This window comes from Strix uralensis, chromosome 8 (assembly GCF_047716275.1).
Source record: "Strix uralensis isolate ZFMK-TIS-50842 chromosome 8, bStrUra1, whole genome shotgun sequence".
In the NCBI taxonomy this organism is placed as follows: domain Eukaryota; kingdom Metazoa; phylum Chordata; class Aves; order Strigiformes; family Strigidae; genus Strix; species Strix uralensis.
In genome coordinates, this window is record NC_133979.1 from 14276312 (window position 1) to 14420490 (window position 144179).

The window sequence follows — 144179 nt, forward strand, 5'->3', positions numbered from 1 at the left end:
ACTAGAAAGAAACCAACAGGTCCAATTCCCTGCTGCTATCCCAGTTTGATTCTGGCACACTACCAACAGAGTGATAACTGTGGGAATTGGATACAAGGTCTGCAAAATGAAAGAGGTAGAAATGTGATGTATATTTTGTCTAGTTTTTGGAGTATGCATGGTTTGAAAGATGCTGTTGGTCTAGATTTATAATATAGCTGTAGGATTTTGTTTTGATAAATTTGTTTTTCATTAATATACGCTATTCAGCCAAAGCTGCGTCTTTGTGCATTTCAGTGAAGTAGTCAGTGGGACTGTTCTTGACACCTAGCATGGATTTGCCTATCATTTCCAGAGAAAAGAATGAAATTAAGAAAAAAAAAGAGTGTGGGATCCAACTCTGACATTCTCAATCTGCAAACAGACTGTTTTGATACAGCTTAGCTTTACTAAGATACTCAAACGGTTTTATTTTCATTCAAATATGGAAAACACATTCTGAAGCCTAACAGTCCACCGTCTTTGCTATCATCATTGGCTCATCAGCCAGCATACTGATTCAGTGGCTTCAGGACTTTCCCCCCCTTTCAGTATATACTCTTTCCCAAGTCATTCAGTAGGGTTAAATGTTAGACAACTTGCCATCTGAGATTTGAGTCACGTCATATTTGAGGACGGGTGTTTGCTATGTAATTCTATTGCACTGGAAGATAACTTCTCTAAGTTTATCTTAACCCTAACTTAGACTTCATGGTCACAGAGTGATTAGCTGCTGTGGCATTGGTACTGATGGGAAGTCAGGTAGCCCTGAAATTTAGCCTTGTCACGTGTCCACCTCAGTCACTTTGGGGATGAAATGGTGACTGCACATATAGGACAAAGAAGAGCACTGTGTGCTGCATTAAACATTGTTCTCCTATAGGCTAAGGTACTGGTTGTAATTGCATGCTTGGTTAGAGCTATCATGGCTAGTAAATTATCCAGAGGGAAAAATACTTGTGTAATGTTTATTCTGATGTATTCCGACTACATAAAATGTGGGCACTGCTGCAGGGAAGTGAGGAGATCCCAGGCCATCCCATGTGCCTTAGGATCGGTGGCAGGAAGAAGCAGCATATCTGGTTTAGCAGACTCAGCATCAACAACCCTTTTGCAGGAGGCACTGTGAGCACATAAAAAAGTTGTCAATTCAGAAAAAGATCATGATCCTCTGTAATCCTGCATGAGGATACTTTTCTATTCTTGGAGGAACAAAGCCTGAGTCACTGGTGGGAGAATCTTAGAAAGAAGAAAATTCTCAAGTCTTTCTTTTTCTTTACATCAGGCTAAGTGTATTACGGCTGCAAAACTTCAGACTCTCCTAAGAAAGGAATTAAGTGGTGTTTTTTTTTTTTTTTTTTTTTTTTAAAAAAAGTGTGGAGTTGTACAAATATATAATGAATTCTCAAAATTGCTACTTATTTTGTGGTTCCACCTAAAGTGGATTCTTTATGAATGAAGGGGAAAGCACTGACTTTTTTCTCCAGAAGCCAATATTCTCAGGTATAATGATGATTATTCTTCTGTTTCATAGACCTTCACCTTAGTGACTCATTCCCTTATACCACAGAACCACTGCTAGAACATGATGAATTTGGATCATCACTTTCTAGTGTCAGAGTATCAGATAAGTTTATGGTATCAGAAGGAAGCTCAATATGAACTTGTTGTTGGTACAGAATATATGTGTGTGATACCTTAGTTTCACAGCATTGGGTCACTGTGACATTAGGTCATGGGTCAGATAAGGTAAGCAATGTATTATTCTTAACGAAGGAGCAGATAATACTCTGCCAGTTCAAACAACAGGCATTGACTTTACCCTCAAAAAAAAAAAAAGCAAAATCACCTACCAGTATTTAATCAATGACTACGACTTCCAAATATTAAAAGAACACAATTTTGGTTTTAAGTTACTGTGAAATTTAGTTGAGTAATAAATTGAGCACCATATGTTTCATTACTTTAAAAGAAAGTTGCTACATGATTATTCCCACTACAACATGTATTAATCATAATCCCATTTTCTGTAAAAGACAGTTACAGTTTAAAATATTAAATGGAGCAGTGATGTTCATATCTGCTTATCAAGGACTACAGTGCTGTGATTCCACATTGCCCATAAACATCAGAGGACAAACTAACTCTTGAACACACTTGGATAAGATTATGAAGAATTAATTTCTTCCCCCTAATATAAAGAATGAAGGCTGAACAAATTCATGTATCCAGGAGATGTGGGATCTGGATGCAGATCCAGGCCTGCAATTTTCAGCTGACTGGTGTCTTACACTCTTACACAACTGCATTTTCTCCCATCTTGCAGAAAATTTCTTACCCATCTGACTGGGAACAATTCTAACAGTCTTATGATAAAACCTGTCGTTTGCTGCAGGAAGAATTTAACATGGCTAGAACACTACAAATGCTGTTCTCCAGCATGGTATGTACAGCCTTAATATTAAAATGCTCAAATTCTATTTTCAAGGCTTTTTAGTATGAATATAGGCAAAAGTTAAAGGCAGACTCTAGCTCACTACACTTTCTACGCCGCATGGAAGTAATGGTATCTGTTCACGGAGTTTAACTGGAGCTATATCTAGTATATACTGACACTAATTTGTTTTTTGAGTAATCACTGTAACTTCAGTGCAAACACTCAAATAAAATGGTTCTCAATAGGAATAGGGCTTGAAAATCTGCTCTATCATAGGTACCTCTCAGAACATTTTAAGAAGTTCTTTAAGACTTTATTTCAGAAACCATTCAGTTTCTTAACTGTTCATTGATTTATTTTTTTATAGCAATATCTAAATTCATTTCCTTTTCCTCATCTCTGGAGAAAACATTAGGAAGATTGTTATTTTCTTGGTGTTCAAAAGCAAATGACTGGGAAAGCAACTTCTGAATTTAATTTTCAAGGAATTCCTGCACTGATCAACAAAAACCGTTTGTCTCAAAACTGAAATTGGACATAATTGTCCAGGTTTTTAATTCTTCAGGGAAGGTAATGGAATGAAGCCAGAGAGATTCCACATACATTTTCTATGATTTTGTCTTGTTTGCTTTCCTTTCTCCTCTGACAGTTTAGTTGTGATTCATTCAAAGGCTGCATTTCTTCTGGGATGAACTAATGTAGCTCAGTAAATTACATGGAATTGGGTCAATTTACCCCAGCTGTGTATCTAACCCAATATTTTACATTTTTTAACATAGGAAGATGTTTGTTGATGCTACCTTCTTATTTTTCCAGAGGCTTTCTAGCAACTAAATTCCTTTGAACTGATTATTAGTGCATGAACCCAATAATTGAGTACTTATGCCGCAAAACACAAAAACCATAAGTATTCTCTAGTACACAATTCAAACTTTCTTATTAATTTTTCCAGAATTTCTGGACACTGTGACACTTAAAATTAAGAGTGGAAGAATTAAAAGTAAATGGAAATTTGGCATCCTCTTAATTTAAAGATTGATTGAAGACCTTTCCTACAGCCAATAAAACTATTTTGATTCACACACCTGTGAGTTTTCTGAAGTGAATGTCAACTTTACCACTCCATTCTGTACTTGTACACTTATATATACATGCAGCATATAACCCTATAAGGTATAATAAATATATGCATTTAAACGTATATATTTATTTTAACTCCTAACTAGTTATGCAAACATTCTATACCACTTGCATTTTTGGTCTAGTCACCATGGGCATCTAAACTTCAGCGCAGGCTGCCATCTCACACCAAGTTACAGAAGCACTGCCTATTAACACCAAGACTCCTTACACAAGATTTTTGTATTTATAAAGCTCAAATCTCTTTCTTAGTGTAACTATTACTCATAAGCATTAAAGATTTTTTGAAAGCCATGTTTAGGCTCTCCAGACAGCTCCTGGGCTTTCTGTAGTATCAGTGGGCTGAAGCCATTGTTCTGATAGATGATGGCAGTGCCATTGTTGAACTTGGAGTCAAAAGATGCTATAATTTTAGGTAGAAGTGTTGATACTAAATAATTCAGTGTCTTTCTGGAAGGTAGCAGCCCTATAACCTTTCAGTTCTCCTCACCTACCAATCTACAAAGAAAAGTTGCTAGGAGCAGCTATGGAGGAATGTGGTAACAGCTCGTCTTACAGGAATAAAAGTTGCTGGTAACAACACCAAGGGAAATTAAAATATGAGACATACAGCTGTAAAAGAAAATATGCTCTACATGAAAGCACATCAGCAACTCCATCTGTAAATTTCCACTCACCCAACATGTTGGGAAATGTATAGAAAAAGATAAAAAGAGACTGACAGCAGTGCATGTACCACGACTTAGGCAATATCTGAAAAGAGGGTAACAAATTCTCTGTCTTAATGAAGCATGGAGAAGAAACTGATCTCACAGTACAGTTTGAAAAGCCAGGCCAGTCACCTGGGAAACAAGAAAAAAGGAAAAACAAGCAAATAGGCTATCAGCTCAAGCTTCACAAAGCATTCACAAAATAAAACTACCATAGACTTGTAAGTTAGTGGTTAATAGGCTCTAAAATTATAGAACTGTCTACACTACACGTGGAACCACAGGTAGGTGAGCCAACCTTAGCACTGAAGAAGATAATTACTGAAGCAGCAGGTTCAAAGTATATTGAAATGAAGACCATTAAAGGTATTTCTAGAGACATTTCTCCGACTTCAAGGAGCCATTTAGTGATAGGCTTGAAACAGTCTGCCTTATCATCCTGAATTTACAGCAAATGGGAATTTGTTGCCATTTAATGGGTAAATCGCCTCTTCCTCGCAGGTAGGGTGAGACCTGTGGACAGAGCTTCAAAATGGACCTGGGCTGAGCCCATGGACCTTTAGCTGTGAGAAATAAACTGCCAAGGACCACGACCAAAGGCAGAATGAGGCAGTGTGCTTCTTTATAAACGGGGGAAGAACAGTCACTAAAGTGGGCTTGAGCTGCCTGCAATGAAAGGTGGTATAAAGGGTGAGGAGAAGACTTTTGGTAACTCTGTGAAAGAGCAGGTTCAGGGAAGCAGCCAGGTTTTTCATGAGGGTATTCCCCAACCCCGAGAGATAAGGGGGCCGTACTTTGCTAAAGAGCACAAGGCACACAAGAAGCTGACAACACTTTCAGATTGATCTGGAGAGAGGAAAGAGATGCCAGACTTCCCAGGGAGGCAGCAGTTCGATTTCTCGTCATAGCACTTTGCCCTCACTGTCACTCATTTTGCTCTAGAGCCTTATAAGATCTTCGACCCAAAACAGATGTTTTGTCCCACTAATGATACTTAATTGGAAACCTATTGTTTTTACAGGGAGACTCTTAGGTGTCCTCAATCGGCAGATTGAAATAACATGAGGGAAAAGGGATTTAAACTGAAACACACAGGTGATACTTTGTCCATTTTATTACCTCAGCATTAAGTAGTTTATTTTTGGCTCTCTGTCTTGGGAGAAAATGATTTGGATTTGCCCTTGTAAACAAAAGAAGATAGAAAGGTTTTAAACAGTTTAAATAAATAACACACTAAAAACTACTCTGGAAAGAAATGAGAATAATTTGAAGCTACACAATAAAGTAGATATATATAAAAAAAATTCTACTTTTCCATTTTGAAGTCCATTTAAAATTCTTCAGATGAGAAGGCTGGAAAAAGGTGTCTACTTCAGTCTCTTATCTGAAGCCAGGAGCAAGTGTACAATGCAGAAAAAAAGGAACCAAAGATAAACTTTTTTTTTTTCTCTTTGATCCCTCCCTCGATCCTTCAGAACAATATAAGAGAGCTTCAGGTATTTTCTTTTTCTTAGTCTTGCTATTCTGGAATACCCCTGAATTTCATATGTTCTGTTTTTCCCAGTTGCTTTTCTTTCTTATCTAGAAAAGTTGTGCTAACACATCTCACCATTTTCAGCCTGCCTCTTTTTTTGTGGCACTATAGGCACAGTGACTGTCCCAAACTCAAAGCGGAATGAGAAGCGCAGTGCAACAATACCCCTAAGATGGATCCTTGATCTCTTAAACAGCCCATGCTGCAGTTCTCTAAATCTCTCACTAATTTACATTGCGCCAGAGGACTTAAACTATACTATGAAGAAGACTGAATAAAACCAGAGACTGATGAATACTCTTAGCTGTCCAGAGAATGGAAAGGGAGCTCCATTTAAAACATCCTCTAGGTGATGCTGCCTCCTCCTGCGGTGCCCTGACTATGCCACTCTGACAGCAAGTCAGACACTAACCTTGTCTCTTCCCTTCCCTCCTTTGTGCACTTGCAGGAAGATGTGGGAGGCACTGTCTTCCCAAACTGCTCACAAAACTGGTCTTATGTTTACCACAGGTGCTGCTAATAAACAAATAAGCAAAAAAAACCAAACCAAACCCCACAAAAAAACCAACCAAACAATACCAAAAAGACCAAAGCAGAGTTATTTGTCTAAAATGTTCTCAGTTTTGCTTGTGTATATGCTATGTTGATTACCATGTGCGTTAATGGCTGCCATAGGGATGCTGAAAGGTAAAAAAGCCCAGCTTCACCTCATCATTACAGCACAAGGGATAAAGAGAAAGGGAGAAACAACAAATATGTATGAAGACAGTCAAAGGACCTGATTCACTTGCAGCAACTTACTTCTCTGGCAGTTAATTCATGTGCTGTAGTGGGAGGAAGGTGCTCCATGCAGGGATGTAGGGGGAGAGAAAAGAATGCTGACTTATGACCTCCACTTGTACAAATAAATGTTACTGTTTACTTGTGAAGTACAAAAGACAACAACACTTAAGGTATATCTGCTTGAAGGAGGTTAACAGGGATGCCATCTCTCTCCACATTTCTGTTTCTTACCCTATTTCATTAGCTAAGAACTCTCCAGTAACAATTTATCTTAACCTCATTAACAATCTCTGACAACAGCTTTCTCTCCAGCTTTGCTTCCCCCAAATTCTCATGATCAAGAAAGACACAGTTCATAGTGTTCTCTTCCCTGATTTTATTCAGTTTTGGTAGGGTTTTTTTGGTGGTGTGTTTTTTTTTTTTTTTTTTTTTTTTTTATGAAAGCCTGCAGTATGTAATGAACGATTGCTGCCAGGAGCACACTGCAAAGTGTCTATGTGACGATTATGTGAGAGGTTCATAGTCTTTCACGTTCCATGGCATAGAAGTGAGCCTTTGGGGCACCTCAAAAAGTTTTAAAACACTTGATTTCATTCAGGGAAGAATCAAACAGTTTCACTAGAAGAAATTGTCTTTACACACATAAAAAATGAAGGTTTCTAAAGGGATCTTTTAGTTAGATGACAGAAAACCTGCATTTTGTAATACCGCAGGGGTTCTTTTAATAAGTCACTGAAAAGTTCCATTTGACAAGTTAAACCCTGAATTTTTTTTCATACTTATTATAGCCAAGGAGGTGCTAACCTAATACAATGGGCAAAGGAGTGTTATCACAATACAATAGACCAGACAGAGTTAGTACAATACTGGGCAATAAGGGATCTCACTATAATGAGTGAGAGAAGCAGTGTCTGCAACATAAGAAGCACGCTTCAGAAAAGAGAAAAGAAATGTATTTGGTTTGTTACTGGTCATTTTATAGCTGCAATTGTAACCCAATGCAATGACCTCAAGATGCTTAAGAGTCTTCTTTAAAAAGTAGAATGATTATTTCAAAGGTTCACAGGCCAAAAGAGACCATTACAGTACCTAAACTAGGGGCCTCAGTAACACAAGCTATAGATTTTTACACAATGTTGCCTGTACCTAACCTGACAATTTGGAGTTACATTAGTGGTGTTAGTCCGGGGCTTAGTGTGGCCCTCTGTATTGCTCACACTAATGTGCTGTGAGGACTATGGAAGTATTTAGAGGATGAGATGAGAGAGTTACTCCTGGCTTCCATTTAAATACATTTGACAAAAAGTTGCATAAATTAAGTCTGAAATCACTTATTTTTCTGTACTTTTTTGGTATTGCTTTCCATGACCTTTATTATATTCTTGGCCCTCAAGTCACTTTGCTCCATTTATACTCACTTCCCAGCTCATGCTCAACTTTCAAGGAGCACTAGCTCCAGCATCAGGATAGTCCTATAGAAAGTATGAAGGGTGTTTTGCTAGAACATTCCCATCCACCACATCATTCTAAAGCACAATGTGGGCAAAGGATGCTCAGAAGAAATCCATACAATGTGCTATATGTAAATCTCCACAGGTATTCAGTGAACTACACTCTGCAAATTTATGTGACCTAGTTTTTCAGATTGTTTAGCACCTAATAGTATCCTTGCTGCCAATCAAATGGCAACTGCAAATATAATATATGCCCTTGATCTGGGAAGAACAGAACGATCTATGGATAACTTGAATAAAACTTGGGCGATGTGTAGGAGAAAATGACAAGGATATGAGTTCGAATTTACAGCACAGCTGTATGAATGCTTGGCTGGGGAAGAAGTGCTGCTCATTCACTTCAAGTGAATTCAAGTGGCCGGAATGAAATATGTGGGGTAGAATGGTGACATTAAGCATAATTGTAATATACAGAGATACAATTTGGATCACTTTAGATACGCATATGTCAGGCATCTGAAAGTCCAAGTAGCACCTTTCCTGATTACCAAGAAGCTCTACTACAAAGCTTCATACAAAACAGTGACACGCTTGAAAATAACTGTCAGCAATCATAACGTATGCTGCACTAACTTTTCTGATGTAGGTATGAAAAGGAGGCAAGCAAAGTATGTTGGAGTTACTCGGTGCAGTACAGTTTAAGCAGGAGTGTGCTTACTTCTGGACTTGATTTTTTAAACATTATTAATAGTTTAGTACTGAGGAAAAAGGGCATTCTTATCTAGTACAGAAAAGTGGTAGTGGTATATAGGCTTGAATTCAAACATGACAAAATACAGCAAAGTTACAAACATCGCTAGAATGAAACAACCCTTTTGGCTTCAGTAAGACCCAATTTACAGGTACTAAGAGAAAGAGACTGTGAAATATTTCTGAGTTTCAATTGCTAAATAGCCTGCAGGAGTCAGAAAACTTGGGTTTGTGGTTGAGGCAGTAGATACAACCTGAGAAGAACTGGTTTCAATTTATAGTTCCATGTTGCTTTTGGAGCAAATCACTCTTAATACAAAATGTGGATAGTATGTCATGCCTATTGGACTATAAAAGTTTTAAGGCAGGGAAAATCTCTCACTAGGTGAAGACTCAGCACCTACCTCAGAGAAATATCTATCTTGACTGAGAGGCTGAGGTATCCCTATATTAGAAATACTGAACAATAATAAAACAAATATTGCTGTCTCTTTCCAACCTCCTCTCGTTGCTGGAGCTTATCTCAGATGTGAGACTGGGTACACAGATCTTCTGCACTTAGCTCTGTTGTGATGCTGAGGGCAGACAGCTCTTGCGTGCTGAAGATCAGGAAAGCTGGCAGAGACAAAAATGAACCAGAGAGGTGAGGGAAAACAGAAAGAAGGAGGAACTGATGGAAGAAAACGGGCTGGTGATGATATTCTGGTGGGCAGATGATGAAAAAGCAGTTGCTCCTGAAGACCGCTGTTGAGACCAGGGAAGGTCTTTGGGCAAGTGATGGTTCAAGTAATGCTATTGAAACAGAAGACAGGGTGCTGGCAAAATAGAGGCAAAGGCTCATGTGAATCACACACACTGTATGAAAAGCATTTCCGTGTCCACACGTTTACAAGCCAGTAACAAGGGCTTTCCAGGTCTTTTTTGTGTAGTGTCAGTAAGGATCAGTGCTTATCCCAAGCGATTTTCACTTCATAGTCTGGCACTAGCTAGAATAGAAAGTTCTCAGGACATTAGAAAATGTTGTTTTCACCTCAAAAATAAACTAAATATAGGGGTAATGATTAAAAGGAATAAAACCTGATTACATAGTCAAGTGTCCACAGTTCAGAAAGCAGGTACAAAGCATGAGAAACAGCAAGGGTGAGAGCTCCAAGTCTTTTATTCTAGTTAGCACTCAGTGCAAAAACTAACCCTTGCTCTGAATTCTCTTCTCCTTGTTCCTGTGTTTGATGCTTCATGCAGTCTTCACCATTCTACTTCTCTCATCCTTTCCTGTCACAAATCCCCGCATCTCTAATACTGCTGTGCCTTGCTTTAGGACATAACCTGGCACATGGGATGTGAGCTAATGGTTTCAATAGATGTACATGCTTTTAGTTCAGAATGGAGAGGGCATAAGTTAGAAAATGAACTGCCCCCTCTCTATCAGCCTTACACTCTTCCTTCTCTAAGGGATGTTTGGGGTATAATGTGGTGGGAAGACATGTTACAGATGGATAAGCATGGTGAGAAACTTTTATCTGTCTCAAATTAGACATGGAGATAAAAAGAACAGCATTTTCTGGACATTAGGATGAAGGTTTGTTTGGCAGGGGTTTTGAAACTCAGTCACATATTTTTTATTTAACAGCTTACAAGATAGTGTATTATAAAATTGAGTGAGTGTTTATGATCTGTGTTGGAAAAGGACTACGGGGTGCAAGTTGCTGGGGAAAGTGGTTTCAGCTTATGTCTGAAAAGGCTGGCAACGATGAAGGAGGTCCTATTTAGCTTGGCCCTTGAGAACTGAAGAACCCTGAAGAACTGGACACCGACCACCCTACATCTGCTCCATGGTTTCTCCTGGGGCAGAACAATAGTTGCCCCATTTCACTGCGGGAATTCAGCACACAGTGCTTTCAGAGGAGGACAGCAACTTCCTTCAGTTTATACAGGCATATGCATTTATTGCTAAGGGAATCTAGCTTCCCATTAAGTGCCTCTCAACTCAAATAGCTCCCATTGTTCTGTCTTTAAAGATGTGAGATGTGCTTTTTTTGTGAAAGCATGCAGAAAAAGACCTATACTACCAAAGACAACTTTTCTTGCTTCTTATCCTTTAAAGGCTTTGCAAAATGTTCCTATTTAATAACAGTTATCTTTATGTAGTAGCTGAATCTTTTCATAAGCTAATAGTTGTAAAGCACTGTCTACTTTGCTTAATGATACTATTTTCCCAATATAAAACAGGGCTAATGGGTGTCAAATGTGAAAGCAATATTCCTGCAATTTATCACTTAAGCCTTCTTTCACTCTTTTGGGGTGAATTGTTGTATTTTTAAAGGGAAATTGATTGCCTTGAGTGAATTCTTTTATTCTTCTACATTAACAATTCATGAATGAAGCCAATAGCTGCAACACAATCTTCAGTTCCTTGTCCCACCAATAACCTCAGCTGTATCCTGGAGGGTAAACTCACACTGCATCAATCAACGGTCTTCGTGGTCTGTAGCATAGCCATGTGAACTGTGGCTTACACTATGTTCTCGTTTGCTCCCTTGACTTCTGGCAGTTGGGAACTGTACAAAAATGAATTAACTGTTACAAAGTTTCCTGGCATACTGTACTTTACATGTTTGGAAAGTTACATTACTAGAAAGAACAAAGAATATAGACATTTACTCTGAGGTTTGGAACCAAATGCCAATGGTCAAATGATCCTTGTGCACCTTTCTTCTGTGCTCTCCCCCTCCCCCTGCCATTGTTAAGCATTGGGCAAGTCCAGTTAAAAAGATTCTGGGAGATCAAAGAGAGATCAGTTAGGGGACATTTTGGACTACTTATTTAAAAAAAGAAAAAAAACCTCACCAAAAATCCCAACCCCAAAACAGCACTATAAAACTGAACTGGGAAATGCAAAGAGGCCAGCAGTTTAAGAATACATTAAGATTGCACCTGCAAATGAGTTCATTCACTTCTTTCCATGAGCGAACCCAGTGCTTCTATTCCCAGATGAGAAATAAACACACAAAGTTGGGCAGGCAGACATCCAAATGCCCAGACTTAGTGTAACTGTGTGCCTACAAAACTCGTATGTAGAAAATGGAAGCCGTGAATGTGGACTTCAGCCTAACTTGTGAAGCCAGAGCTGTTGTGGAGCTAAACTAATTGAAGTGTGGTGTAATGGCTGGCTTTCAGTCACTGGTAAAACTTATCTCTGGCATGTCCCTCTCCTAGCCACTGCTGACTCCTCTCTTGAAATCCACCTGTCCATTTTCCCTCTTTACCAGCTTTTTTTGGCTCAGTCTCCCCACAAGCATGTGTATACATGTGCCTTTCACTGTTGTGGCTCCTCTCCAGCCAAATTTGTTGTCTCTGTATGCTACAACCTGTACCCACACTCACATACAGCTCCTGCACTGGGATGTTGCCCACCCCAGGCAGTGCTAGAGAGACTTCACGCAGGAGTAACCCCTTTGACTTTATGGACACCCGAGCACATTTACACACTTGGCAAAATATCACTAATGTCACCACATAAGAAGTAATTTCTAAAATGTGGGGCTGATTTTCAGCTCATTTCTACTAGGTCTGTACTAATTGAAACCTGTGAATTAGTGCATGTCTTAAAAAAGAGACACATATATATACACACACACAAACTATTTATGATGTTTTGGTAATATTTTTCCTTTTTTTTTTTTCCCTGTATTTCCTTATATATGCTGCTTTTGATTAGAAACTTATTTCTAGATCAGTTGCATCATGGCACTTAGTATGGCTGGTTATATCACTCTGTAGAGCCAAAGAAAACCCCCCCAAAATAAAAAAATCTGAATGTCTTTCATTAAAAACCCCATTTTTTGGTGACCAAAATCTAACAAAATTTAATGAACTGTTACTTTCTCAGGAAAACAACAAATGAAGATGGAAATAAGTAGTTCACCCTTGTCATCGAAACTATATTTAAGAGAAGCTGCTGTGGCTTCAGTTCTGTAGCATTTGACCTCCTTGGGATAGAGGAGATACAAAACATTTTTATTTGTTTGCAGATTGTAAGATAACAAGCAGTACATCCGAAAATACAAACTTGAGATAACTCTTCTTACAAATGATCTTGGGAGAAGAGGAACAGGTACAAGATATTAAAAATGAAAGCGGCAGAGAAAGAAATGACAGATGTGCAGGTTGTATGAATAAAGAGCTAAGAAAAGATCTGTGGAAATAATTGATTTTTCTGATTCACCACTGACATTTCTTAAAAAACCCCAAGTAATTTGATGTCCACCTGAACCTAATGTTTTGTTTTGTTTTGGGTTTTTTTTTTTTTTTTTTTTGTTTTTTTTCAGAATTATCCACAATTGAAACAAAAATTGCTTGAGGTTAAATAAAAATGTTTCATTCTACCTGAATTTGATTTGACGTGTTTTCTGAGACTTTAAAAAAATAAAATAAGAAGAACTTGAAAACAAAGGATTTGATTCACAGGGACTTAAGCAGCACTGCTAAAATTGAAGAAAGAGAGGAACAAGTAATGATGGTGCCTTTCACAAATTGGAGCAGGAACAAGGCCTGGGATGTGGAAAACTCAGGCTCAGATTTCACCTTTATCAAGTTGCAGTACAGACATTAATCTAGCTTTTCTTTCCTATCTTCATGTAATTTATTCAGACAAACATTCAATAACACTTTGATTACATGTTCATTACATGTAACATAGCATGTTACAAGATAATGGCTATAGACCCTAGCTGAGATCAGAGTCCCGTGTGCACCAGACAGCGTTAAAGGAATGACTTTACTCCACATAATGGAGAGAGATCTGCATCCAGTTCTTAAGCTGTGGCAATACACAGAAATGCTAAAGCTTTCTTTGTCCAAAGCAGTCCCTGGAAACTGAGGTCAGAAATCCCAAATCCTGGTTCAGTGGTTTTCCAAAAAATATTCCAAGACACACTATAAAGACTCTTTTTGATGTCCCTCCACTCCTCTGCTCCATGAACTGGTAGTACTGAGACTCCAGGAAAGCTCTGACCAGATAACCCTGATTGACAAAACATTTTACATGGACAAGGGCCAGGTAAACTTCACCAGACTAGTCTACAGTATCATAAATGTTTGCAGGATTGACTGTTCCCTCCAGAGGCAGCCCCATGCTTCACCGTCCTTGCTGCATACAAATGAAGTCACTCCACAACACAATCAAGTGCATATGCTGTGGTGTGACCTCCTGTTTGGTGACATCCATCACTGAAATGTTCAGCGGTAGCGGCTGTCTGAAAATCATCTGGTACATGAATTTTTACTCTGATTTCACTAAAACCCAATCAATAAGGGCACATAGCTTTAGTGTTCTCATATACCTGCTCTGTGAATAAAGTAAATGAAATATTTGTGCAGACTTTTGTGATTAGTTTTGAAGGACCTGACCAGAAATTGGAACATGTCAGGAGCTAGGAGGAGGGGACTACCGACAAGCAGCATTGCATGGACATGAACTGTAAAGTCCTCCCTTTTGGGTAGAAGAGGAGGAAAATCAACCCAAATATGAATGAACACTTAGAAAAAAATCTGTAAAGATTCATTTGACATAAGTTAGTATTGCACTTTCTGATGCTGGACCCTAGCGAGCCTGTAATTCTGATTAAATTAAAGGAGCATGATAGACAGGTGTTCCAATATAAGTATATATCCCAGATATACCTATATTTGCATAGGAACTTGTGAAAAAATTATCTGGGCAAAATACTTGTAAGTATATTATGGGGGAGTTTTGTTTTTCCTATAAAAAGTAAATCCATAAACCAGTCCGATTACTTTTTAATTATGGAAGGATCAGGTAGCAAGTGGAAACAATTGCTGACTTTGTATTCTAATAAGAAAACTGGGGCAAATCAAACAAAAGTGCAAGTAGCAGTTTCAAAACAAAAGGAGATTCCTCTTTATTGAATGTTTGAAAATTGAAGGCTATTGAAAAATTTACATGACTAATTAGAAAGCTTCTAAAACAAAAAGTCATTAAGGCTGGTACTTGGATTACTTGGATACTATCACACTTGGATCAAAAAAGACCCAATGCCCCTGGTGGCAACACTGAGAAAATATATATGCTTGTTGTGTTCTGAAGCTTATTCTTAGTTATTGTCTTTTAGTTATTCTCACAGACAGGACATGTGGCTTTGTGAGTAAGAACAGCAGTGCCAACATGAGGCAGTAGGGTCATTATTCCTAAACGTTATGCTATTGTCCTTAAAACACTCTTCTCCAAAAAAACAATGCAACAAGATAAAAACAATAACAGTGTACTAAGAAAAAAACAGTGGCTTTTAAAAAAAGCCTCTGGAAAATGGAGAGGAGAATTTGCAAAAGAGCTCTTATTCCTTTTAAAAATCAGGCAGGGTATTATGTTTTGCTTTCCAAGGACTTACATGGGACTGAACACACAAAATGGCTAGGAGCAGAGACCAGAGCATTTTAAATGAGATGATAGTAACTCTTTCCCTCCTCCAAGTTTTTGATTCTGACAAAAGTGTGGATAACAGAGAAATATATCTGCTCATGTTTATTACTGTTCTAGTGAGAGAACGACATCTGGTTAAAACTGTAATTTACTTTTCATCTACAGAAGTTATATAGTAGTCTTCAGTATTCAATAAGAGATTCCTATGTGATTTTAAGCATTAAAACTGGTTGGTGCCCTGTCTTAAAATCCTTCATCTTCTCTCCAGTTCTCTTAATTCTTGTTCCTATCTTATTCCCTAACTCCTTTTCCAGCTGTCCACAATTACAAAAGTAAATGATTTCAATATGATGCAAAAGAGTAAACAAACCCTTATCCTGCAATTGTTCTAGGCACTGTGAAAGAACAAATAATCATCTTGACAGGTAGACAAGAGACAGGTCAAAGTGATCTGCTGAAAGTCTGCCTTCAAGAAAGGTCAGCAATGTAAAGCTTCTTTCTCATTTCTTTCCTTCTACCTCTTTCTTTTCTTTCCTTCCCCTCCCCTCCCCCCCACCCCAATTTCAGGGTGACCCAACAGCATTCACAGATATTGAGCTAAAATAATCAGTGTTCATAGCAAACCACTTCATTTCTAAGGCAGGTATTGCAGAAGTATATGACCTTTCCTGTATTTTTTTAAGTAGTACTTTGAGATCCCCTTGCTTTTGCATAATGATATAAAAAGCCATTCCCATGGTATTAAAAAATGACAATAAAATACACTCTGAACAGTTAACTTCTTAAAGATAGGATAATAAGTAACTTTCCTCTAAGATGAAAAGTCTGGACACTGGAATGGGAGAAGTCCAGTTCACCAACTTTTTCTTTCTGCTTCTCACTATTGCAAGAAGAGATCCTGTGCTGTTAAAACAAGGTACATGTTTTGAAATAATAATCCAGAACCCTAAAATATGGAGGGTAACATAAAAAAAAATCATGCAAATACTGCAAAATATTTATAGAGACATCTAAATATATTACATCTATCTCTTTATATGAATAATAATTTTTTTTACTCTTTTTAAGTACCTCCTGTCTCTTTCTGAAAATGTTCTCAAGCTTTTGCCCTCCCCCAGGCTATGAAGATTAGACTTTTCTCCCCTCTAATCACAGCAGGCACCACTCTGCAATCACTGCTTTCCAGCAGCTGGCCTTTTTTAGCTGGTAGGTGGACAGCCTTATCCTGATCTGGGGACAAGGGGCAGTTGGGACACCTATTCTGGCACTCATGGACTTACGTGATTCATGGGGAATTGCAGCGGGAGCTGGGGCAGGGAAGAGGCAGTTCTGGCCACAGTGTCCTGGGAGCAGGGTGGTGGCTGGAGGTCCTGCTGCCCCTCTGACCAGGGCTGCCACGTGGGGAATGGAGGTGTCAGGGCACACTGGTGGCCCAGCACTGGCCACAAACATGACACAGACTTGGTCCGTCCCAGTGTGTGTGTGGAGGTGGCTTCCAGGAGGCACCACCAACCCACATTAGAGACCTTTGTAATCTGGTAGCTCTCAACTATACATTTGCTTGTGTTATTATTTCTCATGCTAGCTGGCTTAAACTACTAAGGGTAATTCTAGGACAAGCTGCAATTACAATTTCTTTATGCTGTGTAGACATGACCTTTGACTATTTGATTGCAACTGGCATTGGATCAGGGCCCGTAGCCAAAGCTGTGTCGCTAGCATAACATGCAACACTCTCTGCAGAGCCTCCAAGTCTAAGCCATCACCTCTCTGATCTAAAATACACATAATTGCAATGAGCTGGGAGATCCTCCAGCATTTCACAGCATATATTAACAAAGATTTTCTGTTTGCAGATACAGAAATACACAGAAGGCCAAATTCTTAGCTTGCATGAAACAGCGAAGCTTAATGTATGAAGGGAAGAACTCTGGTGTATGTGCACAGGCATGGGGACACACCATTTCCATGTGCCACTTGGTAGTTCTATGAGGATAAGTCTGTGAACGACCTGGAAAAAACCTGACAAAATGGTTGTGGCTTTACAGTCCAGTTTAGGCTAAAACACAACTATTAAAAAAGGTGATTTGGGCATTCCACATTCTGTTGCTAGATAAATTTGGGTCCTGCATTTTACGTATAGTGTGATGGCGAATTCTTGTTAGAAATTCATACATACAACAGAACTACAGTTCTGATTTCATGGAGGAATTGTGGCTAAGACTAGTTCAGCAATGAGAGAAAAGTCAGCATCTCAGCTCTAGGTGCAACACAGGGCTGTCTGGATCAGTGAGACTCTGCCTTTGGCTCTTCTACGCTGTGCGAGCCAGGGACCAGCCTACTCTAAAGACACAGTGGGTTTGACAGAGGAGCACTGCAGCTACCAGTGCACTGAATAACATCGAAGCTATCGGCATCAAAAAAACAAACCCAAAAATCTCTCTCAAAAGCAACTGCCCTGTCAACCTCTACATAATTTGATTTATCTGTCACACACACTTTGTAAAAGAATCAACCCATTAATTTCAACAGGGTCAACTTCACACTCACTAAAAAGAGAATGGGACACAATGAATAGGTTTTGGTCAGGCACAGTACAATATTTATGACCTTTTTTCCCCATTACAGTTATGCTACAAACGCATTTTATGCGAGTAGATCTTGTTAGACAAGCAAGCATTTGCAAAACATTACAAATGCAACAGAGTATAATGAGTACACTTCCAGAGAGGATATTCTAGTACCCTCCAGGCCTTGATTGGGCAGCTCATTTAAACATCAGGTTAAATCCTGTTTAAGTGAAGTGCCTTATAGAAGTTTTTCAGCAGTGCTCTTAATAGCTCTGAAAAAAATGACAGGAAACAGAATGAAGTCAGCTCTCATTTTCTTTCCCCTTTTCAGCTAACCACCCTAAGAAACCTTACTCTTGTTGTTGGTTTTTTTTGTTTGTTTGTTTTGTGGTTTTTTTTGTTTTTTTTTGTTTTTTTTTTTTTTTTCCCAGACGCATGAATTCTGCGTGGACTTAAGAGGGAGCTATTTATTTCCTTCTCCCTCTCCCACCAAGTGCCACATCCCCCGATGCGACACCATCACCGTTTACCTGCACGGCTTTTTGCGCCTCCGGCTGCACCGGGCCCAAACCGTACGGCCCCTCCGCCTCCCCGTTCGCCTCGGGCTGGGCTTTTCCGCCGGGCCCCGCTGTATCCAGCTGTGTGTGTCCAGCTGTGCCCAGCTGTGCCCGGCGCTGCCCGCGGCGGGGCCGGCCCCCGGCAGGTGGCACTCGGGCTCCTCGGCAGCGGCGCGCCGGGCGGGCCGGCGGCGGGGAGGGGGTGTTTGCCAACGCGGGCTTCGTCGCCGGGGTAGAGGCAAAGCGGCGCTTTCTGTGCTTTAATTATGAGCAGCATCTGCTGTGCGGTGAGCGCGTCCGTGTCGCGCAGGGGAAGTCAGGGACAGCCCCGGGTGGGTGCGCGGCCGGGGGGGCTGCAAGGTGCACCCCTCCTGGAGGGACCCGGGGCTTACGTCTGAGCATATGTAATATCACAGCAAACCGCCGTGGAAGGAGAATTTAAAACATAGTTATTGTCCTCAGGGGGAAATCTCTGCATCGAGAGGGGAATATATGTGCATACTGTAACTCCTGTTAGTGTTAATGGGAATTATGTGTGTAAATCCCCAAATCCCAGTGTACGAAGATGAGAGTGTCCCCGTAAGGGTCTGAAATACGCATTTGAATTAAGCCTGACTGTCGGGAAACTCATAATGCTGTGGCTGTTATTATAAATTTATACTTACTAGGACTAAGTTTCACCTGAAACAACAGAGTCTGAAGTGTTACTTGTTCCAGCAAATTATTTTGTTAGATGTGATAATCAGTTCACAACAGGACTGCAAGAGGCTATTCAGCTTGTTGACAATTCTGGGTCCCATCCAGCTTCAAGTGGCTTCTGAAGCGGCTCTAAAGGCCACAGAGGGGATTCCCAAACCCAGCTTCTCAGGGAGATGTGGTCAGGGCAAGGCTGACTGTCCACAGACACTTTTCAGGATAACCCTTTCCCAGGGGCAGAGTTACCTGTTCTGCCAAGCGCACTCGCACCCCAAAGCACAAACGATAGGCGAGACTCAGCAGAGGTGCTGCTGTTCCCAGCCCCCTGTATTTTGCCAGGTGGATGAGATTTACTTTCTTATGAGCTAAGTGCCTAAGACACAGTATGAGGTGGAGGAGGAGCTGCAAATCAGTTCTCCTTGACTTACTGGGCTACTCTGTAGTTTATTTCAGAAATTACATGACCTAAGGGTATGCCTTCCATTAGCATTACCTTTGAATTAGGAAGATGCCTTTTGTAGGAGCTTTTGTCCCACATTTATCATCTCAACTTCAGATCAGATTTAATCCCAGAGTATCCCTCCTCCAGGGCTGGGAGGAAGGAAACCCTGTCCTGACCCTCATATGTCAGCAGCTGAGTTGGGTGAGTAGTCATGGCACTGCAGGAGGGATGCCATGTGGCTGGGGGGGCTCCTAATAGGGAAACATGTCTACAGAAGCCATGGCCGAGGCTTCAGCCTGCCCTGTGTCACCTTCATCATCTTATTATATGGCCCAACACCTAAGGGGACATGGAAGCATAGAGGACAGGTGTGGAGGGCCTGAGCCAGCAGTGCATGCATAGCAGGGAGGGTTCCCTTTCCAGGACTGTCCAGTTTACATGCTGCAGGGATGCAACAGTACTGGGCGCCAGCATGAGCTTCAGGGCCACTGTGTACAGAGACTGCCACAACCATGGTGGGAGACACCTGCCAAACAGCCCCTAACCCCCTCCTACTCTGTCATATTTTATTCTCCTTCCTGTCTCTTTTCATATCAGTGCCCAGACTCTTCACTCCCCTTGATTAGCCCACTCGCGAGCAGCCAGGTGTGCTCTTTAATCCTGCACAGTCCCAAGGTTAGGCTGAAGCAGACCAGCACATAATGCCACCCTAGATTTAAATACCATTCAGAGAGACAGGGAGTTGCTTTATTCTGAATGATTCCTTAATCTATTGAGATACTTGGAAAAGTGCAGTTAATTATTTTTAAACCCCACTTTCCTAGTTTAAGCCTGGGTGTGACTCCAATAAATTAACTTTTGAATCTTGTAATGGAATAGAAGTATTGCCAGTCCTCATTAAAAACACCGCAAAAGCCACAGCAGCAGCGCTGTGTTCCTTGTAATGGTTTGTTTCACTGATAGATCAAACGGCCTGTTGACAATGGTTGACTGCAATTGACAGCCTCTTCTAATAAGATAAAGAAGTTGTACGTTTTATTGATTATAAAGCAAATTGGGTTGTTGTCCCTTTAAATTTTTTATTGGCTACAAAATGGAGGACTTATGCCTTTGAAATTGCAGCTTGCCATGACATTACAATGAATTATAATCCTAACCTATTCATGCTTCCTCAAAGGCCTAACCCATTTGCCTGCCTCACAAGCATGTTGTAAAATGCCCTGCATTTACATACATATTTTCAGGAGCTTTTTATTCAAGAAGTGCGGCAGACTCGAGAAAGGGAAAGGGGCTGAATGGGCAAGAATTCTCGAGATCCTGGAATTTTAAGAGTCTTGCAATATCTCATCATAAGCTACGAGCTCGAGGCAGACATTTTCAGATAAGGTTCTTAGTTTTTTTGTTACACAGGAGGTGAAGTTTTTAATCCCTTCTTACTCTGAAGATCTATGTTCCTGAACATCCTGGGAATGGAGCTCATATTGCTAAAATAAATCTAACACTTTCTAGATCAATATTTAGGGTCAGATCTTATAGAAGCTCAAGGTACATCAAGGAGCTCTTTAAAGGCCAACCACCAAAATCAGGACCCCCAAATCTGCTCTCAGCATCTCTCTTGCAACCCCAGCTATCTCCCTGTCTGACCCCAAGCTGTGCAGGTGCCTCCAGCTCTGCCCGTGACTTTGCACAGAGCAGAGCAGGTACATGGGGATCTGTGGTGATACAGTGCCCGAGTGATACCCAAGCCTGCTGTGTGGCATTGTTCAAAGGCAGAGGCCAGTAAACACCCTATGACCATCAGGCAGAATGCCTCAAAAACACCATAGTGTCAACTTTACTCTCCTAACATGAGAGAAGAGAAGAGTTGCTTTTTCCTTCCCTGACACATCTTTGCAGATAAGAAAGCTGGAGCACTTGACTCTGGCAGTAACGTCGCACAGTTGAGACAGTGGCAGGAAGGAGTCCTGGCTTCTGGTCTCTAGTCTCAGGGTTATTTCTGTTCTCTTGCTCTTCCTGCTCTTTTCCTGCTCATCCCTAACAGCTGGACAGTATAAATGGTTGGGGGGGGGGGATGGGGGGTGGGGGCAGGGATGTCAGGAAAAAAGTCATGGAAGTAGCTGTCAGAGCACAGGCTTCCACCTCCTGTTTCAGTGCACTTCCAAAGTGACAGACATTCAGTCTCCTCTTGGCCCCATGATGTTTTGCTTTCAGTAGGTGAGATTTGTCAGGAAAATGTGCCCCTACTCTGCTGAATCCCAGCTTATCAGCATGTGCCTGGAAAATGCTCCTGACAGGTAGGGGATGTAGATTTGAACCCTTACAGGAGCTGGAGCATCCACTGCTCCCAGTTACTAGGCACTTCGGTATTAAGTGGATCAGTGTCGCCATTGTTGTTGGCTATGAATTAAGAGGGGGAAAAACAATCCTTGCTCTGTTATTAAGAAACTAGGTGTAAGTAACATCTCCCAGAAACACTGGATCCAGCACATACGATGGCAGTTGTCTTCCTAGCAATCACCTTTGTGTATCCCCCTGCTCCTCCCTTTTCAACCTTGTTCTTATATATGAGTAAATAGTACAAAATGTCAGATACCACACCACCCTGAAAAACATCACTCTGGACTGAGTATTTTATCCATATGATCCTTTGCATGTTCTCATCTTCAGCCTCCTCAAGTAAGAAGAGCACACACATATGCTAAGACACACACAGAATCCACAGCAGATGACAAGGGAAACCCTGTGCTGGAAACTCAGTTTCCAGCTGCTTTAGGGTGGGCAATTCATGAGCTGCTGCCTTCAAAGTGATGAGGCACCACAAACAGATGCTACTGGCCTGCAATAACCCCGGGGCTTTCACTTCCCAGGGACCTCCCCACCGTGTGGAGACCAGCTCCCAGATCAGCACATCTGGTCTATCGATCTGGAAACTGGATCTGAAACACAGCTCTTCAAAGTGGCAGTATTTCCACGAACGGTGACCAACTGATTAAACCCATAGTTTGGCACTTGCATACCTTTTTCTTCTTTAAAATTAGTGTCTGAAGTGGTTTAATAATACCACCATTGATTTCAGTACCAGTGTTTTTGCTTAGGAGACTGGTTTGAATATTCCGGCCCAAGTACATGGGTTATTACCAGGTAACACCCATTCACTTATGAAGAGGATCAGTTAAAAGAAGCTTGCGGTGCAACAGTTCATGCTATCTCTGTCCTACAGGGATTGAAAGTCCTTTGGTTTCCTGTTTGTCAATACAGTGCTTTCACCAGTGCTCAAGTCAGTCAAAGGGAGAAAAAAAATAATAAAAAAATTAACAGAGCTCATAGAAATATTGCGTTCTTTCCTAGAGTGGAGGCAAAACAAACAGAAGTTTAAAGTAAACAGTCTCTACCAGCAGATCTTTTCCTCTTTTATTTCATGAAGTACAATGCCCTTCAGCCAGCAGAAGGCAGAGAAAGTTCTGCCAGGAAAAAGAGTTATTTGAAAAAGTTTACTTTAAACTTTTGTTTGCTTTGCTGCGCACACGCACACATACACACACACAAAAAAAAAAAAGGAAAAAAAAGGAGAGAGACCCTTTCTTCTTCCACTTTAGTGCTAGGTAGAAAGAAAATGGATTTCTCTTTATCGACTGGTATACGTCTAGCAGAAGTAAAGGCAAGTTTCCTCATGGTCATGCCTCTGTGCTCAACCATGATCTGGAATAACGTTGTGAGAGATAAAGCAGGACTGTCCTGTTCACCTAGGACATGCAGACCAGTGGAAAAAACAAATACGAGCATCTCTGATCATTCCACTGATATAAACAAGCGTAAAGCTACCAAAGTCAAACAGCATAATTTTAGTCTAATAAACTGCTCAATGAATCTTTTCCTTCTAAATCTCTGTCCCTTTTGTAATAAAGACAAAAGTTGCAGTCTGTTTTCATTCACACTCCTGTAAATCTGGAGTAACTGGAAGAGATCTAAAAAAGCTCTGTGGTTGGTTAGGACAGAAATTCTAACTAAAAAATAAAGCGATCTCAAAACAACAACCATCACCTTTTGTGAAAAATGTTCCCATTTCTGATCAGTTCCAATGTTTCTGTTTGAAACAGACTCCTTGATCAGAAGTTAATAAAAGCACGTTGTGAAACACACGGAGCACTTCATAAAACATGTAAGAAAAATAGGGTTGTGTCCTGAAGACTTTATAACAGGCAGAATAAGAATGAAAAAAAGAGACTAAGATAAAAAGAGATTTCTAGCAACGTATAAGCAAAGTGGGATAAAGCTGAATAGCAGCTGGATTAGTGCAGCATGAGTTTGTTTTTAAAGTACATCCCTTTTCTGCACTTCCACCCTCTCCCCTCTGCCCCACCGCCCTGACCTTGTTCCTCCCCATTTCAAAAGAGCCGTCCCTCCTTGTTTCCCTTCTGACCTGCATTCCTCACTGCTGGCTGTAATGTGGTGATAAAGGCACCAGTAAACCCAGCCAGTTTGCCTAAGATCAGAAGATATGGAGGGTGATGTTAGCAAATTAACTGATTGGTATAAAACAAAAGGAGAAAAAAAAAGTTGTCAGGAAGCTGAGAACTTTTGAACCCATTTGAACAAATAAGTGGCAGAGGAGCAGGCTTGTCAGTCACAGGAATATCGTCTGCAGGAGCCAAGCCAGGGCTTGGAAGCTGCAATCAGATGCAGCCTCTGGTAGGGGAACAGAGCTGTTTGAGAAAGGGGAGTTCCTGCCTTTCAAAAGGCAGGACACAGTGGGACGCTCCCCGCTGCCATTTCCACCCCTGACAGACCTGTACTTGATACCCTCAGGTTGCTCCAGTCTGCAACACATGCAAAGAGACAGTGGATCCACTTTGTGCTCCCCTTATGATTATGGTTTCAAGGGCCCTGGGCTGGTAAAGAAAGCATGCTGCACTGAAAATAATTACAGTAAGGCTTTGAGATACACACAGACTCATTTATTTAGTAATATTAACTGGCTTTCCTGCTTTTCCACCAGCACTAGGAGGGTTAATACCTTCCTCCTGGGCTGGCCTCCAGAGATTTTGCTCTCTGTGGCTCCAGATGGCTTTCAGAAATCTCTAAAGTTTTGCTGCCTTCATTAGTGACAGATGTGGGAGTTATAATTTGAAATTTAGGTTCAGTAAAGTAAAGCATTGTGAAATTCCAGGAACCCACAGAAGCACTCTTAAATGTGCCTGTGGTACAGATCACAGAAAACATGCTCGCACGTAATGCTGAACAAGAGACTTTATTACCAACAACATCACTTTCCTTTTCCCCCTCCACTTTATCTCAGACTTCCAGTGCAGCCTTCCTTGGGAGCCTCCCACTTGGCTTTTTGCTGCTCCCTAAAGCAGGAGCCCTCAGAGCCTCACAGTGTGGTGGCTCACTGCGGTGGATGCACCGGTGACAGGCCTGGCAGTGCCTTCTCCTGGGCTGACTCCTGCAAGCCTCCCACCATCCCCGACAGCACAGCGCCAGCCTCCTGCCTCGTACAGCTGGAGCCATGCACTAATTCTGTACTGGTATCAGCCCTGCTATTTCAGTACATTCATTTCAACCGGCACCTAAGGTAACCTGAACCAGAACCCGTCTCAGCCACTGCTTTTGTCACAAAAGCAGACAGATTTTTTCATTACCTCCATGCAGCATGCTTGAGAACCACATCGAGAGCATTCTTTTGTTACAAATTCCCCTCCTTTCTTCCTGCTATAGAAAGGGGAGATCTGAAACATGGCTGCACTCCTGGAGAGGATGTTTGCTCTGGCAACAAGCCTGTAACCCTCATCTGTAGAACCTGACAGGTAAAGCCTCCGAGGTCAGGGTGCATTGGCACTGTACAAGGCCTGGAGGAGATACTATTGGTTCATTGTCATTACATACAGCCCCTCACCAGCAGCTCTTGTGTGCAGAAGACACACCGTATCCTCCATTAGTATTGCCTGAAATTTGATCTGGGGGAGGAAGCCTAAAATAGCCATGCAACGTGTTCATTTCTGAATGGACTTGAAGTAGATGTAGGTAGTAGAGAGAATCTAACTTTTTGGTCATTCACATAGTTAAGATTACATTGACCACTTGAAAGGACAGCTTACTTTAAAAAATGTTTTCATGTAACTTGTACATTATGTATAAGTACAGAGTATATTTCTGTTCATCCTTCTCAGCACAGACATACAACACATGCAGGGAAGAATATTTCTGAGATGAAGGCACCCTAAGGTTGTCAGATCCAGAAGGTTGCTAATCATTTGTAGCTTACAGCATATGTATTCCATGCACACAATTTCTTTCTGAAGAAAGCAATATCTTTAAAGGAGAAAAACAAATGAAACAAGACGCTTCAAGCCATGTGACAGTATAAGCAGATCTCATAGGCTTACATGGTTTCATGGAAGCTGAGCAGAACCACAGGATCTTTCCCTTTTCGTCTCTTATTGTAAACTTTTTCCTGCTGTTTCTTCAGGATTACGCTGTCTGATTCACTACTCTGTAATATTTTTAGCCTAGAAATATTGCATGCAAATCATTCATTAAAAAGGTAGCATACAGGATATCATTGGGAGTTACTTTAGGATACAGTTGATAATTTTTCACTTCTGTTTAGCTTCAGGGAAGATATCCTTGCAAACTGTTACTATTTGATGACTCGCTAATTTTCCCAATAAACCATAAATCTGGTGGTGTTTTCCCCTGCCCCCCCCCCCCCCCCTTTAAATGCTATCGCCTCCTCTTCCCCACCACTATTCCCCTTTTCTTTTGTCAAGTTCAGTTATTCAGACAGGGAAGTATGTGGTTTGCTAGATGATAGCTTTCCATTTTGTCCCAGAATTTATTATTTTTTTTTCCCCTCTTTGAAAACTTTACATATTTGGGTTAGGAGACACTCACGTCTTGTTTCTGTTACCCACCAAGTATCACCATTTTTACCTTTGTATCCCAGTTCTGTCTTTTTCTGCCTCTCCATTGCAGCACTGAGTTCCGTTACCCACTGCAAAGCCAAATGCTGCACTCCAGCCTCCTCAGTTGTGTGGTTATACTGGGGGCTGTAAGGCAACTGCAGGTAGGCTGTGGGTGCTGGGTAAACCACGGAGAGGAGGATGTCTGGTTAGGTATGTCCTTGTTAGTACCTGCCAGAGGAGGGTGGGTATATAGCTCTGCCCCATCCACTTAGAGAGGGACAGTATGGACTACTGCTTCTGAGAACAAGGTGTCAAACCCTGAAGTCTTTAGGAGTTATATTATAGGCATTAAGTGCCAATAGTAACAAAGACAAATCAGAGCTGAATATAAGAAGGGAGATTATCCTTCACTAGGACGTGCACTATAATTTCAGTGAGGCTATACTCTGCTTTTCTCTGCTTCCATGCAACCCACCTGCCACAGAGGTATACAAGCTGCCTCTCCCTTAGCTGGCGTCTATGCTAAATGGGTTACAGCTGCTACTAATTTCATTTAGGGCCTAACCCCTTGATGACAAAAGCCATGACTTGTGCACAGGAGTTTGATGAGTCCTAGCTAGTTACTTGCACATGGTATTTCTGCAGCTCTCTTACACAACAAGGAACGTATTTTCAGCTTAAGAAGTGTGACCCGATCTTTCATCATTAACATAAATGAGCTGATACTAACATGGTTAAGGTGGGCATTTATAAGTGTGTCATCAGGAGGGAAAAACCCCACATACATTAAGGAAGACACAGATGAAATCAACAATGGCTCAGGAGTGGCAAGAAAAGCAACTTTAAGTTCACTTTAAAAAACAGAAAAAGGCTCATAACATCAGTGAATGAAAAATAGCTAAACAAATTTCACTATTGATAATGAGCAGGAAATCCAGTGCTTGGGATCATGAGTTTATGCAAATCTGTTATTACTGCAAATTGGCATCCTAAGACCCTGATCATACAATGCTTGCACGTATGCTTAACTTTATGCACATGAGCAGTCTCATTAACGCCAAAGACTTAGTCGTGCATAAAACTGAACAAATGCACGAGTGTTTTTGTAAGACTGGGATTTAAACGCAAGGGATAGAAAACAAATTTACTGTATCATCAACAATTATTTCTGAAACCCATCAGAAGCCAGGGTGGTGCCAGAAGTCTGTTTTGTGTAGTAACATTCAAAGAGAGGAGTGGGATTTTGAAGATTGCTGCCTTTAACTCAATCCATTAGGCCCAATAATGGTGGGGCAAACAGAGGAGGAAAACATCCCTGCACAGATTAAAATATAACTGATTATGGGTATTGGAAACATAGTATTTCCCATCCCATTTTACAAGATAAACTGGATTGCCTCTTAAAACCACAGATTTCAAACTTGGTTATTGTAAAGAGAAACTATTTATAATCAACTTGAATTTGACTAAATTATTCAGCAGTGTCTCACAAAAAGTCTTACAAAATTAATTTAAGTGGTGTTAGGTTTATGTGAATTCAGAGCTGACTGCAGAATTTATATAAATAGTTACAATAAATACAAAGGCTTACATTGGAGGGAGGTGCCTATTGCACTGCACTGAAGACTGATGGCTAGTCTTAGAGCTAGTTTTAATTAGAATATTCCGCAATGCTTCAGAAAACAGAAGAGGTCCCTTATGTTATGAATCCTGATGAAAATATGCAATTTCCTTGGGAATCCAAAAGAGTAAATGCAATAAAATTTGAGTACTTACCAGTGAGACAAGAAATAACAAAAAGCTGTAAAACAACGTCTGTAGAAATAAAGCCTCTGCCAAATTTAAAGGGATAGCTCTGGAAAAGGAATTCTGGGAAAAGTGCAACCCTGCACTGGGAAGATGTAAAAATAAGGCCTCTACTAAAAATAAGGTTATCATAAATAGAATCAGTCAGAAGTCATGTTTATGCTTCATTATAATTTCTGTATGCTTTTTAAGCTTTTTTTTGTTCCAGTTTGAAAAAAATTAGTACATTCTCAGCAGTCAGGTTTACTACTACATTTTGTGGTTGGTTTTTTTTTTTTTTTTTCATACTTTCTGTTCTTTTCACCCAGTAGGATTGCTGCTGTCAATTTTGCTGTGTAGCAGTAAAGTTGATGGAATTACGGTACTTTCCCTTGGTCACATCTTGAAGCTTGTTTCAAATCAGCAGTTCCAGGACCTCCGGGTCCCATGCATGGCCATGTATCTGACTCCTGGCAAAGTCTGGGTATTGCAAGGGCCCTTGGTTCTCTGTAGGGTTTGTTCGGGAGGGTTGTCATGGAGATAGAGTCTGAAAAATGCAATACAATCTTTCATGTGCTTGCAGTCTATATGGACAGGCTGCCCACGGCAATGGCCCTGAGAGCTGAGCTGGCAGGGAGCCAGGCAACTTGTGAAAATGTTTTAGCACATTTGCACTTGACATTTTGCTTGTGGTTAAATAGAGTATTGGTGCATTGATGACCAGCTGTTTTCAAGTCTGCATCCATCTTAAAGGCTTAATTTTATATAAAAATAGCTTTGGGGGATGACTTTGGTGAGGTAGCGTCTTCACTTCTATAATCTCACAGCACAGTAATGATGCGTGTCCTGAATGTATGAGAACAAAGCAAAGAGAGTAACACAGGCTGGAGCAGGTTGTTGGCCAGCAGCCCTCCTCCCACTAGCTCTTTTCTCAAAGGAAGGAAAGTTTCAACTTTCTTCATGGGTTAAGTTTTGGCTTTTTTACCTCATCTATACAGGTTTCAAAGAAGGAGGTAGGACTTCTGTGACTAACTGGCATCTGGCAAGGGTGTGATTCTAAACTGGGCTTTAAGGGACTATCATGACAAAGATATGAAAAGCGGTATTATTGGTGAGAAAAGTTATGCTGGAGGTGTACCAACTGGAGGAATCAGCCCCGCAAATATTTGTTTGTTCTGCCTAATGTCACCATGTGCAATGTTGCTTTATATGGCTGGTCAATAAGATGCACAAATTTGCAAATTCCTGGCTTCAGAGTACCACCATGTTCTGAGTTGAAGGACTGTGACAACTACAGGGTAGAGGAAAGTCTGAAATAAATTTGAACAGTATTTATGGTGTTTTCAATGCCTACCTGCTTCATGCCAGTAGGTAAAGAGCACAGGCGATCTGTTCATCGACACAGCTCTAGCAGACTGAACCTCCCAAAGGCTGTGATGATAATTAACTCCTAAATGTTGCAGTTTCTTTGAAATACACTTCCAATTCTTTAAGGAAATAATTATTTCAGAATAAACCAGTCTTTCTTAATCCAGACCTTATTTATTATGTTCTGAAGCACACCTTGAAATGCAACGCTGAACACAAATTTCTCTTTGATTGGTTTAATGGAAACAATTTCTCTCTTCAGCAAGCACTTGCTTTCAGAGTGAAACCTTAACATTTTACTTTTTATCTGTCTTGTCAATCATTGATTTTTTTTTTTTCCTGTTGGACCCACCTGGAGATGTCATAGACCTCTCAAAAGCATGTAATCTGAAAAGATGCTGAACAAAGTTTTTATTTTTCAAACCAGTCAACTAGTTACTAGTTGATCTGACAAATGTGTCACAGATTTATTTTTGGAAAAACAGTTTGTTCAGCTGGTGCATGGCACTTGAGTGCAAGTTTGCTTAACAAAATCATAACTAATGCCCAACTGTTATTTTTCTGATTTGATAGTTCATAGCATAGACTCATAGAACAATTCAGACTGGAAGGGACCTCAGAGGGTCATCTCATCCACCTTCCTGCTCAAAGCAGGGTCAGGTATGAGATCAGGTTGCTGGGGGCATTATCCAGTCTTAAAAACCTCCAAAGATTTTAACACAACTGCACAACCTCTCTGGGCAACTGTTTCCAATGCTTGACTATCCTCACGGTGAAAAGGTTTTTCCTCATATCTTGCTGAAACCTCTCTTTTTTCAGTTTATGTCCATTGTCTCTTCTCCTCTCTCTACTGGGTTGGGGTTTGTGTTACTAAGGGCTGCGACAAATAAACCCTTTTATTTCTTGTCAGTATTTCTGCATTCATTAGGGAGAACAATTACAATATCCTTCAGGCTCTAAGGCAATGAATTTAAAGAAAATTTTTCTGCTCTTTATGTGCAATATTAAAAGATGAAAACTCATCCTTGCATGTAAGGAAAACAGAGTTTCAATGAAGATCTGACCCAGAGACTGGAGAGCACAGTTTTCCTATAAAAGATATTCTTTCATTAAAAAGACTATTGTAACCTAAACACTTTATGATATATTTTCTTTCCAAGGAACTTTTTCAATCTCACTGAGCATGCTGAAGTCATTATGTAGTTACTAGAAATGCTTCTTTGTCCAGACAGACTTACTATAGGTTACATTTCTACAGAAGATTAAAAATGATGTATTAGTAGGTATCCTTTTAAAAATATACTCTTTTAAGTAATATGTATCTGCATCTTCCCAAACCTGGAAGAAGACATACAACAGTAAATAAAATACAGCAAATAATTCTGGGCAAATAATATACAGCCATGAGAACTTTTACCACTGTATTTACTTAAATGAAGGAAAATGTTGAAATGTGAAAGCTAAGCACTTCAGTTTATTCACATATTTTACATTCAAATGATCAACAGAATTTTTTTTTTTTTTTTTAAAAAAAAGACTCCTCTTGTGGTTTCCAAAATTTTAACAGAGACATGGAATATACTTAATGAAGCATGGCACTGCAATGCATACAATGAAAACTTTGTGTATATGGAAAAAAAGATAAAAACCAAACAAATTTGACCATTATCAAAAATGGTTTCCTTTAATATAAATAAAATTCAGAGTAGTGCTTTATTTTAACAGACAACACAACAGTGGTATTTATTAACTACATATTTACAGTGCCTCACTGGTAAAAATACTGAGCTTCACCTGAGATCTTAGACACTTCCTGAGAAGGCAACGTGGACTGAGGATTGCTCAGCACTTCACATAATCTAGGTGCTAAAAGGGTGAAATTAAAGCATACTTTTAAAATGAGTATGATGGCAAAGGTGGAACTACTGATGCATCATGTTTATGCCCTGACCTGGCAAAACTTGCACCTCAAGTACTCCCCTTTGATTTCAGTAGATCTATGTATGCTCCTAAGGTTAAACGCAGGATAAGTGTTTCAAAACCAGGAGCCTCAGAGGAAGACAACTGCTTCACTCAAAGATGCTATGCATAGAGAAAATGACCTTGAATTTCAATCTGTATTCTTCTGCATGGGTGATTTCTACCACTTACTTTTAATTAGATCCTACAAGGTCTGGATTCCAAATATCTCTATCAAGTGACAAACTTGTGAAAGCATCTTCTTCCCACAGCCTCCAAAATCATAGTGCCAGTTTAGCAGATCTCAGTCTTTTTGGCAATTAAATAAAACAAGAACCAGATCTTTTTCAAAGTATTCACAAAATAATCTTTCACTTATAAAATGGCTGCCCCACCATTCTTGTATCAGATCTGACCTCAGCTCTTTAGATCTAAACAGTTCTTTTAAAGTTATAAAAATAAAGAATTGATTAATATACAAATATATATTTCAGAGTGATAAGAGAATAATATTAAACAAATTCCTTTTTTAATCTACTTTAAATTAAAAGAAATGTTTTCAAAAGTCTGGGCTGAAGCAGATCTTTATCTACTGACTCTTTAATGGAACCCATTCCCTGCAGATGGCCACATACAATTTGTTATAAGAAGCTCATTGCTACAAAAAGACAGTGAACATGTTTCCACTAGCAAAGCAATTAATAAAATCTGCTGTGCCAGTTGGGTTTTGGTATCTTGCTTTCAAGAACTGCAGATATGTCTAATATTAGAAACAAAACCTAAGTCATGAAAAGTCTTAGGCTTCTTTAGAAATTTGCTTTTTTCCCTGGTCTTCATTAATATTTGTTTTACAATAATCCAGTTTGTTTTGTATACTGTTTGTATACAGCATAATATAAATGTTCTGCGTGAGTGCACACGTATGTACAAAACCAGTCAGAAATTCAGTTAAGAGATATGCCTGCTCATTGGGTCATTTCATACTTTCACAATACCATATTTTTCTGTAATGTCCATAACAACATCATCTAGGTCGCTCCCTTCTTCCACTGAGATGCTCATGCATGTTTTCTTTCCATTTATCTCAAGCAGCCGAAACAGCAAGGAACATTTTTGAACAACCTATAGTACTCTTCCTGAATCTGAAATAAAAATATTGAATTCAAATATGAAACAGATTTATTAATAGTTCTATATGGTTTTAAACTCATTTTGTACTGCTCCTGTCCTTAGATGTTTAAAGTGGGGCTGCTTTTGACTTTACAACAGAATACTGAAGAAAGTATCATCTCTGGATAGTGTGGGTGAATCTTGCTGCTACCTGGAATGAGTGGAAGTGAGTCTTATCATACACATTGCATTATTTCATCAGGATAATGGCACTATGACCAATTTTACAATTTAAAAAAACATTTTTCCATGTTTCATACACTCGTTTTAAAACTGGGAGAAAATATGTGGAAGATAAAAATTGGAGTGAGGTTCTGTCTCCACTAAAGGCAATAGCAAAATTTTCCCTCTTCCCTCCTCTCCCCCACCAATAGCACAAGGATTTCCTCCCTTGCTCTGATAAAACATTTACACCACAACTCCACTTCAGGGCTGGGCACCTGCCTGTGTAGGTACCTGAAGCTGCCTGAGTCACTTCCCACAGGGAATGGGACACTTACCTTCCGGGACAACACACAAAGAAATATGAAGATGAACATCCCCTGGAATGCGTTGAAGATTGTAAAAAGATATGCAGTAACCACGGATCCCTGGACAACATGGAGGACCCCAAAGATCCAGGTAGCCCCAAGGAGGAACAGGAGAGCAAGAGCACCTCGGGCACAGGATCTAGAGAGGAAGGAAACATTGCGAACAAGATGTGGGCACATGCTATTTTCTTTCCTTCACCACTTTGGATGGTGAACGCTGCCTAGGAAATTTTTTCACAGCTGCAAAGGCCTGAGAAGTGCAAATGCATGGGCTGCTCTTTAGGGTGTGCTGTAGCACTGTGGCACATATAAACTCATATATTCACTGCAGAAGAGCAAAGGAGTAAAACTGGAAGGGACTTAAAACACTGGCTTCTTTAATCTTCAGATATGTTTTCTCTGGTGTACTGCAGCACCATATGATTTGATTTAAATCTACTGTTAGTGTAATTCCCCAAGGAAAAACATATGTCTGTTATGAAGCATTCCCCCACTTTTCCTCCTCCCCCTTATCTTCCTCAAAAAATAACCCAGAAAAATATATAGTATGCTCTTGGGTCAGTACATGTGCATGACATCAAAGGGTTCCCAGGCTGCCTCTCAGGTTCACTGCAGAAGATGGTGCCAGTTGTAAAACTAGACTTTCTTTCATTCTTTCTCTTTCAAAAAAAATATTTTTGTTTTTAGAACACAAATACTCTCAAATAGTTCCTGGGTCAGCATATTGATGCTTTAAAATTATAGGAACTGATTGGCTATGATTTTTTTTTTTCAACATGCTGTAGAGCTCTGCTCACAGACTTGAGCAAATTACAGCATGTTGTCTCAGAAATGAAACCACTGATTACTTTCTTATTCATTCTCAGCCCAGTCATTGCGGGACTTCCTTTGAACAACAGACATTTTTAGCACTGTTCCTCTGAAAATGCATAATTTTCAACTTCATTAAAACCAACTCACCACATGAAACTATGAAGGGTGAGGAATAAGAGAAAGTAATCAATCAAACAATTGCTAAATCCTAACTATAAATCTAGTGCAATGCATTGAAACTGCAGGAGTGTTCCTAAGCAACACAAACAGTAAGTTGTTTTCAATGTTCCCTGTAGTACACTTCAGCTTTTCCTGCACAAACGGTTTTCAAGGTCCCTATAAATCAGTTTTAAAGAGAGTGAGTTGATGGAAAAATCATAGCAGCATGCAAAGTAAAAATCCTGGAGAGAATCCTCCCCCTTCCCCCCCAATGCCACAGAAGCACAATGTCCTACTGTAGACTTTTTACAAATAACATGAATGGCTTGATTCTCTTATCACTGAATTACTTGTTACTTCGAGGTAAATATTTTGGTCCCAATTCAGGCATAAGTTTTGAAATCTGGTTTGTCTTGCACAGAGGCTGTGGAAAGTACTTAAGAAAAAAGGACAATTACTTCTTTAACCTTGCCATCAGCCTTTACCCTCTAGTTGATATGGGCCACTCGTATTCCTCGTACACCTCTCACACAATCCCTGTGTTACTCTAGGGGGTACTGCTCAATGGGAATAAAGATTGCACAGTCTGCCTCCAAATCTATGTGAGTGGATAATAGACAAAAAAACCCCTTTCTTTTTCTACAAACTGTCCAGAAGATTAAACTGTTATTTTTGAATACTCGCTTTCATCTGTGATTGTATTTAAGCTTACAGAAAGTAGAATTTGTATTAAATGGCAAACTTACCTTATATTTTCATAACAACTAACTTCTGGCTTCAACATTGCAGTGTGTCGAAATACTTTATAAATAATCACTCCAAAAGCCAACAAATTAACCTGGGGGAGTGAAGAAAGGAACTTTTAGTTCAAACCAGGATACATTTGAATTTTAGTAACTGTTACACATTTAAATGAAACAAGTTAGATGATAAAGTTTCTGTGTATTTGAAACGTACAGAATCCAGTGCCAGGAGGGGAAAAAAACCCACCCTTTTCTGATCCACTTCTATTAAAAAAATATGAGCCTGTAATAAATGTTGATCAAACAGAGCTGTAACTCTACCTTATCTCAACAGTATCACTACCAACAGTCTGCAAACGTTTATTGATTTTATTGGTAAATCTCTTTGATTTCCTGCTGAGATATTTTCTCTATGTAGAGATAAAAAGAGAAAAGAGAAAAAAAAGAGAAAAAAGAGAAAAAAAAGAGAAAAGAGAAAAGAGAAAAGAAGAAAAAGAAAAGAAAAGAAAAGAAAAAGAGAGAAAAGGAAAAGAAGGGAAATGCAGAAAACTAAAAAAGCTCCTTCCCCCCATGGATTTTCTATTGTATAGTATCGCGTAGATCTTGACAAAATGTATGTCTTTTGTTGCTGAATAACATTAATAATATCATATGTTCTAAGGTTTTGGGGTGTGAAATCTTTCAAGGAGCACAAAAAAACTTTGAGGTTTACACAAAGAATTTTTAAAAAACTAACTTTTGTTGAAAGGCTCCTTGCTGCGTGTTCTCTCTTATATTTTATGTCTGTTTCATAGGTGAATAATTTCAGTATGGTTTTTTTTTCTTGCCTTCTTTATAATGGCATTGCTTTATTTGAGTTTGAAACAAAAAAACAACTAAAAGAAGCAGTTTTGTAAATGATGCTCAATTCTGGTTCTGAACCTCTGCTCGGCTAGGCTTCACTGATCTTTCATTTAAATTTATACTGCATTCCTTTAATAATGTGGATGGGTTTGCTTTCTTGCTTTTTTAAAAAAATCTTATTTTGCTTTGTGGCATTTAACATCAGAATATATTCAAAATGTTAATAAATGAACCAAATTTTAGATGAATGTCATCCAGATATTATTTGTAGATCCTTGGTTGTAATCCCTTGGTTGGTTTCTGTGGACTTCTAGCTGTAGACTGAATAGAATTAATGTCTTCCCCACTTGTTTCTCCAGAAAGACTGTGGTTTTCCTCCCTCCTTTTTCTTAAAAAAAAGAAAAATACTCTGAAATGAAAACAAAAGGCTGCTGTAGGAGCACAGCATCACTTTAAAAAGAATCACTTTCATTTGTTAACACTTGTTATGTATGACCTTAGAACACTTTTGTTGTGTCGGAGGGGAGTATCTGATATTAAATGCAGGCTCTACTTTAATTAGCTGCACGCTCATACTTTAATACAGCATAATGTATTTACAATTTGATATGACAGGAGATAGAGCTGATTAGCAGTTTAGGGAATTAATCCTTCACTGAATACCTTGTACTTGCACTGATCGTGAGAGCTATTCTGAAGCTCCTTATATTTAAAATTGTAATCTATAATATCTCCTAAACCAGCAATTTTTCAAAGTTAATTATAAGTCAGTCAGCAGTTGTGGGTAATTATATGCAGACTTACTTTTTATCTTATATTTGTGGTGAATAATATATCAAATAACTTAGTGCACACACTGTAATCTGCATAACCCACCTAATGTATTTATTAATCTTTTCTGAAAAAGGTAGGGTAAAATGTGATCAAAGTACCACGAGCATGGAGAATACACACCACTACTTCTTCGGAAACTGCTATCAAGATTGCAGCACAAACCACGCAACCAACCTTCCCCTCTGCCAGCTGTCACCAAGATCACTAGTGTCAACGAGAGCCTTCCTATTGCCATTAATTGGCTCTGTAGGAAGCTCTATGGTCCAAAACCACTTGTGCTTCGGCCACATACACCAGCTGCAGAACAGAAGAAATTTTGCTGAGCAAGAATGGGGCAGGCAATGGGCAGATGTGGGGCCTCGCGGCAGCAGACTCCATTTCTCTTTGTCCCAGCAGGGCTCCTTTACACAAACACTATTTATACTGTCCGTTGCACAGGATAATAGGATTTGGCCCTCTGCATTAAGGTAATACCCGTTAATTATGATCTTTTCATTCATCAATCCATTCTAATGGGAATAATCTGTACGTATCAGGGGAATGGGAGAGGTTAACACCGGCATGTCGGAGTCAGCTGCCAGAACACAATTATTGTACAATATGTCTCAGGTAGCCTCACAGGAAGTAGTGTTACAGGGTAATGAGGGTGAGCTTAACTTCTGAAATACCCAGTCATTTCCAAGATTTATTAAAGTCTTAAGTCAGTTTTTGCCCCATTTTGAAGCACTCCATTAATAAAAAATAACTAAAGTGCATAGACTGCCTTTACACAATGTTCAGTGTCTCAGAAGAGTAGCTTTTAGGCAACACACTGTTTTTGTTTTTTCTTTTCAACCTAAGTTAGAGGCGTCTGGAACTGCATCTTGTCTTTAGGGTGACAAAATAGGTAACAACAAAGTAGCTGTAACTATCCTGTGACACAGAAATGCAGAAAAGCTTGAGGGAAAACAGTAACATGAGCTCATGAGTAAATCCAGGAGAAAAAAGTAGCTAATGTTAATAGTGTGTCAAGCATGGCCTTTGGAGAAAGCTGGTAATCCAACAGGTATCCTAAATTTGACATATTCTGCTTCTACCTGATACTCTGCATGTTTTTTGCTATGAACATACCAGTAGCCTCAGCTATTTCTGGGAAATGCAAAGTAAAATGTTCATGTTGGACAGTTGGACTGAGTAGGACTAAAGGGAAAATTGTCTTTATATAACTGATAGTCCCAAAGAGCCATACATATTTCAGCAAATGGGGTGGGAAGTCAAATCACCCAAAATGCCTGGCCAAAGATACAACCACTTCAGACATTTGAATTTATATCTAAACCTGAGCTTCGAATAAGCAGAAATGAAAGTAGTAGGCTGTAAAAGTAAACCAAAAAAGGAATCCTGTATCCCCAAATCTTCCAGCTGGGAAGAACTGAGGGACTTCTGTATGAGACACACTAAAACATCTAAAAAGGCTTCAGCTGCTACTTATAGCCAAATATTACTTTGGTTGTAATCGCGTGTTTTCAATTTTGTAATTAAAGCACAATCCTCAGATCTTGTTGAATAAACCTTCGATGGCATTATAATTAAGCCTGCCTTAAGGTGACATGCAAGGTGAATGAAAATGAAATGGCAAACATAAGGCACACTGTCTTTGGAGAGGCAGCAAGCTGGAGTAGAGCAAGATGTGCAGGCAACTGTGAAACCAGGCTCAGGACAGGATTTGCACAGGCCTGGAAAGGGCCAGCCTGGAGGCTGCTGCTGCCACACGCCAGCTTTAGGGAGAAGTTACCTGTATAATGAGCAGAGATACTCCCACAGCTTTGGACAAACCCAAAGTGTGAAATGCTGGGGCATGGCTGAAGTTTTATCAAGTGAATAACGACATTACAGCGTGACACGGCAAGTTCTTGTGCCTTTGTTTTCAGTGTTATTACGTGGTTGAGCAGTCAGAGAAACTGCTGCATGTCCTGAGAGGGGCTTCTCGGCAAGTCTAATAGGCTAAAGGAGAAATGCAATGATTCCAAGCCCAAAACAGAATTATTTTTTTTTAAATTTTTATTTAACAAACCACTTCAAACTGCTATTGGACAAACAGTGCACTCAGTCACTCTGTTTCACAAAGGAAACCCCTGACTTCCTTGCTGCAAGCCCAATTCTGTGAGGTGCTGAGGATACTCAGCCCTCCCTCCCCCCAAGATTGAGTGGGAATCAGGTTTCACTCAGCATGCTCAGGTGCACTACAGGACTAATTTTAATAATTAATCTATTCCTTTTTTTTTTTTTCTCTAAGTGGTTAATCAAAGACAAGGACTGATATAGGAACAGCCTCTGCTCATAGCATCTTCAGGGAATCACTTCTCCTTAAAGATATTTGTAAAAGTATTTTAGCTTTCTTAAATTCTTGAAACGTGGTATATTTAAGAACAAAGGTAGGAAACTTACATTTATGTGAAATGGACATGAAATAAGGGCAGTTATTAGGATCCCATGGAATCAAGATTCTGTAGATATGAGCAAGTACATTCATGTATCTGTATAACCCAGGATAATCTCCAAGAAACCACAAATCTGTATGAGCTAGGTTTTATTATACACCTGTGACTGAGTTTAAAGGGAGGATGGTAAGTGTTTGGCACATCTCTCTTGGGGAGAGTACCTGCGTGAAGGGTCATGAGAATTTAGGACTTTGGTTTAATGGGGTCAGAAGTCACTCCAATGGCAGAACTCCTGTTGAATGGTAAAACTCCCATTGCCTCCAGCATTGTCAAGGCTTTACCTCTACACATACATCATAGATAGTGCCAGTCTCAAGGCACTCAAGTCTCAAGTCCATGGGCAACTATGGACACTACTGTGGGTTTCACCCTGCTTATTAGCACTTGCATGTATCATGGATGCACACTGTGAAATTTTCCTGCAGCTGTGTTTTGGGGATGTCCATGGTACAGTTCCCATGTTCACAACTGTGATGCTGGTGGATAAGATATAGCAGGCACACAAGGAAGAGTTCAGAGCTGTCTGGCGTGGTACAACTCCTAGCATCAGATCTGACCCACAGCCACAGATCAGTCTGGATAATTTCCTATTGTAAAGAAATTCACAGGAGAGAAAAAGCAATTGCAAATTCAAAGAAATTTCCTGGTGCTTTCTTAATCATCTTGTCAACAATAAGGTTTTGTCAAAGGAATTTAGCCTAGGGAGCTCTGTTCAATCAATCACACATATTTTAGGACAGGATGGGAAAAACTGTGTGTGGTGTTAACCTACCTCCAACTAGAGCTAGGATGGCTCTGTAAATCTGTTTGCAGATTTGCATCCCTACTTCTGTCTCAATACTACGACGACTAACTGAACAGAGTACTTCTGCACAGTCTTCTGTAATGAAGGAAAACTGCTCAGTGGTGGGCATGGGTAGAGCAAGATACTGCTGCTTTGGCTTCTACTCCTAGCGGTTCTGGGACCATTGCAGAAGAATTTCACCCATCTGCAGTTTGTAGAAGAAAATAATAGTCGTATGCATATCAAGACATAATATTATTTTCCTAAGATGAGGATCCAGAAGAGCACTGAGAAACAATCTCATCTATTGTCTAAGCAAATTAAAAACTTCTCTGTTGATTGGTAACTGTATTTTGCAAACTAAGTGATAACATAAAAATGAGCACGTAGGTCCTAAAATGCTAAATGTTCCAAGCTGTTGGAGTTCTGCTAATAGCACATTGCTTAGCAACTGCTATATTTAAAATAGGTCCTTAATTCCACTGTTAAATGTACGTATTTTACATACTGGAAGAATAACATAATGTTCTATCCTCAAGTAAATATGATATTAGAGCTTCACACTGCATGAAACACTCTCTGTGTAGGTACAGAATGATAGTTATTTTTAGTTGAGCACTGAATGGTATGAAATACACAAAATTTAATAAAGCATGCAAAACATCTGCCTGCAAATAAAAATATTTGCACTCATGTTGAAGAGTTGTAGTTTCTTTCATAATTAATTACAATTAAATTGTAAGATACCGAGTGAAGTGATATATCATCATTTTGCCCCATCAAGGTAGCTGACAGCTGTCAAATTTGGCAACTAAGAAATCTTTTTTTCCTTCCTCCCCCCTCCCTTTTTTTTAAACAAGACAAAAGAGCACTTGAAAGCTCAGAGGGAAATGGTCCATCTTTCATGGTGGTAGCTCAGTTAGCACCTGGACATCTGGTAAAATGAAACAGATAAGGAGGAGAGGTATTCAGGAAAATTTGAATGTCAGTTCATTAGCACTAAAAGACATTTAGTGTTTTAGACTATACTTTCACCAGGAAAGGCTTCCTGACTAGGATAGCTTTTCTGATTAAAACCAGAAAGGACACCCCGAACAATGAAAATCCCTGTGGATGGGGCATTTATCCAGGATGTTGGAGACATGGGCACAATTTTCTGTTATATTAATATTCAGACTAGGCTATGACCCATAGTTTCTCCATCCTCTGTAGCAGCTATTCACTGCTATTGCTCTGTCAGCCCTACTGGATCTATTCCATGCCATATAAATAATTAAATATTCACTGGAGCAGGGAGACCTGGATCTCCCTCATCCCCCAGTTCCTCATCCAGAACTATCTAAAGACAGTTCTTTTTTTAACAGTGGAGTAATTGTTTAATACAAGACTGTTTTTGAGGCTATTTCCAATACACATGTATTTATAGAATGAAAAAGGAATTGGTAATTTTATATGATATTCTTGTGTAAAAGATACACTCCAGCCTTTGAAAAGTTATTAAAACACTTCGAATACCAGCCTTTTAAGGCTCTCTAGAGTTACAAAGAAGAGAAGGTATAAGAAAGAGGCAGCTAATTCTAAAGATTCAGACATACTAGTTCTGATTCAGTCTGAGCACTTTACATTCAAACTTCAAAAACGAAACCCCCAAATCATTCCCTTTTCCTTTCTTAGTCTCTGTCTCAATAATTGATGAAACCATCTATATGCTGATGTCAGATCTCACAAAAAAGAATGAGAAAATTTCTCCTGCTGCTCTCTTAGGCATATACTTGAATTTTTTACATATATCATATTGAATTTGGCTCTTTCAAAAAATGTCTGAAGTTCAGAGCAGCTGTATCTGTATCAGTCTTTACAATGACCCTCATTATGAGTGTTTGAATTAATGAGCTTGTGATGGTCTGAAGTCTGCCATAAGAGAGCAATACATTTCTGTCTTTCTGGCTGTATGGTTAATGGCTGGGAAAAATGACAACATTCAGTGGGTCATCGTTATTTTAGTCAGGGGAGAACAGAAATAAGCTATTAACAATACAACAGTTTAAGCTTCAAAATGAAAATGTATGCTATATTAATTGCATAAAATTGGACACAAGCTGGCAGTCAAACAGTCTGGGTTTGTCTCCTGACTGATTTATCTCATTATCATGTCCCCAGTGAATATACCTTCTCAAATTCTTTAGGTATACAACAGTAGTCTTATCTGGGAGTGGAAAATGTAACAACATTAACAAACCCCCTTTAAGGCTATATTTTGGGGAAATATTTTCAATAATACAGGATTTCGTGATTCTAAGATTTTAATGTTTTCACTTGTTTTAAAAGTTAAACCATAGCTAAATCTTGTCTCAGGAAATACATAATTTTCACATAGGGTTGTTCTTTATATATGAATACTTCAAAGTTGTTCTTTTACATACCTCAGGCTGTAGATTTAGACTCAATTAAATGTTGCCTTTATATTTTTAGAATACTTATATCAAGCTGTAAATAAATATATAAATAAATAAATGGGGTTTCTATATTTTTCATCAGAGTAAACAGCTTCTCCAACTTCTGGATTCGATGTTGTTTCTTATTGGATTGCAAAGCTAATCACATATTAACCTAAATATTTTTATTTAGCCTCAGTTCTACAGCCAAGGGCAGGAGGGATGAACCAATAGAGCTGTATCTGACCTCAGCTGTAAATGTTAGCCCAACTTGATCTAGTGGTAGGACTAGAGTCTATCTTGCTTGCACTGTAATTAAGTACTAGATTTACTCTTCTCCTCTTCCAAGAAGCTTTTGAGAAGATGTATTTAAGTGGGAGTTGGTAATGACATAAATCAGGCTGTTTAATGAACTGATTCCAGGTGCATCAAAGACTTCAGACTACATGTTACACCTCTCCTATGGTTTCTTTGCATAAATGGAAACCTGTCTTAGGCTGCATCGGGAGCCTTATGCAGGAGACCTGCAGAAGTATTTTTACCTGGCAAAGAGGAGTGAAAAAGTTGTATATTATCTTTTAGCACAACTAGCTTGAGTGAACGGATGAGCTACCAGGAGGGAGGCAGCATCAGGAGCATGACTGAGATGTTGAGTCTGACAACAGGCTATATTTGCTATTTTGGACACATGAATAATTGACAGAAAGCTGTCCATGCCTTCCACACTGCCAGATCCTCTAAAGGATTTGACCCTTTGTTTTTTAGAAATGTTCATGTTTCTGCTGTGGATGTGGTCACAAAATCCCATGCTGTGGCTTAGCGGTCTTACTCAAAGCCACAAAAAGCTCTTTCAGTGACCAAGTGAGATTTCCAAACAGAGTATTCACATGCAATTACTACTGGGACTTTAAATTTGTTTTGCTAAATGCCTGTGAGTGATGAATGAGAGAGCAGTAGAATAGCAGAAGAAAGCATGATTTGAGTGACAAAATATGTAGTGTGGATGTAGTCATTATGTAATTACTAAGAAAGTCCAAAAGACATCATCAGTCTATATAACTAAAGCAAACCTATGGTGTCCTTTCAATTAACAATTTAGGGTAGAGATATGTGTTTATAGTAAATGTGCTTATAACAAGGCAATGCGAAGAATCACCAAGACAATAATAAACAATCAGGAAAAAAAAAAAAGACTGATTCAGACAGTTGTGTGACTTTCCTGAAAAAAAAAGTTCACTAAGGCTTAACATACATGGATCCATTCAAATAGTGGGCACAGTTTATCTTGTTAGAAAAGAAGGAAGATGCCTGGGACATTAACAGGCACCAAGCTGTGGAATGTTTCAGGAAATCTGCACAGCCAGTTGGCACCTGCGGGTGCTCTTCCTCTTCCCCCTGGCATCCACCTGTACTCCCTCACCTGATATTTCTGCTTGCTTCACTCTTGACAACAGAGGACATGCTTGACTTTTCAAGTCTAATGTCTTTTCAGTACATCTGAGGGAGAACTTCACATGCTTTTTTCTTATAACACTCCTAAGTTGAATTTTTAAAAAAACCTTTTATATAAAATATCCTTCAAGGATCTTTGAGCCCTATGTGATGAATTTGTTCCTGTGTAACAACATAGGAGCAAGAAATTTTCATGCTGTAGACTAATGGCCAGCCTCTTTTTCCAAGTATTTCCAGGGATTTTAGAACAGGGGCTTTAATGACAAAGGGAAGGAAGGGAAAACCTTAATTTCACGTGAAAGCCCTGGTCTTGCTGAGAAACTGCATCCATTGGGTATGACAGTATGGAAGCTGTGGCTTGGAGATTAAAGCTGGTCCTGTCCACTAAACAGGGCAAGCAAGTACTTTCCAACTCAGTGATTATTTAGCACAGCAGGTATTGTTGTTGCTGAATAACATTGCAGTTTGAACTAATCTGTTTCAACCAAAATTGCAGACTCAGTCTTCAATGCCACAATATAATTAATTATCTCTGCTTTATGCACAATGGCATAAGAAATGCAATGGAGACACCTTTAACTGAAGTCACAGAGGGACTAATGAAAAGGGGACTATTATTCTTTCATAAAGAATAATAAATCCATTGCTAGTCCCTGTAGGAAATTTATTTCCACTAAAAGGGCAGACTGAGGAACAGGAGTAGATATAAAAACATGTTTAAAACAGCTGTTTTCTGAAAAACACACAGTAAACGGTGCAGAGGATAATTTTCTCATCTATCTAAGGAACATAACTAGACATTTATCACAAATAACCCTTTGGAAAACCCAGAATTTTCCAAAGCATAAATATTCACTGAAAATGTGAGATGGTGGTTTGTTGTGGTGGAGGTCAGAGGTCAAACAACTTTTTCAATAGTAATCCTTAGAATATCAAGAAATATGAGGAGTAACAAACATGAGCTGCTTCACTGAAGAACAGGAATAATAATGTGAAGAAGCTCGAAAAGGCAGTGTACTTGATTATACCAGTGTGATGTGATTGACCTCAGAGGGGCTTTTTTTTTTTTTCAAGTGGGAGCAAAGGACTATCAGATCATGCTCAATATTGAAGTCTGGGAAATGTAAAACTTTAAACTCTTTGAATATTTACTTTTCTACAAGAAAGATGTTCCGTTTGAATGGCCTAGATTAAGTACATGAAATTTGTGAGTATATGAGAAAACAGCAGAGTAATGGATTTGCCAGGAAATTTTTCTGCATTGATTGCAGCAGTATTACTAATCCTGAATCAACCTAAATGTACAGAACTGAATAAGTATTAGAGCTGTCCAATAAGATTTGATGAATGCACTATTCCATTAATTTTACCTTTTTTGTTGAATAAATTATTTGACAAATAATGGTAAAATTCATCAAATAAATTATCTGATGAATATATTTTTTAAGTAATCGACTAGCTCTAATGAATATGCAGGCAGTTCCTTAATGAAAAGCATTACTCTACTGTTAGCCTGCTTTCATCACTCATATGTCACTTTTTTGTATTTTGCAACTGCAATCTGTATATTTTATTCATTTACCCATTCATTTATACATGGGAAGTTCAAAACAGTATGGTTAATCAATCACTGCAATTCTTAGAATATTTTTGCTTTACAGTTGATTATTCATTACATTTATTACATACTGGAATGCTTAATAAAAAGAACTTGGCTTTTCTGAGGACACCTCTCCTAAGAACTATTCTTGGCTTGTATGTTCCAAGTCAAGTTTACAGGAATGCTCTGAAAATTGCAGAGTCCATTTATAAGCCATTCTTATAGTTGCAAACACTACAATTACCAATTGTTTCAAGAAACTGGAGCTTGAAGCCAAGCCAGACACACCTTCAAGGTCCCCAAAACACACATTAGAGGAGTAAAACAGGGAAGAGCGTACAGAATCTATCTCCTCGCTGCACAGCACTAGGATGTTTGGATAAAAGCCACAGAGAGGATTATTTGGATGATGTTCAATTTTGGAAATGTTCCAGCCTCAAAGAGCAAGGCTGTATTTTGTTATTACAGAGGTAATCTTGACAAATGATACTGATAGATTTATACAGTTAAATGGCAAATTGCACCTGTTAATGTTACAACATGTCACACTTCTGCATCCTGTTTCCTCACAGAGGTGTGCCAATTTATTGTGGCAGAGACAGTAGGTACAATGGTCAAGCCTGCATGACTGTCAATACTGCAGAGGTGCAAATCATGTTATCATGGGTGACGTTGAACTTGCTGCACGAAGCTCAACAGAACAGATTTAATGGGAGAAGGTGGTTGGAGAGAGCTATATTAGAAGGGTTGCCTATAGCTGCACTTGGAGTAGCAGTAATTCTCTTCCAAATTTTCCTTTTAATGGCTTGTAGACTTTCATAAGAACAGCATTAACAGTCTTTGCCCAACCCTTTCAAACAACATCACTTCTACAGCCAGTTAGACAACTAATATATAGCTGTCCCTCACAACAGGTACAAGTGGAGGGTCTTATACTGTGTCTAGAGGTTAAAAGATGAAGTTTCCAAAAATGTCAGCAATGCAGAATAAAATGCTTGCACAGGTCTGGTCCCAGTCAACACAGAGTGAGCTGTCCTGCCGGGGGCGGGGGGAACCATATATAAGTCCTCCACAATGGGAAGGAGTTTGTTATTGGGTGACATTATGTGCTCATCAAAGCTGCAGCCACATTACCCTGAAGATAAATGGTTATTTCCATTCTACACACTTCTTATTACAGGGGGAATATTATTGTAAGAGTGTATTACAAAAGAAAAGAAAATGTTCTAGGGTTGTTTTTTTTTTTTCCTCACTTTCATACCTCTTATCTCTGGAGCTTATATTTGTATTTGCCTCAGTCAGGCATGGGTTGTGGTGTATGTGAATGTTTGTCCCTTAAAGCTTGTGATAAACTCACTTCTCTATTAAAAAGTTTAAATACTTGTTATAAATAATTTCTCCATACTTGTATGCTTTGATCTAATCTACCCCATAGTTTTAACTAAAATGATTGTGGTTCTAAAGATTACAAGCATTAGGAGGAAGAAATAAGTTGTAGAAATTATCTTCAGCTTGCAGCTTGCATTAAAGGTTTAAAATGCCCTTTCTTTGCTAACTGCATCTAAAGAGCTTCTGACATACGCTTTCATGTACAGTCACCAATCTAATAATAATAATATTAATTTTTAGATGGGATCAATAAGACCATTACTTTCCACTTAAGAATTCTAAAAGAACCTTAATATTAATAAACAAACACCTTCAGAAGTAGTGTTTCTGCTTAAGCAGTCAGAGGAGAGAACTTAGTTTGTACTCCAGATAAACACTTGAGCTCCCTATGCTTCATTATTACTGCAGATTTGAAGCCCAAGGATGTGTTTGAAACGGTGTGCCCTGAGACAGAAGAAGATCTCTTGGTACAGAACTGGTTCTGTTGTTCATCATTTACATGCTGTCTCAAAGTCATGTTACAGTATAATCCAAACCACAAATCTCCTGGGTCCCCATTCATAGAAACTGAAAGCACCATGTGGGTACATGGGCATTTGTGCTAAGAATGACTTTAATGTTTTTGTGCAAGAATCAGATTTGTGGTGAACAGCTCTCCAGAGATTTGGTATCCAAACTCTCCAGGCTATCTTGGAAAACCTGCAAACTCAATGCTATTAATAGATGAAGCTCAGGGTTAAAGATAAAGTTGAAGCTGCCAGATTTTGCAGCTTTCTATATGAGGGTTGTGGTGCCCTATCTTGGTTATCCCAGAATAAAAATAACATTTCCTTCTCAGAGTCCTTAATTAGCATTTTTTTTCTTTAATTAGCTGTGGGCAGAACAGAAATCTTGGAAAGAGATTGGCTTTTGAAATTGAAAGAGTGGTACTACTTTGGAAAGAGTTTAATCTTTGTTACGGTGGTGCTCATACAGTATGCTTGACAGAAAGACTGAACAATGGAAACAGAATTACCACCAGCAACATACCTGCCACACAGCAGACACCTAACACCAACTTCATCTTCTAGAGTCAGTGCCTATTTTCATAAGGTTTTCCATATTTTCCTTAGACAATAACCTGGATAGAGTGTGAGCAAATTACCTATCTCCCTGCACTCTTTGAAAACATCCCTCTTGCAGTTCAGGCTTCAATTTGCTATCACCCCATCAAAACAAGCTGTCTAAACACTCAAAAAAAAAAAAAAAAAAAAAAAAAATCACACAGCAGATGAAGCAGCTTGCTGAAAGTGGGTTGCCTTTCCTCCCAGGTCTCGTAGTGCATGATTATGAGAGATAATAATAAAGGTATGTGAATACTGTGAAAACAAGTTATCACAAAATACTTCCATAACACACAAAAAATAACAAAACAACCACAGGGCTATTTGCTGTCCAGCTACAGCTCACTTAGGCTTCACTTAGGCAAAGGAGTGGGAGAAGAAAAACCTGTCTGGCTTCTATCCTCATCCATAGGAGGACTGCATTGGTGCATAGGGCCCATATCAACTTCTATCACCTCACCCTTTTCATTTAATTTTCAGGGGTTGCTGGAAGATCTGGAGTGCTCAAAGAATGGCTAGAGGCCTCATCTTGAAGGATTTGCCTCTTTGACCAGCTAGACTTACATCAAAGCTGCTGCAGACCTGCTCTGCCTCTGTACTGTGTACCTAAGATCCCTCATCAGGCACAGCTCACCCAGAGCTGAAAACAAGGTTACAGATGCATAAATTTGGGGCATGTTGTATATTTTGATAATGCAGTTTTCCTGTGCTAACAGTGCAGTGATACACTACTGCTCATAAATCTTCACCTGAAGGCAGATGAGGAACAGGAACGAGAGCAAAAACAACAAAAAAGATCCAACCCTGTTGCCTTCATGGAAGAAAGAAAAAACTTAAACCTAAGAAGTGTAAGAATTTCTTAGTAAAGGAGGATCTCTCCCCCTGATTTTGTTTTACCATAGTAACCTGTTGGCTGTCAGGACCATCTGACCCCAGAAGCACTGAGCCAAGGGAAGTTATGGTGCTTTGCCTCTCTGGAATTCTGCTGTGCTCACCAGGAGGGTGAGATAGGGAGGTATCAGCCTGCAGTTGCATCTGTCAGGTTGCTCCCTGCCTATGCTCAATCTGTGGTAGGAATTTGGGGTGGAACTTCACCAGAATTATACCTGATACTTTATTCAAGCTTTGAAATAGCTAATATATTGAAATAAAACTGGTTTACCATCATCTCGTGTGTGTTATGTATTGCCACTTCTTTTTACAAATCCTCTCATTTATCACCAAATAGCTTAAAAAGCAACAAAGGGTTATAACTGACTTGACCGTAGATGTCATGAGGCCTCTCTATTGTAGCTTCTCCTCCTGTTAGCTCCAGCTATTGCCAGATCACTGTCAACCCAGTCATACACAATAATGCCCCATTACAGTTGGAATGGTTTGTTAAACTTTATAGCACTTAGAAATGCTCCCGAGGCACCAAAATGCCTCGATTCAGAATTGAACATATAATACCTGCCAAATTTGCAGGTTTGAAACCACTTCCAATAAGAATTAAAAAGGCCCTCTTCACAGCTGAAATAGGGCTATCAATACTTGACTTGTCTGCCCATGTGAAATAGCAGGTTCTTTTCTCTGACGTCGCAATTTAGTTTAAAATAGCTTTGATGATGACAGGGTACACGCGAGTGATAAAACCATAAAGATGACAGTCTAATCTTACAAAGATGACCGATCACTGATAAGAGATTAAGTCACACAACATTTGAAAAACCAGATTATCTGTCTGCTCGGATAGTGTCTGTGTACACCTCCTGCTGAGCTGTGCTGAGATGCCAACAACATACAAAGATGCTACTTCTTAAAAACCAGAAATGTTTCACAGATTTTCTCAAACCACTGGGATAAAAGCAAGCAAGCAAGAAAAGCGTTCTGATCTTATACTGAGTTTTTTTTGTCAAACATTCATTTTTCAGGCTAGTAAAGTATTTAGATGTACAGCATATAAATAATTTAGAGACACTATAAAAAGGTCTAAATTAGCCAATTCTGCCCTATAATTAGCACTCACAGCTATGCTGGCAATGGGTGGGTGATTATTAAACACCTTTTATTATCATTTTTATGTACTACAATAAAAAATGAAAATTATACTTACAAGAATTATTAGACATGCTGGTCCTATAAAACTCCATATAAAGTTATTCTTTGTGCTGAGCCAACATCTGAAATGTAAACAGCAGAAAATGACTTGAAATGTGCTATTGTGACTATTACATCCTTATGTACGTTGATTTGGACACAGAAACAGTGACTTACACTTCTGTGGTGCCATAATACTTGTAGCCCAGTGCAGCAGAGATTCCAACAACCACGGCTGGACTGACGTAGCCAAAGACATAGAAATTCTTGTGCAAGAAACCCTTGTTGTAGATGACTCCCATAACTATAAGGTAGAGGTGAATACCTTCAATGCACATCCATGCAAAAGCAGCTAGAAGGAAATAATGGAGTAATCCAGCAGTAATTGAACAGAAGAGCTAGAAATGCAATCAGAGAAAGCAAGAGTCATAATTCTATTAATATGCCTCTGTTAATATAACAGCATAAGCACAGCAACCTAGTGACTCTAAAGTGGTGGTCCGTCAGCCCAGGTGTAATGCTGATTGACAAAAACTTGGCCTACACCCACGAGCACACTTGTTCATTAGTGTTTTCTGTAGCAACTGGTAAAATAAAGAGACTACATTAAACTTTTAAAATTGGTGCACGAATTCCCAGAAAAACTGTATAAACAAATTGACAAGGTTGATCCCACAGTTATAGCTGAGTAGTCTATACGCTTTTCTGATCTAGACAAAGTTCATTTTTATGATTTTGATAACAGTGTAATTAGGCATCACAAGGAATTATTTCTGAAATAACGTTTGTTGCTACAAAGTGTTTGCAAAATTATATTTCTCAATCACTCAGTACTGGAGTACTACCTCAGGCATAGCAGCTCATATTTTTTCAAGTAATTTAAAATCCTATTCAGCTACTTATAGTAGGAGTATTCTGATAATTTATGCATAATTTATTTCCTAAAACTAACATGAGGTGCAAAAATCAACAGTCAAACTTGTATGAAAAGCAAGAAGGACAGGTCAAGACTTTACATGCAGAAAGGAAAAGGGTCCTCCAGCCAACAGTGCAATATCTTAAATGCCAGCTTGGAACTGCAGCTCTGGCCTGGCTTCTAGGGAAAACTGTCATCCAGAAAGCCACCAATGCAGTTTTGTACAACATCCAAACAGATGTGAAAAGTGAAAATGCTAAACATATTGAGACCACAGCCTCAGTTAAGGTGACAAAGTTTAAATGAAACCCATAGAGCAAAGTCAATATACACCAGCTCAGACGAAGGCCCTACTTCTTTAAACGTCCATTTTATATTTTCCGTTACTAGACTGGGAAGTCACTGTCACTAGAATATTCATACTGATACTAGGAAATACTGGAAGTAGATGGAAAAATCACATCTTATACTGTATATTTACAACACAAAATCAAGATACAACTGAAAACTACCCACCTTATTATTGTTCATATTAATTCCAATCAGAAAAATAAGTTCCGCCAGGAAAAGGCTGCAGCAGAGGTTTTTGTGAATTGTTGTTCTAGTGCTTTGAATTTCACTGAAGAACCAGAATGTAAAAATGCACATGGAGAGGCAAATCAACGAAATAATTATTCCTAGCTGAGTGATTCTTGTAAGAATGTTATAATTTGTAACACCCTGGGGGAAAATTATAATATAATATTTAAAAGAATAGCTTTGTACCTTCTCAAGAAAGACCTCATTCTATAATACATTTCTTCTTTTCTACAAAATATTAATCAAAAATATTTGTAGAGTTTCACTGCAAATGTACACTTTGGATAATCTAAAAAGTATTGTTTTTTTGTGAGACAGATACAATTCTAGGGGAAATCAGTAATGAACTGTATATATTCCTGCTCTTGCATTTTCTGATATTTTTTAGCAAAACTTTTTATTAACATCAGTATCTCCTATTATGATTTTAAAATCAGATCATTTTAGTGAATGACAAATACACTGACAGTAGGACATATATTAATATGACATGAACATTTTCTAATATAAAAGGACTTATCACAGCAGCGACTTAGATAAGCAAAATTGAATAACTGAATTTGCAACATGATCAAAACAAGACTCTGAAATAACAATCACTTCAGACAAATGCTATTCAGATATGTAACATGAACATTCTCCAGAGAAACACAGGCTATTTTAATATGGGATGTGAATATTTTCTGTATAGGAATACAGTTACATTTGCTGCTTGGTATTTGCACAAAGAATCTCTGAAATACATGACTGTGCATCAGCATAAGGATAGTATTCAGTTGACCATAAAATGTATCCAAGTATTTTTTTTTTTCTAAATAAAGGACCAGAGATTATTCTCCTCCCAGCCTTCCCTTTCAAAATAACTATATAAGTACCTGCAGAGGTTTTAAATTTGAACTGAAGACTTAGGATGCTATTTAGCAACCAGGAAACAGCCTCTATCAGCATGAAGTTCACAGTGTGAGAGGACTCTCTCAATACAGTATATTCATGCTGATACTCTGCTTGCTGTCAGTTCTGATACCTTATAAAGCTGCCTCCTGAGGCAGGACCTGAGCTCTTGCAGATCCCCATATAGACCCTGGAAATCTATGGGCCCTCTTAATATAAGAGGCACATAAACTGAGTGGTCATTCTCACAATTTTGTGCTGGTCATGAGTGGCCATGTTTAATAGTCATAAACTTCAAATTGATTATGCTGTTATAAACTCTCAGGAGAGAATTTCAAGCAGATTTTATGATGCCAAGGTTAGACAAATGGGTGGCAAAGTTTTGTGAGAGAGGAATTTAGAGCCATATGGTTACTGACCACCAATGTATGCCAGTTAAATCCCATAGCAGTCTTAAAGTGGGATTTAAAATTAAAAGCAATGCACCAAAAATAAGCACAACAGACTGTGTATTTGGAACAAGATACTTTGCTGCATCACTGCTCTGTAATACTGCAGAAAGGACATAAGGAAATTCAAACACATATGGGAGGAATTTTGTTTGCTCTGTGCACAATAAATTGTGTGTTTGCTGAACAAAAACAAGAGACAACCTAAAGGGGGAAAAGTACATAAGTTGCACTGAAATAAAAACATAAGGAATGAAGACAGGAAAAAGTATCAGGTAAAACACTAAATTAAAATAGCACTTACAACAGAGCCACCTGAGGACATCAAAACAGCAAAATGTGTCAGATGATTACATTTGCATGAGATATGAGTGGAGTTGGAATGTGTCAGCTCACAACCTTCTGTAGCCCAGTTGCCATTCATTGTGTCTACCGAGTAGTTCCAAAACGCACATTTAATATCTTTATCTGAAGTCTGGAACAGAAACAAGATGTTTTACTGATGGCAAAAGGCAGGATATTTCCCATCAAGAGACCTTTCTTACGTTAGCCAACACAATTCATTAAAAATTGCTTGTTACCATTGGAAGGTTGGGAAACAAAAAACACGTTCTGCAAGGCCTATTCCAAGCAATTAAAACATGGCTGGGGATGGAAGCATTTTATTCACACAGCTAACACCCCACCAAACATGTTGGCTAATCAGATTACTGAACCCTTCTGGCACTTGCAAAGGTGTTGGAATTTTTACCTACTGAAAACATTGTTATATATACACCTGCACCTGCTGAACATGGACTAAACCCCAAGGTTACAGCCACATTGCTTGTCCTGCTCATAGTCCCTTCCATACGAGCAGTTCAAAAAACTGAGACTTATTCTGTGCATTTTACAAAGTAATCTGGGATAAAACCAGGGTCATATCACACCTGCTATATCAGGTGCAATGACAGCGATGAATAAGACCATTAGTATTATTTATTACAGTTAGTACTTAGTAACACTAGTCAAAGGTAAGGTCCCCACTGTACTATAGGCTGTATAAACACATGCAAATTTATATAAAGGTGATCTCTAGCTCAAATATTAGAAGGCAAGTAACAAATTTAAAAGCTGCATAACCAAGGTTAACACCTTGTTCCACTGCCCACCTCCCGACAGTGTCTTTCTTGTTATGTTTCTGATAATTCCTTGTGCCATGTAAGGCAATTCTTCACATACAAATGAAGTCAGCAAAATCTATATATACTGGAAGTAAAACTCTCAATTTTAAATAAATGTGTTCAGATTTCAGAAATAACAACTTGCAGTACTATAGATTCTGCTATTACCTCCTAGCTTCAGGTTAACTTTTTGCATTAACTTTAAAATATTTCTTCACTTGTTTTTAGTATGCATGCTTAACCATCTGATAAACTTTCAGAAAGAAACCCACTTAAATACAGAATAGTCAAGATCCTGTAACAATCTCTGGTTCAGGAATCTACGTTTTATTTATACTACAACCCAGCAAAGATGGCATTGTTGTCCTTGCGTTAGTCCCGTAGCAATTTTCAACTGTATCATGTTTAGTATATTGCACTTAGGATGTCACATTTGAGATTAATCTTATTAGAAAAATAAATGACAAACATCAGCAAACAACAGAATTATGTCTCAATATATCATACACTCCAGGTATGGTTACATCACATAAAATAATTAGCTATTGTTTGTTTTATTTGAAGTTGATAATAAAAAAACCCCTTACCTTGGCATACTTTAAGGTAAATGTTATTTTCTCGAGCTCATAGAGCGTAGGTGGATTTGAGCTAATTGCAACAGCTATAACTGATGAGCTTACTGTCTGCCTCTGCTCTGAAGTATCTTTCAAGGAGCGGTTTTTAGGCGATGAAAGCAAAGAACCAATATTGCTATACCGCAGAAAGACAACTGCAACGGTGCCTATCAATCAAACAGACCATGTTTAGTAGTTTGTGGGTTTTTTATAGAAGAACAAAATTGAAGACATTAAGGAAACAATAAACAATAGACATTATTACTGCTATTGCATAAAATATGCAAAACAGATGGAATCTTTGTGGAATACTTATAAAAATGTTTTAGAGACAATGAAATATAGCTTTATTTAAAACAATGTAACTGCCATTAGAAATAAAAATGTGTGTTCACATTGGAAATTCTAATTAGATATATGCATATATATTTTTTCTAGAGTAATATATGCTTGCTGCTGTTCTGCAATTGGCTACACATGTGGTGTCAGGTCTCATAAACTAAAATGGCTCAGACCTGAGGTAAATGCTGGGCCTCTCTGAAGTACCTGGCTTGGTTTGACTTCCATTACAGTGGAGCCAGAATGGAAGACACATAGGGAAATAGAAAGGAAAAAGTATTTTAGGATGCAGTGCCGGTCTGAAAAAATGTTGTAATTTTTCTCTCTGGTATGAAGATAAACCACATTTTTAGGTACTAATAGGTGGTGAGATTCAGATTAGCTGGAAGATTAAGATTTAAAAGATTTTTTTCTATGTTTATTAGGTTAGGCGGCTTAATTCCAGAGCTGTTTAAACACATTTATTTATTTTTAGTGATGACAGTAGTTGTAAGCTATTTCTATAGCACTCTGAGGTCCAAGCCAAGATCTGGGTGGCCCTGCTGGTTTTTGTACTGAAGAATACATGTTCTTGCTCCACTGAGCTACTCTCTAAATAGAAAAGATGCACCAATTTTTGGAGGAGTAACACAGAGAGTTGAAGGGGGCGGTCCAAAGTCACACAACAGATCTATGGCTGAGAAAAGGATAAAGCTCAGGTCTCTGTTAGCAATATCCAGTGTTAAAACTCACTGGATACTCACTGCGCCACTGGAAGTGTTAGAAATATCAGTCTTGAGACAATAAAGGAGTAGGAGAGGATGATAAAAATACCTTGACTCCTCTGTAGTTAGCAGGGCTGAAGTTCAGTCTTGGTAAACTGCACATTTGGCTATATATTAGTGGGTAAAAGTCTATCTAAGAGGTTTATTAAGCCACCTACTTGCTAATCTTTGTTTCTTACCATTAGGATGAGATTTCTCTCTCTTCTTTGGAGAGATCTTTATGTAATCTCCCCCCGTGTATACATGAGGGTGAATGTGCTTCATGTGGTGTGAATCAAAAGCAAAAATCTTGAGTGCTGAAAAAGAAGAAAAATACTGTACAAATCACAGCTCCATTATAGTCAACCATAATTTACAGTTGGGTTAATAAATGTGCTATTGGAGTGCATAATTACTGTAAATTTTAAGAATATATCATTGTGCCAAATATTTCAAGAAAAATGCTATTAATATAGCATGTTTGCTTAAACCTCTGTGCTTTGTTATTTTCATGCATACATTTTGCTCTCATACTTTTTACTCTTTCCATGAAAAATATAGTCTTTTATTTACCTTGCATTAAATTAGGCACTGGAAAGAACAATGTAGGTTACTTTAGGAAGAGCTATTGCTTTATTAAAAATGCGTTTCTGAAAGGGTCCACAAATCACAATTATAAAAAGCAAAGCATAAAATTCTCTACTGAATAGTAACATTTGATAAAAGCCAATTTTTGAAAAGTATATATTTTATAGTTATCTATCCATGCTACCAAATGCACATTGCACTGTGAAATAATGATGTGTCTTGTCAAAAAGCAAACAAACAAGCATCACCCCTCAGGACAAAAACTACATTAGAGGACATTGAGCTCTTTACTTGGTTCATTATAGTGCTGACTTTCAATCACCCAGGATGGGAACAAAAAAAACCTCAATCAGGCCTTTTTAAAAAAACAAAACAAAACAACAACAAACAAATCTAAAACTTGACTGATGGAGGAATATCACTAAGCTAGACCATCTGCATTGCTTATAGCACAGCACACAAAAATAATATGAGCTATTCAATAGACCAGCTGTCAGAAAATGTTTGTCAGGACGTAAGAAATAGTTTTCTGAGGCTGGAGTTTTGAAAAGCTTGTAGTTTGAGAGCTTGCACCATAAAAAGCAGTGGAGAAAGAGGGGTAATGTTGTAGGTCTTGTCCCAGAATAGATGTGTGGGGCACATATGAGCCCTGTGGAAAATATATTCATGCTGAAAAACAATAACAAAAAATTTTAGTTTTTGGGGCCAATTTAGAAAAGAGCTCATACAGTTTCCCATTTTAGAACAAAAGCAAGCCAAAATATCATTGACCTTTCAATATGGAAATTCCTCCCCATTCTCTTTATCAGCTTTTTTTCTGTTGTCTTGGTCTGACTGATGTCTACACCGCCACCAGAGGCTGCAACCGAATCCTCTTGTCTTGACCTTTGTGGCCTTGGCTCTGCTGCTACGAGAGCTTCTGCTTTTGGACAGGGTGGTGGGGGAACAGGGGCTTTACAGCCAGCTCCTGGCACCACTCTGGATCTGCTGCAGACCCAGAGGTGTTCTGCACTACGTAAATCTGCTTCTACAGAGTTCATGTCATGGAACAAATCCTTCCTATTTTTTCATCACTCTCTTGCTAATTTAGTTTCAGAAAGGTGAGGGAAGAACAGGTGGTTTGACCTGCCTCAGGACTGAAGGAGGACTCTTTCTCATCAAGTCATCTTATAAAACAGCAAACAAGTAAGAGACTGTACTGAATCTAAAATAAGAAATCAGATCACATACAGTTTGGCTACATTGAGAAAAATAAAGATGAAAGAGTGGTCACTGCCAAAGGAATCAACATTGCTTTATTAGAATTTTGAAAAGTGGCTGGTATTAGCCTTACTCTGCTTCCACTGAAGGACTGGTAAAACTATTATTACCACAGGAAAATCAGCAGGAGTTGGTGTGAAGACACCAGCATGCAAGAAGAAGGTAGAAGAGCAAAATGGTGAAGTTGAGGCTAACCAATTCTCCTCTGAAACTCTTCTTAAAATGAGAAATTGCTCTGAAAATAAAGCCAGTCAAGATCGGACTCACGAAGTATAATCTTTATTCCAAGCTCATTTACAATACCTTCACTGAACCAAAGAGAGTAAAAAATCTGTACAAAGCAAATCCAAATTTCATTCCACTGATTTTTTTATGCATATAAGGTGCATAGGATAATTTTGTGCATATAAGATGAATCCAGATTCACTGTGACAGTATGACTATAATGAGAGATTGAAAGAGAATCTGAAAGGACAACTTTCCACAGCCTCTCAAGTTTTTTCTGGGCTCTGAGCTCAAATGTTCAAACTTTGAAAATTATACCTACACTGAAAGTCAGGCGTTAGTTATGAAACTCATACAAATTAACACCTGTGTGTTTCACATAACACCATTTCTAATTTTCATAATTGTGCTGAAAAATTCCTCAGAGTAATCCACATCTAAAGTATACCTTAGATTAATGTTCTTTATCTTACCTATGTCACTTGTATTAGCATCTAGCTGTGTTGTCTTTTTGAAGTTCTGCGACATGAGAAGGGTCACTTGTTCTGCAGTGTGCAGCAGCTTAGTCAGGCTCCGTCTTTGGTTATCTACAGGAAGAGCTTCCCAGACTGTAATTTTGTCTTTTTGTAAAAAATTGTTCACAATGTTAACGAAAACCTGTAAATAAAAGAATATTTTTAAGCAGAAGAGTCATATGCCATTTGTAAAATAAGAAAAAAACCCACGACTTTAAGGTTTGATCCACTCACGTTAATGGTTGTATTACGAAGTGCTTCATTGTCAAAACCAGAGTACTGCATGGTATTCAATGATGAATAAGATAGTGCTTCAACATATGAAATCACATCTACAGGTAAAAGTGGTCCCAAAGTATTTTTATTAATTTCTTGCAGCATCTCTAGGGGTGTTTTTAAATGGCTTATCTGAAAAATACAAGAACTTACATCTTAATGACACAAGTAAAGTCACGTTTCTGCAAATGAAAGTAAACCCAATGCTAATGACTGATTTCTGTGAATTAACATACTGGCTTTTAAAATGCTTGTACATAAAGGCGCTATTTAAATCAGCAGGCTGACCTATAAAGTAATGGTGTTATACGTGTCTGGTATAACCCTAACAAGCAACTACGGTTAAAAATGTCATGTGCTATCATTACTTTTTTTTTTTTTTTAATTACTGCAGTTTAGTTTTATTTATCCTAATGCTCCAAAATGAACCAAGATATGTTCTGCAAAAATAATTAACTATCAGTGATACGGTTACTCTGTTGACTCTTTTCTGTTAAATTTATCTGAAGAGGTGGAAGCAGATGGACAATATTTGTATATTTTGTGTTTTTTTTTTTTTTCAAATGCAGATTATGAAGCACATAGTTTAGTGAAACTTTACTGCCTATTTCACCTTCACTGCTTCAGTTTATGAACTGCTAAATGCATTTACATAAAACAATTAGTTTAAAAAGTAATAGGCTAGAAAGAGTGAGATGAAGATTACAAGTTTCAGTCTCATGGCTGAATAAGAAAACAATTCTTACTTCACAATACTGAAATCTAATAAGATTTTATCCATTACCTCCCCTACCCCCGCAACACCTGATTTGTAAGATCTGTAGTCTCTGCTGCTGAACAGCTTTTATGAGGCTTGCTTTGTCTTTGACTGCAGCTGAGTAGAACTAGAACACAGGCTAAAAACCAGGCTAAAATCTGACACATTGTTATTTACATACAATTGAAGTATTTAATTTAAGTTTAGTTTGACTATGTATTAAAATAACCCTCACTCCAAGATCCTGCTGTGGCATTTACCATGTCTTTGCATGTAAATGTGGTAAGCATGTATTATATTTAATATAATGTATTATGTTGCAGGTTAACATAGAAAGCATGTTAATACAATGTATATCTTACACTAGGTTAATAAAGCCTTTAAATTAATATCTTTCTGAATCTCGTAACTTCAGCAAACTGCTTAATATAAAATGCAAACATATAAAATTGGTTTTAATTTATTTATGCTTATGTTTCATTTATCCTTTTAGATTAGACAATACTGTAGCTGTAGACTAACGAATAGTGAATTCATTAATACTTTTTTAATCTGCTTCAGGAATCTGCTTTTGGTGAAAAAAAAAATCTTGAGTCCAAAGTATCTGAGTCTATAAATTCTGTACCACTTTACATACTATGCTTTGAGGAGTAAATATACTAGCATACCAGGATGTTATTGCTCCATTTTCTATTTTGTCACTTGTTGACATTACTTTTGTAAGCTATCTTGCTGCCTTTCATTCTGAACAAGCAAATAATTGCACATCAGTAAATGCAGCAGTGTGTAACTTCAGAAATTACAGAAACAGTTGAGTGATTACCAGACTTCTGAATTTTTCATGCATCACGACTCACTTCGCTGGAAACAGAACACACAGATTCCCAGCAAGTTATTATCATGATTTGAACATACAACCCAGTTCAAATAATTTGAAATTATTAAAAAGACTTCTGTAAACATGCTTAAGTTCAATTGTATGCTTCAAGCATTTGTTAAAAGCTCCTTAAGAACTATTATAATTGAAATAACAGTTTTGAACAGAAACAATTAAAGGATTTGGAAATTAATCTATAAACCAATGCTACTTACTCCAGCTAAAGTTCTATTAATATGTTCAGTTATACAGTCTTTGTATAACTCACACTTGGTCTTCGGATTTTCTGTAGAAATTAAAAAGAAACTAATTATATATTGTAGTTTAATCAATGCTCAACATATACTCACTGTAAGAGCTCTTGTCTAAATAATTCCCCAAACCATCAGCATTCTGAATTTATGCACATAAGACACAGCACTCCATTCTGAAACTTCAACTACTAAGACTTTATCTTGGTCAAAGTTACAGCAGTGGATTGGACTCTGAGCTTTTGTTTTACTCAGGTAGAGGGTTTGGCCCCTTTCCTTCGGACTTCCACAGGTGAAGTTGAGATGTCTCAGATTTACAGAGAGGAGTACAGATCTGACAACTATGAGGAGGTAACCATTATTTCAAATGGATTTCATCACACTGTTTAGTAAAAATACATTTACAAAATGATTCTATTCTCAGGAAATGCAGATGCCACTGCCTTGCCTCTTTTTCATGTCTTGCTGATTAATCTAACTGAAGATAAAGAGGCACTGGTGGGTTACTCAGAAGATGTAGCTCTATAATAACACATAAACCTTTATAATATCATGTACCTTGGCAGGAAGTGCCATCATTTGGCTTAAACTGCAATTTTCCTGTGGATGGTTGATAACCTTCCTTACAGGAGCAGTTAAACCCTCCATCCACGTTTTCACATTTTGCATGATCTCCACAGGCAACAGTTCCTTCATTGCTGCACTCATCTACATCTGCAAATATCGTGAGAAATTGAATTTTTTATTAAGTATTTACAGACTAACACCTTGCTGCTTTGTTGATAATAACCCTGCACACTGCAAGCAGTTTCATAATGAAATTTCATGGAATGAAAAAAAGCAAAAACTAAAAAGGCAAACTTAATGGCAAAACACCTGCCAATTATAATACTTAGGGATTAGAAGGACAAATCATAATTGATCATATTTTTATACCACCACTTTTATTACTATATAATACTACATTGTTCATGTTTTAAAACCATGAGTGTAAATATTAATTCTATCATAACAAAATGCTCGGCATGATGCAAATCATCTGAAATCCATTTTCCAGAGATTAGACTAAATAGATTTTCTCAGCCTTATGATTCAGTTAGAAAAGAGAAAGAAAACTGCAGCCTTTTCTTTTAAGTCACGGCTTTAAAAAGATGCTACAAAAGATCACTCTATCCATCTCGTTAATCTAAGATTTAAGATCTGTGCCCTTTAAAGTGCTTGGCATGTCTTTTTTTTTTAATCCACATTTAAATTACATTTGCCTAAAATGGCTTTTGTGCTTCTAAATAATTTGCCATTAGGTAGGCAGGTTCAGTAACTGGGTGGGGCACAGTCCAAGAGTAAAACTGATGAATTCCAGTAAGGGAATCCATGAATTGATCAATTTAGGAGAGCTGGGTACTAACTCCCTGGCTGGAATAGGGATTATTTTGCATTATTTGGTTGGCTGAGGATAAAGATCAAATAACTCAACAGAGAAAGTAAACTGGGAACAATACCAAATAATTCTGAAGAATGAAGTAATGGAGTGTGAAGTGCTGTGCTGGAAAGGAGAAAAAAGTGAACAGCTTTGGGAGAGGTATATATCTGATGAAAAGAGTTGAAAAATGAAGAAGTGATACATGAGCAAATTTAAAGGAACAGTCTGAGAACTGAACTGAAGGAAAGTAAAGGTAGAGAGGGGAATGGATGATCCAGAGAGGAAGACAACCTAAGTTAAGAATTGGTGTGACACTGAGTTTGGGAAAGAAATTGCTGAAAAAGAACTGATTAACCCATTAGTAGAGGAGAATAGCTACCTGAATTGATAGGAGGCTTTTGTGCAGACAGAAAGCAAGCAGATATAGGGGGCTGGAAACGCACTATTAGCATTTAGGAATTATTTTTGAACTCTTATTTTGATACAACATTGTTGGTGGTTTTCAAAAAGGAGTAGAACAAAAAGGAGCAATAATGTCTGTGAAATAAGGTTGCTAGAGAAATGGAAATTGTAGAAAAATGGAAAAATGTACTGCATGCCTGTGGTCATATCCAGGGAATGCAGAAAGATGTCTGAAGGATACCTGGGGGGCATCTGCCTTTTTGGACAGCATTTTTGATAACTTTGTAGACCATTCTTTACTAGTGGCAAGAGAGTCTCCATAAATAATCAGATGAATGCTGCTTTTTTTTTCCCCTCTTCTGTTTTGTTCTTAATTCCCCAGCTGCCTTTTTTCTGCTTGTAATCCTAGATGTCCTCCTCGTATTCAAGATGGTTGTGGTTCTACCTCACTTTCATATCCCTATTTTCCTCACTGAGCTGTGGTTCTGATTTACATCTGAAGTGCTGTGTTTTAAGCCTGGGGTTCAGAAGCTCCCACTGAAAAGCCGCTCAGATTCCCACATGCGCAGACAGGAAGGAGAGGTGGGGCTGGAGGTGCATTTGCCCTCTTCAGCACAACCACCTCTGCTCTTCAGGGAGAGCTGCCAAGGAGGCTCTGTGTTTGAATGAGTTGATGCAAGCACTGATGTTTAAAGTTTGAGGTTAAATTATAATTATCTGCATTAGGGCAATAGCTTGTTTCCATATTTAATGGCACAAACTGCAAATGGTTCTCTTTAATGAAGTGAGTTTTGCATTGTCTGTATTAGTATGGTTACTGTGACCTCAGTATTCACAGTCATGGAGCTAACCATGTTATACATCAATGAATCTGGCAAAAGTGAAGAGGAGGAGTAAAAAAAGCATGATATAGTGCTACACACAGGCTACCTCATAATTAAATGTGTCATTTAAAGACATAAGGCTAAAGTTCTTACTCTTGGCATTTAAATAACCTCTCACATCAGTAAATTATAAAGCTCTTTTTGAAACAAGTGGGTGCCTGTCAGTGCCCTGTTGTGTGACTCTGTGTAAGACAGACAACTTCGAATGAATTGAAGTGGCAAGGGTGAAAGCCATGACAATACCAGTTTGTATAACAAGAACACACACCAGGCTTATACCAAAGCTTTCTTTGGCCTTGCCAGCTACACAGAGAAGGACATGTACATCTTAACAAGATATTCAGTACGTAATGCAGTGCTACAACACCAGCAAACGACAACAAGCTTTGCTAAACAATGACTTATTTATAAGGAAATATTTGAATACTTTTCAGACTACCATTCCTAAGTATCAGGTTTCCATGTGATTTACTGATGCTATTTCAAAATTATTATAATATTTTGCTTTTCATGAACATTTAGTTTGGTAAATCATTTATTATTGGGCAGTCACCCAAATTACCCTTCCTTTTGTAATTATGTCAGGTATTAAGTGTAATGGAGATTTTAATGAGAAGTCAGGATTACCCAAAACAACAGCAGCAACTCAAGCACCAAGGTGCATCTCTGGCAACAGGATGGCTATTTAAAGTCTGATAAAGACACCCTGTTGAGTATATGCAAATAGACTTTCTGCAGTTGAGTTTTCCGTATGGAATGAGTCCATATCACGCCTATGTAATTTACTGATTCCTGGGGAAAAAAAAAAAATCTCCTGGATGACAAAATTAAAAGGCAATATGCCTGATCTTGCAAGGTACTAATCAGCTTCGTATCCCTTTTAAATCAATGAGACTGTCAGGGGCAGCCAACAATATGTGACAGTTGCATGAATGCTGCTTTTAAGTTCCTGCTTTGAAATACTGTGTGCAGTAGCTGTAGGTTTTCATTTCTTTATATTTTGTAGTTATGCCTTTTTAACCGAATATGCAATTGGACCACACAGGGACAACAGCTTGTCAGTGCTTTCAGCAATCCAATTTTACTGGAGATTTGGGGCGAGGATCTCAAACCGTCCTCCTTGATCTACTATGGGAGCAGGATTGGGCTGCCAAGGCTTGCGTGAGCAGTCTTCACAGACAACATTCCTGAGCAAAGGTTGAAGAACAGCAGCTTTTTAAACAGAAGAGCATTGCCATAGCTCTGTAAAAAGCCCTGGCCTTTTAGTAAATATTCAAAACAAATCCTGGAGCTGAACTTTGAAGCTTTTATAATAGCTTCGATCAGAAAAATAATATCACCAACACCACTTAGGCTAGTGTGAAAATAGATTTATAACCTTTTATTTTATTTCTGTGCTTTGTCACTCCTCATTTACTGCAGCAGGCAAGGAAATTCCAATTAAATTAAAAGTACTGAGAATAGTTATTATGTTCAGTCTTGCCAATTACTGGATTGTACCTACATCGCTTTGATTCTTCACCAGTCAGTCAAGACAGCTTGATGTCTATATTATGCCTTCTGCTTATTAGTAGCTTGCAAGTGATTGAAAAGTCCAATTGCAAAGGACTAGATGTTCCCTCCCTGTGTCTCCATACTGTGGAAGGCAGCAGCACACACAAAGTGGAAATGAAAAAGCCTACAAATGGCACAGGTAAAAGAAAAGTTAGCAGTGTGGCATAATGCCATATCCCATCCACTCTACAACTCCCCTGTCACAGAAAAGGATGTGATGGAGAATGGTTGCATTCCCAGTATTCTCAGAAATACCTGAAGAAAACTAATAGCGTGTTCCTGGAAAAGGCAGAATGACAAGGATGTCACTTGCATTTTACAGATGGCCATTTTCATGTTTTTACTCTGTTGACCAGGGCGAAAAAAAGTAGGTTTATATTTCACCTTTTTATCTGCAGCCAAACATTCAATAAAATGTGAAGTCTAAGGTAAAAGCATGGCTTTTACACAGTAAATAGATTTTAATAGCTCACATTCAGGACAGGAGAAAAATGTCATTGTCACTGCATTCCTCTTTCTTCTCCATTTCCTTGCTCCTTCTCTTTTTCTGTTTCTCCCTTCCTACCCCCCAGTTCCTCTCCTATCTGCATGTTTCTTTGTCATCTCTTCACCAATTCTGCCTGATAACATGGATGAAATACGGCTGATCCTCAACTCAAAACTCAACATTCTGGTTGGATTAAGGGTGAACTGACATTTCCCAAAGCCATTGTCCCAAATTTTCTTTTGATCCACTACCTTAAGATTTATAATCACTTTGTATTAGGAAGTTTACTATAGTAGCAAAAGAGGGGAGGAACACACATGTGTATGCACATGGACTTTGAAATGGACTGTCACACACACAGAGTGATGCACCACACTTGCACCACTGGGAACTCCAGATAGGTTTGACGGCATAAACAAATAGGCTGCGTGATGGCATACCCTCCAAAATTCAACTACTATATTTTTCCAGTTACTGCCATATACATCATACACATATGCTGAAAAGAAAACTTAAGACTTTACAGAATCTGAAAATATTTTGGGGCCTTGTACAATTTAGTAGGATGGATACTTTGTAGCTCTGTCCTCTGATTTGTATCGAATAACTTGCACTGTATTTACAATCACAAATTCAGTGTTTATTTCAGCTACGTGTAGCACACCCTGAATACACTACTGTCAGCTGCTTGTGTGCATCATATCTACTACCTCGAGCAGCAGATCCATTGGGTACAAAATATCCTATTATGTTTTCCCTGACAGATAAAGTAGAAAATTAATTGTGGATCAAAAGGTTGTCTTTAGGACTCACTGCTTAGTAAAGTAATTGGTACACTTGTTTAATGAGAAAAGGTGCCCATAGGTAATTTTTTATTTCAGTGTAAGTTTTGAAAGCTCTCAGCCCCTCTCATATGGATTTGCAAATATGAGAAGTGGTAAACTAACCCCCAGTAGAGGATAAAAAATATCAGTCTGCCCAGTAAAGAAAAGTGTGGGGGGGAAGAAATTAGCAATCTAATGGTAAAAAGCTAAAGTGACACAAGAACGGTCAGAGAAATAACTTTGAAGACAAAACTTCTGAAGCTGAGGAAATGTCATAATGTAAAAATCAAAGCTTGGACCAGAAACAGCAAGAATATTTACAGCTCAATGTGCTAACAGTCTCAATCCCAGCTAATTTAAGAACGATTCATAGCGGCTGGATAAAGCAGAGCTCTTAGATGGATGTGAGCAATGGGCAAGAAATGTTGATTAGATCACTTTCTGGCTTAATATGCAGCCATTCTGCTGATATTAAGAGCAGTAAGAAGAGAGGTTGTCAGCACTCACGAGCTCACAGGAGACATATCTAGAATGAGACACAGTCAGCATAAAGGTGTAAAGGGCAATAGATTTATTTCTCATTTTCCCATTCCCTGAGGACTGTTGCAACATACAGAGAAAATTACCAGGAGTTTGAAAAAAGAGAAATAGTTACAGATCTTCCATTCAAAGGAAATCCTAAAGGATTGCATAGCTGTTCAGAAATAACATTTTTCCAGAGAACTTTTCCTCCCCTGTAATCTTGAACATGTTCCATCCAACTATTACAGAAACAGAGGCTGATGGATGGCACAGACTGTGGGATAACTGCTTGATCTTGCTCATTGCTTTTGATCAGACTTGAAAAATGACCAAAAATATTCCAACCAAAGTCCCCAAACAGAAGATATTTGGAGCATAGTAGGTCAAATGTATAGGGAATTTTGTTGGTCCAGAGCAACTTGAATGCAGAATACTTTGTCACTCTGCCTTTTTTTTTTTTTTAAAGAATATGACCACCTTGCCCACAGATCAGTGAAACAGTGGCATAAATACGTGGATTGGGGATTTCTGTGTTACCTTAACTATGTATTAATCATCTAAAACTGTGACATGCAAGTTTAAATTATTGCAGAGTCAAGATAGAAGCATTACTGAAAGCAGTGGCAGCTGCTGTGTTATGGGTGAGAAGTGTGGGCCTGAACTTGAATATTGAGTCTGTACCAGATCAAATTACAGGAATTTTATATCCAGACTCCAAACTTCACAAAACTGAAAACATTTTGCTAGATTTCTATAATTAACAGAAGCAATAAGAGAAGAGTGACAATGTAAAGCTAGCTGGCAGACATTAATAACTTACCCACACAGGAGGTTCCATCATTAGGTACAAAAGTTTGTTGACCATTGCTGGATTTGAAACCAGGTACACACATGCAGAAATAACTTCCCACAGTGTTTGTGCAATTGGCATGCTCTCCACAAGGCTGCGTAGCATTTTCACATTCATTATCATCTGTCAAGACATAAATTACAGAGAAATATATTTGCATTTGCCAATTGAAGAAAAGAGTAAAGTAAAAGTTTAATTTGGCCTCTGGTATTTTATTTATATAAGTTTTGAATGCTGAGCTGACACTCTTGCTGTTTGTCTATATGGTTTTCCCATTGCCAAGGATGTAATCGTGTTCAGCAGCTCTCTTCTACCCTCATCCTGTGTGAGTCAACAAAGGAGAAAACCAGCGGGATACTGAACTGAATGGTTTAACTGAATACTCACTTTGGAATAAAGGATTGAGATAAGTACATGTTCTGCCAGGGTTGCATATGATAACAGTTTTTGCTACCCAGAAATCTACAGGTAGAGGGTAACCTCAAGTTTAGAATAATAGAAAAAAGAGCTCAACAGGGTATCAAGAAGTCACCCACTTCATTCCCTAATACCAAAGCAGGATCATACCTAAACTGAGAGGTTTTTTTCTGGCCTGTTCTTGAAGACCTTCTGTGGTATTTCTCAGCAGTTGCAGACCACAAACTTACAAATTTTGTCCTAATGACTGATTTGAATCTTCAAGTATGTTGTTTTTTCTTAGTTATCCCAAAGATCTTAACAAACAGATAAGCAAGATTCGTGGCTTGATCTTTACCTCTTAGCAATTGTTGTGCAAGCCATCATTTCTGTATCTGCAAATTTACATGATCTATTTTACAGGGTTAATTCCATGCCACCCGAGATACAAGAAAAAGGAATTATATACACATGTTTTAAGACTACTTCACCTCTGCAGAAACTCTGCACGTGCTATCACTATGAGCATGGGGATCCAGCTAGCTTGATCAAAGGTCAAATGAAATCATAAACTCATGCTTTGAACTATATAGTTGATCTTCTGCAATGACTCAATAAAACTGTTTCCTCTCCAGAATATTCCAAGGTCCCTGCTGTCTATTAAATAATTTTCAGACCAAACTTAAGAAAAATTTCAAAAGCTTCCTTATCCAGACACTCTACTTATCGAACTGAGAGTAACACTCACAATAGTGATAATTCCATCTTTCCAAATAGCCCATTTCTCCCAAAGCACTCCAAAACTCTGAAACAAACAAATCAATGAAACTCTCCCAAAGAAGATGACACTGAGTGGAGTTCTCTATTTTCTACATCGTGAGAAAGGAAAAAGAGTTAAAGGCTTCCTGAAGTCTACTGGGATTTTGTTCCTGTTCTCAAGCAGAAGGTACTCATAACATGATGAATGACAGGAAAGAATTCCAACAGGGAGAGAAATAACAATTTATTGTAGAAGAGGAATGATTAAGGAGTGTGACAGGGAAAAGAAATATGATTTCAGAAGAGACGCCCAAGGATGAGTTTCAGAAAGGTACTTCTGCTTTCCTGATGGTCAGTGTTCTCATAAGGTGTTTACATAGATAGGGTACAGATAAGTAAAATGTCATGTAATCTAGGGCAGTGGCAAGATTAAATTACACCAAGAGCCGTAAAGCATTGCAGGAATACATTTCTGCAATATAACTTAGTCACAACCTCCAGCATAACCCTAGAACAGGCCATTTTTCAGATTTGAAGTCTGACGTGATTTTGAATGTTACTCAGTTGACTCAGAGATGCAAATATCAATTCAGAACTGCAGCTTTTCTCAGGGGAATTTAGGTCAACAGTATCAAATGGATTATGCTCATTATAACTAAAATTGAATGTAATTTAATGAGAAATCCAAGTATAAGAGCACTTGGCCAACACACATCAACAACATTTATTCTACAGCTTTGGTATTCATGAGACTACAGCAGAGAAGGTGCATGATTTGGATCATAACAATGTCAAAGTAAAACCAAATCATTTTAAGTAGAATTATGATAGGGAGGAAAAAGATGTGGTGTTGGTCCAAGCCCAAAAGCAAAGCCTGAGAATATGAAAAGTCCAGTTTGGCACATGACATTGCAGAGACCAGGCCCCAGGACACTTTACAAATCTTAGTAACAAGGTCCACTTCTTCAAATCCAATTTGTGTGTGTCTGTTTGGCTCTTTTGCAAGCCCAGTTTGCTCCCAGATCCTGGTATTTCATGACAAAAGGAAGTGGACTACCCTGTTTTAGCTGCCAAGTAAACTTGGTCTTGGGAAAGTATTCTAGATCCTAGAAAACAATATGTGTTGACTTTGGAAAGCTCATGGGATAGTAGTCATGGAAGATGAGAAGTAGGACACTGGTGACTGCAGGGCTTCATTCAAAGTAGAGGAATAACAGAACTAAGGAGAGAAAAGCTACAGGCTACATGCAAGAACTTTTGGATTTGTTTTCTAGGAGCTCAACTATAGTCCTCAAAATCCAGCTATATTACCTTTTTCAGGTGGTCCAAGGAGTTTATAAGCAATATTAAAAAGACTCATGCAGTGGTCATCAACACATTCTTTACAATTATGCCTAATTAAATTTACTGGATTATTGGTGTTTCTCCTCAATATTTAGAATGTCTGTAAGGGGTTTAATGGTGACTATATAGGCTTAGGAGGCTTGCCTATTGAGTGCACCTTTCGGATAATTTGAGAAACCCTTAGAATATTGAAGAAGAATAAGTTATATCAAAAACACAAGAATGAATATTTTAAGAGTTAAATTCATAAGGAGCTTTCTTTTCACTATTCCCATGGTCTAATGTAATACTGAGCAGACCATGCTGAGGGATAATTTACTGGACCACATCCTGCTTCCATTGAAATTAATGGCATAAAAGTCACTGACGTAAGTAGGTCCAGGGTGGTGCTTGCCATGGAAAACTACTGAGTTAATGAGAAAGGCAAGCAAGGAACAAGTTTTCAAGGAAAAAAGGAATTTCATATACAGTTTGACTAGATGTATTTAATCTGCTTACTTTCACACAAAATATTTTACAAGATCAACAATGATGGCAAAAATATCTTCTAGTTCTCTGTATAAACAACTTGATTTTTTTTTTTTTCAGACAGCAGTTCAATGTGAAGCCCAGGAGCTTAAGTCATTTTTCAAATTCTACATGATTTATAATATTACTGGATTTGTGATTTAAAGGACATCAGGAAAAAAACCAACAGGATTTATACATGGAAAAACGTTTTGCATCTTTGCAGGTTTTTTTTTTGTTCACTTGTTTTTTAAGAAAATTTTCTGTCTATACAAAGAGGATACTTTAAATGACAGCAAATGTATAATCTACCTGCTTTGTTGTTACTTAATTTAATTATGGTATGTGCATTCACTGCTGGCACAGATACATATTGAACACTGCAGGCAGTATTTCAGGAATGCACAATCCTTTAAAGATTTTTTTTTTCTTTTTTCCTCAGCAACTGATGAAAAATTTGGACTTTTAGAGACAAGATTGGCCAAATGACAAGGTTAATTACTGTGGCTAAAAGGTAATGGGGCATTCAAGTATGTTTGATACACAAGACATGTCCTGAATAGCTGAACTGTCCTAAGAAATGACAGTCTGGGGCTGGGGAGCAGTTTTGTTTTGTTTTGATTCTTTTTGTTTTGTTTTTTTTTTTTTTTTGTTTAGAGCAGGTGTTTTTTGGTTTTGTTGGTTTTTTTTGTTTTTTTGTTTTGTTTTTTTTTTAAGATGGCAGTTCTATGATATTTGTATTGCTCTAAAATCTCATTATTAAAAATCACAATGTAAGGAAGGTTATAAATAGTTTCCTAGGAAATGTGTTAAAGAATCCAAATATGGGAGGATACAGGAATATGTATTTATATGTATCTGAATATTGGTAGAATGTTTACATGATACGGGTGCAAAATAAAACCAATTCTCCATTTTCATCTTAAAAATGCAGCTACCATGTATTTTACTGTACATAAATGTAATTATCGTTAGATGGAATCAGCTACTAGCTGCATGTAATCATATCTCTACTAGTCTCTTGAAAATATATAAGGATCTTCAAAAGCAGAAAAAAACCTGAAAAGATATACCCCTTTCAAACTCCATTTTGAATTGAGGATGGTAATTCTATACTGAAACTGTTTGTGTTCAATAATTTGAGAACACTATTGGTTTAGGATTGAGCAGCTCCATTAAGAAGTTCGGGCATTGATGGAAGTCTTCCCCTGTCACAGAGGGGTATAAATTGGATCTGGTGTTTAAACAATCACTCTTTTACATCAGGTAACTTTGTTCATTAAGGAAAGTGGGTATGAATTTTGTTTAGTATTGATAGAATACATTTTTTGTATAAAGACCATTCAATTTTTAGAAACTTTAAAACAAAAAGAAAGAATGATTTGTGGATCATAGGGCCATGATGCAGTTGGAAGCTAGTGGGATCTGATAAGATTTTTAGGAAAAAGGATAGAGAAAATTTCTTCTATCATATTTATATCCTTTCTAAAGTGCAAGTTTTACCCTGTCATATATGGTGTTTTAATACTGGGTGGTTATAAAATTATACAATAAGAAAACACCAGGGCAACTACAGCTACAAAATGACATAATTTGTTATTATTGTGACAAGCATGAGAAAGTGCTTTGAACTATCAGTTTTAGATATAAGTTTTTGTAATACTGTTTACATATTTTACATGAAAAATATCATGAGAGAAAGTATTATGGCAGTGGATTTATCCAAACAGCTTTGAAGGATTTCCATTGCACTGGGTACATCTTCATGGTAGACTTTTTGATGATATGATGACATACAATATGAAGAGTTAGATTTGGGATGAAACTTGTCATATTGATTCACAATCACACAGAAGTTTGTCTTTTTTTCCTTTGTAAATTTTCAAGTAAATAGCTTCTCCCTTCACTTCAACAAACAAGGCTGAAATTACCCAAGTTAAACAGAACGATCACTGTATTTTCAGTCCTCACGAATCCATGCAAAATGAGATTTCTACAGAAGTGAATCTGTATAGATATAGAATATATTCTGGGCTCTCTGTCACTGAATTAAATTGATACCAGTCAGGCTGATGTTATTAATTTATTAATCAGTGAGTCAACTGATTGGAAAACTAGCAATGTTGAACTTGGAGTTTGGTCACTGGTGAGAGCCACCTGAGGTGGGACAGCCTATGGCTGCAGGAGTTTACCACCTGGGAGTCTGCCACATGGAAAGCCTGCCATGGAACTGCACAGCCTGGAAGCTCAGCCCTTGACTTCCATGCTTTTGGCTCTTCTGCAGAAGAGCTGGAATTCCCAAAGTCTTGAATCAAAATCTGCCAGTCAGACCTACATCTCCCAAGGCCTTCTACTTGGGTCTTGCTACAGTTAGAACACTTGAGGCTCTTGTTCCTCTGCTTCTTTGGCAGAGCCAGCAGTCCTGGCTCCTCACACAGGGTAATCTGTGCTGTGGCCCAGATCCTTTGTGGCCTCTGACCTGGATAACCAGCCAGGCTGGCCAAAGAGGCAAAAGACTTCCTAGGGCAGCAGAAATCTGGCTGTTGCAGGTGAACTCTTTTGACACCTTGACATTCCAGACAAGGATTTTAACAAATTAAAAACTCTTGACCACAGCTTGAGTTTGACAACCTGACTTTTCCCAAAGCCACACCTGAACAAGCACAGGCATGATGGTGTGATTTTCATAAATTTAATGAATGCTTGATGTTACTAAGGACCATAAGGAGCTCACACTGAGGCCATTATGGTATACTACAATACATTCACAGTCTATTCAGTGCCTTGCCCAGATGACGTAAAAAGAAGCAATTAAAACATCAACAATTAATTTTGCCCCAATCCAGTCCTTTTGAAACCAAGGTTGGAGGCCTCTGGGGCATGCCCTTCTATCAAGAACAGCAGTGGCAGCACAGGGCTGGGGACCAGTATCAGGCACAGTAGTCTGAGAAGTGGACAGCACTGGGTAGGAAGGAAACGCAGCCGGAGCAGCTGGGGAATACATTGATTCATTGCATCCGGCTGTTCTCTTTCGACAGCAGCCTCTGCTGCCAAAGCTGCTGTGGAGCCCCTGGGGGAAACTAAAACTACCCTTCCCTAGTGTAACCCTCATGGGAGAACAGTACTTGAAGTGCCTCACTTAACCCCTCAAAAGCAAGTAAATGAAAGGCTTCCTGTAAAATAAATTCCAGTGCTACTCACCCTGCTGTGCTTAGCTTGTCTGGAGGTCTCAGAACAGTGGGTGATCTTACATACATTACTTATGTGCTGCAGGACTGTGCATCTACAGCCATCATAGCCTGAGTTAAGAACAGCAATACCATTAACAACCTTGCCTTTCCTTCCTTGTGATGAGTTTCCATTAATGGTAATTTAACACAATTTGTTTATGATTCTCCAAAGATTCAGCATTCAAGTTTGGTCTAAATCAGCATGAAAGAGCAGATGCTTAGAAAAACCACTTGAGACTGCAGAACTGGGCTGGAAATCTCATTTAAATATGAATTGCTTTCATAATAGGCCCGATTCATCTTTGTCCTACACTGGGGCAGGGGACCATGCAGTTGCTGCATGGGAAATCTTGCCACTGCAAGCTCTGTCTTGCTAAAATTTCATAACTCTCTACCTCCTTGCAAGAGCTTTTCACAATGACTTCTAGGGGTGTTTTTATAGCTTGGCAGGAGTTTTTAACTGGTTTGAACTTGAATGCTCTGCAGTTAGCTGGACTCCTAAAATTCCTTAGTTCAGCAAACAAATATTTTCTCCCACATTCTTCACAGGCTATGTGTATACGCAGAGATGATTTCAGATCAGCAGTTCTTTCTTGTCTGGCTACACTAAAGAGCCTCACAATAAAAAATTCCCTTAGTCCTGGTTTAAGGAGCAGGGCAGAAAATTCTAAAAGAAGGAAAGGCATGTTTCTACATATTCAAAACACACTTATGTTGAGTTTCAGAGAATGGACAAGGTTTGGAGAGGTTAATATTATCTAAAGTGCTTTCCTCACCTCTTGCTGGTATTTTCAGACATTACAAATTAAACATGAAAAGCATGTATTATTGGGTAAGTGCCAGTGATGAAATTGTCATTTGCTTAGCCACAAAGAACAACCTGCCTCTTCAACAGTTGAAGTATCAAAAAACCAAAATCTATAATTTGTGAACAATCATATGTGAAGAATCAGGGTGGGGAGAATCTTAAAGAGTGCTAGTCCTTGGCTAGAAGCAAACCATTTACCCATACAAACATCTGCAGGAATTTGAGAATAAAAAAAGAACACGGTGGTCAGAGGGAAAGGGGGGAATAGATACTTGTTAAGTGGCCCTGTCCCACCTTTTGCCCAGCACTTCCCCCCACCTCCTCTGTAGACCAAGGGGTCTACATACACTGCAGACAGCAGCAATACATCCCCTCCACTCCCCCCGAGGAGATCTCAGACCTGCACTGACCAGCAGAGACTCAACAAGAAACCTTCAGAGTTATGCAGCTGCAAGTGAGGAGCTTCAGTTTGGATGTCCAAACCCCCAATTAGTTATTTATTGTCTGGCTGACACCCCTTCCCTGAGTGGGTCATGAGAGGAAGACCTGTTCTATGAAGATTCACCCCTTCTATTACAGGCAAAACTCAAAGCTGGTCAGGCATCCCCTGCTGATGTGGTAAGCAAGGTCTCAGGGTACCTGTCAAGGGTGCAGGTGAAGAGCACAACCCACATTACAGCTCAGGCACTGGGGACTGGGAGCTGCCACTCACTCTTCAGGGAAGCAGACCATAACTTCCTTGCACCTAGAACACTCCAGGCTTCCCTTCTGCCTTCCTCCTAGGAAGGTGGCATTAATTCACCAGCTGAGCACCTAGCTTGATGAGCTGTTAAAATGAAAAGCTAAAGAAAGAGAACGACTGTAGCAGAGTAATGTCAGAGACAGCAAAATGAAAAAAATCCAGGATGAAGATGGCCTGCTGGAGTGATCAGAGTGACTTTGGAGGTGAGGAGTGATAACTGGATGAATTCGCAGGAAAACTGGGTTATAGACACTGAATAGGAGGGGATAAAACAATAATTCCATTTTCAGTTCCAGTCATACGCAACTCCTGGTTAGCCATACTGTGAACTCAAACAGCCCAAGTCTCCCAACTGACAGGATGTGAACGAGTGAGATGTCACCACTCAAATCTAAACATTTTAGTCCCAAGCAAGAGATAAGACAGAAGGAAAACAGCTTAGCAATCAGTTTGATCAAGGGGGAAGAAAAGTTTCCAGGCAGCAGTTTCCCAAATTTCAAAACAAAAAAGATATTTATTCAGAAAACACAGCCAGGAAATGCATCACCACTTTACAGCTTATATATGAAAACCACTATGGCGCCATCATGGTATGGGAAAACAAGATGTGAAAAAAGGGGGTAGTGAGAGACAACACAGCTTGAATGAGGCAGAGGAACATTAAGCATTATCTGATGAGCTTTATCGGACTTGCTATAAGCATGCATCAAAGACTGTGATAAGAAATAGCTCTGTTCTCTGTCAGGATATGGACTTATCGTTCAGTCACACAAGACCAAATTCTGGGGTCTTGAACACCATGTGGCAGCAGTAGCACGGCATTCCCACTCTGCTGGGGAGCCAGGGCTGGAAGCACCCAGGTGCTCGTGGAGGATTGTCACTGTGCTTGCTGCTCTGGGAGCCCCCCGCAGAGCACAACAGGCTGTTTCAAGTATTTAATGCCAGTGACACGGTGAGGCATGCGAGTTCATCGAACAGATGGCACATGGTGGTGAACACAAATCAGGGAGTACATGGAGCTCTGTAATGATGTATAAAGTAACTAAAATAATCCAGGCACAGAGCTAGTTGTATGTTAAAGGTACTTTTAATTGAAGTTGACCATCATTTTGTTTGGGGTGGTTCATATTACACATTTGGGAGCCAGAAACGAAGATCCAATTGCTGAATTCCTCTCTAGAGTGGGCAGACAGGTGTGTTTGAACTAAAGAGCAAGCTCAGGTTCATCTCTAATTCTGAAGGCTTTTCCCCAGCTGACCTGCTCCATCACTGCTTCTTGTGGCAGGCTCTGAAATAGCACAACTGTTTCTCCATTTACTTCTGAGTGAAGAGAACATACTCATGTTTAAGTGTGTGAAAAGTCTGTTTCCATAACAGGGCCTGACCTCAAACTCACTAATGTCCAAGGAGAAACTCCCATTAACCTACATCTTTGCTTTTATAGAAGCAAAGGGGCAAAACCTGCCAAGAGAAGAAGTCAAGAATGAAGACCACATTGCTCTTCCTTTCCTCACCCCACACAGCTCTAATTACAAAGATTCAACCTCAACATCCTGGCAGACACCCTTTGGCAATCTTACTACTCAAGGATTAGACAGAATGTAATTGAGACACATCATGTTTCTTGGTTTGCCTCCTTCAAAAACATGGAATTTAAACAAGGTAAAGTGCAGCTGAATAGGAATATGCCGGATTGGAACTGCCAGCAGTATGTAGGTGTCAATGTTTTTCCTGAATGCTACCAGCAGAAGGGTTTTAGAAACTTCCTTGTTATTAAATAACATCATTCCCAATCCAGCTTTCACTTTTGTTGCTAACTAACTTGTTTTCACTGAAACTCATCCTTTAACTGGAAAGTAAAACACCACATGCACAATCAGAATATTTTTGTTTAAGGGAAAGCAAGCAGCACAGCGGTCCCTTACTGAGAGGGATTTGCCAGTGGATGACTATGCCCCCTGAACAACTGAATGGGCAACCCAAGTAGAAATTCTGTTTCAGCACTACAAAGAGAACTGTATTTAAAAAAAACCAAAAAACCCCATGAAACCAAACCTTATAGCCAGACAATATCTGCACCATAATTGCTTGCAGACTTCCCATTGCATTTTCCATTTACCATAACATTGGCATAGAATTGGCACCATGAAAATAGATGTATCAGAATGTGAGGCTGAAATCTTGATTACATTGTTTAACCCTTTCTTCAGTTTATATAAATAAATGTCATTATTTATGCTGTGTACACATATCCCCCCAATACTCCAGTAGCCACTGTATAATAGCATTCAGTAAAATAAGACTCAAAGTTGTTGTTTGATTCCCAGTGCACCTGGTTCTTGTTATTTCCAACACTAATTTCTAAAAACTCTGTTTGCAGAACTTTCTGAACCAAAATACAAAAACTCCATATGGCACATTCTGGTATTTGTCTAAATCCAAACTTTCTTTTGCATATTATATCAGAATCTATAAACCGTCTTCTTATACAGAGAAAGTAGTTCCCCAGTAGCTGCAAAGAGATTGTGTGCTACCATGCACCAAATCTTGGGATCTGTCTGAACTGCATCCAACAGATGTTAAATGCATATAAAGAAAGGCAGTATAATCATATCAGGATTATTCCATCCGTATCTAATCCCCACCAGCTACTAGATGGGTGTCTCCTACAGCCAGTTACACAAGGGTCATCACTCTCAGGTTGTGATATGTCTGGCTTCTTCAACAATACCCCATCTAATGGCCAGTGAAACACAAGGCTGGAAGTCAGTATGAACATGAGTTCCTAGGTCTCATGTTTCCAGACTACCTTCCTGGCCCTGGGGAGATAAACTCTGTCAGTTTACATTTACCACTTTAGCAGCATATTTGGAAGGAAAATGAAAAACTGAACTCTACTGAAAAGGTTTTTGCTAAATCATGATATAACACGATTTAAGAGCTTTAGTAGGAAATCTTTATTTGGGCAACAGGGACAGATCCATATATAGAAGGGACAGCTGGGCTCATCATTGTTTAACTAGAAGTCCCTCTTCATGCTCTTGAATCTGCTACTTAATAGGTGGTACATTATGAAGTGCAGGTGTAGTTGTACTATATTATCTTCAATAAATTTTGTCCTTTGAAAAATAATTTGCTGTAACATATCTGAAACAGTATTAAAAATATTTCTTGCTTTTAGCTTTGAGATCTGCATTATGTTCCATTTTGGATGTAAAAAGCAGAATACAATAAAAGATGTGGTGAAATTGCTTTGAGCGAAGTAATAGCTCAAATAACATGGAAGGCCATAAAACAGTGACTACAGAAGTTATTTTTTTCCATTGTGGAACAGTATTCATTGATTTCTGAAACCACAGGCTAATTAAGCTCTGAGTGGACAAAATACTTTAAGGAGTCTAGTCTGGGCATCAGAGACGATGAGTTCATGATGTACTTTTGTCAAACCTAAGTTACAGTACTCAAGACAAGAGTAGCTTGATGAAATTTGATTGCCAGTACTATTCAGGAGGTTAGATGAGGTGGCCTAATGCTAGTCTATGAGATGCATAGATCTATATTGCTCTAAGTTAATATTAAGGTTAGATCATTAAAAGAAGATAACACCAATAGCAAATAATAGATTTTTTTTAAAAAAATATTTATTTTATTGTTAAAGTCAATACTGTTTCATTCTTGTCAAACATTACATGTGAACTAACCATATTCTATAGTGGCCAACATAGCTTTCCTGTGGCTTAGTGACATTGTGTTTTTTATATTAGCTCTATTTGTAAGTTATCCTATTTGAATGCTCTGGAATTCAATAGCTTCACTACTGGATAATAAACTAATTCACAAAAGGAAATAATTTCAATCTATAACTGGGAAAAGCCATTAATTACTGGAAAACATCCAGTCTCCAAACCTGAAGATATCAAATATGGTCTGGCAAGGAGGAGACAATTAGACTGAGGAATTCTACCCCGAGGGAAAACATGCCAGCATTACTTCAGCTTAGACTAATGACTTCAACAATAACCACTGAAGTATTTCCAGCTACTGTCAATGCTGTAAGTATTTAACTCCATAGTGTAAATGTCTTAACTACTGACAGTGATATTCTCAGAGACTGACCCCAGCAGTTAGTTTCTAATAACAAAAGTCACTATAAAAACTTTCAGTGTTTGGTGTTGTCCTGTGTCATTTGCCCCCCACTTTTTTTTTTTTTCCTTCTGATATGAATTAAAGCTAAATGTAGTGATGCAAGTGGAATTAGAGGTTATAAAACTCAGGAGTTTGGTCTCTGGTACTTCTCAGACTCAGTTAAAGGATTGCAGATTTTTGGGTAATCATAGTCATTTACCATATAATACTCAGATATCATCTTAATGGAATTTACTAATTTGAAAATATATAGCCCTCTTCCTTTCTGGAGCAACATCTTCCAAAACCCAGACTGCTCTAAAGGCCGTATTTCCTGTTTCATCTCCCCCTCCTGAATTCTACAGCTTTGAAGTGATGTAGTCCATGGTCTTCTCATGCCAAATGGTCTTGATAGAAAGAACGGTCCAGAAAGAGCATACAATCTGGCAAACTTTAGCTCCATGACAAATGGCAGAACAAGTTAACCCACTCAGGTTCCTTAATGGATTTTGAATGTGAGAAGAGCATATAGCATCCTACTTTAAAGTGACTTCCCTTGCTGACTACACCAACTGCTCTGCTCTTCAATAGTTATTACATACCAGGTTGAAATATTCTGTTCATTCATAATTACTGTTGTCCACAGTAATTTTGTCATTTTGTCACTTTGTCATTTTCTAGTGAAGGTGTTTATTCTTAGATACAGGGGCTAAGGACTTTATTATCCCAAAGATATGAAACATGCTTAGTAGGCAAAAATATGAAAGTTCCATTAAAAACATATCTACAGTTTGGACAGAAGTAATACTTATAACAGGGAATAATGTTGAAACATGGCACAAGTCAGAACTGAAAACACTTTTAAGTTTGCCTACCATAATACAACCTGCCACAAAAACTGTTATTATGTGCATTTTATCCCTGGGAGTAGTGACAGGCAGGAGGGTGTAGATATGTTGTATAAACACTGTGTATTTTCCAGCAACTGGAGATATGCATGTACGCCTCAATGGAGGGCTGCACCGAGCTCCGAGGCAGGTTGTACTGCAGGCAGTTAGTGCTGCTCAATAGCCAGGCTAATTAGCCTTTTAAACACAGTCTCTATTAGCCTGGACATAGCAGCATGCTGCAGAGCCACACTGCTTGCTATTGCTTGACATGGTTTATTCAGTACTGCACTGTGTCAGCTCAGCAGACACTTGGAGACAAAGTCCCAATTACAAAACACAGAGAAAACACTGTTGCCACTGATTAAAGCGAGGGGTGTAATTTACATACTAAGAGAGCAGAAGCCACAGAATAGGGAGATTGTCATAAGGTACTGAATAAATGCATGTAAGCAGATTTCCACGGACTGCCATACTGAGGATCTGTCAGAGAGGGAGGCCCTGCAGAAACCTTCACTAGTATTTTTCCAATTATTACTCATCTGCAAAGCTCTCGGTTGGAAATGCTAAAAACTTGTTTCCCAAGCAAATCACTCAAAAAAAGAATGTAGCTGCTTTTCATTTATTGAAATAAACCTCTCAAAGTAAGTGCCTAAATCTAAGTTCAAGCAAACATAATCAAGATAAACATCTTGATTATCAAATAGACTGAACTTGTAGAAATCTACCCAGTGCTTCTGCAACACGTTAAGTATCCCTGAAAATTGGGCCATTTATTAGATATGTGGAGAAGCGCTGCAAGCATCATTTTTTAAAGTGTTGGACAAGAAACTGGTTTAGCAAAAAGCAGCAGTAAAGACTGTTACTTTATTTTTAATCCAGGAAAACTATGACATCATGTATCAAATGTTTTATTCATTAAAAAAAGTCATTGCCTTTTGCCCTCTGCACCCATCTCTTGATGTATCAGCACAGGCAGTTCTATAGGATATCCTTAGTTTTGCTCCAGAAGTCCCAGCTCAGTCAAGATACTGAAGATCCCAGAATAGTTTGCTGGGAAAGGTTCTCTGAGCTTGGATTTGTTGCAAACTTTATGTTACAGTAAGTATTAAACATTTATTTTGTTTATTCAGTCAAGTGGAGTAGGTTTACATCTCAAATCTAAATACAGATATGCACAGAGAAAAGTAGTGTTTAAAAAATATTTATTTTAAAATGGCCAAGCTGTTAAATATGAAGATACTGGATTAGAGCTTAAATTCTTACTGTAGCTGCCTTGGCTCCAGATCAGGCACCATGAAGTCATCTCCAGGATCTCCTTCAGAGACTCATTGAAAGATCTGGAATAGGGGACAGCTGAAGACAGGGAAAAGGGCATGTTGGGGAATGGGACAGCAGCACACACTGTTGGAAAAAGGGTAAAGCCATGCTTTGGAAAGGCTGACTCAGAAATTTGAGTAAGGAGAGGGCATTTCTTTCCTCTTAACTGGCAACATCCATGTTACATCTGTCAGAGGCAAGTTAGAGGCCTTAACTCAACCCTGTGAGTTAAGGCCCAGGAAAGAAGCAAAGATTATTTTCTAAGCAGGTCCAGTTTTAAGCCATTAAACTCCAAGATAATGGTGGGTTTCTTGAGGAGCAACAAGTTTCTTTAGAACTTCACTCAGTGCCTGTTTTAGCCAAAGGCTGCACTGTTGTGTTGTTTTATGTTTAAACATACCCTACTCTGACAAGCCACTGAAGCCTTTAAAGTCTTCTCATCTTTATTGCAGACAGTACTTTGATGTCAGTGCCAGAAAAGGTCAACATAAGAACTTCAGAATTAGACTTGTTTACATCCAACATACAATACAAATAAATGAATGTGGCAAGGACATCCCAGGCAGATTAAATAAGGCCATGTTTTTCTAGTTCTACTCAAAGTGGTTTTGTTTTTGCCAACCATTGTTGATTCGATGATGACATTGCTTGCAATGAAATTCACTTATTGAAGCGCTTTCGCCCTCAAAATGTTTCATCAATCATAGCCCAGAAGGGCTCTGTCATAGGGTAATTGCAACTTGGCGTACCAACAAAGAGCATCCAAACATCCTCAGCTTCCTTATCTATACAATGGGCAGGGATGACAGCCATTTTATTAGCTGAGATATTGTTACCCCCATCAGATAAAATAGTGTGTTTTGTTGCTTTGATGTTTTCTGTCACCATAGTAGAGCTGTCGTTTTCAACTGCATGTTTAAAGAACTGCTGTGGTGGCAGCTTATGTTCCTTCACAATAACACTGCCTACAAACATCTTGGAGAGAGGCAAGGGGTATACTAATTGCACTTTATCAGAAAGAGATGGGAAGAGCAAACAGAGTTTCTGCCACAGTTATTTCTAGTCAAGACATAATTGTGGAGTCATCTCTTGTCTACATTTGTTTCCTTGAGGAAGAAAAGATCACTGGAGAGTGAATTCCCTCTGAATAGACAGCCAATTGAGAAGACACCCAAAAACTATTTCAGCCATCTCTCTTCTCCTGCCTCCACATACAGTATTATTAAACCACTAAATATTCTGTGGATTAAAATAAAATTTGGGGTAACTGCTTATATTTAACTCTTCTCCACAATAACAACTATTATAGCACTCAAAAATATGTATCTTACTTCCACATGCTTGGTTAGATCATGCAGACTTTGAAGGCTAACAAAAAAAATCTGTCATACAGAGCAATATGCAAACCCATTTAATTTTCTATTTAAATCCTTCCTCAGAGTGGACTCCTCCTGAATTTCAAAACAGCGAGCCTGTTAACCAAACTCTGAAGGTAGAAAAGTCTGCTTGTCGACACCAGGCTTATCTCACTGTACTATCACTTGGGCAATAATTATATGAAGTGCTGTAGACACAATTTAATAATTCAACATTTGCCAGCTGCTACCAAAGACTTCCCATCTATACTAAGCACAGGGAAAGGCTGTGGACTCTCCAATAGACTGCATGAAAAATACTGTCCACATCTTTTATGTCAGCAGTGCTTTAGCACACCAATTTTTGCTGAGGGATGTTGTTGGAATGATAATAGGAGCAGCACAATTAGAAGTCATCAGCCCAGCAGGATATCTCATCTTTGGTGGGTACTCAGCAAGACGTTGCCCCTGATAACAAAGGGCAAAATAGGCAAGTGTAAACTGTTCTGGCAAATACAGGCATCTCTATTGACCTTCATAGTTCTACACATAAAATATGCCTCTAGGGAGTCAAGAGGCATTTTCACTGGCACTGAATCCAACAGCCCTGACATAATGACAACCCAACCCCTCTCCCCCAAGTAATTCCAGGTGAGTTCTGCCACATTTTTTCAGATATATCTTGCTCTTTCTTCTCTTGGAAGGCAGATCCTGCTCCTCCCTTTACACAGTAGTCTCCTGATTTTCCACCTTCGTCTATGTTCCTGAAGCCACCTTCACAACTGGAGGTTGTAAGCTGGATGCACCCTTGAAGATGTGACCTTGAGAGACTTACAGGTTTCATTTTCATTTATTGACTTTGCTATAGACTGTGGGTGGAAGCCTGGGGAATCACTTAACCTGCCTTTGTCTCAGTTCCCCATCTACAAAATCCTTTCTTCTACCTTGTCTGTTTTGATTTAAACAAAACAGACTCACACTCCCAAAGGTGACATGTATTTCGATAGCAATATGAACTCATTTGGCACCTTGATCTTATTTGGGTAAATGTAAACTAAATAACGAATCCTAAGAAATGAAACAAACTGAAACTTCCTTTCAAGCACTGCTCTCCAGAATGTTTTTGCTTTGAGTGAAGGATGGTGCAAGAGTAAGTTGCATAGTTAGAAGAGTACCTTATTTCTCCACTAACAAGCGGACCTAAAAAGGATATTCTGTCATGGATTCAGCTAGTTGTGAGATTTAACCTTGAATACCTTTTTTGATATCACAGAGAAGTTCTACATTGCACATTCTTGTTTATAAGCTCAGTGGTCCCATTGCTGAGCACTGGAGATGGCCTGGAGACACGGAGAGGTGGTACTCCAGCCCAGTCAATGGATGCTCTCCTTGCAGTAACTAACACATCTTTCTCAAGCAGACCAAACCCTTCCCTAAAGCAAAGATTCTTCCCCACGGAAAAAAATTTCTAGCATGGAATTCAAGATAAAAATTGTGACCAAGAAAGAGGGTTGTGATAGTCTATTTTGAGCAGAATTACTTGTTATTTTTAAGCATCAATGGGCACCTCAAGACTACAGTACTCAGTACTTTAGAAACGCCTTCAGTATGTGGAATGAATACTTTCACAATATTCAGTATATTTTTACTTAAAGTTTTAATTCTGAAGTCACATTAACAACTCTGATACTCAAAGGTTACACAAGACAAAACAAAATTCATGTTTCGAACTCCTAGCAACACTATTTTAAATAAAATCACATTTTTATGTTTCCAGTTTGCAGGCTACACATACACCTGAGATCTGATTCACAGTTGTATAACTTGGCAACAAAGCTTCTGCAAATCCAGTGGTCCCACTCATTAAATTCTAGTGGTTCTCTCATTAAATTCTTTAGTATTCCAATTTTGCATACACACCCTGGGTATACCACATATCCAACCTCTTCAAAATTAATAAAATATTAAGAATTACATAATTGTGCTACCTCATTTTATTAACATGTTTTAAAAACCCTCCTCACAAGAATTTGACATGATAAGCTAACAATAAAAAGAATAGAGACTAGCAAATAGTTACTGGGAAAATCAAGGGCAGAGAATTACTCATTTCATTATCCATACGTGTTCCTTCAAACAACACCTACTGCCACACTTCAGACTTACAGCTCTGACTAACACCTATTGACAGACTTAACTCATGACTGCCTACCTGCTTCACAGGGAAAGTAACTATATAAGGGTCCCACCTTGCTGTCTGCATTTAAAAACATGGAAGCACTTACCCTTTCTTCTTTTTTTCTCCTTCTGCTGCTTATTGCCATGATACCTGCCTATATTCTGAAGTAGACTGTCAGTGGAAATCTCAGTGCTCTTTCCATTTCCTTCCCTTTTAATAGCTAGTTCAAGAAAGAGGTAGTAAATTGGCATCTGGAGTATTGGGGCCCAGGAAACTACTCAGCTGCAATTGAAATCTGGTGTGTGTCAGGTGTGACAAGTTCTGGGAAAAAATCAGAAACTTCCACAAACGAACTGCAACTGCCAGAATCACAGCATGGTGATGAAAGGGGCTCTTCAATGAACAGAGTTCTCCTTGGTCACTTATAAAGGATTATTCAGTTATCTAATAACTAAACCTTTAGATAATAAAATATTTTTTAAAAGGAGGAGGGGAAAAAACAGCAACATGGACTTTGCTTGAGCAGATGTAAAACTGACACATCTGCCTCCCTCGATACTAGTAAATTGGCTCTTTCAATATGTTTCATTTGTTCTCCTGCCAATTGCTGATCTCTTGTCAATTTACTCTCAAACTTGGAAGGAAATTAAATGGTTTGATGACATATTGGTTTCTGTATTTTATCTTTGAAATGCAAAATATATATTTCAATGATCTTAGAAATGTTTCACATCTTTGAAATCTTTGCAGTTGTAAGATGTTGGTCTTGATCCCCATCTGGAACATAAGGGCATAACTCTACCTAACTGAATTAAGTTATGCAGTTTATCACAGCTGGTGATCTTGTCCATAGTTTTTCCACAGATTAACACAGAACATGTCATATACTTATTTAGAAATATGCAGTGTGAAAGGGGGTGACTCCATATACGCTTTAGGCATGCTTGAAAATAGCTATACTAGATGATTGCCTGAAAATGCTTCCTAATAGCCTTAAATACTCAAAATGAAACGACGGAACTGTCATCACAGCAAATCACACAAGGAAAGAAAAATGATAGCAGCATTAACTGCATCAGCCACCTGCTCTATAAAGGTTATTAAAATGATGGAAACAGTATGCTGGCTATGCCATACATTCAGGCTAAAACCCCCAGCAGGTCCAATATTCCATGCTACAAGTTGTAATTTATATGCCTATAATTTATATTATACTATAATTTATACAACATTTATCAGAATGTTGGCTGGAAAAGACTGGCTACTGACTGGGGTACTCTAATTCCTTGCTCTGTGGCTACTTACTTCTTTAGTCACAGTTTGACAAGAGGATTTTGGCACCAAAAGCAGGACTTTGACAAATGCCTGTGTTGTGCTCCCTGATATGCTCGGGACTGCCTTGACCCTGCCAGTGATAACCAGCCCAGTCTCTATTTTTTAGCTATGCCTCAATTCAACTGGGAACTCTTTGCCAAGGGGATGAGGCCCTATAAACATAATATGCCTAACACACCTATGGGAACCTGCACTATGCTCAAGGCAGCTGCAGTCACTTTTATTCAAACACAGGAAGAAGAAAAGTAGAAAGAGAAGGAGGTAGTGGCAACGTTCTCTTCATAAACAGTGTTTTAGCGTTCAGGAGTTTAAAGGCAGTCCTAAACAAAGCCACTCTCCCCTGGTCTTGAAAAGCACCCTAATCACCCAGCCGCAGGCAGTACCTCATCAGAAACATCCCCGATCCCTCCTACTGACGCTACTCCAGTTGGCAAAAGCAATTCAATCATCCCGAGCCCATGAGCACCTGTCTCCAGCCAGGCAGATAGTGTCTTCATGCAGGAGTCTTGATTTCAAGTTCCTGCCCTAGGGATGCCTAATGTATTTTACCCAAGAATTGTTTAAAGTAAAATAATCTGTCATATAAATGAATGAAAAGGGGCTCATTTTCAGAGCCACTGCCACTATGGATGGCCAATATAGATGAAAGCGCTTACATTTAGGCATTCTTGACTGAAAACAATGGCTTCCTTCTCTTTATGCTAAATTTATCCATCTGTAAAGCAGACACATTACAGTTTACCTAACTCAGAGAAATGGGATAATACAACTTTGGCAAAAGAAAGGCTCCATCACATTGCTTTACTAGACATAAAAAGGTAATATGAATATATGATTTTAAATCAACATTAAGATAGTGTAGACTCTGGGACATTTCTGATATTGCTTTGTCTGGGTAATGTAATTCATTTTCTAACAGGTCTCTTGCTGTGCTTGATATTCTACAGAGCCAGCCTGTGTTACAAGATGTACATAGCTAATCTGCTGAGAAAAGAAATCATAAACACCACTTTATCCTGCATTATTTTATTCATGAGAGCATTATTCCAATCTGTGAAATCTTGAAGTATGGCTTAGATCCTGGGATCATATAGCCATGCTGACATTCCCCAAGTTACTCTACTTTAAACATTCTTTAATTCCAGAGGAGAAAAGTGGTGCAAAATCTTTAAGGTTCACATATCTGTTTTAAAACTTCCTTGTCATTTTTTCCCCTTTTTTTCTTTCTTTTGTTTCATAGTTATATAAGGAAAAAATCTCATTATACTATTCCACATGCTTTCCTAAGTGGATAGTCTTAGGAGCTGCTGGACTAAAATTTCTGTAATATGTACAAAGTGTCCACACATTCCTTATAAGTCAGCCATCACATATTTTTGGTAGCATTGTTTTCACAGGATAATCCTTAATGATATACAAAATGAAACCTGTTATCTCTTTAATGAATGTGTTTTAAAGTCCAAGGATAAGCATAGGTAAGTGACACATAGAAGATAGTAAAGATTTGCAGAGCAGTAACAAGAGCTGGCAGAAAGGAAAACTAGTTTCTTTAGAAGTGGCTTCTCCAGGGTCATCTCACAATATAATTTAACTGTATGAATCCACATTTGTGTGGTATACATAAATTAGTACTAAAACTTCATTAGACACCATCCCTAGAAATTATTTAGAGAGCTGGATCCCAAGGTCATGCAGACATTGACCAGAAGATCTTGCTAGATCAGATGCTGAGAGCTGTTTCCCATGACAGTCCTGGGTACTAAGCCACAGTTAAATGTCTGTCTTGTCACAGATTTATTCTGTGTGTGCTTGAAACTGAACCATGTCACATATTTGGCAGGAAATGTAATCCCTCCACAAAGACGATTTGATCCTTGGTGTGATCCTGCTGTTCTCAGGCAAGAATAGCTCTCGGTAAAGCCAGTGCAAGGTCTGTCCATGTATTTCTATTTTGAGTAAGGGACCAGCCCCGACCATGGGGTTACAAGAGCAGAAGCTCCTGTCCCCAATAATCCACGTGGCCCAGATGGCATGAGGAGAGATGGGCTACAGACACAAACTGCACAGTGCACAAACATGATGCCTACATCTGAATTCATACAGAGAGACTGGATTATTTTTTAAATTGTTTTCCAAAGCCCCAAGTGGCATGGGATGCAAACAACAGCACAGGAATTACTATGAAAGATAGCAAGGCATGACTCCTGGTTTATACAACACCGGATAAAATCACTGAATGAATGACATTTTAAGGATCCTCCCCTAGAGCAAACAGCTCCAGAATTCCCCTGTCAAATTGACTCCCAGTGTTGACACTCTCTTTGACTTCCCCTGCTCCTTTCTTCTGTTCAGACCATCATGACAGTCCTCTGCCTCCTAACAGCCATGTCATACCTTTCTGTCCTTTCTCTCTGACTGTATTGCCTATTCCTTGTGCTCTGGTGGTACTCCTCACATGCAATGCCTCATTACTGAAGGGTGTGCACTTGGGATATACTACCCACTTTGCCTTAAAACCCTAGGTGTGAATCTCAGCAACTGCTCAAAGTCTTCCAAGAGAAAGGAGAAGAGAGGGAGAGTGAACCTGCAGTTATCTTCTGGTATGACTGCTCTCAATCTCTTCTAAAATAATGGAATAAATATTATGAGTGTAAAAATCATCTGGAACAACAGGGGAAGCATGACCAATAGTTTGTATTTTCAAAGAACAGACCATGCCAGACAAATGTAATTGTTTCTTCATCACTTTCTGGGTTAGTGTACAGAAGGAACAGAGTGGCTGCAGTATATCTGGGCTGTAGTATAGCATTTGATACAGTGGCTCACAAATTCTTATTAGAAAAATAATTTATAATGTCTTGGATAAAAATGCTGTCATGTGGATTGAAAACTGGCTGAAGAAATGTAAACAAAGGATAATGAGTCATGACAAACAGCACTGCGCTGAGCTGTGAAGAGGTATCCAGTTGGGTTGCCACAGGAGTTGGTGTTAAGCCCAGTTTTATTTTACATATTTATTAATACCCTGGAAAAAGAGATGTACAGCCTGAGAATTAAATTCACAGACGATATTAAATTACTAGATGTTGTTAACACCAATCAGGACAGAGATATTATAGAGAGGGAAAGCAGAGAGGATGGGAATAGGAAGAGTCAGTGACCAGATCTACCTATACAAATATGTGAGAGAGGGTTTTATGTCCCACCTGATAATAACGGGAGCCCACTGACATATCAGCCAAAAGCAGCTTACATCTGGTTTGTCAAAGGCTGGAGCAGAGAAATAGCAACAAAACCAGCTAGGAGATAATTATTAATTATGACATTTCCCCAAAAGATCCCAGAAAAGGCTTCACTCTCATTTTCTAATTCAATGTTTGGGATTTTCTAAGATTTTGTCTGGTTACATGCAATGGAGTAGCATATAGCAATGTAATACAAAGTCATCTGTCTTCACATCACTATATTATGTCACTTTTCTGAGGAGAAATCAGTGGTAAAAATCTTGCTGTTTTCTTTGTATACCTTGTTTACTTACACTATTAACCTGAAGAGAACAGAAGTAGTAAAAACTGACACAGAGGTAATAAACTCTTTCAAGAATTTCACTCTCCACAAGCAACTCAACTCCCCCAAATTGAATCTGCTTAGAGGTGTAAAAACAAAATAAATTCTCTAGCTATTTGCAGCAGCTGCCTAATAGATCCCACATTACAGAATGAAAAAAGATTTTTTTTTCAAGCACTAGGCTCTGTGTGCTATGGAAAAACCTGTGAAAGTATTCCATTGTCCTAATCTATTTTAGTGAAACTATTGTAGAGTGTTTAACTACAGCATATTTTTATTTATTTCTTTTCCATTTGCAGGACACATTTGCATGATGAATTGGATATGGATCTAAATTTGGTGAATTAAGGTTTTGGACCTTTTATATAGATTAAAGGAATTCAGATAGTTTCAATGCCTTTTAAATGTACATAGACACTATGATCTATGTACGCGTGTTCTTTTATAAAGAATCTTTCCCTACTAATTTATAGCCCAAGGAGTAGAAAAATCTAAATAGACTGTAGGTCTAACCAGACTCTTCAGTTCAAATAAAATTTTGCCTCTTAAGATAACATTATGTTGTTCAAAATGAAGCCAAGCAAAATAGATAGGAACATCTCACATAAAAATGCTTTGGAATACTTGCAGTAAAAAAACCATTCCACAAGACCTGTAACTGTAGAGATCTGACTTCCTACCATTTTACATCTCGAGTTTGCTTGACTTTGATGGCTAGGGAAATGCAAACTCAAGGTCAAATTATTTTCATGGCCCAATCCAAAGTAAAATTACGCTTCCATGTGGATTCTTCAGTATATGTGAATTTACAGTATAACTTTTCACATCAAGTTATATAGGCAAAACGTTCAACTTTTTAAAAAACTTTTTTTTTTTTTTAATTTAGTGGAAGACAACTGAGTTCAAAAGGTACACTTCAATGTCATTCCCACAGAAAACCTTAACTCATCAGGTAAAATAAAGCCCCCCATTAAAGATTTCATTATTCCCTACTTTCCTTCCTGGCTGGTAAAGACTGATATGGAAAACTGGAGAAAAATCAACCTGAGAGGGCATAAGTAATGCACATGGAGATGCTTTCAGGTTGCTTCAAGTCATGACAGAGGACAACTTCAGCAAACAAGTGAAAAATGTGTCTGGCTCCAAGTACAAATGCTGAATGCTTGAGGATCTGATTTCAGACATGGCATGGCACAGAGCAGAGTCCGTCAATGACTGCTGTAAGAGATTAAATGAATCAGCTTTTTAAAATATCTATCATTGCCACTTGCTACTATTTTTTCATATAAGTATTCCAAAAGAGACTACTAAGGGAGCAAGGTTAAAAATTTCCAGGAGGACTTTAGTTGTAGTAGTATCCAAGTAAATATAAATTTTGGTTTTGTACAATGCTATTACTTGCATGACATAAAACAGTTGTGTGTGGATGCTTTATTTTTTTAAGGGAATGTTACATCACATAAAATTCTTAGGACTGGCAAGGGAAAAATCCCCGGGTCTGAGTCTCATTTGATGAAAATTGCTGTAGTTAATTTGAATTTAGAGAATGCATTTTAAAGATTATTAAAAGTCATTTAAATGGGTTCTATTATATTATAATTTTCTCTTCTGTCTCAATAATTGAACACATCTTTTCTGTGGAATATTTGCAGATACTTTTCCTTCCCCCAAAATTTGTACAGAAGTTAAACCCAAATTTGCCTAGAAAAGTTATGTTGAGCTTGTTTCTGGCAGTGATCCAGCAGCACCTTTATATCTACATGACATTGTGATTATCTCACAAATTCACAATACTTTATTTCTGAACCATATTATTTTCCATAGAGGCAACATCCTCAGTGCTAGTCTGAATGCTCTGAATGTTAAGTGTCTGGCTCTGGCTGGATTCTCTACATTTTCTGTCTGTGAACACGTAGCACATGGCCCTTGATTACTGCTTTTAAATTGATCTGTGTCTGCTATGAAAATATATTGCTTCATAAAAGTCTTTCAGAGTATCAGCTTCCAAATTAATGATTTTTCTCTCAAGCTCTGACTTTGAGAGCTTACAGTACAGAATTGTGCAGTCCAGCTACTTGAATCAAATTGAAATCCATCCATCTGCAATTCAGATCCAAATTCTTTCAGTGCTGTTGGCTCATCTCTAGGTAAAGAGCAGCTGTTGTCCTGTTAAAGTGACTGTAAATAATTCTAACTTCAAGCTTCAAGAGTGAAATTCCCCCTGCTTCACTGGGGACCACTTAATCCCCAGGATGTTCCTGGATTTGGTCTTCACCTGGTGGGAGCTGCATAACTCTGCTGTAATCGGTAGAGCTGTGCTGCTTTACACCAGGTAAAGATCTCGCCCCGGCAGAGCCAGCGCAGAGGAGCGCAGTGCTGCGTGCCAGCTCTGCAGCCAACAGGGCAGCATGCAGGGATGTGGGGTCCTTATGCTGGGCCAGAACCCCTGACTTCTTATGTTAATTGAACAGGGCACTTGCACCTATATACTCCAGGTGACTAGGTGGAACAGGCTAGGGGTTCTTTCTTGTGCTGTGATGATCTTTCATTTTTCATCCCCCATAAGCCTCTTACCGTGTTTTTTTGAGGGTTACATGCGTTCTGTAACACAAACAGTACCACACCAGAGACAGACTTGTTTACAGCAGAGATTCAATAAAGTGTCTGAAGGAAGAATTTTCCAATGAAAAGAGATGGGCCCTAACCAAGAAGGAAGGTACTTGTGTTAAAGCAACTATATCAGAATAGCAGATGAATCATGATGCAATAGCACTATTTGAAAGGATGTTTTGAATGGAGCTGTCAGCAAGTATTTTAATAGCAAGTCTTCAATTTCTTCTTTATGGGGTTTTTAACCACCGAGAAGAAAACATAAGTAACAAGGAGGGATTTAGGAATTGTTCAGTGTTTGGCTGTTCAAAGAAAGGAAAAGAGCCCTCCACATGCATTGCAGCTAATGAAAATTGCCATTATGGGGTTTTTTCCTCCATTTGCGGATGTTAAACACTGTAATAATGCAAAGTCCTTATGATTTTCTAAATCTTCTCAATAAGGAGGATATTATCTACTTATTTAATTACTGAATCTCTGACGGCAAGGAGCTGCTACCACCAGCAGCTCCAGCTCATTCACATAGTTCCCCTCCCTAATTAAAGGGTCTTTGCAGTTAAAAATAAAGTAATAAATCAATCAAAAGCCCAAACTGCCAACAGATGATAGAAAAAAAAAAAGCACTTCAGGGACAGATTTTCAATTGCTCAGCACCCACAACTGGGATTATTCTTTTGAAACAACTCAGTCCTCCTTCAGGCACCTAGGATAAAGCCAGACAGTTCAAAAGTGCTCAACATATATTTCTTTGGAAAATCCACCCCCAACTGTGGCTTTATGTCCTACAGCCATTGTGGCTTGCAAGAGTCAATCGTAAGTCACCTCCCTGTTGGAGGAAAGTCATCAGCATCACCTCTTCTGCAGGAAACTATAATAAAATACATTACTGTACTCATCCATGCTCTTGCCATTGCTTACTGCAACAAGAACAGAGGCAGCAGGTGTATCAAGAGACTATTTTTACCACATTGCCAGTGAAAGCAGCGATAGTCCTGCACTTGGTTTTCTGTTGCAGCACTCAAAACCAGATGTTTATATTGCAGCAAAGACCCCTTACTAGTTTGAATATCAAGCTCAAATTTGAATGCTGCTGTCTGCCTGCCATTCCTTGAGGTTAATGTGCCATTGTCAGGTTAAAAGTTTTCTGAATGTTCATCAGTCTAAGGCCAAAACCAGAGTAATAATTCAAGAGCACTTTACAGCTAATAAAAGCTGCAATAGCTTTCTCTGAGAACAGAGAATACAGCCCAGAGGCCTTTTAGCACATCTTTCCCCTCCAACAAGAAGCATTTGGGGGGATTAGCATACTACCTGTTTATTCAAGAGGTTGTACAAAAAGTTCAGTTAACAGTTCTTTTCTTTGCAGCCCACAGCTGTGTAAATATTATCCCAACCTCTCCTTTGACATCCATCTAAGCTTCAGACCTCAAGTGCAAAATGATACAAATGAAGCTCAACACTTCTGTAGCCCACCACTGTGTCCTGACACACCTAGGACTGAATATATAGCTTCTGCTGTGAGAGCAGTGATGCTGTATGATGCACCCCTGAAGTGACCTCATTTTCTAAAGACAGCTTTCCTAAGAATTTCCTAGATTTTAACCATGGAACTGAGTGTGATGAAAGCTTTGTGAAATCAATGTACCAAGAATTGCGTGACAACCCTAAAAAAGCAGCCAAATCACAGTTCTGCATCATTTACAACTGTTACCCCGCATAGTTTCTATTTTGATTGGCGCAGATGAAAAGCTGTGTTAAGTTTTAGAAACTTCTCCTCATCTCTGCTTTCAAGTCAATACACTTTTGAAGGCTATTTGCCTTTCCCATTTTCTCTGTGGTAGTTAAGGAGATGAAATTCTTTCTGTATGCACCAGATATCCCTTACACAATGGGACAGAAATATTGATATTTTTATACTGCACAGTGGGTCATATTTATGAATTGATGCATGCTTCATCATATCTCTAAATAATGAAACGTTTTGGATAGGTACAAAGGGCCCGAACATGTTCATCTGAGTACCTCCAGTTTCCACTGATCTCCCTTCTGAATTTCTTACAGGCTGATTTTGAAAAGGTAGAGCTTCCTTGGCATCAATGCTACCCACCAAAATGATTTATTCAAGACAAAAAAGTAAGGCAAAGCCTCCACTCTAATACAATTTTCCACCTACTCCTTTCCTATCACCACAAAGAATTGATGCAAGGCTCAGAGCTCCTATTTAGGCCCACAGAGCTTAGCTGAATGTCTCTTTCAGTTCATGCCAACATCCTGAAGAGTTTCTCTGGCGTTTTTTTAGAGCCTCTGATGTTACAGAGATCAGTGATGAAGACCTTAATGCAATGCAGAGATCACTGCTACAATAACTCCCTACCCCCATGACACTCCTGACTCAAGCTGTGAGCCAGGGCTATGCTGCCCTCAGCTCATTTGAACTTTGGGGATACCCAAAAACCATTACAACATTAGGAGGGCAGTGAGGACCACTGGACTGTCTCCCAACCTGGGACTGAGCATGAGAAGAATGGGGGAATGGACCTGCAGCTCCTCTGTGCAGATGGGGCAGGAGAGAGGCAGTCATCTCCTGGTGCAGGATGAATTCACCTTTTCTCTTAGTCTTCCTCTGGTAAATTTCTGGGAATGAAAACTGCAATACCTCAGCCTAATTTCACATTCTTTAAAACTGAGATTCAGACACTTTGCCACAAATAAATATTAAATATATAAACATGCAAGTCACCATCTATGCTTATGTTCTCTTTCAGTGTAACTTATGTAGATTGCTGCCTATGTGCATAGCTTTTATTACAAATAAAACATAAAAGCCAATGCACATCCTGAAGAGCTATTTTTCTTTATTGCAACACCATTACATGAAGTCTACTAACATAAACAAAGATTGGACTCGGCTGGTTTTGAACAAATAACCATTTATTGTCAAGGCTTTTCAGGAGCTTTCATTTTCCTTTTTGAAAAAACATGATCCTGTGCCAACCAAACAAATGTGTAACATTAAGTAATAAGGAAAATAATGGGACACCCTGCCACACTATTTTATAGACAACTTTAGACTGTCACAGTTGTACAAGTCTAAACTAAGACAGAAACCCAGTTAAATAAAGCAGACATATTAAATCAAAACCCCACCAGCAGAGTCCCTTGTGGCATAGCTGCTGTTCCTAAATGCTACAACTGGCCTTTCAAGCAGGAGGATGCACAGGAATAACAGTCCAAGGGCAGAGGAGCCCATGTGCTGCTCTCTCCTCCCTGCCACTGGAACAGCATGCAGAAGAGCACAACTAGAGACCCTTTTTCCTGTATCATCTCCTGGCACAGCAGCAAAGAGCACAGGACAGAGCTGTCTCGGCCCGAAATGAGCAGCCACACTTGCAGTGGGCAGATCAAAGGAGAATCCCCCGCACCTCTGCTGTGCAGACCTGCCTGCTCGCTCCGTCTGCTGCATGGCAGCAGGTGAAGCTCTGGTCCCTGGTGCTCAATGAATGTTAATTCCACCAGAAGTCTCCATTTTGAAGTTATCATGAATCTCTTAAATTTAGCCCAAAGTAATCACACAACAACCTATCCATTAGACAATGAACAGAGGTTATTCAGCTTCCTTGTACCACAGCAAAACAGCAGCTTCCTTCCTGCCAGTGATTGTGATTGTGATTAACTGCGCAGTTCAAGGTGAAAGAAGAATGCGGTTCCAGGCGTGTGTGGCTTCCTTTAACCTCAGCAAAACACAGTGCCAGATATTTCAATTAGTGTGTACCAAGGTCACAAAATCAATTTCTTATCACCGAAAAACACACATACTGTAAATTTCATTTTCAAGCCATAATCTCTAAATTAAATCTGTGTACCTAAAAAATATACAGTGCAAAACTGCAGTCCTTTAGCCCCCTCCTCCTCCTGCAGCCAAGCAGCATTTTCACAAACATCACCTGGCTTTGTGCTCTATATTTAGAGCACAATGTTTGGTTAGATTCTAATCTTCTTGGAGGACGTCATTATCTCTTTCTTTGGCAAATAGAGGCCCAAAGTGTCAATTACCTTCTTAAACTCTTTCATACACACAGGAATGAGTGGGGTTTGATATTCTGTCTGCCAACAGCTCAGTCGGCAATTTTTCACAGTCATACACAGAAAAATTGTGCACCAGCATATCATCCTAGATAAACTACACATTTCATATGAGGTTACAGACAACTTCACCACTCCTAGCCAGTTTATTCTGGAAGAGGTAAACAAACAAACAAAATAAAAGGAAAAACAATCCTAAAGAGAACACTTCTCTGCTATTGAACTCTATGAGTTATTGAACAGAGACAAAAGTAAAATGAGTATGCCATATTGGTGGGATATTGTATGTAAATAAATGTAGCTGTGCAGAAGTGACATCATCATCTCTTGTGTGTGTAATTCCTTATGATACTTTCATTGTTAGGTGAGGAACACTAACTTCATAGCCCCAAAGGCAGCTGCGGAATCTGATGGCTGTAGCAGGCTCTGCCCTGTGCAAATCTAGGTACAGAAGATGTTTCAAGGAGGTGGAAATTATGGAAGCAATTTCTTTCCAATAAATCCCAGTCTTTCCTTAACAAAGCCTAATTTCAACTATACAACCACAGAACGAATAAACCTGACAATTTTGAGATTGTGTTACATTTTTTCATAGAAAAGGTTGCTTTTTATTCACATACCTGCTTACATAAAGGTCCCTGTGTATGCAATTGTGTACATTTAATATACATGTATGAGGATACGTGTTCTGGAAATATCTTCCATCCATTTACTTCAAACCAGCAGGTGAGAAGAATGTGTTGTTACTGTTGGACCTTTTGGGACTGCTTCAGATGCTAGAGATACAGGAAGTGAATCATATCTCTGGTAAACATGAAGTAAGCAGACTCTGAAATAATAAGTTGAAAGCTCCTTACATGAATTTTCCCACATCCTCTAAACATGTAACATATTGATTGATTCTTAGTACCATAAAGCAGGATGAAAAGAATATCTTCTCAAGAAAGGAAATTAGCTTTATTTGGCAAGGGTTAAAGCACATTTTGAATTAAACAAATAAGAAACCAGCCATGTGCAGCTGATCAGCTTGAAAGTGTGGGTACACTTTTGAGAGAGACAAGTAACTATTTTCTACCACATCATCGACACACATTTTTAAAACTCTTTTTAGATACAAACAGGATTAATTTAAAAGAGGATATGATTACAGATGTAACAAGAGGAAGTTTTGTTTCTTCCTGGCCCATTCAAAATATGCATTACTGTATTATAGTCATTCTCAAAGTACCATTTCAAGAAAATACAAATAAAAACTATGGAAAAAAAGATAGAGCTGCTTTTATTTGCTTTTTTTTTTTTTGGCTCAGATGTGTGAATGTAATGAGTCTATCAGGGGCTTGATCCAAGGCTTATTAAAGTCAGGGTCAATCTTACAAATGGTTATAGTGGACTATATCTCTGGCCCAGGCAAACTGTGTTTTCTGGCAGTAGGAAAGAGAGCTAACCCTCTGAAGATTTCTCTCTATCTCATTCAAGTAAGAAACTGGGAGGGATTTTTTCATATGAGTGAGAAAACTGGATTTGGCACTTTGAATGCATAAAATGCTCTGAGTCAAAATTTTATGGACTCGGACATTTACAGACGTAAGGAAATTGGAGTAAGACAGCCTCCACTGTGTCTTATTCAGCAGGATCCTATTGTTACTTCAAACATCCTGCACTGCTTTCCATCTGACTAATGTTCTCATGGATGCATGCACTGTTGTAACACACTCTCCCCTTTCAAATTCCCAATTTACTCTTAAAAGCTTCAACTAAAATATACTTTCAATAGTAGCTAGTCACAAAGAGCAATTTAAGTTATAAAAAGTAAAGTAAACTCTACAAAAACTGTTTTGACTAACAGTGTTAGCCAAAGGTATGGCTATTTTCAAGAACATAAACATATTTCTGTCCTTTGTGATTGGAAGGCAACCATGTAAGAGCTGGTTAGTCCCCAGCAGTCTACGTACATCATAGCCATCAAACCCTTCCCAAATTCACAGAAAAGTGTAACATCTTGCACATGAAGAAACCAAAGCCATAGATAAAGCCATAGGTCCCCAAATGTCCAGGAACCTGCTACATTAACCTGTACATTAACATCCACAATTTCCCAGGCAAGTGGACTGTCATGCACCAGAATATCAAATCCTCCTTGATAATTTGTCCAGGTTTTTCAATTCCATGATCTGCCTACAGGTTTAATCTGGAATGTGGGATCAAGATATCTCAGCTGCATAACTTTGCACAGCTCAGTGGTCAGTCTTCACTTCAAGAAAAGGTGAAAACATTCAGCTACATTATGACCAATGAAGATACAGAAAAGAATAAAACTTTCTGTTCCCTGGAGAGGAACACTGAAGGCATGGGCTTAATTAAATATAATACCTACATATGCAACAAACAGTATGGTGCCTCGTAACACTTCCTGAGATCACCAAAAAGCCAGACACCTAATCCTGGAGTAGGAATTCTGAATTCAAAGATGACTTCTACACTTTCACATAGCCCATACTCTTGTTTTACCATGTTCCATCCTGAAACCGTGTAAAAGATCCAGCAGAATTTGGAGGCAAAGCAGCAGAGATTGGGAGACACAGGAGGAGAAGCAAAAAGGAAAAAGAGTAAGGAAGAGTGAGAGACAAGCCCAGAGGCTATGAGGAGCAAGTCAAAATGGCTGAAAATCGGTGATCTGCTTTGGCCTCCTGAGTAGCACATCCCAAGTTTTCCAAGCTGTGACCCCCTGTGTTGAGCCCTGTTATTTGTGTTTGGCTAAGGCATATCTTTCTCCTTCTGTGCTATGCTAGAGCAGCTGCAATTTGCCTTTTTATAGCTTGTGGTAACTGATAGCAGTGAAATGAATTTAGGAAGTGTGTGGATTGGATCTTTCATATCAGTGATTTCAGACTATTTGGTAAACACAGAAGTGACATCCAGTGATGTATGCCTGCTGGTAACAAAAAAAAAGTTCTCTGGTAAACCAGCATTTGGCTTAGATTGTTTTCTGTTGAAGAACACTTCTGGGTAGAATTAAATGATTATACACGAATGTTTTACAGGGTCATGTTAATTTGAAAGGTAAAATTTCCCTCAAAACTATACACTGATTGGGTGCTGCAGAATAGCAACGGTGACAACAGTGAATCAAAACAAATTCAGTGACTGCAATAAAAGTTGACGGTGGGACACAGCGACATCACCTTAGAGGAAGGAGCTGATGTTTTATAGAAAAGCTTCTTTTTACAGCTGGCAAAAGCCAGAGAGTTGGTCGTATGGCCCTCAGAAAACCAAGAAAATATGTTTGTGTTCAGATATTGAGTAGGCATTTAGCTTGATTCAGCTGAGTTTACACAAATTGCCCTGTGTTCTAACAGGGATTCTGTATTTTGATATAAAATACCACTTTGCACTAATGTATTTTCTGCCTCTGGAAAATGATAAATCCTCCTACGCTGCACTTCAGAAAGAGAGTCAGTGTCTTGCTTCAGTACAAAGTTTCCCTGATAGCCTAATCCCTGCTCACTATTTCTGGAAGAGCTGTAACTATTTTACAGGTAAGTCTGATTAATTTTGCAGTATAATTTGCAAGTGACATTTACAAGGGAATATTGTGCGGGGATATCTGGAAGGGATATTGTGTTCAGACTTTTCCTGCTTGCTTGCCTACCCTCCTGGAACAAACAGCACCGCTTCATTTTCCTTCCGTATTTTACAAAGTTAAAGTAAACACTGTGATCACACTGTTTACTTTAATTTCCTGCAGTGTGCCAGCAAAGCAGCAAATTGGCAGTGAGCAATCAAGAAGCAGCCAGTATTGGAACAGCAGAGCTGCTTAGGAAAGCATCAATGATGCCAACTCATTTTTTCCTGTTTTAAAAATAAAATATTGGCTTCTATGAAGTTTTACTTCCAGTCCAATCTTCTCTAAAGGATCTGAAATTTTGTTTGTTTTCTTTAATTTTGTTTTGGAAGAAAGCTGGGATTTTGAGCAACACCTAACTTATATGGCCGACTCTTTCTGTATAAAGAAATGGATTTTAAAAAGTGGCAAATATACACTATTTATCTGTAAAAAATCCATGGCATTTTTGCACAAGAGGAAGTTAACTTGTCTATAAATCAGTGTTATCTGGATATATTTTTATGCCAAGAGCTCTAGCTGTGCTACTTCGATAGGGTGTATGATAATGTGAAGCTCAAGCCTCATGCATTACATGCAGAATACACAGCTGCCCGAGAATGGAGTCCTAAAAAGGCAAATAGTTATATTTTCAGAGGCTGTTCTCTCTCATCTAATACTACATAAAGCAAGGAATACAAAAGAAGAGTAAGAAGAATGGGATAGTATTTTGAACCTCAGAGGTGTAAAGCTTGACAAGGTGACTCATTCATGGCTTTCTGAAAGATACCGTACAGAAGGAATTTATTGCTATGGAAGTTATAACTCCAATATATAAAAGAGGCCAGATCCTACAATCAGTTACTCTCCTGAATATGTGCATTCCTACACATATTCTTACTGAAGACAATGAGATTATGGAGACGATTAGCTTTTTGTTAGACTGTCCAAAGTATGCCTTCGGAAAGCCCAAAACATGACCTAATTTAAAGTGGTTGATATCTTGTGGGAAAGATTGTAAGAGGATAATTATTTTAAAAGCCATGACTTTGACACCAGGAAATTAAATTCATATCTATATGTCTTTATCTATACACAGCAAATCCAATAATCTTGAGGTCTCTGCAGTCACTTAGCCAGCTGGCAAAGGGAGCAAAGTAAAAACTAACAAACTCCATTCCTAAGGTATGCTGACATCAGTGATTCATGATTCATCAATAATGGTGCTAGGAAATAAATGTAACAGGGCATTATTGCCTTTTGCAGCACAGTAAACTCAAGGGAAAATGTCTAAGTGTATCACATTGAAAAGACAGAGCTAGCAGAGAAATAATTTTTACAAGTATTTAAGAGGTGTTACAAGCAAGTGAAAGTAGAGAAACAAATGTAAACCTTGTAAAAACAGTGAGAATGTTACTATAAATAAAAAAGGACAGTTTTCCAACTATACAAGCTTAAGAGGACTGACCTGAAAACTAAAATTTTTTGGTTTTCAACATTTTTACAGGAGAAAGAATTTGAATTACTTGTTCCAGAATAAACCCTCAAAACAATGACTGTTCTGCTTTAATTGTCAGGATAAGCACAATGAAGAAGCTGGTTCTTAGCTATGTGAAATTACTAATGATGTTGACAGTAATTACGACTCTCACAACCTATCTAAATAACTAAAAGGGCAAATATGTAAACACAATGTACCATATATACTCTCTAGAAAATGCCTATATTAGCACATAATTGATGATATCCTTTGAAGGTGACTGGACTATCATTGTAAAAGGCTAAGATTAATAACTGAAGAAAAATGGGTAGCTATCTCTAGAACAGCAGATACACCTGCCGCTTTCACTGTACAGAACAGCAAGATCTAATACATCATTGAGCAACTGAGGCTTTGCTTTATGTTTTCATAGCTTTAAACTATTTATGATAGGGTTTAGTCTATATTTCTAATTCTTTTTAGAGCCTACCCAATTAAAATTCAGGTTACTTGTTTATGCTATTAGAGGACTACTGCACAATATTAATAATGCGCCATCTAATATGATGCCCTAGAGAAACGTCATCTCTCTTTCAGGGGCAACAGCCACATAGTTCTGATATAAGCTTTGCTTCTTAGCTGGAGGGTAAGTGACTTTGGTGGTTGTTGAGGTATTTTACCAGAGAAAACGGTCTCCCAACATGAGGCTTGCTTCAAACTATTGCCACTTAACTGCAAAGCAACACAAATAGGTCTAGTAGCTGGTTTACCTGGACTGACATTGGAAATTTTATTTTAAAGATTGAGTTTTCGAAAACTTAGTATAATTCTTAATAAACAATTAATTGATTCACAAGGTTTGTGAATGTATATTTCACTGTACTGAATGTTCTTTAAATGATTAATAAATTTTTTAAAATGAATTTTGAATGTAGATTTCCCTAAGAAAACACAGGCAAAAGAGAAAGTAAGAAAAAGATGCTGTATGAGAAAAAAGAATATGGAAGGTAAGATAAATCCATCATCACACAAATGGATTTAATAATGCTATAATGGGTACATATATAATGTATAAAGTATAATGGACTTAAGAATATCAGTAATGTCAGTGAAGAACAACAGGTATCTTTACTGTAAATTTAATTGATGACTCGTAATCACAACTTTCTAGAAAAGTACAGACAATGTAGTGGATACCAGATCATGCTAGATAAGTAAATGCTGGTTTGATTTGTTCCAGGTAGTATTGCTAAAAATTGGCTTGTTTTTCTTCTTTCTCTGCATTATTCACAAGCGTAAGCCCTTGACTCTGCAAACATAACATGCACTTAACTTTCAAATCAACTAGCTTACTCATAGTAGTAAAATTGAATTAGTGCAAATACAATACTAGTGTGGTGAAGGCCATTTCTTCTTATTTTCTTTTGACCAGCTCGATAGACAAATAATGATTGACCTATATTTAGGGCAAGGTTATCATTAAAATCAAGAAATATGTTTAGTGACTACATGACACAGGATGAAAAGTAAAGGCTGAGAGAACAGTGTTTGTACAGGCTTGAGAAGAGAAGGCAAAGGGGAAATCATATTGCCGTGTAGAGCTACCTCATGGGGGGTCACAGGGGTTTATAGAGGAGATGAAGATAAACTATTATTAGAAATGTAGAGCGGTAAGTGCACATGAGAGGCAAAAGCTAAAAGTTGCAACAAGAGAAACTGCAACTAGATATCAGAAAATAGTTCTCATATTTATAGTAGTCAGACACTAGAACAGGGGCCCAGAGAGGTGTGTGGTCTTCATCCTTGGAGATACTCAAAACTTGGCTGGACAAGGCCCTGAGCAACCTTCTCTAAGTTGGACCTGCTCTGAGTGGGGAGATGGACCTGCTCTGAGTGGGGAGCTGGACCAGATGACGTCAAGAGGTCTCTTCCAATCTAAATTATTGTATGATTTTTGTGATTCCTTAATTTTTACTATTTTAGCCAGCAATATTTCTCTCTAAGCATTCCCAGCTTATAAAAGTGTAGACAGCTTTCTTAGGAAAAAGGTCTTTGTGTTCTACATTTTCCTAAACCAATCACAATTCCAAGTACACCATGGCAAATGAGCTATAAAAATCCAAACTAAAGATGGGATGCATACCTGTGCTCATACGAAAACCGAAGTGCCTTTGTTACTGCTAAATAGCCCAAGATACATGAAACAAAAAAACTGACCAAACAGATGGTTAATATTCATAACTACTTTTCAGGACACTGACAAATGACAAGATTCATATGAATTTCAGTCTACTTGCAGCTGGGCATTGCTATATCTAACAGTGGAAATAAGTACTAGAGCTATTCGTAGTGTGGGATAATTCAAAAATGAAGGCAGGGAAAATATATTTTTCTTTGGATGGAAGATAGAGGCATCTAGAGGCAGATCCCTCTGTAGAATTTCTGGCATATTTCCCTTGCAAGCAGCTGTAGTGGAAAAATTAACAATGGCCTTACATGCGGGCATGTGTCTGTGGCACACACACCTCCTCAGTCTAGAGTAGCCCAGGAGTTGTATTAGTTGATTATGATCAGTTGCTAGGAAGAGTGGCCTGGTGCTGTGTGTGTGTGTGGATGAGGTGTGAGGGCTGTAAAAGTAACAGTCATGACAACTCCAAGCTTCAGAAGTCCTGAGTCACAAGGGAAGTTTCTGAAGCTAAATCAGAGAAGATACATCAGCATCTCTCATGGCAAAGGAAAACTGAAAAAGAGCTTATACAGGTCATACTCAACTGAGATGCACGGTATGCTATATTAACATACTAGACTGAGAGTAAGTTGTAGAATTTCTCAGAAACTGCTAAAGTTTTTTGCTTTGAGAACATGTCAGTGTAAGGTGTTTTGACACCTTGAGTTAATGAGCTCTTGAGTAAGTTTTTCAAGCAAACACATACCAGAAATGCATATAGATAAAATTTTTTACCGTTACAGAACGTTATGCCATTTCCCGTATATCCTTGGGAGCAATAGCAGCCTGTTGTCCCACCCTGAACTTCACACCTGGCGTCTTTGTGGCATGTCCTGTTGCAGTTTGCAGAAGTGCAGCCATAGTCCAGCAGACTGGAAATCAGAACTGGAACAAAAGAAAATCAGACTTGTTTCTTTATCTAAAAACTACATTCTGAGCTCTAAAACCAGGACAAAAAGTATCCACAAAATTGGTGTATTCCAGTAAAATTAACATTATCACAGACTCAGCTATATCGCAGGATGGGGCAAGGATCACCAACTACTGGGACTTCTTTGTTAAAACTATCCAGGGGCTAGGAACAGCAGACACTGTAGATTAAGAATTTGTGTATATGTTCAGCCAGCATAAAATTGGTAAACAACATAGAAGTTACTCAGTGATCTGGGGAAAAGATTTGAAAGGCTTTCAAAGCTCTGTAGTACTTTGCAGTAAAGCACATTTATTTGCACTCTGAATTATGTATTGAGTGTAATCTAAACTGCCCTACACATACCAAGTGAAAAATACCAAAGAAGGTTCTCCTGATCATAGCTTTTATTTTTATAAACACTTCCATACTTGTGTAGCTAACATGTATTGCATGGTCTGAGAGATTGAAATGACATGTCACAGTATTTACAGCATTATGACATTAGGTTTTAAGAATTTACCCAAATTATTTAAAGTTAATCTCTTAAAATACCATTTCCATGTTATGAAAGTATTGTCTTATTTTTTTCATCCACTGGATAATTCCTAAATGGTAAACTACTTTCCCACTGTATGAATGCATATGGTTTTCAACACAAAGGAAAAAGGACTCTCTCCCTTTGAGAAAACTAACATCTCGCTGAATAATTATACACACCCTGTAATAGGTTAGAAATGAGGCAGTTAGCTCAGAAGGGAAAGTAAGTTTTTTACTTTGTACTTTATAAATTGCTAGTAGGACATAATGAAAGTTGCAGAAAACAAAGACCCTTTTGGATGCTGTCTTTCCCTGCAGTTCTGCTTTTCCCTACCCAAATATTATTCTGGATATTTGCTAGCCTAATGTTATAATTACAGGTTTCATTGCTTCAGGGAATCTCACTGAAGCATTGTTTTCTTGGACAAATTAAAATTTCATGCAAGATTCAAAAGACTAAAAATTACACACATTTTTTTAACAATTATATATAACCCAAATCTTTTCCCTCTTGTTTCTGAGAGGAGACACCATTTTCCAGAGATTAAAACAGAAACTCGTAGGATTCTGTTGTCATTTTATTGTTCATAACATGTGAAATCTAAAAATCTCCCAAGCAGACAGAGAGGGAAAAAACCAAAAAACAAACCCATGGAAACCCACAATGTTTCTGCTTTTTACAGAATAAAACCCTCAGTGAAATAAAGACTGACATTTGGGGGATTTGGTTTTGGGATGATCCTAACCCTGCAATTATTGAATCTGGTAACAGCACAGACCAAAGCTACGGGAACTTTCAGTCCTGTGTACCCAGCAGCTTTCCACCATCTCCAACACACTCATTTCTCCTTGCCACACCCCACTCCCTTCTCACCTCCACTCCCTCCCCAGGGAAGGAGATTTCACCTACCTAGGAATGGAAGCAGTTTCATTGGTGATGCTGTTGCTGCGCGGTGCCTGGTGCAGAGCCCCTGTGTTGCAGAAAAAAACGCCCTGCCTTAAAATGTATGACCATGTGCAAAATATACACACGTGCCTATCAAGAGTGACGTCCTGGTGCAGGCGCAGCCCTGACACTGCCCTTTGTCCCAAGTTTCACGTTCCCAAAAGCTCCTGAGACTCACAGGCAGGACAGGAAGGGTCAGGAGGGGCTGAGGACCTGGTCTTCTGGCAAGCAGGGAGTAAATGAGAAGGGAATAAACAACAAAGTAAAAGAGAAGCAAGAGACTGGATCTTACAGGGGATATCAGACAAGATTCAGGAGCGAGTGGGTTAGAGGAGCATGGGCTAAAGGAGCTGCTTGGTAGAGTGCCTGGGGCAGTGGGAGGATGAAGATGGAAGGGGTGCAGCCTGCTGTCAGAAGGAGTAAAGGAGCAGCAGAAGAATGGTGGAGCAGATCAGAGAAGGTGAGGAAGAGGTGGGGGAGATTAGTAATTAACTCAGGGCTTATGAGCTTGAAGGTAATGGTCTACATGCTTCCTTCCACCTTTTTCTGGTGAGCTGAATATATGTGAGCCCCAAGACCCATTTTTTTGGAGACAATCTTGTCTGACTGCAATCGTTCTTCCTACTGCTTTCTTTGGTTTTGAGACAGATGCTTACTGCAGCCAAGCAGTGTTGCTTTAAGAGTAATGGCCTGTGAGGAAGTACAGGAAATCCACTGAACTCTGCTTTGTGAGGAAAACAAAGAGGTATAATCAGGGAGGAAAGAGGCAGGAAGGCAATTGTATGGCCAGGAATCTCAGGAACTGAAGGAACCAAAGTTTCTGTGAGTTCGTGGGGCTGAACAGGGTGTGTGTAATAGGACATATTCAATATAGGTGATGTAGTAACGCATTTGGCATGTCTTTGTGTAAAATGTGAGAGCAGTTCTATCCTCATTATAGCATCCTAATCAACAAGACGTCAGCGTGTACTTATATTATGCATGTACATGGCAATATTTTCTCTAATCTTGTTATGAATGATGTATATACCATCATTTCCCAGCTTCCTGGAGATGGCAACTCACATATTGAAGCATTGTAAAACTGAAGCATTGGTGTATGCCTGTCTTTATAGATGGAAGCAGAGGGACATGCTAGAAGAGTGGACAATCTCTCTAAACTATATAAAACAGACATGAGGCTGTGGAATGTCATTGTGACAAAATATCTCATATCTGGCCAGAAAGTTTTGAGGTTGTGAATTTCATATGGAACTGATAAGAAAGCATCAGCTTGCTCTTAGGAATTATCTGCAGATATGGCAACATTTTTTCTAAACTTGTTAGGAACTATTTGCTCACCATCATTTTTCAGCTTCATGTTCGCTGCTGGCTGGAGTTCAATGGGTTAAACTCTACTCAGTCCAGGGAGGTGTGAGGCATGTAGAAATAGCACGTAGGTGTCTGGTTGGCACAAAGTACTTCTGTAGCACCTTGGCAGAGAGAGAGGAAGCTCCAGTAAGCGGATGTTAATTTTTGATGAACCACAGAATAATGAACAAATGGTCCAGGTGTAGGAAGAGTGTTTTTCTCCTGTTTGCTTTTGTGAGGGGTGGAGGACTTAAAGGGGAAGAGAGGAAGGGACTAGGAGTTAGTTTGTTTTGTTAAGTTTTCCCATAATCTAATGCACAGAGACACAGAAGAACAGAAAGTCAGATGAACTGAGAGGAGCTTTGATCTGCATGTCCTGTCCTTCATGCTGACATGAACTGTATTCTAAGCTTGGCTTGTCTGAACTAACTTACAGATCCTGCTGCTAAATTTCAGTGGACTAATAAGGGCTGGGTTTGGAAAGCCTATAATGCAGAAATTCTATCTTATTGCCCTGTGCCTTTGTACTGCCCCAAATTAGCTAGCAGATGTTTAATAGTAAGCAAGTGGAGAGAGCAAAAAGTTACACCCTAAAATTCAGGTCTTAAGAGCTGGAAACATATTTTTGAGAAGCCAGAGCTGTATATTTCAATAACATCTAGACATCGGCTTTTGGCAAGGAATGTTCAGACTGGTTGGAGAGCAATTTCATGAATCATAGTGATAGTAAACTTACAGTAAAAAGTTTAATTCCTTTTCTGATTCAAGGCCTAAGGACACAGGAGGAATTGTGGATGACTCAGAAAAAAACACAATCTCACTATAAGAAGACAGATGCTTCCTTCCATTTTTGCTAGAAAAGTACGTGATAACTTACTTTTAGTAGTCAGTGGTTCAAACTCATCAAGGGGACTACGCCAAACACATCAGGATACTTTCCATCTGGAAGAGTATTGCTGAACTACTTACCCCACTCACAGGTATAGTGGACAACATCAAAGGCGGTGCATAGGTCTAACTGGCAAATGGTTTACATTGTGACTGGCAATGGGTGAGGAGGAGCACATAAAGAAGAAAGATGTGGAAGAACAGAGCAAGGACAGAAGAAGGAAGGTTAGGTCAAGAGGAGCTCTGGATGATAAAAGGAGCTTCGATCAGATTTAGAAGGCAATAGGGAGACAGTGAAGAAGAGGGATTTAGGAATATCTTAATGAGATCTCAATACTGGGAGCAGTGGATTACTTTTGCATTAGACTACTTTAAAAACTGGCTAATGTGAGTGTCATTTAGAGGCTGAAGACAGCAAGGTCGCAATAGGCATGGATGTGGAGAAGGATGGACTTGACAAAGATTTTCTGGGGAGAATGAAGAGGAAAGGGAAGATTTCTGAGACATTTTGGAGATTAAACCAGGAGGATTTACTGATAATATCTATTGGCATATAGGGATAAGGCATTAAACAAGTGGAGATGAGCAGGTGAACACATGAGAAAGCAGACACTTTCAAATTTGTGCTGTCAAAATTTTCAACATATGCTGAGAAAAAATTATTGAGGTGTCATAAAACTGAAGTATTGATGGGTGCCTTTATAGACAGGGAGGAGGGACATGCACAAACATGCATATTCCTGGAAGACTGGAGGATACGTCTAAATGAAACAAAAAGGTTACAAGAATGTGGAATGTCAGTACTACAGAATCCATGCCTGCTTGTCTTGAAATAAAGAAGCATTAAAAATAGATGGTTTGTGGAAACACTCCAAAAGACAGCTTTTCCATTCTTACAGATGGGAAGCAAAACCCCAATTCTATACTTAAATATGTTGTTCGTTTTGTAAATGGGCTCATTCATCTTTGCAAGACTGAGTTAGGAGGGCATAAGTAAATGAACATACCCAGGTTAACATGCTTGACTTCAAACCACACGTTTTTGATTACTGATCACTGTGATTACAATATCTTATGTGTGGCTGTAGAATTCTTAAGTTGTTTTTTTTGCTGGTGAACTGATAGGAAGACATCAGCCTCCTCTTAGAAATTACTGGCTATTTTCCAAGCTTTGCATCATGAAGAAATGTATTTATTCACAGTGGTTTTAAAGGTAATTGGGATGCTGATTATGCAGACAATGCTATGAAACTAACACCCACTGCTGATGAGGGAGGGAAGTTAACACTTCCTAACACTCAGGTAGCTTTCAAAAGATAAATATAGATAAATATAGAGCAACTGCTTTCATTCCAGAAACTGCCTATAGTACCAACAAAGGAGCAAAAACTGAACAGAGCTAGTATTAGGTGGGTTTCTTTTCGATGAAAATAAGCATGATCTACTGTATTAAAGATATTTATTCCTTTGGTGTGATCAAATCTGGATGCTAGCTGGTTTCAGACCACCATGGATCATCCTGAAAGGGGATGGTGAGAGTGTGTATCAGACTGAGAGATCCTGAATGCTCCAGGTAGTGTTCATACATCTTCAGCCTCCTTGCTCTTGAGTTCCATATATATTCAGCACACTCAGACTCCAGTATCTAACCCATCAACAGTGTGCTCCAATATAATCCCCTCTGTATGTGCAGAACAGTCACATGCATGTGCATGCACACACTCATACATTTATCTCTATCACATAAACACAGATATGTATCTGTTACTGAATTGGGCTGATAAATATTTAATGCCAATAATAAAAAGATGATCATGATCTTTCCTTTCAGCCTTTGTTTTTTTTGTGATAAATGACTGTTCACTTGAATCACCAGGTTTGCTGCCAAAAGGAAAATGGGATGTAAACCAGACTGAGGATGCACAAATGCCTTGAATAAAGCTTTTTTTCTCTGATGCTTGCTGTTTTTTTAAAACTTCAAATTAATTTATTGGTTTTGAACCAAATCCTATCACTTCAAGAATTTAGATGGTCTTTATACTACTTCAGAAATGTTTCATTTATCCTAGTCACTAGAGCAATTACAGTTTTTTTTCTAGTCAATAAAATCTGGATACAATTGAAAAGGTACTTAAATGTCAGATCAAAATAATGAATTTCTATGGTTGGTTAAAACTATTTCCAAAGAAAAAATCCAGGGAAAACATTTTTTGAACACAGACTAGTGTATCATAGATCAGCCTACCTCAAAGGACTCTAGCCCAAAAGTAGTGTTATCATCTGTTTTGTAGCTGCCTCACCTCACCTTCCTGTCTGAGTGCCTCACGAATCCTTATTATTTTATGTGCAAACATCATATTCCATCTGAGACTACAGGGCTGAATATATCTCTTGGGATGATGTAACTCTAGGCAATTCTAAAGCAATAAACACACAAACACACATAAGCATATGCATGTACACATCCTACTAAATCTGCGTAGCTATGTCCATCTGAAAGAAATTGCACATTTCAGTGTTTAGAGCCATTTTCTTTCTGCTCTTTACTTTACCTTGGATGAAGTCATGAAATGAGAGAATTTAAAGTGAATGCAATGTTTCTGAAAGCCAGATTAACTGCCCTGAAATTTGGCTCTGTTTCTGCGTCTACTGGAATACAGAAGAGATATACTGACTGAGTATGAAGATCCTCATAGCTAAAAGGGATAAAGTAATTCAGTTTCCATGTCTGTTTATGTTGTCCTGGGACTGGTCATGCTACGGTAGTTGTAATGATAGTCACATCTCTGCAGGAGGAATAGACTGAACCCCATGAATAATTACACCAATGAGATGCCAGATTACCAGTTGCTTTTAATCTACAATCTTTTTATATCAGAGCATTAGAAGTGAAGGGCTCTTACAGTGCAGTGCTAATATATTAACCGCTAGATAAACAGACTAGCTCCTAGAAGACAATTACCTTGTTTTACTTACATGGGAGAAATGTTCTGAACTTCTTGTTCATCTATCATACAGTCTTAGACTTGAAGTAGTGGCAGTCATTGTCCTAACCTGCCCAGGTGTTTATCCTCTATATATTCCAGCAGGCCAATATCCCACAAAGCCACCCTGGATTTCTTCTCCTCAGATAACAGGCTGAAAAATGGTTAAATTATGACATAGGTTTAGGTCTTTATAGAATTAACTTCCATGTCTGTTGAGGGATGACTAGATACTGAGTGAGAATTTTGGAATTTGGTCTTACACTTCCCAGGAACCTCCAGCTGCTGTGGAGTTGTACCTTGCAGAGATGCAGGCCCAAAGGGAGCAGAGGAGGTCTGACCAGCTAGATGTGGCCACAGGGATGAAGAGTGTGGTCAGATGAAGTATACAGAATGCTGGAATAGAAGATGCTCTTTTCCATCCTCTCAGTCCCTCACAATTACAAATGTTCTGGTTAACAGCTTCTAGAAGTGCTGGCTCTCTGCTGCTTTTGTGTTCTGCCCCCCTTTTCACTGTCCTGCCATGGCCAGAGCTCTCTTCCCCCTGTCCCCATTCCTTTCTCACCACCTCTCCTCAGCTGCATTCCTTCCTCCTCAGGAATTTGTGCATTTCCTATCTGAGAACTCTTGCAGAAGGAAAAATGCCTGAGGACTCTGGCAGGGAACAAAATAATACTCAGAAGAGGAAAATATTGGATGATTATTTAGGACTTAGAGTGGAAAGTTCATCCTATGAACTGCCAAGGGTGCTATAAGTCAAAAAACCCACCTGCATTAAGAACAACAATTGTATCATCACTGACTTTTTTGCATTATCCCTTCCTAGGCAGAAGGTTCTCTGTGACACATGGGCCAAGAAACCAATTATTCTGTAATATTCTTTTTCTGTGATATTATCTCCTTCATTCAAGGTTTCAGGAACACGGTAGTTCACTGGGAAGTTGTAAAGTTTGTAGAAAAGTTGGCAGTAGCCCACAGAGCACAAGTGAAGTCCCTCCACTCAATGACAGCATGGACAAAGCCTTGACAGAGAGAAGAGCAGAAGGAATGGGAGGGACAGGTCTTCAGGCACCCCCACTATTATCTGATTGCTTTTCTAACATCCCAATCATTTGGCAAACCATGTTGCTCATGTGGACTGACTCCAGAAAGAGCTTCCTCTGGACCCCAGTACTACACAGCAGAGAGTTTGTAGCAGCTACATAAAAGTTCAGGCTTTGTTGCTGCCTGGGACAGTGACTTAGAGCTGTATTCTCACTCACTTCTTCATGCTAGAGGGTCATGTTAGTGTGGTGTTAAGGCACTGATGGCTGGTTGAGCTCTGGCAAGTCCTGTTGAAGCAGTTTAAAATTAAAGCTTGTAGTATGCTGGTTTGATCTTCTGCTAGAGGCCACAGCTACAACAATATAACTCAGTTGCCTCAATGAAAAGCTCAACATCTTAATTTAAACCTAATTACTCGTTGCTAAACCTTTCTGTTTGTTCTCTAATGCTAGCTGCTGGATTGTGACATGTCTTGAAGAAACTCAAAATATGCCCATCACAGTTTTGTATTATTTTCTATGATGCTGATTCTCTTTTGACTCTGAAAGTAAACTGTTTAACTTGTATCCTTCAGACTACTTTTCATATGTCTGCCCTTTCCTCTGGAATTATTTTGACTATGTCCTTTCACAGTTGCCTTTTAGCTTAAATTGGTGTAATTCCATCTCTGATATGAAAAATTAATTATAAATAAATAAATCTAATGATTTTTTCCCCAGCTTGGACTCCTGCACAGAGGTCTAAAGATCACTATTTCCGTCTTACATTAGCCTTGCTTATGGCTGAAGTAGGACTGAAGAGATTTTTCTGATCTCTTCGGGAGTGATTCCCCAGGAGTGGATTGCAGCCTTTTTTCCTTCCTTACTGCTGCTGGACAGTGTGTCCATCCTAACCCAGAGAGGTTAGAACTAATTCATGCCCTATCAATACGTACAAGTAGTTCAAATGATTTATTTCAATGTTCATTATCTTATACTTGTCTTCACTGAACTTCATCTGGTATCTTGTTATTCAGTCACTCAGGTTTTATTAGCTCCTCCTGAAATTCATTGCTTTACTCCTTGGTTTATATTAACTTAAATAATTGTGTATTGTCAGCAAATTTCAGCACCTTGTTATTCATCCCATTTCCCATATCATTAAATATGAGTGGTGAGCAAATAGGGGAAGAAATTATTCATGAATATTCATTTGAAGTTAAAAGCAAATTCCATTTTGACAGCATTCGTGACTAGTCCTTGTTCACTTTCTGCAAACAATAGAGTGCTAAAGATTTGCTAGTGCAAATGCATGCAGGAAATTCACATTTTACTCCCATATACAAATAATCCCTCCAAATAAAATTCAACCTGCATATTTCTAGGCAAATCTCACATTTCAGAGGTAGAGGGGATATGTCTAGAGAGGGAAGAGAGCCCCAGAAGCTAGAAGTATGTTTCAGAAGACCTCCCTCTTTCTCATGCAGAGACAATCTGACACAATACAAGTAAGGAGAGAACTGTATTTCTGACACATCCCATTCGCCGTCTGTATCAGTGCCCACCCAATGCCAAGCAAAGACTTGCAGTCCTGACCAGCCCTCCATTGCCATCTGCACTGGCTCCTGACCAATCCCATATTTCCAATTGTTTTGGCTTATGGATTGGCTATTCCATGCATCCTGGAATTCTGGTTTAATCCCATCTGGTAGGGGATTATGGACTCCCAGCAGGTTTTGTTGTATAGGTGCTACCTGGTATTGGTCAGCTGAGCCATGCACAGCTCCTGCTAAGAGGCTGCTGGCTCCGACATCTCTGCTCTCCTCTGCAGCTACATACCCAGACGAAACCCCAGATGAAAACCTGGATTTGGCAGGACCCTGCCGACCTTCACCATTTTAAGAAGTAACAGTCTGCCTCACCCATACAAGTAGAGATTGCACTGCTTACGTGAGACACAGCTTCCTTTTAAACATTACCCTGTGTGTTTCTAAAACAACATCATGAGATATGTCATAAATCAAGATCATAAAAAAATGAGATATTTTATAATAGCAGTTAAGAACCCATCCAGTCTATTACCACTTCCGTTTTGCATTGCACAGCAGCACTAATCTAGATCAAGGTTATCTTTGAAATCCACGTAGATGCTAGAAAGGGAAAACAGAGAAGCAAAGCCTGTGAATGAGACAGGGAATTTGCAATACTGTGACATAATGCATGAGAAACATTGCTGTAGCAGAGAGATGAGATTGATTTGATTTCTGTATGCCAAGAAGAGGTTGAATGGAGGTAGCTGGTGAGCAGTTTAATTTGATTCTCCCCATCCTTTTTTCCTTATTATTCTTAAGTAGCATTGATACTATGTTAAGTATGCATATAAGACAAGAGCCTCTTCAGTCACTTCAGTAAATTCAGATCTATGCTCCACATTAAGCTTCACGTGAACACAATGTTGAAGTTCTCATACACACACTCACAGAGGACCATTTGGTCTTTTGGGTGATCAGGCTAAATTGTTTTAAGGTCTGTTCTGCACATTAGTATAATGATGAAAACAGAATGGAATATAGTCTGCAATGCTCAAAAAGCAGCAAGAAATATGTATTTGCCTCAGTCATATATGGTTCAGTATGTGAACGCCCAGGTATGGCAAGCAGTTCCTGAATGAATTCCTGCCTGCAAGCTAAAGTTAGTGGAAATTTTGCTTATGCATGGCTATAGGACTTGTTCTTTAAACAAACTGAAATACAGTGAGTCTATTCATATACTGCTTGAACTGGTACACTGAGGTCTTCACTTACTAATTCAGATGTTTTCAGATTAACTATTTTAAATGTTTTCAAAATACACTGCTGCTATATATATGTGGCATGTCAGTGCTGATTATACCATATAATACAGCTTTTTTCATAAGATTGCAGGAAAGGAGACGTGCAGATAGTCATATGCAACTTCCTTCACAAAAATGCCTGTATTTAAAGTGAAAGGAAATGAAAATGAGAGTCCATTGTTTAGATGAGAAAGTGCAAAGGTTCATGACTAAATTAATATAATTCTGATTTTGACCTTCAGACAAAGCATTTAAGAGCTTTCCAATAATGACATCATATTTACTTGGCGCCTATGCCTTAGTTTGCATTGTTTTAATTACTTAAAGTGTAAAACAATTATATATTTAGTATATTTATAACGTACTATATATGTTATAATCCTAACACTCATCACAGTTGCTTTAATTCAAATGATGATATGCTGGACTTCAGCTCACAAGCCCCTTCACTGCAGCCGTACACCCATGATCCTGGAAACTTTTGGGCACACAAATGGATGTGTGTGAGAAGTTCCAGTGTGTTTCAGGGAACTACAGGGATGTGAAAGGTGCACATGTACATTTGCTATTCTATATTTCACATTGTTTGCAATCTCCATTCTTTAGAATTCTCCCCTAGGTATCTTGAATTATCTTTTATTCCAGTATTTTCAAAGCCTCCCTATCAAGAAAAGGGTTTCCTTGGAGATTTTGAGAAGATTTTGAGCTCACTGAAGTCAAGGGAACTATGCTGCTTTATGCAAGCTGAGGATCTAGTTTGATAGTCTCATCTTTGTGAATACAGAGCAGAATGAATTTATTCAAACTTATGAAAGCCACATGAATAACTTTGTTTGAACAATTCTGTTGTATCCCCTCTGCATTTACAGTGTAATTTAGCAGTCTGAAATTAATTTTTCTTCCCTGATTATGTTTTCTACAGACACTGGAAAGGTTGATGAGTACAATATAGTTTTAAATGATGTGCCTTGTTTATGTTTTTTCTTTATGGTCCATTACTGTAGGATTTGAGTGGAACCATATGATTATAGTCTTAGGTTGTCATGCAAATGGACTCATTTTGTTCCATTTCCCATTCCCCTTACCGTCTTTGTCAATGCGATGGATAAATCTTGCTCTGTGTTCTGTTCCTCATAGACTTGCAAGGCTGTCATCAGAGTGGATTAATCTTCTGCCTGTGTTATCACAAAATTCTCTGTCCTAACAATGACTTATCACTGAATTTAAAGCCTGATATACTTTATACTCAATCTGTAGACTTAGTCTTGCAACAAAAATTGTAATGAGAGCTAAAAATGGTACAAAACTAATCCATTCTTATCACAGTCTTTGAATTGTAATTTCATGCATTTCCTTGACTACAACATTTTACAGAACAATACCAAGAGAGAACATAGTAGAATAACGTACATGGAATTTCAGTTTTAAATGTCACCTAAAGTAAACTTCAAATTGTTTAATTAAGTGACCATAACTGTATTAGAGATTATTGCCAGCATAACTTCTGCACAAGCAGTTCCTTCAATAAAAGCCAGGATGTGGACAAACTATTACTCAACAGCATATAAAAACACCATTAAAAATAATGATAATGGTGGGACTTAAACCTAGAATAATACAAATTTTAGAGGTACTGCTTCCACATGTAATCCTTTAACTCTCCCCTTCATGTTTAGCTATTGCATCACTTTTAAACTGATGTGTGGTTATTATGCATGCTTGTAATTTATTCTTTTCTCAGGGTTCTCACACTGGTCTACATTATAAGAAAAAGAAGTTTTAAGCATTTCTTTAAAATATATATTTATGTATGTGCTCAAGATGCTAGATGAAATAAGAAATGTTTAATATTTCTTACTCTCTGATGTAAGGTATAAAAGGCTAAAAGAACCTGATATAAGCTATTCTGGATAAAAATAAAGTCTCCTAAACTTTAAGCTATCTTGATATTTTATTAGTATATTAGGCTTGTCTACATGGGGATTTTAAAATGAGGAAAAGAAGTCAGTGCTAGACTATGTTAAACGGAAGCAAGGGCTTCCACACCACTTCCTAAAGCTGATTTACAGAAATTCCCGTGTTAACCATTTAATTTACAGATTCTGCTTGTTTGACTTCATAGTTGGCAATTTTGGCAAGGAACTCAGTGCAAACTTTTGCATGTCAGCTCTGTGATTTTTCTCACCATCTTTATGAGATGCCTCCTAGAACTGGCAGGAGGCCTGAGCCTTGCTATGTTAAACTGCCATGATGAACTCCCATAACTCAGCTGTGTTTTGCCAGCTCCATTTCTAAACTGCCATGCGAGCAGCCTGGAAGACACACTGCTCACTTACAGCAGTCTTTAATATAAACAGAATAATGTCTTGTATTGGCACTCACACAGTCAGACAATTTGACTTTGCAGCTTTAGAGAAGGAGCATTTTGGTTTCAGGAGAAGGAAATCTGGAGGATGAAGTAAAAAGCAGTGCGTGGTTTTGTTTTGTTTTGGGTTGTGTTTTGTTTTTTTTGGTTTTTTTTTTTTTTTTTTCTTCCTTGGAGGCATTTCTCTGCAAATGCTTTCACAATGTGCAACATTGTTGCTTTACTTGTCTATAGATGTGAATGCCTGGTAGGACACAATCCTGGGAGTAAAGACAGTACTGAAGAATTTTATGCTGGAGAAGGTGATGATCCTACTAAGCTGTTAGGTGCTCATTTGAAGTGACAGAATATCCAAGCGAAAACCCTTTTTTCCCCCCAAATTTAAAGCAGTGGCATACTCTTGTTGCCTACAATACCAAAGAAGGAAAAACTTGAAGGGCAGCAGCAACAAGCTGGGAATATACTGGGTAGTTTGGATGTTCCCTACAAGCATTAAGCAAATTCAGCCAGGCCTGTGATATACAGTGCTGCCACTGGGTAAGAAATGACTGCCTCAGAAATGAAAGAAGACTTGGTGAGAAGAACCATCCTAAGGATAAAACCTATCTTGAAATGAGCATGCTAAAACAAACCATCTGCTTTGCCATGAGCTGTCCTTTATAACACCCCCACCCACATCTCACTTTGCACCCACAGTACAAAGAATGTTTCAGAAATTATTAAAGTTTCTTAAGAAGTGTTTCTAGTTCAAACATTAGCCCATCAATGCCCACATCTCTACATTCTGATCTGTGGACACCACACAGCGTTTCAGCCCCAATGCTCTCTGTGCACTATAGCACTGACATGTTACAGCTCAGTCCCAGGACCCAGCTTCCGTTCCTGGCTTCTACAAGCTCCACAGCACAGCTCAGAAATGACTGTGCACAAAGAGCTCTTGCTTGTCTGCCAGATCATATAATTTATGATCACTGTTAAAAATCTACTCCTGTTCAGACCTCAGAATCTATGTAGAAAGGATGGTTTTCTTCCCTTTATTTATCTTGGGAGCCTGTCACCTTTTTTTGGGTGCCCGTTTGGTTACAGCAATTTGTGAGAAGCTTTCCAGTGTGTTGGTAAACACACTGTATATGTGCATTGGTAGAATGGCTTGCCAAAGTACTCTCTGTTTCCCAAGAAAACGGGCAGGTGTTGGGAGCACTGACTGAGGCTTGGTCCTGTCCTGTCTTCAGTCACTGTCACAGAACATTATTCCTTTGACTTGGCACTGGGAGTAGAAACAAGAATTACCATCTCAGTTTTATTTACTCCAACAACATCTTGTAGATGTTTGCTTTTGTGACACTCCTCCAGATGGGACTAAGCATGCAGCTCTTTGAGTCCCAGAGCTCTACAGATGTCCAGATGGAAGACTAGGGAGCGCAGCAATCAGTGTGTAATTGGGTAAGTGATAGACCTGCTGCAAAGCAGCATTACCTCAGCCTTAAGGAGGATTAATTACAAAAGACCTATGATGCCAATTAATTCTCTTTAAAAAGTTGTGTGTGAATTCAAGGCACTTTAAGTCAAAGAAGCTGTAGTTAATTCAACATAATGTGCCTACATAAATAAGCAAGTGCTGCAAGATATTAAGCACTTTATATATCAGACAAATAGAAGTATCTGAGTTATTTTTTTGTAAATGTAGTCTGTAAACAGTAAGAAACTGATCCCCCCTGCCACCAGAGATGTCTTCCTAAAGCAGACTGTAACCTCTAGTTTTGTCTCACATACAGCACCCAGTGCTGAATACTGAATGTGAAGTTTGATCCCAAAGTGCTGATAAAATACAGCTGATTTCTCAGCTTAGGCTGACAAGATTTGTTCATGCTTAAAAAAATAACACCTCAAGTGACAAGCCCTCAAGATTTCAAAGGAAACCTAAGAGAGTTTTGTTCAATCAGAAGGTAACAGAGATGCTCTTCCTGACACATCGCTGCAGTCTCAACGGAGTTAGACAGGCACTGAGGAGGGGGAAATACTACTGATCAGGTTAACATGAAAACTTTCTTTGCGAGCACTAATTGGAATGCAAATCTTTGTACCATAAAAAACCTGAGTTATGAATAGAGCATTACAGTTTAATTGATTAAATCAGTCAGTTTCTAAAAAAGCAGGAGATACATGCTCTAATATACTTGACTCTCAACAGTTTTATTAATAGGTATATGGTGCTTCAGCTTCCTTAGACATACTGGTATAATACACTGTATATTTTTACACTTAAGTGGATTTCCTGTGAGAGGCACACAAGAAAGAATCTGATTCATAAGGTGAGCTGGAATGTGCCTGGCAATGCGGTGCTGGCACTGCTGTCACCAGCTGAACTGTTGAGGCAGCAGAGGTGTACAACAGCAAGAGGTGGGGCTGGCAGCGATTGAATATCATTGAAGTACGAAGGTTTGCCATTGTTCCATGAAAGAAAGTAAAATGAAACATATTACACGTAAGCTTGTGAAATACCAGGAAATCAAAGAGAAAGAAAAAAAAAAAGCTTTACCTTAGGCTAATTGTTGTTTTAATTTCATTGCCAAGTAAGTTTTAACACTAATATGATGATATTTTTTTCAAATTTTCTGCTCTAAGAATCTAACAAATTTATGAATCATGTACTGAGTGATGTTTTCACCTTTGGATGGGTATGACAGAGTGTATAGGTGTATGAGTGCAAGGAGAATGTTGGCCCATCTGCACAATGCTTATCGGTATGCAACATGACAACTTTACCCACAGCTGCTTTCTCATTATAACTCAGGTGGGTTAGTTTCAAAAATCATATATTGAGTAAGTCACTCCACAGATGTTCGCTTTCACCCTATGAATCCTCTCCTTTATTTCCTCAAAGTGAATTATATTTTTCTCAAATCCTGGACCAACATTTATCAGAGCATGCATCGGAACTTTTCAAAATTACTGTAATTAATGGAAAGCCTGCAAAATCCTTACCTATCCAAGGGCAAGTATAAAATCCTGTAATGAAGTGTCATTAAAAATTGTAGTATAAATTAAAGCTGAACTAGAATGCATTTGTTAATCTTCCCTCTGCTCCCCACCTAAAAAAAAAAAAAAAAAAAAGACTTCGTGATCCTGTAATCCAAAATAACAAAACTCAGGTATCTCAGGTATATAGCATGATGTATGGTATAATGCTGTTTCATTAATATGACTGTTATATGACTTGTGTTTTATTACTGGAATAATATTTAATAGATTATGCTTGCATTTGGTGTTGCATACCTGGTCTCACATCATAGCTTAGAGATTTATTCTTTAAAGAGGAGAATATGAAAAGAGGAAATAAAAAAGGTAAATCAATAGGCTTATGTTTCTACTCTGTGTATAACCACATGAAGCTTTTCTGATTTTCCAGCAATTCCAAAAAGCCTGAAACAGTTCCAAAAAAACTGAGTCAAAATGAGAAAACATGAGCTGCCTGAAAACATAACACATCATTTTAAAAATTAAAATAGTAAAGAAAAAGATCTTCAAATAGAAAAATCCTTTCAATTTGAAATACTGAAATATCAAGATATTGCATCAGAGCAAAGCATTTTGACTTCTGTTTCAGTTTTTATTTAAATTTCCATCCATCTCTTCTTGATATAAAAACTTCAGAGAAATTGAAATGGAACCAAGGAAAAATTCATTGCCACCCAATCAGTGTTTACCAACAGAATTTGACCTACCTTTCTCCTTGACCCTTCTCCTGAAGCTTGGCAAGGACATGAATTTATTTATGAATTTTTCAAGTTTATTTTTTATGTTTTTCTAGAAAAAATCCCCACGACTGGAGAAGAAGTGCCAGCATAAATATATTTGACAGCTCATGGAGAGATAGCTTGCTGCCATTAATCCTGCTGGCTAATAACAACATAAATTTACCCTGCACAGAGTCCTCTCCTTCTAAGTGTAGGAACAGTTAGGTTTGGAGAGATTAAGTAAAAAGCAACTGACTTGTTACCATGCAGGTGCACTGAGGCTTTGTGAGCGTGGGGAAGGTGTGGGCAATGCCTTGGGGACCAAAGTCCAAAACCATGGTGGGGTTGTGGCACCCAAAGTTGTGTGATGAGGGGCTGGCCCCAGCCAGCATTTCATGGCCAAAGCAACTGCAGCAACATGAAATTTATGAATGGCCACACACCACCAGCCCATCACTGACCTCACCCACAGGTAAAATGAGTCCCGCGGAGAGGTGGTGGGCAGCAAACCTGTCTGTCTACCCATCCTCGCAGGGCAACCAACACATGCTTGGTTGGGACAGACAAACCAGAAATGTAAACCATCCCTCCCTGCTTAGGGTAATCTGGGCCTGAAACTTGTATAGTGTGACTTTGTTCAAAATGTCATATCATAGCAGCCAGTTTCAGGGCTCAGTAGAGGAGCAGTAGGGGAGCAGAGGGTATAAATATTGCCATTTAATTAACTTTATACAATATGTTTCCTATACAAGCTGACGTAACTGTCTATATTTCAAGTGGTAGGTTTATACAGCAATGGTTGGAAATGAGCAGATTTACTGCAAATACTACCATAAATAAACTTTCCCAAACCAACATTGGTAACACAAACAAATGATTATGTCTCTTGTCTGAAATGCAGCAAAAAGCAAAATTGTGGCAGGTGTGACACCTGATAGCTAAATTGAAATTTATAGAATGCATATGACAGAATTTCATTTTTCTTTTTCACTTAGTGATCAAAAACTAGATGACAGATAGTGTAAAATGAAAACAGATGAAATGAATTTCTGCATGGATCCTGCCAAGTTTCATTTTCTCCACAAGTTCTTGGAAAGCCCAGAACCTATTCCCACGTGCATGGCCAGAATTTGCAGATTCTGCTCTTTACCTCTTCATCCTGCCATCTGACAGTTTGCCAAGTCCTGTGTGCTGCAGAGTGATTGCGAAGACAAGTCTGTTTATTATGGTACCAAGATCTTTCTGTCAGACTTGATAGCCTAATTTTTATATGGAGTATAAATAATGTATAATAAAATATAAATATATATATACACACACGCACACATTAGTTATAAAACTTTTCAAAGTCACAGTCATTATACTGCTTTCTCTGATGAAAGCAGAGAGACTGGATATTAAATGAAGTGCAATGGAAATTTGATATGAGTTTTTAAATGTGTGCCGAGGTAAAAGGTGAACCTAGTTAACTAAGCAACAGATCCTTTTACTTGTCCGATATGAAACAAGATTCTCTGTGGAATAAGTTTCAGACAGGCATGGAGAATTTATTTTTAATCAGCTTTAAAATACAGTCTATAATAAGCATGCCCTTAGGCAGTTATACTGTGCATGCCATCATAAAAGAAAAGAAAAAAAAAAAGCCTACAATGAGGCTTAAGAAAAATGGTCAACTGGATGCTAGTTTTTTTTTTTAACCTGTGGTTGTCTTTGTCCCTGCTGAGGATTTCTATATCATCTTTTCATCACGAGAGTTTGGCAAAGCCACTCAGTGGGTGCTGTACGTTGGGACCCACAAAAATCAATATAGGGAATATGAAGGCAATTTTTAAAAGCTAATGTGTGAAACATTAATAATCCATGCAGTATAAACCATGTATAATTTTACCAACTCCATAGCTCAGATGGATCAAACACAGCAGAAATTGTGGTATACTGCACACTAAAGTGAAATAACCTTTAAGGCTGAAGATTGATTCTTTTGGGAAAGTTTTTACAATATGGTATATTAAGCACTTCAGATAAAAATATCATGTCCTCTCATAACAGGGAAATACACTTTTGGAAGAAAACAAATGGGCTAAATGAAAGGAATTAAGCTTACGAGGGGAAAAGTTCAAAATCTATGCCTTTAGTACAAAGTATAAGAAAATTATCAGATAGTTTTCTTTTCAGAGCACAATGTCATTCAATTCCAGCTTTGTAATGAGGATGTACTAGTTAGAAAAATGTTTAGTGTTTTCCTGAAGACCACATAATTCATATAGCATTAAAATTATTATGGTTAAAGCTTTATCTACCTCTTCAACAGCTGGTGAGCTCTAGTTCTAGAAAAAAAATTGTCTTTGACAGATTTTTCATGCACTGAAGTTATCCCACTAAAATCAAGGTGACTGTTCAGGGGAAAAATCAAGAAAAACACATAAGCATGCTACAATCTGCCCCACAAAAGATGAAAGATGGGGAGTATTTTTGTCTTGGCTGGGTAGCTGGAAAGCTGAAGAGCAGAGAGGTGATGGGACACGCCAAGGTTATGTAGGAAGTCTCTGTCAAGGCAGGATCTAAATATACATCTTGGGAGTCCTAGAGGGCACAATATCATCTCATTTTGGATCTAAGTACTCTGTCTAATTCAGTGCAATCTTCCAAAACAATTATAGCCTACAGCATATGCACAATATCCTTGAAAAAAATTAACATGTATTTTGTATACAATTGCTAGCACAATTATCCTCCTAGTACACTAACACAAAATCAATAATAAATAAAGAGATAGGTAAAAGGAATCAGCAATATTCAGGAAACATTAAAAATGGAAAATCTTCACCAAACCCCAATCAGAGAATTAAAGCAGCCATTCGTGCACTCAACCCTACCAACTTGTCCCTGTACTGACTGACTGGATTGATGGGGCAAAGTAATGAAAATATAAGCCCACTTGGAAATGATCTTGGTTCCTGTACAAATGCATACACAATGCCTTAAAAAATATGTACTTTGTAATTTTGCCATAGGAATAATATATTTCACAGTTCCTTTCTTAATTATTTCATTGAGACCTATGGAAGTCCCCTGTTAAAACTTTTTCTCCAATGTGAAGTCACATTTTTCATTATTTAACACTTTAGTATTGTGGATTTTGTATTTGAAGAATTTCAACTAAAACATTAAAACCATTCTCCTTCAGAACAGAAGTGTATTAACTGCAGAGCAGATTTGCATAAGACTTGAGAGAGAGAGAGAGAGTGAGTGCGATTAAAAATGCCCCTAACACACCTGAAATACATGCTAGCAGTCAAGAACTGAAGGACAAAAATGAGATGCTTAAAAATATAATGAACTCCTGTGTGTTGTAGAATAAAAAAAAAAAGAAAAAGAACAGAATTTTCAAAAATGTCCAGGGGAAAGAAAAACAAAAGACTAAGTCATATTTCTGAATAACAGAGAAGGGGAAACAACCACCAAGGACTTAGGCATGGCAAAATTCCTGTGTAAATACTTCTCTTCATACTTTTAATAGCAAAGAATCAGAAGCAGATATGTGTTGGGTGCAAAATCCAAGAAACCAGAGGGAAAATGTAAAACTGATCTTCTGTAAAGGGAACACAAACATATACTTAAGAGAAGTTAACAAAAAAAAGACTTCAGGATCCGAAGGACTTTGCTCCTTGGGGACAAGGAACTAGCAGAGACATTAGCAGGGGGCATCTGACAGATTTTGCAGACCAGGCTCCACTACCCAAATGTTGAACAAAATGTAATGCTCAAGTTTGAACAGATTGGGAAGGATGAGTGACCAGGACATGTAAACTTTTAACCTGGCTTTTGTTCCAGGTGAAGAACTTGAAAGGATCACAGAGGAATTAATTTATGAGAGCTGATGGAGTGGAAAGCATGTCAGTGGAGTCAGCCTGAGTTTGCTGAACTCAGGCTAACATTACCGATTGACTTTTTCCACATACTAAATTGGGCAAAAAAGGATGAAGTAAAATTAATCTGGACTTCAGCAAGAAGTTTTGATCTAGTTGCAATCAGAAGAACCACTGAGATAATGGAGATGAATTGCTGGCTCAAGATGATGATATGGAGGATGGTGATTAGTTTTCAGATAGAGTACTGTTGGGCTGAGTCATGGTTCAGCTCAGCCAGCACTGTACTACATAATCTCTAATGATTTTAAGGCAGTGATTAATTTGGTCTTGATCAAATCTGTTGTTGGAATTGGGAGCAGCAATAAATAATTATTTTCTTAGAGTTGATGTTATATACATTAAATAAGTCTGAGGAGGATTCTGGGTCTTGATGGAACAGCAGTTATGAGCTCTTATGTCAAGGAATGGAAGAGGTGTTGAGTCACGATTTATAAATCCATTTTTAAAGTGTTATTTAGAAAATGAATACAAAGATAGTGATGGGGAAAAAGCAGTGCATAAAATAGGGGAAGTAGGGAAGAATACACATAAAAAGGTCATTGAAAAGCCAGTTTTCTCCTGGGATGAATACATGGGGACATAAGCTATACTTATTGCATAGTAATATGTACCTACATGAGCTGAGTACAGAACACTAACAAGCAGGAGTTTCTGCAGTTTCTCACCACTTTCAGGAGCGTGACAGACTGCTTGCAATGCTGAGTGGGAGAATTCAGGTCAGTAATGTTCCTGATCCAGAAAGAAGCTTCAAAGCAATTCTAAATTGCCTCAATTATATTTAGAATACCACAAACTATGCTTTTTATGTCCAAGTGGATTTTTTTTCCTCTGTGTAAATGACATCACAGAGGGAGAAGCAGTTCATGAAATGGAAATTTAACATGAAATGCAATTTCCCTAGTCAAGATGGTATTGAGCCTTCCTTCTCCACAACAGACCTACAAAAGCTCTACTTTGCCTGCCAATAATACCATTCCACATAACCCCATCCTTTATCCTCTACTGTAATGTCCAGGTTGGGAGAAGAACAAAGTGTATTACTACTTGGAGAATGAAATAATTAATTGCACTTGTGTAGGGGGAAGGTTCAACAGTGCTTCTTGCAACATCCTGACGTGGTTACTGCTGCAGTGGGCTTCAGATGCTTCTCCCCAGGTAAGCAGCAGCCTTCTGGGCTGTTGGTCTTATTGTTTCCCACACTGGTCGCCTTTCTGGAGTGCAGGGTATCCCCAGAAGAGCAGATAACAACTCATAGGAGACTGATCACCGTATGAATACTCTGAACCAGCCCTGCTTTCTTATAGTTGGATCAGTTTGATGGGGGGAAAAAACTGTTCAAAACCAGAAATGCTGGCAGTAGCAGTTATATTCATTTCCTCATTCAGAAATCAGTCATTCTCGTTCAAGTCCAGATCTGCTGGAACTGGAATACTCATTTTTGTTGTCCGATGTTGTCTTGATTTCTCCTTTGTATATACAAAATTCTGTACTCCTATCCATCTAACAGGATGTGGTTTTACTTGTTCCAGACTCCTCTGCCTGGCAGGAAACCACATTAACCTCTCTGTATTTAATGTAAAAAGAGATTAAAGAGTAAAGACTGTGGCTTTAGCCAATATTTTGCCATGACTTATATTCTCAGAGGTTGCTACTCAACAGTAGGTACCATTTCCAGAGTATTTCTCCCTGCTTTTTTAGAGTCTTTTCTCCAGGAAAATGAAGAATAACAACATTTTCTTTCAGAGTGTCTGCCATCCTGACAACAAAAGAGAAAGAAGCACCAAGCTGGCTTTATTTTAGCAGATTAACCATATGCCTGACATCTGTGGGACATGTACCCTATTGAGAGAAAAGAATAGCCCCTGATTTTATGGAGATCTTTGCCAGGCTATGGGCTTGGCATCTGATCTGCTCACAGAACTATTATCCATACAGGTTTGTCAGAACTTTTCCTCTATGTTTATACTGATAAATACCAAAGCAGATGAGAAAAAAAAAGAAACATTGCTTTAGCCTTACCTCCATAGAAGGGACCTATAACATAAATGGAATAACATAATATAAACATAATATTACAAAATGGTCCAAAACATAGTGATGTTCCACATTTCTTGATAGAGTTGAAAGACAGAAACATTTCCTTTTCCTATCCATTAGAACAGACAATCCAAAGATTCTGACCCCCGAAACATTTGTGCACATTTAACTTCTACTAATAACAGTAATCAATCTTTTTCACTGGACTCATCACATATTTAAAGTTGAGTATAAGACCAAAGAATTCCCAAGGCCAGAAATATGAGTCAGGGTTTACATGGAGAGAACTGAGGTCCAGAGGGATTAAGTGAGTTGCCAGGAAGTGACTATATATCAGAGACAAAACTGAATTCAGACCTCTGAGACCCAGTCATCCACCTAAATCACAAGAGCACATTTCTTCTATTTAATCATTAGATAAAAAGTGAGATTGAAGAACAACTTAACTTCAGTTTGGTTGGAAACATTTTTGCCTCCATCTTTGGGCCAGATTTCAAAAGTAGTATCATTTTTCTATACCTAGATCTATCAAATTCAGAAGGGTAAATGCCCATGGAAGACTGTGATTTTCTTCTTGCTTGTTTTTTTTTGTTTTTTTATTGTCCCCTAAAAATAATTCCTAAAATAATCTAAAATGTCTGTTGTTTATATCTCAAGTAGACAACAGTTTGAAATATGCATACCTGTTTCTGGTGAGTTGGAATCACAATGTAACTACGATTTTATTACCATATCTTTTGTTCTCTGGGTTTCTATTTCAAGGGGTTGATCAAAATTAATGTGGTCTCTCTACCCAATGGCATTTATTTTGGTTATAAGATTAGAAATGTAAATTTGCAATAAAAGAAGAAAATAGGAAGCTGTTTTTAATGAATATTTTACACATGACTAATTAACAGAATCCCCTACAGGAATTTGGAAGTAATAAGGAATTGACTGAAAATAAATTAAAAATTAATAAAGGGGTCTCCAAACAACTTTGTTTATGAGCATTACCAGTTGCATTCTTAGTTATGAATATTTCAAGCTGCTTTGCTATTCAGGATGTTTTATTCTTGGAGTGTTCATAATTTTAGAGGTGATTAGACAAAAAAAAAAGAACAACACAAAACAAAATGTCTTGAAATGATAAAACCTACCTGGGGAAAACTTGCTAATGTACAAATAATGGCTTAATATCCATTGTTTTTGTCTAATAATACCTGCAGTATGATGTTCCTCTTAATCTTCAGCTTCTAAATGGAGTGAACAGAAATGTTCAGTAATTCATTGAGAAAAATGAAAAACTTTTCCAAGATATTATCTTAAGACAAGAACTATAGACATGCAGCTGAACATAGTCATTAATAACTATTAGCTGAGCCTGGAGAGGGGCTTTGCGCAGACTGTTGCAGCAGTCAGAGCTGGTCCAGCAGCGTTTGTGGATGGCGGTGCAACATCAGAGCTGGGATACCAGGCAGCCATCGACAAAACCTGCACAAATATACTTTTCTAATGGTAGAAAATATGGCTACAACTTAGCTATTCTTTTCTCATTTTCTCTATGAAATCTATACATCAAAATGCATTGCAAGACAATGGGATGAAAAAATATCTTCCTTTGTTTACAGTATACCTTATATCTGTAATATTTTAGCTTGTTAAAAATCTCTGAAATAAAAATGAAGTGATTTGAATTCTCTGGTATTGCCTCTGATACAAAAACTGATATAAAAACTTCCTCAGAGAACTTAAGATAAACCATCCAGCACCTTTAGTTGTGGAAGGTCAGAACATAAACCTGAAGAATGGAAAGAAAAGGAAATAAATGACCACTGCAAAATAAATAAATGGATCCACTTCACTGTTAGAGGATCTGAGATGATCCAACAGATATAAGTATCCTAATACCAAAGACAAATTACATCAAAACTAGGATAAAATAATAAGTATGGAGTGAAGTGTTTTTTTTTTTTTTTTTTGTTTTTTTGTTTGTTTGTTTGTTTTTTTTTTTTTTTTTGTTTTGTTTTTGTTGTTTTTTTACATTCAAACCAAAATGAAAGCATGGCAGATTTTGCACAGCTGGTCACTTCTTCCTTTCTGAATTTTAAGGACTGAAACCTATTCTTGTGTCATATGATATCACTGGCAAAGGAGTTCCAAAAAAACAACACAGAGGATTTTTTTTTAAATAATGGTGTTTCCTGAAGATATCAAATGTTCATAGAAAAAATACTTGGGGACATATCTTAAGAAGTAAATAACCGACACATTTAGTGTAATCTGTGAAGACTGCATGAAATTCCCTTAATCAGAGCTTGAAGATCACCACCCAGAATAAAATGATTGGCCTAGTATTTTTGTGAACTTATCCCTCCAGAGTAAATGTTAGTAAAAAATGTCTTTGTTGTCATTGTAGTAGTAGGAAAAATAATAATAAAAATAAAAAATAGATTTGGTTGCATACAAAAAAAGAAAAGTCACACACCTTAATGTGGGAAATTCTAACTCTTCACATCAGTAGCACAGTTGGTCTGTAAAACAGAGCTAAAAGATCTTTCCCAGCTAAGTCTCTGTGAAGTGTTTGGGCATGTATCAGTCCCATTTTACTTCAGATTCCAGGCAACAACATCTGCCAGAGGGTGCATGTCACTAGTGTTTGATGGCTCTCTTCAAAGGCAGTATCAGACAAGATGTAAATGTCATCTCAGCTTTTCCTCCCCGCCCAGGTAGACAGATGAGCAGCAAGAAGATGCTGCTACCTCCCATGACAAAATTACCTTGACAGAAAACAAGATTAAAAAAAAATTATGAAAAAGCAATTTCACCTTCTTTCGGTTCACTAATTGCTTTTAGACTTTCGCTGCCATCTGAGAAGTCTAAGGTAGCTTAAATCATGAATTAACATATAGGGTGTGAGCCCCTTCCTTGAAAAAAATCCGCAGATATCTTGAGAATAAAGAAAATGAATCCATTACATTTCAGACATGGCCGTTCTCATCATAAAATTACAAATTTCTTCTCCAATGCATGAAGGCACTAGAACTTCTGCATCACATAGAGGAAGACCATATATTTCCCTGATCAACAGCACAGACTGATTAGTTTTGTTTAAGCTTTCTAAGATAGAAGAACTTCCTTGTGTCTTTCATGATGAAGTATACAAAAATCATGGAAAATTTGAAATAAGATTTGGCCTTAGACACACTCAGATGAAACCTGGGAAAGCTCCTAATCTTCTGAATTCCTGTCTGAGCATCACAATCTTCAGCTGTCATGTGTTAGTAGTTTAAAATAACACTATGTGCTCTTGAAAACCCAAGGAATTTTCTCCAGGTGTGAAGACACTGGTTAGCCTCTAATCTCTTTTTCCAGCTCCCTCATCTAAAAAAGAACCAACTAAATAAAAGTTCAAAGAGTTTTTACCAATCTGTAAATGTGATGTGTTTCTTAAAAATAAGTAACTGATTGCAATGATTTAGCTATCACTAAAAGCTTTTAAATGAAACCTAAAATATATCTACATTGTAAAAAATAAATTACAGTTTCAGAGGTTTATTGATAAGGACATTTATTAAGGACTTGTGAGCTGATTTGCTCTTTCGAAGATAAGCTCTGAACATTTGTTGGATATTCATGATATCCTCCACAGCCTCTAGTTTATTTTTCCCTTTCCTAACGGAAATACTTTTTTTTTTTTTTTTTTTTTTAAGGTAGAAAATCACCTTTAGTGTTTCTGACAGGTTTACAAAGATGAGACCAAAAAATTGTCGAAATTTAAATATCAATAGCTGCCAGTAAACATTGGCAAGGACTCCAACCATTGGCAAGAACTTTTTATTGAAAGAAATAACACTCGTCTTCTTGTTGGGAATTAACGCCTGTAGCTGCAGTAAGAGCGGAGCTGTGAGGCAGGAGCTCACCAGGAGTACAGTGTAACCATCAGCATTAATAGGGCTGTGGTGCTGGAGGAGTCGACAGGTAGTGAATGAACAGCTGGGGAACAGTTTGATTCACAGATGCTTCAATATTGCTAGAAAGGCCTGTGGTGAAATTCATGGATGTTTTACAAATAACAAACCCATAGCTATTCCAGCTGTGAATAGTCGAGTTGCAAATAATAGTTTGAGGGTGCAGGCCAATTTTCCCCAGAGCTACAACATATTGTAGAGGATCCCTATGTGGCTCTGCAATACATTTTCCCCACAGGAGTGATGGAAGGAAGGAGGTGCAGCCTCTCCTTCCCTCCCTTTAGCACCCCAGACTATGCACAGTTCCCATCACATGGCAGGGAAGCACCAAATTCAGCTGTATCTATACACCAGCTGCCAGACTGTAAAAATATTGAACATCAAGCCTTTCAAACCATTCTACCAAAGAAGTAAACTTTTTCTTTAGGGAAATGAAAAGATCAAATATGGTTCCTGATTTGCAAGAGCCCTTTTTTAAAAAATAAAAAAAGCAATTTGTATATATTTTCTAAGGTTTTGATGTATAAATTCATGAGAAAACTCTAGCAAAACTTTCTCACAAGACACATAACAGGGAAATAAACAATAAGCCAGATTCTCAGGTCATATTGTTTCGTGCAAGAAAACTGTAAACAAACAGATTAAACAGTGAAAAGTAAATGAAATTTTGAAGTCTCTCAGGTATAACTTCCTCAGGTTCTCATCTTACAATGAGTCTGTGTAGCAGATATTACAGTGTCCAACACTACAATTTGCATTTATAAAACAGGAGCAAGTAGGTGATCAGTAGAGGTAGAAATAGTTTGCACTAGCTGTTGTGGAAAAACAAATTATAATTGTAATGTTCTCTTATTATTAAGAGAAATCATTAAATGCTGGAAAATGGCATACAAACCAGGTTTATAAGAACATACTAACCATATATATGCTGAGTCATGCTCTATGGAAGCAACATAATTTCTTTCCTACAAAAATAAAAATAAGACGAGTAATGATTTGAAAAGCAGAAATCTGTCTGTGTATAAAGAGCTAGAGATTATAAAAAACAGATTGAAAAATGTGTTTAATTGACATTTCTAGCATCTGTTATATTTTCATCTTCAATTAAGAGCCAAATCCAAAGAAAAGAAGTGTTTTGGCTCTGAGTCAAGTTAGATTTTTCTGGCTTTAGTTAATTTTTATCAAGTGCAATTTTACTGACTTCTACTTATTTATTTATTTTTATGGCCCAGTGTTTTTGTAGCACATTTTTATCTTGCATATGTGGGTGAATTTTATATAAGTCATATGCATTAATTTATCTACTAAAAGGTATAGAAATGCCATGAAATTCCGACATGCCTTCCTCCCCTTCCCCCCCAGTAGTAATTTATGGAAATTATTTGGATCCATTGTCTCGCCAATGCAGAAAGAGTCTTGAGCCATGGCACAAGCAACGATCAGAAATAATTTAGTCTTTTACTTCAGTCTCCCAGCAGAACTCTGCCTACAACAAAATGAGCACAATTTCCTTCCCTGTCATGAATCTAACCCCTAATATGTTTACCTCTGCAGACACTACCCTATCTTCTGTTCTTTCCCCAGATTTCCTACTTGCACGCTGCCAAGCCCAACAACTCAGGCTATTTTTGACCTTCCTTCCTCTGGCTGGTTTTCTGAAGCCTAGTCCAATCACAACCATCCCCCATGAAACTTCTGGCAGTGCAGGTAGTGAACTGCCACTGCCCACAGTGATGGCTGTGGTGGATTGGTTATCCCATTAGAAATATTCTCTAAAGATCAAAATTCACATCCTAAATCAATTCAGGGGCCCATAAGAAACCAGTACCTATTATCTACCACATGGAAGCCTTGCTAAATGGGTAGCCCCCTGCATACAACACTCTAAACATAATTTAGCTAAAATATAGCTGTGTGTTGGTTTCTTGCAGAAACTAAAGTTGGGATCAGAGAAACAGAATCTTTATTTGAAAAGAAAAGGTCATAAAATGTAAGCAGGTGTCAAGCAATTTTTGTCTTTAATGACAGTACAGTGACAAGGACAGAGCTTTTTAAAACAAAACCAACAAAACCAGTAGCAGTGAGTTCAAATAAGGTGTATTTTATTGCTTATTTTCCTTGTTGTGTTACCCAGGGACTGTAATGTAATTTGCCAGTGCCACCTGCCCTATTCAAATACATTAAAATAAGGATTCTTTGCTGTTTTCCAAAGAACATAGCCACTTTTGTCCTTTGATCTCAAACTTGTATTAAAAATCATGTTTGGATGTTTGATTTGTTTTTACAATGAGTAGGCAGGCAGTGTTTTGCAGTGAGTTTCCATAATCAGATATTCACTTCTATCGTTCACTTTTAAATAAAGTGCTGGCTGGCATGGAGGGAAAGTACAAAGCTATTTTAAAATGAAGCACACTGATTAAAAATGAATAAATATGTTCAAATAATGAATCTGACTGTAAAAGAAGCCAAAATCTACATTCCAGTGCAGGCAACATACAAGGAACAGAAACATTTACCTTAAGTTTCTATTTAGCTCTGCTGACAGCTATTCTCAGTAAAACTGAAATAATGATACACCCCTTTCATTCTCTTTCCCTTATACATGTGTGTGTATATATATATATGTGTGTGTATCATATGACAGATAGATACTAATACTGGTCTTTCTTCTGAAAACTTTGATTCAGACCTCAACCCACCAGCCTTGGAGACTGAATTACCTCATCTCAGAGTTTTCAATGAGTGGTATTTCTGTGCGCACAAGAGCTGAATCCCAGGAATTACACTGAGAGTGAAGTTAAGTGCTTACACCTGTCTTGCCTGGGACCATCTCGCTTTGATAGCATATCTAGTTCCTTATGAGAGATAATTAAGCCCTAAAAGTACTTTCATGGAAGACCTTTGAGCATTCATGTACATCAGATCAGGCCTGGACTGTGTAGCTTGCTGATCAAGTCCCTTTCTCTCCTAACATTAAAGTATTTCTTTTTTATTTCATAGGCAGTCCTTGAAACTGCTCCTATATCCACTAAAAACTATAGCAGAGTCCATTAGACTGTCATATGAAATTGATTGGGCATTAAACTGAAAAATCTATGTTTAAAGTCTTGCCTTCATGCAAGCTGACTTTACACCTGGACTGACCTATAGCAAATAGTCAAGACCCTCAGAAATGCTATGATGGACCATTGTATAAATGGAAACCTGCAATCAGTCTGAAGACTTTGCACTTCATTGATTAGCTAAGATAAGGAAAAAGATCTGTAAGTGCAATTCTGAAAGGGAATTCTTATACATCTTGTTTACCTGGAGCAGAAACTAAAATGCCTGGATTCCTCAACACTGTGGAGCTGAATTTAAATATTCAGCAAACCATTGAAATACTGCCCTAAAACAATCTGTAGCCAAAACCTCAGACAAAAGAGAGAGCTAAGCATCTGTCTGTCATGAGCATTTCTGAACTGTTAACATGTTGTAGCAAAACCAGCTTGCATTTCACACAAAGAACTGTATTACTTTTTGCTTAAATATTGGCAGTTCTAAAGGTACACAGTAGGTATAAATGCTACGTACTTGCCAGCATGAATTATGCTATCAGACATATATAGCAGTTAAAAGATATCTATCAGAAGAAATGGGAGAATTTCACATAAAACCTGTATAAGTGATATGATTGGATTTTGGCCAGTAGCATCTTTTATCTGGTGCCTTGTCAAGTAGAAAGCTCTCCTTTCTGGTGAATGGTATACTGAGGGAGGAAGGATGGCAGGAAAACTGAGCACTGTATATACTGAATGGTTTCTTTTATAATGGTTGTTGCTAATGACTCCCGAGTTAAGACTGGGTTGAGACTTGCATTTAAATCAAGGCTGAAATCCCCTTGTTTCACACTTTAATGGTTGAGTAGTCTCTAAATTTGGCACAGTAAACTTCAAAGGAGAATTTTCCTCGTTATTTTATTTAGTAAATATTTACTACATAGTTATTAAATATTTGCAAAGGAAAGTTGGAAAGGAAACAGCTTTTCTTTTGTGTTTGATTTTCTTGGGTTTTACAGTCCTCAAGCCCAGCAAACTTCACAAATCATAAATGCATATATGTGTATGTACACACCTTACATCCTTTCACATATCTTTTACCTGGCAACTTACTGTCAACATAGACTATTCTAGAAATTCTGAATTAAGCACAAACTGCTATTTTGCTAAACCAACCAGCCTACTAGATCTGTACATAGAGGAGACCCTTCATCCAGGCTCATGTTCTGATGAAGACAAGTACCTCGTCCCTTGGGTTCACTAGTCTTTTTTCTGTATGGAGCCAGGCAGCTCATCACATACATAATATTATTATTTTTGTATCAAAACTTGCTGTTACAATCATGGTTTTTTTATGATTGCATACATTGATCCATAAAAATGTTGCAATCATAACAGTTACAGGAAAGTAGCACTTGGTTTTGTTCTAAAGATGCATAGGAAGGTGACAGAATTAGAGAACTGACCCACAGCTAATAAAAGCTGGAAAAGTGGATTGTGAAATTGGATAGAATCTGAGTCAATTATGTAGTTCATTCCTGCTCTGAAGTTTTTCTTTGCAGAACTGCTGTTAGTCTCATAACTCCTTCACTTAGTCCCCTTTTTTATTCCAATAGCCAAACTCCCCACTGCAGGACACCCCTTATGAAGCAGGCTTCATCACTCTGATGTGAGTTGTTTCCTTTGTACTAAATCAGAAGAGATTTGAGATCAGACTCAAGAGAGTCAGACTCAAGATCAGACTCAAGCCAGGCAAGAGGTGAGGATTTGCATTAAACTACGTTAACAAAATCTAAGGTTTAAGGTGGGGAGGGTTAAGGATGAGGCCAAAGAGAGAAATAATAAATCAAATGCCATCAGAATATTGGGTAATTTCAGAGTTTATTTGCCTTTCACAGCTTGCAGTACTGGGATGTACAATCTAATAACCCCATCCACAGAAAAGAAAACAAACAACAAACCTGTATGGACTTCATACAGTATAGCAAATATTTGGCTTAATATATATTACGATTGGATTATGAATGAAGGATGGAATTTCCCTTTGATTAAGTAGAGCTGGATTAGTAAAGGAGTAGACTGAGATCAAACAGCCTGTGGAATTAACACAGTTTTGAGAAGTGTAACAACTAGCAAAAAATGAGAGAACATTTAAAGAGCACAACAAATAGTTCCCGACTTCAGAGGAAGAGGGAGACAGCCAGCCTCCAAAGAGCAGTGAAGCTAGGGTGCAAGTGAGAGGTTGCTGCATCCTGCCCCATGAGAAGCAGCACTGAAAAGCCATGTGCCAGAGGGATTTTCTCCTGTGTCCATCATGTTTCCTTCAGTTCCTTCACTGTTCGTCTGTGTGAAAGACCCTTTTTTCAATTACATAAAAGGACAAGAAGAGATAAAAGCTGGGTTCAGGAAGTTATGCTGCCCAGATAATGACCCTTTCTTTGTTAAAATTCCTAAATGTGAAATCCCAAAGAGAACAAATTCAGCCTCTCATCTTCTATTTCCCTTCCTCCTTTTGTTCATGCTGCTGTCAGCCTCTTTGACACATTCTTCTTCAAACACTCCCTATCAACTCTAGTATTTCCCAAGAAGGAGACTCTTTTATGTTCTTCATCATCATGAAGACACCATACATTTCTTCAGGTCAATGAACAACTTTCGTTCTGACCATTCAACCTGACAAATAAATTACATTCAGACTTCAGAAGAAAATAACACATCTATGACCAAGATCAAACAAGAACCATACTAACAGTGTATTATTCACCATGGGCCCTTTCCTCATTTCAGTGTTACTGGAAATATAGCTTATCAATGTTAACTAACCTAAATATTTTTGTGCATTTAAAATCAAATAGAAATTTAAAGATATCAGTTATCTCTAATCTAGAAAGCCTTTGATTATTCATCCTAGCTTCCACTGATAGAACAGCATCTTAAGAAAAAAGCTGCCAGGCCAGTCATAGACCAAATGAATAACACGTGTAAATTATCCATCTGGGAGCCCTAGCTGGCTGCAAAAGAGACACCACTGGTGCATTTTACGTGAGTGCAAGTGACAAAGAAGTGCTGCAGGTCATGGAAGGGAAAGCAAGTGACTGACATCATCAGCCTGATGACATAGTATAGGCAAAGTAGTAGACAACTGAAGCAGTAAATATTTAGACCCAGAACTGTAAACAAATACTTCCATGGTAAGTTAATTTAAATTTTTTTGATGGAAATATGTGAAAATTATTATGGCTGCAACAAAAATTGTACTATAGGTTTGTCTTGAAGCCTTCATTTAGGTAAGGGCTCACAATTTAATTCCTGTCCTGCATCATATACCAAAGAGACAGCTAAAATGAATAAATGTTGCATGGCTGTCTTAATATTTGAAGGATTAGGGCCATAAAGGGTGTGGCATACACAAGTAGGTAAACAATATGAATTTAAGAGACCAAGGTGAGTTATATGTGGGATTTTACAGCCTGAAGAACATTTCACTGAGATGTGCATTGCTTACCCAGCTATTGCATAGTATGTACAGAAAAGTAGAGGTTGGAAGGAGATAAGACATTACCTATGAAAAACAAGACAGTCGGTGTCTCTTCTAAAGTACCTAAAAACTAAACAAGTTTTTAGATGTAATTTTTCTTAGTCTTATACAATATTACTGATAAATAAACATTTTGTTTGTTTTACAAGAACAATTGTGTTAACCTGTAACCTGAAAGTTACTATTAAAAAATCAATATTATTCAATCTATGAGCTGACCAGAAGAACTGTCAGTTAAATACAGGCATTTCACATAGCTAAAAACAGGTAAACTGAACTCCACAAATACTAGAAAGGATTTAGCATCAGATATTGCATCTTCCCTCAATAGGAACAACAATAACAAAATAATACTAGTGGTTCACAATCATGCAGAAAGATGCTCAGCTGCTGAAACATGCTTTACTGCTATAAAGATTTTGAAGATGTAAATCTTCATGAAACTTTTTCACTCCAAGGGATCTTTGAGACATTTTTACTTTAAGCATTTTTTTTTAATTATTTTTTCTAATGTTTCCCAAATTCTGGAATTTCTGTTTTTCTTTTGTGCACAGAAGCATTAGCATGTTACAGAATGGGTAGAAATATTGTACAGAATATACATACATTTTGTGGGCAAATTTTGAACTACTGAGAGATGGAAATTCAAACTTGTCACAAAGTTAGTTGCCTGGCAGTATATGTAAGATGGTTTCTGCTCATACTTTAATAGTCAAATCATTCCATTAGCCCATTTCACCTATTGTCTTTTTCAGATCAAGCTTTCTACCTTGTGATAGCATATTTTTGCCTTGTTAGGTAAAATAATATTTTCCACACCAAAAGCCACACACATAGAATCAAATCTGGAGTTGAAAAAAGGCATTGAATAATAAATTTCCTAAAAAAACAACCAACCCAAAAGCCCTTCTTGAGTAGGAGGAGAGAACCTATTAGCAAAGTCAGGCTGACTTACACAAATAGTTTCAGCCAAAAAATGAAACATTTTGTTTGACATCTTTTGAAACTAATATGTTCCATTTTGGAAATGCCAAAAGCTTTCACTTTGACATTTTCTAAGTGAACCTTTCAGAATTTTTATTTTGAAATTAATTTTTCATTTGAAACAGACTCAAATGAAAATGGATTAAATAAACTGGAATTGGGGCAGAATATTTTGCTTGGTGTAAAAGAAAAGCCATTTTTTGCTGATCTTAAAGAAAACAAAAGGAATAGTTTTAAGTTTTCAGCATTCCTGGACCTATAATTTTTCTGTAACTTTTAGTTTGCTGTTAAATCTGTGGCATACTCAGTTACAGTCAGAACCTAAAATAAATACTGCAGTCCATTCACTTTTATTGGGATCTATCACTGTACTTCAGCTGGACCACAGTGTTTATTGAATGAGTAAAACGTAGGATCCTCTATATTCTCTGTTAAAAACGAGAAGACTGTAGGGAGAGAAAGGGAATACTATCATCAGCAGTGCATGTGTGTGCATCTCTGACTGTCCATCCATCCCTCCCTCATAGCTGATTCCCCATTTTCCATCTGTTTAATTTGCTTAAGCAGTTAATTAATTTATAGGCAACTTCTGTCAATACGTTTAAGTTAGCAAGTAGCTGTCACAGGAGTATCCCATCTTACTAAAGAAGCCAAGGCAACCAGGGACTAGGGGGAATATGGTTTTTAGTTGTCAGATGAGATGAGAATTTAACAATGTAAATGTTGGTATTTTGTCAGAAATCCTGCTTTATATCATAGGAATAAACACAGGACATTGTATCTACCTTTTGCTTATAGTGAAAGGATAGACAGTAATGTCCTCATGGGTGCTGCCCACCAGAGAGAGGAAGAGCAATTTACTCCAGCATTTGCAAGGCCTGCTCAAAAAAGGCATACCTGGTCAGGTTTTTTGCTGTTTATATTTTCTAGAGAAAAGTTCTAGAAACTGTCAATGTTCCTATAAACTATGAGTTGTTTTCTTTATGTTTTTACAACAAAAGAGAAATTCCCTCATTGATTCTCTTAAGACCTTTTCTCCCACTGAACTCTGGTCCCATTTGATATTCCATAGTTTCCTATTTCATAGGTACTTTTGGTTCTCTCACTAGAGTGGGCCATTCATGCATGGAGACATTTATTGCCAAATCAGGCTTGAAATGCCACTGCACTTTTGCTTTTATTAACTGCCTTTACATGATGATCATCTTGCTCACTGTGATTCAGCACTGAACATTAGTGATCTATGTGCAGCAGATCACTGCAGTTGGTGAAAGATTTAGGCTTTTTCCTCTCCTCCCTGATAATTGAAGCTTCACTTAGATGGAGAGAGAGAAAATATTAACACCTGGAAACGAGGGGAAAACAAACAGAGCATTGTTGAGCTTCATTATAACTAAGAGCTTTAGTAAAGGGAACACCAGTGCAATTAGGGTGTAATCCAAAGCCCATTAAAGTCATTGGGAATCAGTCCACTGACTTAAATAGGCTTTGGATCAGGCCCATATTGCATATCAGAAGGCAGTGCTATCTGAGGGAGATTGCATTTCAAAGTGTGAATAACACTGCTGCACACAGCTTTGCTGTTAGAAATTCCAGCTCTGTCACATTTTCTGTTGCTGGCATCCTCTTTTCATCAACATTTGTCTTGTAGCAGATTGTCGTTATTATTCTAAATCCAAAGTACTTTTTGAAAAAGCATCATCATCATCCAGGCAGATCTACTGAACAGTTCTATAACATGGTGGGCATGGCCACAACCAGCACATCACAGTAATAAAAAGACACCCTGCAAACACGTCATTTTAATGTCCTAGCAATTTTATAGACTTTTTAAATGCTTTGTAGGTCTGACCAAAACAGGCCCCGTAAGCAGAAAAGAAGGATGACTGGGGTCAGTTGCTCAGAATACCAGCATGTTTTGTAGAAGCCCAGTGTCAAAAGGCCTTGAAATAACCATACATTTCTCCCCATGATGCTGCCAAGAGAGGGAAGGTGGCAGAAAGCATTCTAATCAATAGTAACAACTTTGTCCTTAAATTAATTACTGGTATCGATTGCTGGCCCAGCTAATTATGGTGAGTCAGGACAGAATGTTGCATTTGCTGAATTTAGGATGAAAGCAAAGGGAGCGTGCTAAGGGAGCTGGTGGTAAACACAATCCCTTCACCAACTTCTAGCACACACCAGAGCGATGGCTTTCTTCTTCCTGTTTCCAGGTGGATAAACTTGTAGGAATTATGTCCTCTATCTGCCAGCTACTTTTACTATCACCTGAGTATGGGACTTGTGCAGAACCATCATGCTTAGGAGATGCTCAAGGCACCCCTGTCCAGTTGTGCTGGGGAACATTGCTTTCTCCTATTTACCTCTATGGCTAATTCTACTTTGGACATTGGAGTCATTGTGGGAAAGAAAATACAAGTCTAGATGGACCAGAAGGAAGGGATTGTCTGAATTCTTTCTATGTTCCCACCTGAGTCACAGGACAGTTGTTTCCTGATTTCCCCTTACTAGGCACATTTGCAGGACATTTCCAGAAGCTGTGTGTGTAGGAGAGGTAACTTAAAGGTAAAAGAGTGATGCTTATTGTATGCCTAACCAGGGACTAGAGGATGAATGAAAAAACATATATGAAAGAGAAGCAAAAGAGCAAGCAAGGCAGCTACTTAGCTTGACGTAGAAGGCTGAGAATATACACTTTGCTCTGTATCGCTCTGTCTAACAGGCAAGAAAAGGTGGTGGCTCTCTGGGATTGAAGAAGGCAGTGAGTGGACAAGCCTATCAGCCTAACCCAAAAGATATTGATGCAGCTCACAAGGAAAAAAGTTCTGTGGTGAGGGAGGTTGTACAAAGCCTTGAACAAATTAACCTTGATATTTCAGGCCAAATGAGGTGATGTTAATATTGCCAACTAATTTTCATTGTTGTCTTTTTTCATTAGTATCTTTCAAAGAGATTTACAAAGGAGGTCTGTATCAGTATCTGACATACAGACAAAGCAAAAAAAAGTACATGAACTACACTTAAAGAGCCTGGACATTCTTTGAACAAGCCAGGAAGAACAGATAGAAATAATGGAGAACAGAAGACGCATTTCTTTTTCACCTATTTATGACACAATTCAAGTAACGATTAAATTAATTTATAAAAGCAGGAGAATATTCCTTTATCAAATTCTGTGACTGGACTATTAACTCTTTTATATGAGAGTTTAAAAAAAAACCAAAAAAACCCTCTAGAAATGCTGTTGCTGAGAGCATGAAGTTTTGCTACTGGTAACAAGTAATAAAATATGGGAAGCCTGGATGTAGAGAGTTTGCTATTCATGTTATAAATATGCATCCTCCTTCAGCCGGCAGAGAAGATAAATTTAAATTCTCAGTTCTTCAATCCAGCTGCATCATTTGGAATTAATTTCCCTGAAGAAAAAGCAAGGGATCAAACAAGGTTGATCTCTGTTACAGTCACTGAATAAAATTGAACTTGATGCCAAATATTAATAATCCTTGGGCATAACCAATGGTAGCAACAGCAAATTTCTTACTCAAGGCAAAATATCTTAGCTCTTATAAAAAGGGTTGGATTAAGTTTATGATCTGATTTGCAGATGAAACATCTAACACAATTATATTCTGATGAACTCACATGTCAGAAACAGACCATCTTTTCTTTTACTAGATTTTTTGGTCATGACACCCAGTGTGCATCTTGGAAGAAGATAAATAAGAGTTTACAATTCTGTAGCTACTTTCTTCTGAAGACACCAAAATACTCACAAATATTACTTCACTTATTCATACAAATGAAGAATGGATATTTACAAACTGAAATAAAGCTGTCCGTGGTGTGAAACTCAGAAACAACCCACTAAAATGTAATCAGACAGGAAGATTATTCTCCAGTGGAAACAGCAAAGCAGTTAGGAGATATAGTCTGGACGTACTTACGTTTATGCAAAGTGGTCAAGACTTCAATTTCACATTTTGCATTAAGATTCATATTCAATAGCTTATTACCTCAAATACTTTCCTGTATCTTTTTAATTTAATGATAACCAAATACTGAAAGATGATCATTGAGTAACCAGTACCACTTCCTATAGCATATTTCTTTGTCCATTTAGAAGGTCTGATAGGATTACCATAGAAAGTGGCATAACAAAGTGTTATCATATTATGAAGGAAATCAAATCAAATGAACACCAATTTAATTTTGAATACAAATGCCCACAATAAGTTCTTAAAGTGATTTAGTTCCACTATTTTAACAGCTAATTCAGATTAATTTACTGGTAATCATGTAGATAAGCTCTTACCCAATAGCAGTTGATTGATAGTCTTCTCACTTTTGGGAAAAAGTTTCAACTACAATTTAGAAACAGGGAAAAGTGTTCGTTACAAATGTGACCTGTGAAGAAAGTTTGTTTATGTTTATGGTAAAACTTTGGAAAGAACTGGTTTCTGTTACTGATAACAAAAAAAAAACCCCAAACCCAGAAATTCTTATTTTACTGGCCAAGCCCATATATTTACAAGCAAAAAAGCCAAAAAAATCACTAGAGAGTGAACAAGGCATTTTGTTTCTATTGAAATTCTATAATTTCTAATGAAGTTCTATTTCTTATTCTGAATTGTCTTTTTTTAACAAAGATTTTTTTCCCTACAGAACACTGACATATTTTACAAGTCAAAGTGAAACAATACAGCTTAGAATTCTCCTCTTCTCTGAATGCAGAAAATTAGTTTGCCAAATATTTGGGTTGAATCTGCAACTTTGGAAGAAAAAGTTCTAGCCAAAAAAAAAAGCGTGTAGCTCCAAGTTGTGAAAGAAGTGCCCGTAAAAATGAACAAGCCTTATACCAGTTACCTGGTTTATCTATCAACTGGATAATTTAACTGGGTAATTTGCCTAGGAAGTGGCAACAAGAGGATTACATCCAGATTACTTTAAACCAATACTAAATTCAACAGTCATGGGCAATATAGGAGGAAGTGGATGAATTATCACAGGCTTCTTGAACTTTGAATAAAAATAAAGGCAGGAACTAAATGTATCAACATGCAAAGCTTTGAAGTATGGTCAAGTCAGAGAGTGATCATTTCGCAATTTTAAACAATTTTGATTTCCATTAAGGACAACTTTCATCTTCTATGTTTTCTGCTCTGAAACAAGCTGTTTGTATCACAGTGTCAGGCATTGCCCTTTTAGAAATGAAATTTTATCTGT

At 38.3% G+C, this 144179-nt stretch overlaps 1 protein-coding gene across 2 annotated transcripts; it reads right to left on the minus strand.

The window, feature by feature from the left end:
* Positions 1 to 31039: 31039 nt before the first annotated feature.
* On the minus strand, positions 31040 to 106417 carry ADGRL4 (adhesion G protein-coupled receptor L4). Of its 2 annotated transcripts, XM_074876361.1 has the most exons (16): positions 106260 to 106416; positions 104635 to 104784; positions 67315 to 67467; positions 60960 to 61115; positions 60366 to 60436; positions 58475 to 58648; positions 58199 to 58382; positions 55853 to 55969; positions 54544 to 54737; positions 53098 to 53268; positions 51391 to 51594; positions 50136 to 50356; positions 49975 to 50041; positions 34963 to 35054; positions 33215 to 33383; positions 31040 to 32686 (listed from the first exon to the last, which is right to left on the minus strand). In XM_074876361.1, exons 1-16 carry the CDS (start codon positions 106279 to 106281, stop codon positions 32624 to 32626), a joined length of 2208 nt encoding a protein of 735 aa, XP_074732462.1. In that variant the 5' UTR covers positions 106282 to 106416; the 3' UTR covers positions 31040 to 32623. The 2 variants fall into 2 exon arrangements, with proteins under 2 accessions (XP_074732462.1, XP_074732463.1); XM_074876362.1 differs by lacking the exon at positions 60960 to 61115 and having other exon boundaries at positions 106260 to 106417.
* Between the last annotated feature and the right edge of the window lie 37762 nt (positions 106418 to 144179).

Excerpts from the sequence above, each read along its gene's own strand:
- ADGRL4 (XM_074876361.1), bottom strand. The coding sequence starts at position 106,281 with ATGAAACTGCTTCCATTCCTAG. Across the intron at positions 51,595-53,097 it reads TGTCCTCAGGTGGCTCTGTT|GGTGTTACAAATTATAACAT; the intron begins GTAAGTGCTATT and ends ATTTTCCCCCAG. Across the intron at positions 50,357-51,390 it reads TTAATATGAACAATAATAAG|CTCTTCTGTTCAATTACTGC; the intron begins GTGGGTAGTTTT and ends TTGCATTTCTAG.